General features: G+C 40.9%; 1 protein-coding gene across 1 annotated transcript; it reads right to left on the bottom strand.

Moving 5' to 3' along the window:
* Positions 1 to 3484: 3484 nt before the first annotated feature.
* Positions 3485 to 74568, bottom strand: fam20cb (FAM20C golgi associated secretory pathway kinase b). Its single transcript, XM_042507918.2, has 11 exons — positions 73373 to 74568; positions 73044 to 73219; positions 66513 to 66591; positions 17718 to 17810; positions 12467 to 12582; positions 11670 to 11850; positions 10817 to 10926; positions 10433 to 10514; positions 7771 to 7830; positions 7492 to 7642; positions 3485 to 5765 (listed from the first exon to the last, which is right to left on the bottom strand). The coding sequence occupies exons 1-11, from the start codon at positions 73882 to 73884 to the stop codon at positions 5637 to 5639; spliced, it is 1689 nt and encodes a 562-aa protein (XP_042363852.1). The 5' UTR covers positions 73885 to 74568; the 3' UTR covers positions 3485 to 5636.
* Between the last annotated feature and the right edge of the window lie 41391 nt (positions 74569 to 115959).

Raw genomic sequence — 115959 nt, 5'->3', positions numbered from 1 at the left:
AAATGGCCCAAAACGTCATAATATAGCATGTCAAAAAAAAAAAATGAAAACCATAGTGTAGCATGTAGACACACACCAGAGGATATTATGTTGAGAAAAATGGCAAAAATGTCATGACGTAGCATGTTAAATAAAAGAACCAACAACAACATAGTATAGTACGTCAAAAAAAAAGTGCTTAAACCACAAAGTAAAGCATGTCAAGACATGTCAAACATGTTTAAAAAACAGCCAAAAACATCATTATATAACTATAGTATAACAATTATATGTCATTTTGGACATTATACAATACTGTGACATTACTATGGATTTTTTGCACAATTTTGAACGACATGCTTTACTATGATGTTTTTATGGTGGCCTGTTTTTGCACTATTTTGGACAACATCCTATACTATGATATTTTTATGCCATTTTAACGACATACTACTCTTGACGTTTTTCTGTATTTTCACTCCATTTTCGATGACGTACTATATTATGACATTTTTATGCCATTTTGGACAACATACTATATTATGACAATCTAAAGCCATTTTTGACGACATATTATACTAAGTCGTTTTTATGACATTTTGGATGACTAATGTACTATGACATTTTTAGGGCAATTTTGGACGACATACTAGAGCATGACATTTTGGAGGACACACAACACCGTGTTGTTTTTATTCCATTTTGTATGACATGCCCCATTACAACATTTTTTGACATGGTATTATTTTGTTTCTTTCGTTATGCTACTGTGACATTTTTTCGACATGAACTATGATGACGTTTTAAAATATAGTCTTTTTTCAACAAATTATATTGTGCAGTTCTTATGGCATACAATATTCTTTTATGATACACTATACTTTTACGATTTTATAATTTATGATGTACTCTACTGTAACTTTTTTTATGACACAATTCTGTTTTTGTAACATAAAGCATGACATGCAAAACTATGGCTTGACAGGGACTATGAGAATGTATGTTATGAATTTTTTTTTAATGACATACCAGCGCTCCGCGCAGGCCGGCGCACGGTGCATCGCAGGTGTCATTGGTCATGTCAGACGGACGCATTTGTCATTTTCACGCCTGGCGCCCACATCCTTTAAATAACAAATGTACCTGCGCCCATCTGTGCGCTCATGGACGTGTCGGTCTTCTAGTAAGGTGTGGTCAGGCGCACTGTTGGCGGATTGCTATTTTTTAAGAAAAAGAAAGCGAATGCGCCATTGACCAAATAAGAGGTTTGAAGTCAAAGGCCCTCAGATGTTTGGATAAGTCAGGTGGAACATCACAATACAGCCCTCAAAGTAGGAGCTTTCTTTGTGGCATGTTGTGTGTTGCACAACATTGATAAATGTAATGGATGTCTCTTGGATATAAATAAGGGCACTCGATAGGACGCAGAAAGACGTGAGACTGAACTGTGTATGCCGATGCCTGTTAACACGAATATGCCAGCCGCAACACGTGCACTGGGAGGTTCCAAAAAAATGATTAAACCTGCACTGCCACGTCCTCTCATGCCTGCTTTACCTCTACTGCTTTTGTTTCAGTTTCTTCAGCAGAATGCCTCTTACATCTGTACTTCGCCAAATTCATCATTTAGATCGCAATCTGCCATTTCCTATCGCACCTGGCTTTTAAAGGGAATGGGAGCGACGCAGAGCATTGGTTAATTCATGTACCGCCCAAAAGACAACCATGACTAATTCAGAGTCTAAATACTGGCGCACAAATTATCCGCCTTTTAATTAGCAAAATGGACTTTGGCGGCCCTAAACGCATTTGCACCCTGCGATTTAGGCCATGCGCTAACGATCGACATTTTCCATTCCATTTGTTTTTAAATTCATTTTGAATATTTTTTTTATTTTTTGGGGTGGAATTTGTTCCTGGAATGAGTACTTGAATGTTTTTTTGGGAAGGATAACCCTTTGAGATGTATCATCTCGTTTTTGAGGGGGTCCTCATTACAAACAAACACAAAGTGCAAATACAAAAATGACAATACAAAGAAACCCAATACAATACAAAACACTCATACAAACAGATCCAGGTCCCCAAGTAATGTACATTGTAGTGGAATATGTGCAATACATCCAGTGAGTGTACACATAACTATAGTAATCTGTATACATTATCTGCATTTACATGTATTGTACAGAATAAAAGAAAATCTACGGCTTTGATACTTTTTAGTACTTTTACTTGAGCGAGGAATCTGAACACTTACTCCACCAATGGACATTACTCACTTCATTGATAAAGTACCTACAAAGTGTAAAAATGACCTGAGCTCATTCAGCTGTTAGGAGTCGTCTGGACCTCTGCAGAAGAAAACACAGACTGATTCATACGAAGCTATAAACAGACCAGCAGAGAGGAGCTGTGTAGAGGAGAAGAGGAGGTCACTATATCAGGTTGGTTTGAACTGAGATCAGATAAGCACCTCGTGGCTGGCTCCCATGACGAGGCTTCCTCTGGCGTCCTGTCTGCGGCCAACGGCTGTGATTATGGCCTTTAGTTCTCCTCTGGTCACTTTCTGTCCCTCTGATGGTTGTCTCAGACTTCCTCCATTCAGAGCTCTGTCTGCCTCTGTGTGTGTGTGTGTGTGTGTGTACATGCATTTATGTAAACCAACCAAGTAGCGTTTCCGGGGGCTGTTCTGTAAGGAAAGGTTATGAAAACACAACAGTGCACTGGGAACTGTAAACATGCTTGTGTGCAGAGTCGGGGCTGAGGGGCTCTGTGCTGTGCAGCCATCCTCAGTACCACTATTCACTGTCAAATTACACTGGGTCACAGATAAGAGCTCCACAGCAGCTGTGTGTTCACCTGAGGGTTTACATGAAGCAGCTGGAAAAAAAAACAACAGCTCAAACTTATGGGGTCAGTAGTGTTTTTCTCAAGTAGAGCTAAAAGAATGACTGGCTGTTTGGTGTAAGCTGATTCATTGATATGACTAAATGCTTAGAGGCATTTAAAAAAACTTGGAAGAAATCAAATGTCGCTCTTGAGTGCTAAGTCCAAATTCTTGGTGAGGCACAGGGTTCCCTAAGCTTAAAAATATTAAAATATCAAATTTCAAAAAGTGGCAAAGTGACTTGACAAAAAGTGACAGAAACATTTGTGCAGCAGTTTCACCAATGATCCATCTTCTCCTCCCCTTTTTCTCTCTCACACTCACTCACTCGCACGCACGCACACACACACACACACACACACACACACACACACACACACACACACACACACACACACACACACACACAGCGTAACACCTGTCAAATACTGGCCTTTTATTCATGGATTTCATCAAATGGCTGTTGCTCTGTCTGTGTCTCTGTCCTTAATCATGACACCTGTGGTGGATTAACCCATAATTTGCTGGTTAGGCAGAGCAGATTTGGATACGTGAAACTGAAATGAATTAGCGCCTTGACAGGCTGTCTAGGTACATACGGGACACTAAAAAGAGTCATTCAGAAATATTTGTTTATTCATTTTTGCCCGTCATTAATATTCAGTTTCTTTTCTAAGAATGGGATAAGAAGACTGATGACACTGGGCAACCATTCACACTCACATTCTCACCTACGATCACTTTAGAGTCAGAAAAAATGTATTGTTGCAATATTTTTTTGACCATTTTCTACAAGTATATTTATGTCCTGCAAAGAATTGTGATCACTGGAAGCTTTAATACCATCAGACTTGAGTGCTGAATGAAGGAGCTGCTGTAATTCTTTCAAAATCAAGGTCAAAGGTCAAAGTAGGCTAATTCCTGTTGCGGTCCCTTAAAGGGTGGAATTCTTTACATTTGCAGAAAATTGACATTTTTCATTTTTATATTCAGGTACAAAATCATCCTGACAAGCTGGAGATCAGAATGGAAGTAGAGAGAGTTGTAAACTAAAAAATCTCACCAAGTTTCATTAGAGAAAACTGGCAGGTTTTTACAACCTTGCAGAATTTGCAATGTTTCAACTGGTCTCATTGCAGATCTTTGGTTTGAACTTGGCTAAACTTAGGTGGTGTTCCCCTTTAAGCAGCATCCTCTCCATATTCCCCGTAAACACTAATCATGAATGTTACAGTGGGCTTTTTTTTAAATGGTTAAACAATATTACATTTTTTTTAACAAATTGAAACTGACATTACAATATTCTGCTCATTTTGTTTTATTGCACTTTTACCATGATGCAAAGAAATGAAAGAAAAAATCCACAGAAACAATGAGTCGAATAAAAAAAAAGAAAAAAAGAAGCTTTTTTTACTTTACGTCACCTTGAAGTTCTCTGTGGATCCTCCCACATGTCCCTTATCTCTTTACTGACCCGACACGGGACTGTGGAAACTAACAAAACTCTGATGGGACAGATGGAGTCAGCACACACACGCTCACACATACACACGCACACACAAATTTGTCGACCTCGGTCTCTGATCTAGAGCTCGTACCTTCAGACATTCAAGTATTTCTATCATTGCACAGGCACTAGAGTTTCCTACTGAATATATTAACTTTCAGCCGGCGACTGAATCCCCAACAGTTTCAACGCTGCTGGAAATATGAATGAAATATACATCCTGAAAAATAATCTCTCACCAACAGCAACATCTGCACATCAAATATATTACAAAGAAATAAGAATAGAAAACTATCAGTGTCACATTTGGCATTTGGTAACTCCAACCTCACGTCTGATCAAACGGGAACAGAATTTATAACCGATGGTGGCATATATCGAAGCTCGAGCTGGATGTTTGGATTGGGCTGAAACATGGAAAGGGTTCACTCTACTGAGAGGCATGGACCTGGCAGCTGCTTTTGCACATGCTCAGTTTGCCATCTTTTGGACAATCGAGGAAGTGCACCACTGTGATGTCAATCCAACAGTTCATCTTCAGTTTTCCCTTTAAATAATAAATATGGATTTTAATAAATACTCTCTCAAGCACGGGCGAAAATTAACTCCCGGAGTAAACCTGCACTCCAATCTAATACTTCCATCTTAATACCAAATAACAGAAGCTGAATCAACTCAAATTAAAATAAGACGATAAAACATTTTTCGGCAAATCAATAAAACAGGACGTCAACCTCCGCCGCCTTCTTTGCCGTCGCCGTGAACACTTGCAATACCAACAATACGTAAAAACACACAATTCAGCTTGTTAATTTGGGGGTGGGGGGTCTTTACAAGTCCCTCAGAATTCACTGAATTCAAAAAAAGGGTCCTGAACGAGACAGAGAGAAGGCGTCTCTTGCAAGACTTTGATGGTTTGGTCGTGCTGCGGTGAAACTATCCTACACTACAGTCAGAGCTGGATGTTTTAAGGAGTCTAGGTGATGTAGGGGTGGGGGTTGGTGGGTTCAGTTTAGTTTGTGACACCTGATCCACCAAAAAAGTCTTGAACATCACCTGCAAACATCTGAAGTCCAGTCCGATCCGGCAGGCCTCAAGACGGCCGATGTGCGGCACCGACAGCCGGCTGGAAGTTCAGCACAGAAACAAATCGAGCCCTCTGAGGAGTTCAGTTCAGACGGAGCTCGTTTAGTTTGAAGGGAAAGACTGAAGCCCCTAACTCCAGGGAGGCGGTCCTACCTAGCCACTGGCGCCCCCGGACAGCTACCTTCGTCGCGGGGCGGTGTGGGCGTGGTCTGTCCCTTGGTGTCCCTGCAGGTGTCCCTGCAGGTCGTCCTCCACGACGTTACTGTAGCCCTCCTTCTCAACGCACTCTGACAGCACATTCAGCACCTGGTGACAATCAAACACCACAAGACAAGAGACACCAGGGTTTAATTGTTGGATGAAAAAGAAATCTTTGTCATCACTATTACAATTCTGCTACAAAAATTGTCCTCTAGTGTCTAAGTTTGTATTTTGCTTATTGTGATGTCATTTCTGGAAGTATATTTAAATGCTTCATATCCCTAAAATCTTTACAACCTAGACTAAAAGGTTATGTAAGTCAATAAACTACAGTAACTGATAAAAGTATTGAAATTGTTAATTTTATCTTTTCTCTGTTTTTTTTAAAATTAATTTTTATTTCTTGCCTTTTTGTTCTTTTTTTCTTTTTCTTCCCCTTTTTCCTTTTTTTTAATATAAGGCTATCTGTGAAAAATATATTTTGTAAAGTTGTCTGATAAACATCCATGTAATCTTACCCTTTAAGGTATTTTTTTTCCAAACAATGTTTTCTACACATTGGTATAAGAAATTCTATTTCACTACATGCCATTTATAGTTGTATGTTAATTTTGAAAACCTGGATAAAAAGAGTTGGGGGGGGGGGGTATAATGTTTTTCATTATATTTTACTAAATTTAAACAGAAAACATAATGAGTAAAAAGATTTTTTAAAAGTAGAAACATAAACACATAAACTGAATATTTCTTGACACTTCAAGTTATCTGAATTATAGACAGTGTTTAGTTTTTGAGATATGCTGATTTTTATGATAACAAAACGCGATGATAATAAAAGAATAAATGTTGTAGCTGTTATGGTTTTTATTTGGGATGGATACAGGATTATGCAAACAACGACCTCCTGCGGCCATTATGGGGGAATTCTCATGTAATTACAATGAAATACAGCACAGCACACAAGGTGAGGTTATGCAAGGTCATTGTGTGATGAGGATGAAGAGAGAAGCCATTGCTTTCTGCTGCTGCCAAAAAAAGAATGCTATAGTGATTATGGTTCTTCTTTTAGATCTTTTTATGAAAAAGAGATCTCTTGTCATCATTTTTTAAAGGGAGTTTTCCCTGCATGCTTAAAGGAAAACTTTTGGGAAAAAAAATTGGAAAGATTTTTGGTTTATTCACTTTCTGTCCAAGTGTTCGGTGAAAAGAACGATTCCACTCTCACTTTACTTTCTGCAAGAATGGGAATACTATTGAACTGACCCCTTTAAAGTTAAACAAAGGACAAAAACCAAACAAGCAGTGTTCAAATGTTAGCTTTCAGAACTACCAGATGATTTACATTAAAAAAGTTAAACTACATGTTAATTAACTTAAAAATTTATAAATGACAGGTTTGGTTAAATAAATCTAAGTTTTAGCAGGTTCAGTAAACCAAGTTTATTGTGGTACATGTCTGTACTCTGCTGTTTGTCATATTTGTATTTTCTTGCAAATATTCACAAAATTAAACTCGTAGATCTCCTAACCTTTTTTGCGATATGAAAGTTAAGTCAGACTACCTTGTTTTACTGAAGTTGCACACATATGGAAAGAAGGTAATTTCACACCATTTTTAAGTAGCAACAACAGCTAAATTTTAAGTACACTTAACAATTAGATAGATACATAAATTAGGATTAATACTTAATAGTTAACTTTCCTTTGTCAAGGCAATTGGTTACCAAGAATATCTTAAATAAAATCAACTTGTCAGTTTATTTTACAGTGCATGTAGTTAACAGCCTCCAAACTACTGCAGGTAAACAGCAAAATCAGATGCAGCAGTTACCTGGCGTAGCCGTCGGTCCATGGCGTCCAGGTGTGGCTGGATGAGGATGGGACTGAGGCGGTCCCTCACCAGGGACTCTGCCATCAGCGTGGACAGTTTGTATTCTTCCTTTGCCAGCAGCTGCAGACGCAGGTGGGTTGACTTCCTCACCCTGCAGGGAGAGAGAGTCAAGGTTTACCTCATATATACTCGTGAATCTCCAATCGGTCATAGTATTAATTAAGTTATTACACCATTCTTTTCAAGCAACATAGAAAACACCAGTGAAGAAGAGCTTACCTGCAGCACTGAGTCAACGGCACCAGGATGGAGATCTCATCGTGGGAGTGTTTTCCAAAGCTATGGGGGGAAAAAAAGCAACATGGAGGGTTTTCACGACTCCTATGGAAATCTTTCTTCTAAGCCTCTGTGATGTTTCTCCACAGCTTTTATTGTGTTGAGTATTTGATTTGTGTGATTGCTTGCGTTGTCCTGCACACTTTTCTCTTTTATTCTTTCCATCTCTTTTTATGATCACCTATTTTCTCAGAAACATTTTATGCTCCATTGATCATTCACACATGTGCCGTTCTTTTGTGAGTTTTCAGCTTGTTTTTTTCTTCCACAAACATATATTATTGCATATTATTTGTCAGCCATTGTTTTGTAAAAACTTTAATAAAAATCCGGGGTTGGGCCTAGGGGGTAGCAGCCTAAGCAGGGAAGCCCAGACTTCCCTCTCACCGACCACTTTGTCAAGCTCTTCCCGGGGGATCCCGAGGCGTACTCAGGCCAGCTGAGAGACATAGTCTCTCCAGCGTGTCCTGGGTCTTCCCCGGAGTCTCCTACCGGTGGGACGTGCCCTGAACACTTCACCAGGGAGGTGTCCGGGAGGCATCCTAAATAGATGCCCGAGCCACCTCATCTAGCTCTTCTCAGCGCAGAGGAGCAGTGGCTCTACTCCGAGCTCCTCCCAGATGACCGAGCTTCTCACCCTATCTCTAAGGGAGAACCCAGCCACCCTACGGAGGAGGCTAATTTCGATCGCTTGTACCCACGATCTTGTTCTTTCGTTCACTACCCAAAGCTCGTGACCATAGGTGAGGGTAGGAACGAAGGTCGACCGATAAATCAAGAGCTTTGCCTTTTGGCTCAGCTCCCTCTTCACCACGACAGATCGGTGCAGAGTCCGCATTACTGCAGATGCTGCGCTGATCCACCTGTCAATCTGCCGCTCCATCCTTCCCTCACTCCTGAACAAGACCCCCAGGTACTTAAACTCCTCCACTTGGGGCAAGATCTCCTTCCCGATCTGGAGAGGGCACTCCACCCATTTCCGGCTGAGAACCATGGCCTCGGATTTGGAGGTGCTGATTCTCATCCCGGCCACTTCACACTTGGCTGCGAACCCATCCAGTGAGAGATGAAGGTCACGTCCTGATGAAGTAAACAGGACCATATCATCTGCAAAAAGCAGCAACCCAATCCTGAGGTCACCAAACCGGACCCCCTCAATGCCCTGGCTGCGCCTAGTAATTCTGTCCGTAAAAGTTATGAACAGAATCGGTCACAAAGGGCAGCCCTGGCGAAGTCCAACCCTCACTGGAAACGAGTCCGACCTACTGCCCGCAATGCAGACCAAGCTCTGGCACCGGTTGTACAGGGAACAGATGCCGTATCACGGGCTCCGATACTCCATACTCCTGGAGAACCCCCCACAGGACTCCCCAAGGGACATGGTGGAATGCCTTCTCCAAGTCCACAAAGCACATGTGGAGTGGTTGGACAAACTACCATGCACCCTCAAGTATCCTGCCAAGGATCCAGAACTGGTCCGCAGTTCCACGACCAGGATGAAAACCGCATTGCTCCTCCTGAATCACAGGTTCGACTATCTGTCGGACCCTCCTCTCCAGTACCCCTGAATTACCTTACCAGTGAGGCCAATAACAAAACACCACTTGGGTTCAGATCGGGGGGACCATTCCTCCCGATCATGCCCCTTCAGGTCTCACTGTCATTGCCAACATGAGCGTTGAAGTCCCCCAGCAGAACGAGGGAATCCCCAGAAGGAGCACTCTCCAGCACCCCCTCTAAGGACTCCAAAAAGTGTGGTTACTCTGAGCTGCTGTTCGGACCATAGGCACAAACAACAATCAGGATCCGTCCCCCCACCGGAAGGCAGAGGGAGAGGCTACCCTCTCGTCCACCGGGATAAACTCCAACATACAGGCACTGAGACAGGGGGCAATAAGAGGGGGGGGATGCCCAGGCGAGGGAAACTCTGAACCATTTATGTAACTCATCATAAGGAGTCTGGTGAGATACACTTTGTCTGGTCCCTCCCCTAGGACCTGTTTGCCATGGGTGACCCTACCAGGGGCATAAAGCCCCCTACAACTGAGCTCCTAGAATCATTGGGACACGCAAACCCCTCCACCATGATAAGGTGGTAGCTCAGGGAGTTATGTATACAGGCTACAAAATGATATACTGTGATATAATAAAGAATGATAGCGTTTTATAGTTTTCATATGATAAAAAGTTCCAAAAAGTTTGCAACCATCAGCATGTACAGAAATCTGTGCTTTCTCCCCAGAAATGCTTCATTAGTTTCACTCTCTGTTTTTTTACTCAATCCATTTTTGGTTGCACTGTGTTACCTTTTTAGTTGCATGTATGTATTGCATGTTTTTTTGTATTCATGTGACACAGTTCATGTCTTGGGACGAAAGATACATTTCAGTTTGTTTTTCGTGCTTTCTTGCAAGTTTTTGAAGGTGTGCGTGAGCCTCCAAATTCTGATTTTTAGCTCAAGACACCCGCAGAATATGAGTTTGTTTTATATGTTCTCATATACGTGGATGCACACTAATAAACGCTTAATACTCATGAGGGTAAATACAGTTCTGAATGACAATTTTTGCATTTTAGCCTCTTGAGTAACAGTGCAGCAGCTCACCCTCTGCCGTTGTCCAGATGGATGATAAACGTCTCATTTCCAAACTTTTCAAATGTCTCATAATGGTGGCGATCCATGTTTCCTATGTGGGAATAATAATAATAACAACTTTATTTATATAGCACTTTTAAGTGCAGCAGAAATGGGGTGGCATGAAAGCAATAAAGCAACAGAGAGCTGAACAGTCCTACCAAAACATAAGCCAGACAAAACTAGTTAAGATAAAGTTACAACCAAAAAGGACCAAAAATGCAAAATGCAAAAAAGCACAGTGCCAATACAAATGAATACAAATACAACAGAGCAAAAACAAAAACAAAAAAAAGCAGTGAAAAGGAAACAAAATAAAGATTCTTGGACCACCACTGGAATGGTGAAACTCACCCATGAGGAAGTCAAAGATGGTCATGTCCATGATGTCCAGCAGTCGTGTTCCGCTGTCGTACGGTGGCGTCTGTTTGACCTCCTCGCAGTAGTCAGGGTCCACCTCCCATCTGAACAGTGGAAAATATTTATCATGAGTTCATGCCTCTGCTTTGCAAACACACATTACCAGAATCCAATCTGTTCCACCGTTTGTTCCAATTTATTTTCCAGATGATATTTTTTTGGGGGGGAGTATCAAAACAAGATCGCAATTAAGTGTTTTCTTCCGAGAAATAATCTGCACAGATTGTTTTATTGGATGTTAGTCAGCATTAACTTGATTTACATGATATTACATACACACCACACAGATAAATGCAGATAAACACAGGGTTCCTGCAACTTTGGGCAAGTTAGATTGAAGAGTTTTTAAACGCCACTCAGGATGAAATTTAACACTAGTTTTTAAAAAAACCAAGATTGGAAAAAAAAAAACCCAAACAGACATGGGCTCAAGGACAATTTCACCCAAATGTTTATTGTAACATAAAACATGATTTTGTTGTTGTTTCAGCTTTATCTGTATGTTAATGTGAAAGGCGTTATGTATATTATTTACCAATTATTTTGAGATATTACAGTGCAACGTAAGGGAAAAAAAGGATTCATAAAATCCTGTCTCAAACATTTTTAAGACTTTTGACATTCTGATTTAAGACATTTTATTTCTAGTTATATTTAGATTAATTAATTCAATACCGTTACACGTTTTTGTTTTTTTAAAGATCTGAAGAAACTCTTTAAATGGCCTGCGACAGCTGGAACTACAGGAGAAACACAGCTCTGTCTGAGTGCACAATGGATCTCTTACTCTGCCTTCTTGCGTTTGTGATAGGAGCGTCTCCAAGGGTTCCTCCACGTCTTGCGTTTGGCGAGCGCCAGGTCTGGGAGGAAGGCAGCCAGGGATCCTTCAATCTGGTCCGGTTTACCGCACAGGGCGTGCTCAGTGGAGCAGTAGTACGAACACTCTCCATAGAAACACACGTTGTTGGCTGAAATTTGGACAAAAAAACAGATCATTCATAAAAGTGACAAGTAAATTCTGTGATACTACTCAGTGCTAAATATTTAAACCTCTTTCTGCCCTTTTGAGATGCACATCATGTATATTTAAAGGAAAGTTTTCACTATATTAAAATGACATGCAGGCATTCAGCAATGTGCATTCATTGCAGAGACTGTCAGTGATTTGAATCCTGTGAAAGTTTTCCTTGTGTGTAATGTTAAGTAAAAAGTCCTGGGATAATACTGATCCCGTGCTAATGAATGCTGCAGTAATTCTGCTTTGCTTGACATAAGGAAGAAGGAAACTGTTATTTTTGCTTGGCTTTAACTTTAACATGATGAGGAGATATTGTTGAAGGCTGCACAGATGGCATTTAATTATTTTATTTCTTCCGATATCATCAAATCATCTCAACTGATGGCTGTAAAACAGCAACGAGAACAAAAGAGGACCAAACTGAAATCTGTGCAGTTTTTTTTTTTAACAACTCTGTGGACAGAGTAAAATCAATTTCATGGTTTCTTGGTTAAAGTTTCCCGTTTCTAGATGTGCCTTTTGAGAACCAATAACTCTGCTTTTTTTTCTTTCTTTTCATTTCATACCTGGTGAAATGAAGAAGGTCCTCCAGAGCTTTTTGTCTCGTGTGACGTCTCGGATCTCCTTTGTCATGTTGACGAGTCTGCCGGCCACAGGAGGGACACGACGGAAGTCCAGGATCCTCCAGGAAAGAGACAGAGACACACAGAGGTTACATCAAAATATCTTCAGAATACAGCCAAAGTGTTCAAAAGGTGACTGAACTTACTCAAAGACAAACACAGATTTAGATTTTGATTTGGTGTATCTTATTCTTTTGTTAAGGATATCTTCTTTGCAAATAAATGTGCACAAATCTGCTTAGAAATCAGAAAGTAAAAACAACACAATTTATAGCACATATAACTATCAGAGTCACACTGTACATCCGTGTGTACACTGCAAACAGGAGCAACTAACCACTAATTCAGCATACTTTTAATAGTGCTGACGATAATTCTAAAGTTGTTGCTTTATTTGACATATTTTGAGAACATTAGAGAGTCAATAATCACCTCAAGATCTGCTTCTGAATAACTGATGATTGACCTGCCAACCATTTTTGATTTAGAATTAAAATAAATTGATAATAGTTGGGATTTGTTTGCACTTTAAATGTAACTATAGTGCATTAAAAAAAGAAGCAGAAAATAATAAATATTTCTTGTCTATCAAGAAAAAGAGGTTTGCAGGGTTAGTTTACCTAGACTATAGGTGGCATTTTTTAAAATTATTATTATTTTTTGTTATCAACTTTTTATTATCAAGTATTAGGGTATGCATATATAATGACAACAACCATATGCCTGACACATAGCATGCAGTAAAAATTTCAAAAATAATGGTGATCATTCTTGGCAAATTCCATATCCAGAAAATGAAATGATCTGACTCCAAACCCTGCTGTAATATTGTTAAACTCATTTAGTATGGCACCTTACTAGAAAATACGAATAACAAAAAAATATTTCAATATCTTAAAGGAACTACTTTTAGTTTGAGCTACTGAACTCTGAAAGGACTAAATATGATTGGACTTTTAACACCTCTGGCATGTTGTCTCTGTCTGTTACAATTGTTGTATACCTCTTTGTATGAATAAAGTTTTGTAAAAACAAAAATGAGTAGGAACAGCAAATTTGGAAAGGTTGAAAACAGACAATTAATACATTACATTTACTGATAAATATTTATTGCCAAAGACTACTACGAAGTTCTTTCTTATCGTTTTTAATATAAACGAACGTTGGTCTTTAACCATTTAGCTCCTCAGATACACCTTAGCTTTGATTCAAATTGATGCAAAACGTCCGATTCTAGTTTGAGTTGTATTTTTTTCCCCTCTGTGTATGCATCTTCATCCAAATGAATAAAAATCAGTGACAACAGCAGATGAACTGAACGGCTGCACAGCCATCAAAGTCAAACGTGTAGCAGAAACAGTGCTTTAGGCTCAGGCCACCAGGTGGTCAGACAGACTCCAAGTATGCTTGAGGATGATTTGGTAAACACAAAACAAGAATTTATTCCAAAACAAGACAATTATTTGACATAACGAGGCTTAGTCAAATATGTTCACTAGCCCCTGTTCTCCTGTCATTTTGCATAAGAGGCCCCCGGACAAAGCAAGTTGAGTATCCCTGCTGTAAAGCGGAGCTACAAGCACACGTCACTGAAAAATGGGACTCAGACTCTCAATCCCTGACTGATGATGCAATTTGCCATCGCTGCCAGGAGGGGGCACTGTGACACAAATCCTGACCACATGGGGGTAAACTTCTGTGTTTTTATGTGACTATCACTCTCCATCAAACCTATTTTAACTTCCCCTCAGCTCTGTGCTTTAATACATGTGCTGATACAGGTCTGGCTGAACCATAGCGTGACAGTCTTTCCTGTGTGCGTGACACATGCCTGTTTTATGCATGTGTGGCTCCTGTCGTCAATACCACCCGGCTACAACATCAGCACGGGCTCTTTAAAAATTCATATGTCTGACAACACCTAATGGCCGCGGCCTGAGGGCAGGGAGACACTGAGAGAGAGAGATGGAGATTAAAGATGGAGGCAGGGGAGCAGGAGGAGAGAGACAGGGAAACTTGGGAGGACCAGAGAGCTGTAAACCGAGAGTTCGGCGTATAAATTATGCCATCAGGAAGCAGGGTGGTGGGTGGAGTGAGACAGACACACACAGCCATGACTCTTTGCTCGGACACAGGATGAGACACCGTTCAGCACAGAGCGGCCTGCTGGGTCCGGGCCTGCTGCCATCCCTCAATACTGTTCATCACCAATCCTTGTCCCTCTGATAAACCTCATCCCCACAGCATGATGGCCATTTTAAACTGGTGTTATATTCAGGGTGGGACAGACAGGCCAGCTGAGAATCCTCTCATAAGACCCCTGTGGGTGTCATGAAGCTATATAGTTTTATATTTTAAGGTCATATCTTTCTATCTACTCACTCTCTTTTCCCTCCTAATGCAGCAAAACCAAGTGCACTCCCCATTTAAATCCAATCACATAATTAATGATGCTTACAGTGTGTGTGTGTGTGTGTGTGTGTGTGTGTGTAGCCTATATAAAAAGAGACAGTGGCACAGTGTGTGTGTGTGCAGGCCCCCTGGGAGGCAGTGGAGCCTCAGCCTCTGCAGCAGCAGCAACACATCAGTAGGTTAAAAACTATCCTGCCTCATGACGGTCTAAACTCAGCTCATGTTCTCTGTTAGAACAATCCGACACTTGGTGAATTCTGCTTCAAAATGATGAGAGGAATAATCTAAGGATCAAAGACGTACATGGTTATACACGCTTGGCTGCCACAACCAAGTTATCCCAGTGGTAACTTTTCTGTCACCTCCTGCTTAAAAACCCCAAAAGTCAGGAAGTTAGTGAGCTCTGTATTCATAATGAAAATCAAGATCAAGCGAGGTTTTGTCCTTCTGCTCCAGCAACAGTAGACAGCAGCAGTAGCCTTTGCAGCACCAGAAGCAGGAGCCTCAGCAATAGACTTTGCAGCCACAGCGGCATCAGGACCACCACCATGAGCAGCAGCCTTTGCGGCAGCAGCTTTTCCAACAGCAGCTTTTCCAGCAGCAGTCTTTCCAGCAGCAGTCTCTCAAGCAGCAGCCTTTCCAGCAGCAGTCTTTTCAGCAGCCGTCTTTCCAGCAGCAGCTTTTCCAGCAGCAGCTTTTCCAGCAGCAGTCTTTCCAGCAGCGGCAGCACCACTACGAGCAGCATCAGCACGCAGCGGCAGCCTTTCCAGCTGCAGAGGCAGCATCACCACCTTCCACCATCACCATGAGTAGCAGCATCAGCACACAGCAGCTGCAGCCCTTGCAGCAGCGGTGGCAGTAGCAGTTCTACCACCACAAGTTGCAGCAGCCTTTGCAGCAGAAGACAACAGCTCTGTAACAGCAGGAGTAGCAGACAGCAGCAGCAGCAGCTCTGTAACAGCAGCAGCTATGTAGCTGGAGCAGCAGCTCTAAAACACCAGCAACTCTGGAGCAGCAGCAGCTCTAAAACACCAGCAGCTCTGGAGCAGCAGCAACTCTGTGGCAGCAGCTCTGCAGCTCTGTAGCTCTGTAGCTGAGCTCTAATTTAGAACAGACAAAATAAGGAAAAAAAATAATAAAGTGCTGCTTTTGGCAGAGACTGTCTGGCTTATATTTAGAATGGGCACAGGGCCTTTCATGCCTTTGGTTTCCTCCTCTTCCCCTGAACCCACACATATGCTGGGAGTGTGTGTGTGTGTGTGTGTGTGTAGAGGAGGACCAGATGTGTAGCAGACTGGTGAAGAAAGCTGCTGCTAATGCAATTGCTGCTGAACTGTGTCATTGTGCCTGAAGGAAAAGCAGATTCAACACAGCTACCCGCTGTGGCCCCTTTGTGTGTGTTTGTGCACAGATGTGAATGGACGTTTGTGTGTTTGTGTGACCTGGGAATCATCTTGTATCACCCGCGTTCACACTCCAACACAGGCTCATAATAACACACAGCCACAGTGACGTCAGCTCCGCTTTAATAACTCTCTCTCTCTCCGGTCGATCCGAGCGCTTGTGAGCTTTTCTCTTTTCATTAAAGTCTGTGGGGCGAGCAGACGGACGGGACAGCCGTAAAGTGTTCGCCTTGTAAAGGCAGTGAAGTCACAGAGCGTGGTGGTTAGCTAAGCAAAGAGGCTGCAGTCATTGTTCAGTCAGATGCGAGCTGCGGGAGGGCGGCATTCATTCTCTATGACTCATGGCCTCTCGGAGCTCGCAGACTGTGCTGCTCAGGCCCGGCTCACACTGCTCGCTGCGTCTGAAAAAAAGATGAGTTTCTGAGGGGCAGAAGCTGTGAAAAGGAGAAGCAAAATGTACAAAGGAGAAGGCAGGATGAGGAGGCAAGGAGAAATGTGGAGAGAGATGCCTTAAGTCCTGCCAGTGTCCACACATCCAGATCTTGAAGCTTTACTGTAAAACAAAGGCACCCAGTGGCTCTGACTCGGTGTTCTGCAGGTTTCTGCTCCTCCCGGGTGGTTAATGAGCTGACACGAGGAGAAGCAAATTAGCAATCAGGAAGAAACACAAACCTGCAGGACGTTGAGCCTCAACGACGGAGGGAAGCACTTGGGCTTGAAGGAGTTAGAACACATTCAAGAACATTGGATCTTTTCCTTATTTAGTTCGAAGTGTTTATAGCATTGGAGTGGTTTCTGCAGCGAACATCCACTGCTGCCCCGAGGGGTAAAGTAGCCACCAGGTGCTGACAAGAAAGAAGAACGTGTGGAGTAAAAAGAAGATGATATCTCTGCCTCTACTGCATTGATTTTGATCGTTTTTCAAAAAACTGTCCAGCATAAGTCAGACACTGTTTTGTTTTGTGTGTGCAATGCTAAATCAGTGGAGGACTGAAACAGAACCAGCAGCAGATCTGTAGAGTAGGACTGTCCCTTGAAAGTTAAGATACAAATTATCAGTCAAAGACCCTCAACTCAACTGAGATTGCTTCAAATCGAGCAGTCGTTTTTTTCTGTGCAGTGAACTTCTAGAGACGCTTTGGTCCCAAGTTTTATCAGAGGAGTGAGTGCTCTTGAATTTCACGGTACTCTGTGGTACAGGCAGATGCGGACATGCAGGCATTGACACAGATCAGGAGTGAGGAGAGTCTTATTGTAGAGGGATTTTTTCCCCTGCCAAATGTGGCTGAAATAGATGCAAAACAACCATCTTTGAAACCCTGACAAGCCCAGCTCACACATTTAAAGAAATTACAGGTGACCAGCTGATGGGGACTTACTTGTCCAGATGAAAGGCAGCGATCTCGGCATTGTGTCTTTCAAAGTCGGAGAAATAGAAGAAGTCTGGTGGGGTCTCCTGCTCCCGCGTCTGCCTGCAGAGGCACAAGGAAACAAAAAGCACAGAGGTCAGGTATATCTGCCACGCAAAGCCGAGGTTTCTACAGTCAGTAATATGCTAAAGACACTGTGTTCACCTGACAGTGCAACATATTAAAGTAAAGCTGCAACTAAGGCCAGAGGTATGCTCGCTTTTTATCCAGGCGTTCGCACTCACAACAGAAATGTACCCACACTTGCCTACATGCTATGTGTGGATTCCACCAGAGGGCACACCAGAGAAAAGAGTGTATTTGCATGAGGTAAAAAACAGACATACAGTCAAGGACATTCATATTGTTAATTCTGAAAGCAGAAAAAGCCACAGCAACGTCATCATAAATGGTTTGTATTAAGCTTGTCATGACAATGGCGTCATGACAATGGCGTCATGCATCTGGCGTAAATTTCTCAGGACTTGCACAAGCAACACTCCAAATGGATGCAGGATACTCAATAATGCAGTTAAAAGCAAGTCTATCTGCAACCAAAAGATTTCTTTGTCTATAGAATGTCAGTGCCATCACCAGATCCCAGAGGACCCAAAATAATGGCTTAAATCATCAGTTTTGTCTGAACAAAATCCAAAGATATTCAATTTACCTTCATGAAAGTTGAAGACAATCTGAGAATTGGCAAGTCTGAGAAGCTGGTTGCTATTTTTGCTTGACAAATTGCTTAAATGATGAATCCATCCATCCAGAGTCCAGACAGAGTCATGGAGGGGAAATGACACAAAGTTGATGGTATTTTAACCCTTTAGAAATGGATATCCTGCAGATGTCCACAGGTATTTGGTAAAATCTGATAAAAAACAATGCATATATTTTTTGTGTTTTTTAATATTTTTATCAACTACTGTGGTTCATTGATCCGATCCTATTAGTATATGTCGTATAGATTTTAGGGATATGAGGTATTAAAGACATTCCAAGAAGTCACATTACAATGAGCAAAAATACCAATGTGGGCAACTCAATTTAAAAAAAAAACTACAAAACTGCAATGGAAACACTTTTTTTTCACTTTTATAGGTCACATGATGCTATGGCTATGCAATTGCTGGTAGGAACTGGGACATGGGGCATAATTCAACAGGTGCTACAAGAGTTGTTTACTGCATCACATAACTCTTCAAAAGTTGAGCGGATCATCTGGAAGTTTTGAATCCAAAATTCCTCTCTGAAACTGTGGATAAGGAGCTTACCTTTCCATTATCGCTCACATAACACACCTATGTCGCCTTCGATTGGAAATAATGACGGCTAGTGCGGCGGCTCCAATCGAAATAAACCTGCTAACATTTTGAACATCCATCGCCATGCGTCTTGGAATGTTATTGCAAGAGGAGAATCTACATAACATCGAGAGAAAAGACGCATAACAGCACTCAATGGAAACGCAGTCATCTCGCAATTTATCAATATTTTGAAAAAATTTATACATTTTTGTGCAAATCTGTAATGAGAACCCACCTACTGGAAGACAGTTTTTGTTAGTTTCAGTTTGTCTAGTATTATATTTGGGTCTCCAGGTTTGCAAGACAACACACTAGTTCAGTATTACAGTATTTGCTGGGTATTCTGCACATTGATGTTAGTGCATCAGGTTCAAATCCATGCCTTCAACACATTTCCAAAGATGTCTGACAGTAGAGAAGCCAGGCGGTGATAAAACACTTTGGCTTTACACCTGTGTATCTAATCCTGCAAACAGCAATAACCGAGACCCAATAAACTTGTGTCCTTGCCTCACAAACAGGTCTCTCGCCCGGCAGTGTTACTGTGGTTGTTTTGTGGGGCAACAAGAAGAAGCAGAGACGATCGAAGGTCAGAGACTTCCTCCTAAAGTGCCCACTCCTGTTCTCCATCTGTACCTATTTCTGTCCAGCTCTGATCCGTCCCCAAAAAACTGCCATCCACACACATTCTGCCTTAAAGCTCTTACTAGAGGGAAAAGAGGCTCTTAAAGGCTTAAATCCCCGAGCTGATGGAGGACAGCCAGGACCGGGCAGGATGGACAGGAGGGCCGGGGTGAAAAGGCAAAGTCAAACGGAGGAGGTGAAAAGACGGGCTGTAGAAAATATGTTAATGTCCTGCAGTCTTTCAGCACATTAGAGTGATTTCTCCTTTTCTGCCTCTTTCTCTGTGTTGTTTTCATTGACAACAGTAAATACTTTCCAGGAAGGCAGCAGAGTGGAATGATTTGGACTGCAGCCTCTGCTCGTTGAGGGAGGATGAGAAGAATGGAAACTATCTTGGCAACTTCTCTTTCTCTGCTTCTCTCTCTGTATTCCCTCCGGATGCCTCTCGCTGTTTATTTCGCTCAGAATCCTCTCTCTCACCTCCTCTGCTCCTCCACACTCCCTCACGCACAAATGTTTTCTCTGCTTTCTTCTTAATACTTTATCTCGCTCTCTCTCTCTCTGTCAGCTGGCTGATTGTAGCTCCACAGCTGCATGGCTGACATATGCACCAGTCATTAACTAACCCAACACACAGCCCAGAAACACACTCATCCACTAAAAATGTCTTCCTCTTTTTATCTTTCTCTCTCTCTCTCTCTCTCTCATCTCCCTCCATCATCCATCTCTGTACAAACATCTGACAGACAGCCACACTTGCACATTTGACCAAACAGAAAATCAGAACCTGGTTTATCAGAAAAGTATTTAGCAGCATTTTCACACTACACGGTTCTCGTCTCTCCTCCTCGTCCATCACTTCCATGCGGCCGTCGCTGGTAAAGGCCGAGCGATGGTATCGCTCTCTCCTCCTGGACAGCCTCGCCTCAGGGACGCAGCTCTCGCTCCACATCAAGGAGAAATGAGACTGACTTTGAAAGCAGAACAAAGTGTCTATTTGCACCAGAGCCTTAGCTTCAGCCTTAGCAACAGGACAATATCATTCAGTGGAGCAAACAAAGTGGCTAAAACTGTTTTATCCATGGAGACAGTTGTGCTAAGTCAGGTGCTGAATTTATTTTAAGCCTGCTATAGTGGCAAGAGATAAATGAAAGCAATCATGATTTGAGCCATAGCTATAGTGGCATTTCTGTGTGTAAAAAAAAGTCTGAAGAAGAAGAAGAAGAAGAGGAGAATGTGGACGGAATCCTGTCTGGGGAGAAGAAGCTAACTTGGGATGCCAAATTTTACAACCAGAGCTTGAAGTAAATACTATTACTGTTATTTTTTACATTTTTTTTTCAGTTGTACATTTTAATGTATTTGTTTCTTGCTCTGCATACAGGATTTCACTGTCTTGATACTCATCATGCTGAGTATAATTTTTTTTTTTTTTTTGCATAAATTACGTCGAGCCTTGTATGCATGACCTTGCACTGGTTCCAATTATGCTGCAAAATTTTGGTTAAATAGCCAGTTTTTTTTTCAACTTTCCCATGTCATCCAATTTGCTGTGACCACTCGCTGGGAGACAGAAACAAAACAAGAGTGTTGCTGGTTCCACTATTTTGATCTGCATGATGATGAATGCAAGAGGAATTCAAGTTACTGAAGAAAAATATTTTGAGATGTTTACAATGCAAGATCAGAAAAAAAATCATGAAATCCTACCTCATAGGTCTGAGCATTTCAAGACTTTTGAAAGATTGATTTAAGACATTCAAAACCAATTAGGCTTTATTTTTAGATAAAATAATCCAATGCCTTTTTAGACTTTTTAAGGATCTGCCAGAGTCATAAATGTAAATCATCCCTTGGTTGATTTCCAACGCTGCCTGACAGGATCAGGCATCTTGAAAATAAAGATATTCACATTCACAGGATGAAAACCTGCAGCTCCAGACAGAACCGTCTAAACGTGGAGCTCCAACTCGCCAGTGTTTCATGACCGTGCTGACCGTACGGGAACGTCGTCATGGAGATTTCTTGGGGGATAAGCATGAGCAAACACTGTGCTGCGATGATTCATGATCATTCAGCCTTAAAGAAATCCACGAGCATATTTCACACAGTGCCCCTACATCGCTGCCTCTATAGGCGAGGACGCCACAAAAAGCTGCTTCATTCTGACGCTCCGTGAAGCGTGCATGTGATGTGTCACTGAGTGCTCATACGAGTGAATGCGAGCATGTGTTTGCATCTGAGACACATTTGTGCAGGCTGTGGCCCGGCTGCAACGACGCTCTCCTCTCGCTGAATGCCAACCAGGAAGCAGGAAGGCTGGATAATTACCGTGATCCACATCCAATTCGAATGTCAATAAAGTTATTTAGAGCATGGCATGATGCCCCCTACTACTGACCGAGAAAAAAAAAATAGAGGAGATAAATGGAGAGAATGAGTGGGGACAAACTACAGAAGAGGTCTCTCTGAAATAACAAACATGCAGTAGTTATGTAACATTAAAACAGCAGCACCTGTGTGTGTGTGTGTGTGTGTGTGTGTGTGTGTGTGTGTGTGTGTGTGTGTGTGTGTGTGTGTGTGTTCTGATCAAGCAAACCATTAGAGGCGTCTTGTATCGAGGAAGCTGCGCCGCCGACGTGAGGCGAGGGGAAACATCCATAAATGCATGACCACATTATAAAGTCTATAAATGTTTGAGCACACAGTATGCACCGAGCTCGGAGAAAACACAGCAGAGGGCAGAGATGCTCGAGAGCTGCCCGTTCACTTTGGACCGCCTGGTTGAGCTTAACCTTTAAAATATTTACAAATCCACTGCGGATTTATGCTGAATGATAAGTAGATATGTTGCACCGAGCTGCCGGGAGAAGCGTATATTTCTTCTCCTCCTTAGCAAAGTGCCTAACGCCGTTACATAAGGACAGGAGAAATAGTGTGTTTTTTAAGTGGGGTTTGGTGGCGCCACCGCAGCCGGCTGTCTGCACCGACATCAGCTCCTTTATCATCAGCAGCAGGTGAGACGTACGGAGCCGAGCAGTGTGACCCCGGCCCCGCTGTAAACACATAGTTTACACTGGGAGGCCAGACAGTTTCTTGGCTCGGCTCCGAGGGGCCCCGGCAGCCAGCGGAGGTCTCGCAGCGAACACACAGCAGTGTGAGAATATAAAGGTGAAAGAGAGCGCTGCATCTGGAAAATCTACCTGAGCAAACAGCTGACCTCTTCAACAGGAGAGAGACACACAGAGAGGGAAGAGGGGAAATGAGGAAGAGGCATTTCCTTCTGCTCTGTTATTGACATCAAATCAGAAAAAAAGGTATTTTGCTTCAAGCTGCAAATAAAAATACACTCAGATTCACTCTAATGTTGGACACTCTCTGCCTGAAACTCCTACACAGCAGCTCAACACCGCATGTGTTGTCCCTTTGGTATAAAAGCACCGCACCTTGAGCAGGATGGTGAACCTGCAGCAGCGTCTGCAACTTGCCGATTCACTGCTGCAGCAATTCATTGTTACTTTCCCACAAAGCCCGGAGGCATCAAAAGACTGATTTCTTAAAAATAATAATGATAATTGACATTTGAAGCAGCAGAGGTCCTTTGTGTTTTTTTTTCAATTAACCTCCAAAAAGTCCAGACCCTACATTTTCCATAATGCAAACTTATAGCTTTTATTAGATGTCTGATGCCTGGAAAGTACCAACATCTTTTAATCATTTGAAACCTGGATAGACGTCACTTTTCTTGTGTAAAAACAAAACAAAAAAAGAAAAAAAGCGCAATGATCAAGTTGCCATAAATGTCCAGCAAATTGCAAGAAATTAGTAGATTTTGGAAATTATTTTTAATGTTTGGAAAACATTTCCAGAGCACTACATTTATCATAATTATATATTTTAAATGATTTTAGATAATAATAATAATAATAATAATAATAACATTTTTTTTAGCCTTTTTTACTGAAGTCATTTCCCTGTTCCCTGTTGGTTTTTTTTTAGTTTCATTTGTTCTTTATTTCTTTGTTTGTTTTGGGGGTTTTTTAGGCAATTTTCTTCCATTATATACTAATTTTTCAGTAATTTCAGGTAATTTCTTCTTGCTTTTTCCCTTCTTCCCATGCTTTTTTTTTTTTTAAAGAAATTGCTGTAGAAAGCCTATTTGCCCAGGTTTCAAAGGGTCTATGCCCGGTTTGTTTGGGAGGCTGGATGAAGGGCGAGAGAGGATAACCTCATCAATTTGTTTGAGGAGCAGCAATGTTCTGTATCGCACCTTAAAATTAAAGTTTTTGACGATCATGTGTTGAAATGTTAGAACTGCTGCTACCACCGTTATGAAGAGGAGAAGGTTACAGAAATTACAAGATGTGACGTGTAGCGATTTGTCCGCCCTGATTGCTGTTACATTTACTCAACAAAATTGTAAACATGTACAAAATGTTCCTTTAATCGAGGTCTGTCGGGTGCTCACATCCCAGATTCATGTCTCCCTGTTTCCAGCGTTACATCCCAGCGGCTACAAGTTCTCCAGAGTTGTGACAGCTCAGCATTATGCACAAAGCTTTTCACTGTAAATTCCTTACTCTCTCTCTCTCTCTCTCTCTCACACACACACACACACACACACACACACACACACACACACACACACACACACACACACACACACACACACAGGATCTACAGTCAGGCTTTATTTTCATCTTTCTTCACGGTCCAACCTGCTCACTCGCTCACGCTCCAGTCTTCTGCTTCATCCGAGCTGAATTACAGAAACCAAACATCCGAATGTTGTTTCCTTTGACTTTAAAATAAGAGGGAACATCTTACAAAACCCAAAGTGTGAGTCTGTCACACAGAGAGAGTTTTTTTTAATCCCGTTTCAAAGTCAAACTGTCGATCGATCACCACGAGCCCGTAGCGATGGTCAGAGGAGCAAAAAGATTCGCTGTAAAATAGAAAAGGACAAGGGCATCTCTAGCCCCAGCGGGTTCCCACCAAAGGGCTGACTCCACACACTGTCACACATCATCCGTCAACGCCACGGGCATGCCGCACACATACACACACACTCACACACATCTGGATCATACTGTACACACACACACACACAGAAGAAAAAAGAGTTTTAAATCCCAAGAGGGGGACGCTGAGCTGCAGGTAAGCTTTAAATGCATGAGAGGATGAGACAGTGAATCCATGGACGGGTCAACAGGAAGAGGAAAAAACACCGCAGGGAGACGGGAGATGAGAGGAGGCGGGGCTTTGTTTTATCTGAAGCATAACACACGTGGAGGCTGACCTTTGGAGCAATGGCATTTGATAAACTGAGAAAAAAGCTGTTCAGCAGCACGAGACACATGAGACAGTCATGAGGCAGACAGGCACACCTGTCCGATCCATGCATATCTGCCTGTCCACATCCTAAGATACCTGTCAGCATTTACCCGTGTTGCCGTGGAAACACACAGCTGTAATCTCATGTCTGAGACAAATAGGAAACTGTGATATGCTGTTTTGTGTGAGTGGTCTGTACATTGAGACACTGAGACAACATTTTGACTGTGAGAGGACACACAGAGAAAGACAGAAGGAAAAGATGAAAGGATGGAAGAGGAGGGAACGGGAGAAGCAAGAAAAAAGAAAAAGAGGGAAGAAGGGAAAATTAGAAAGAAAAAAGAATGGAGAGACAGATAAATGAAGTGAAAGAAATGACAACAGGAAATGGAAAGAAGAAAGAAAGAAAAAGGAGGGAAAGAAAGAAGGAAATGGAAGAAATGAAACAAGAAAAAGAGGGAAAGAACTAAGGAGGGAAAGTCAGAAATAAAAAAGAAAGGACAGAAAGTACAGATGAAGTGAAAGGAAAAGCAAAAAGAAAAAAATGAAACAAGGAAAGAAAGATTAAAAGAGGTACAGCGAGAAAAAGGTCAAATAAAAGGAGGGAGAAAAAGAAATAAAAAAGGAATGGACATATAAAATGAAATGAAAGAAATAAAGAAAGACAAAACAAGGGGGGAAAGAGGAAGAATGGGACTGATCAAAGAGACAGAAGGAAGATGCAAAGAAAGAGGAAGGAAGGAAAGAAATGAGTGCAGAAGGAGGGAGGGAGAGAGGAAGGAAGAAGGGAAGAAGGTAAATAATAAGTAAAGGATGGATGAAACACAATGAGAGATAAAGGAAGGGAAAGGGAAGTAAAGAGGAAATAAAGAAAGGAATGAGAAAATGACCGATTAAAGAAGGGAGGATGCAAAGACAAGGAAGGAAGGAAAGAAGGAAGGTAGGAAGGACTGATATAGGACAAAAGGTGAAGTAAACTTCAGATCATATCAACAAGTTAGAGATGAAGCCAGCTGTGTTCTCAGCTGCTGAAGGCTCCTCTCTGCATCATCACATCACAAACATTCAAAAGCCTCAGATTCATTCATCTTTTTTTTTGCTCATTTGATCATTTCAAAGCAATTCTTCATTTAAAGGCCTACAGTGAAAATATCGCCTCTAACAATGAACACAGCAGAGTCTCAGCGAGACACGATGGCTGCTTCCACTCTGATTTTTCGAAACGCTCAACACCTGAAACATACAGACACCAGCTGATTTCCCTCAGACCTCAGAGTGAGCAGCCATATTTTTAACCTGCACACCACAAACTCCTGAGGGCTCTCCGAACAACCTTCACACACCGTTCCGTGTGTGTGTGTGTGTCGCAGAAGTGTGACGGCTGTCAGAGCTCCCCAGGCTCTGCAGTGCTCTTCATCCTCCTCCTCCTTTTCTCCCCTTCAGATCCCAGCCTTACACACAGAGAGAGACAGCTGTTTCCTTCCAGCAAAGCTCACTTTCTCTCTCTGACACACACACGCACGCACGCACACACGCACGCGCGCGCGCACACACACACACACACACACACACGCGCGAATAGGTAGAAGTGTGTGCACACACACATTTGGTGAGATAAATCAAGATAGACACTCGAGAGAGACACAAATAGGCAGATATAGGCTACAAACACACACACACACACACACACAAACATAGAGGCAAGTGATGAAAGTGCAGAGAGAGCGCGTATACGCGTACGTACACACACACACACACACACACACACACGCACACACACACACACACACACGCGAATAGGTAGAAGTGTGTGCACACACACATTTGGTGAGATAAATCAAGATAGACACTCGAGAGAGACACAAATAGGCAGATATAGGCTACAAACACACACACACACACACACACAAACATAGAGGCAAGTGATGAAAGTGCAGAGAGAGCGCGTATACGCGTACGTACACACACACACACACACACACACACACACACACACACACACACAAATTGTAAAAACCACCGTTACAGCCTGCATTTCTCCACAGGAAACAGCACTGTATTCATGTTAATTGCACTTCCTTCACAGACATCTCCATGAGTCACATCCATCACAATGTGTGTGATGAATATAATGTCAATAGAATGATTTATGCAATGATGATTTTAAAATAAACTACATCCTTCTTGGAGTTCAGCCTGCCAGTCCTCGGGGGGCAGCTCCATGCAAATGAAGCCAACGCCTTCTCAACACAACAATCTGGAGGCTCTTCACAGAGAGTTTCGTGAAGAACGAAAACATCAATATTAGCAGGTTAGTGTGTGGAGACACTCGAGGAGGAGGAGGAGGAGGATTGTTATGGAGAGGCTTTTCAGATGAAAGCGAGAGGAGGGACAGAAAGGTGAATTGTGCTGTTCTTGTACACGTTCTTATCCCAACTTGTCAAATACATTACTGACAAAGCAGTGGGATTTGAGGAGTTGGTAGTTAAAATAAATGTTTGACAAATCCTCAAAATAATTAATCCACCTATAGAAATGTGTGGTAATGCACCTTAAATGCCAATTTCCACCTGCCGTTTGCCAGAAGACGGGGACGAAAAGAGGTATAAGTAAGAGAAGAAGCCACAAATGCTTACAGTTACATTTTAATCTTACAACATCCAACACGCTCAACCACAGCTAACAGTGCAGTGTTACCACACAACTGAATTCACCCATAACAAGAGCTACTGCAGCTGGTAGTCTACTTATAATGGTAAACTTTCAGACATCTTCTCAACCGTAAACATGATTTCTGCCAAGGTCAACATCTGATAGATTTTCATTGGAAATAAATGATGTTACTTCAGGACGCCATCAACGTTTATCTTTTGCTATTGTTTTGATTGAGAAAGAAAGTGGGTGTAAGACTAAAGTGAGTTTTTTTCTCAGCACAAAACCCTTTGAGACCTGTATTGACATCACTTTTCTTATGCTGTGTTGTAATTATCATTATATATATTATATTATACTATAATGACATAAATTTTACATAATTATTTTTTCATTTTTTCAGGTAATTTGTATTTTTGTTGCTAATTTTTAGGTAATTTTCCTGCCTTTTTTTTCTTTGCTAATTTTGAGGTTTTGTCTTCTTTAAGTTGCTCATTGCCTTTTTCCCATCTTTTCACAGTTTGCTTAGGTCTTAAAGGGTTAAACCGTCCACACAAAAACGTTGATATGCCGCTGACCAGAATTATGATTTCTTTCACTATTTATTGTTTTATTCATAGACTTTATTTTGATTCTATTCTGAATCTATCTCAGATTTGTGACATAACATGCTGACAATTGATCATCTGGTTTTGTCCGCTATTAACTTGAAAGAAACAAAGACTTTTTCAGTGCGCTAATTATCAATGTAGATTGATTTGAACATTTTAATCCTGATAACATTTTTTGTCATGTGGCCCAGCCCTTCACAGAGTCATATCCCAGGAGCTCCGGTGCTTCCTCCGTTTCCCCTGCTGCTGTCTGAGCTGTTGTCATGTCGTCCTGTAAATATCTGAGGCAGATAAACAGGCCATAAAGATGAAGCCATCATCTGAACATAATCTGAGACAGATATATACCGCTGCCTCTCCTCCTCCCGACAGCACAAGTCTTAACACCGCTCCACCTCTCAACTCTGCACCTCCATCTTTCTCACAATCTCTGTAAGTCTTTCTGTATTAGAAAAACACATCAACCTCGCTACCTCTCACTGTCAGCTTCTCCCGCCGTCTGGATCTGAAACACACGGGAGCATCCCAGGAGTGATGAAACCAGCGAGGTAATCCTGGGCGTCCTCCCTCAAGTGATGAAATATTCCTAAGAAATGTCCAATTTTTTTAATTTTTTTTTTAACTTTTCATTTCAAATGCATCAAATTAAGCAGGAAACTAGGAATTTAATTAAATTGTCTTGGATTAAAAATAGAGCTTGGGAACACAGTTACAGTAAGCATCTCAAAACACTTGATGCCATTTATTCCACCATTGGGGATAGAAGAGAGGGACAGGGTGAGATGCAGATGGATGGACAGACAGATGGACTATGGATGAATGGATGGACAGATGACGGACAGATGGACAGACGGATGCTTAAGAGACAAGAAATCCCATTTCCCATGCACCTGACCACAAAATGACTCAAGACTCGATAAAACGTGCCGCGCATTTGAGCCGAGTCTCTACACCGAAACATAAACATGCATCATTGGATTAAAAACCAAAGCCTACTGTATCACAGGGACACCGAACTGTTTCCTAATCTGCAATTCTGAAGCAGAGGTGGATTACATATGTGCGCGTCTCAGTGAGAGGGGAAGAGGAGATGATGAATTTTTCCCCGTATGGAATAAAGATGATCCTTAATCTGCGTTGTTCATTCAAGTTTCAAAACCAACGCCATCAATGAAGCGGCGCCACCCTCAGAGCTGCACAGCGGCCAAATAATCACATTACGCTGCACAGTTATATGGACTGTGAATGTAAAGTGAGCTGATTTGCGCCTTTGAAATATGTATTGTGGATCATGGGTACAACCTTCAGTACTTAGATTACAGAAGGTTTCTTACAATTTCAATGAAACACATTGTGACATTCATTGTGATTTGATTTTTGTAGGTCAAAGGGTCCTACAGGCTAACCACTAACTCAAGGGATTATAACACCCAATTCCTTTTGACTGAAACTGCTACTTATACTTATTTTAATTCAGAAATATGAAAAAAGCATTTTTTCAGTATACTGATTGATTGTAATATGGTGTTAGCTTCATGGTGTTGGCTACTTAGGCCTAAAATTATGCCCGAAATCATAATCAAGATGATTTTGATCAATATTGAGATCCTGGTTATTTCTCACAGTTATTTCTTGTTTCTAGGGACAAAGCGTCTTTATTGCACTTTCACATTTAACCCTTTGAGCAACATAACTTTTGCTGCTTTTAAGATGCCTTTGACAAGTATTTAAATCTTTATACTCTGAGCAAATAATTGTGATTTCTTTTTTAAAAAACACGGTAAAAAAGGGAATAAGCAACTTGGTAAGAAGGGATTAACGGCCTTCATGTGCTCAATCTTCTGCATACTGCAGAGTTTTCATCAGGTGGTTGAAAAGTTAGTTGTACTGCTTTGCAACAAACACACAATGCACCCTTTTACAATGAATTTGCTCTCTCTTAAATACGTAATACTTCCAAACAACAGATGATGACGCTGGATGACATAGATGTGTGGCCTGCAGTCACAATAGTCAGGACCGTTTTTCTCAGCTGGCAGCTGCAGGTTGGACATGTAGCAGACCGCTCGTCACAGGATGAGGCTGCTGTTAGTTAAGTGAGTGCTTGATATGAAATTAGTTTTCTATGAGCAAAGACTTACTTTAAATTACTTAAATTAATTACTTGAAATGTCTATATCACAGATGCACATTTAATTGTGATTGTGATTAATATTTGATTAATAGTACATCTCTAGCAAATGAGACTGTCATGGAACCAAAATAAAGTTAGCTTAATGTGATTCATTGCTTTTTCTGTAATTTGTGCCAATAACCACCAACCACATGGTCCTAAATGAAATGAAATCACAGTTAAGGCTGCATTAAGAAAAAATACAGATGATTAATGCTGCAATTAAAAAAAAAAGAACAATGAGTGAGACTTTAAACTTAATTGCGAATGACTGCAAACTTACTCTTTAATTCAATTTTGAATCATTTTAAATAATCTTTAAATCTTTGCACCTCTTGTCTGCACTTTTGCTATTTTTAATGATCTTTATTTAACTTGTTCAATCATTTAGTAATTAATTACTAATTATTTTATATCTTTTACTCTTTTATTGTAAATCTATGTCCTTTATAATGTCTTATATTTATTGCTCTTTAAAGCACGTTGACTTGCCCTGTTGTATGAAATGCGCTCTACAAATAAAGCAGCATTTCCTTTAGTCAAACAGGCTTTTCTCTGAGGCAGAAACAATTTGATTTGAGTTCAACCTCGATGGTGGTAAAAGAGCAGCCCAGTGTGTTTATGAAGCCGCTTGATGAATGCTCGCCATTTTTTGATCAGGCTTATTTATCTGCCACTGAAGCTTTGCTAGCTAGAAATCTGCGGCTTTGGCTTTGGCTCATTTAGCTTTAACTCGAGCACCAAGATTACATCTGCTGCCCTCGGCCTCTCTGAGGATCCTTAGATTAACTTAAAGTCCGACCAACCTGCCACCATGATGTTCACACTTTCTGGTGGGAAATAACAACAGCAGCAACCTGGCATCACGGTTTACGACAGACAGTAAACGCATCATCACATTCAATTATCCACATCTATAATTGCTGCACATTTGACTCCATTGGAAGAGCTTCAAGTGGCAGTTTGTAAAAATAGGCTCCATTCAGAGTGAGAATCTGGGCTGGGGGATGATTAGGGGACGGGACGGGCAAAGACTGATTGCTGTGGCCTTTCCAGGGCTATTCTGGCTCTGCTGAGTGTGTGCCTTCCACTCCACATTGATCCATCGACCCACAGTCCAGTAAAACCTCGCTCCGACCAAAAGGTGAATCTCATTTCTAAACGCACACACAAACACACACACACAGACTAACAAGCATGTTGATTTTTAATGACAAGATTGATGCAGCCTCTTCTTCGCTGCGCCAACAATAGCCACACAATCTTGCTCCCCAGTGTGTCTGTGTGTGGTCGTGCGCCATTGAGCAGGCTCTGTAGGCTTTGTGACGACGCTGCAATCACCGCGGCGTAATTGGAATTGAGCAGCTCATCCATGTAGCTGCATGGCTCGGTAGGTGGGGTTAGGAAAGCAATTGTCTGCTGTAAATGAGATGCAGGTTGGTGCCTCGGGGGTTAAAGGTCGGATGCAGAAGATGGCAAAACATTCATGGAAAAAAAAAAAGACCAGAATGAAATGCTCAGGGTTCAGGCAGATCCTTAAAAAAGTCCTTAAAGGCATTCAATTCATAAGTCCAAAAATAAGGCCTTAATTAGTTTTAAAATGTCTGTTAATCTGTCTTTGAAAAGTACTTATGTCTTGAGATATAGGATTTTATTCATTATTTTTTGTTTTGAGGTTGCATTTAGTGCTGAAACTGAAAAATATTGATGCAAATTAACTTAATCTGAGTTTCTTTTCACTGTATTTTTCACAAATTATTATTATTGTGGCATAGCACCCTTACGCTGCGGACGGGTGATGTAAAGAGGACACCTCAAACATAATTGCTAAAAATAGGATGAGATTTGACAATGTGGAAAGAAAAATGACAAAGGGTGAAGGGCAAATAGAAGCATCTGTGAGCTCGCTAACCTCTGCTGAGCTTTCCTCTCCAGCGTGCAGCAACAAAAGCATCCAGCCCTGGCCTCTGTGTGACTACATAAAGACCCTGCTCCTTTACAGCTCCGCCAGGGTCGCTCTTTCTCTCGCTTTATGTCTGCATTTCACCTGCTCTCTTTCCATTCCCCTGCAGGGTAGTCGACAGTGCAAAGGACGAGCTGCTTCTACAGCTCTGCGTTCGCAGTGCACGTGTGTCTGACAGTCCCGTTTTTTCATTGTGTCCGCCTAACCTGTTATAAAAATGCAAATAAATATACAAAAATCTTCACCAGATCATAATCCTCACTTTGCTTGTTGTGCAAAAATGTCAAAGTGCACTAAGTTCAGTTTGACTATCTAATTGTATTTTGCAGCTTCTCACACCAGAAAACCTGGCTGCCTCCAACTGCATATCTGAGAGACTTTTGCCAAAACTTAAAAACATCACAATTAATTGTATCGCGGCACTATTGTCATTAAAAAGCCAGTACTTTCAAGCTGAAAGTCAATAAAAATGACATGTTCAAGTTTTAACTGTGTCCTTATTGTGACACAGGGATATAGCCATGGCAACAACACGGAAGTTTCCACTCGCCTCTCTGTCAGCGCTGCTAAATTTGAGCTAAATTTAGGCTCTTAAGTCTGTTCCTAATCCGGCATTGTTTTAATACTGGTTAACCCTTTAAACCTGCATAAATTCTTTTGATTTCTTTCAAAAACATGGAGAAAAAGGCAATGACCACTTTACCAAGAAATGTCCCACAGACTGCAAGATATTAGTAAAAGATGTAAAGAGAATTAGTTTGTAAAAAGGGAAGGGTATGTTATTAGAAAAGCCTTTAGTCTTTTGTTTGTTTGTTTGTGTTTTTACTTTTCTGTTTTTGCTTATTTTCTTGCATGTAATCAGTTGTTTTTTTTTTTTGTTTCTTTTTTACTAATTTCTTACTTTTTGGCCATGTCGTTATAAGTTGCTTGCAGTTTCAAAGCAGTAAAACATGTAGGTAACTGTGTTTCCAAAAGCGCTTTATAAGTAAAGTCTGTTATTATTATTATTGTTGTTGTTATTGTTGTTATCAATTAAGTTATTTTTTGATGCAAAGCTCTGGGGCTTGTGAACGCACATTTTATAGGATCACTTTATTCAGTGCCCATTTAAACACCTCAGTTTGAATCAGAATTCATTTTGAAATATTTTAATAAGATTGAAGAAATACTGTCCATGTAACTACAAACAGCGACTGAGACTTTAAAGGCAACTACATTATTTGTCCGGTTATGACAGAACCAGCTCATTCTCATCTGTCTGAAACTCATCAAATATCACCAATTTGTTGGTGATTCTGGCATCAGGTACCAACACAGAGAGACATTTTTCCGGTCGGCAGCAGTCTGTGAAAAGCGTAAGCTGAAACACCGTCCAGGAGTGTCCAAAACAGACGCAAAAGGATACCTTTTTATTTAGCCATTCAAGTCCACCGACTAAAACAGCAGTGTTTGAAGAGTCGGGATAAGAACATGTGAAGGGTAACGCGTTCAGGTGATGCTGATGAAAAAAATTCACATTTTGACAGACCTGGTGAGGATATGGGTTTCACATTTTAGAGGTCATTCTGTTCTTGCCAACTGCCACAGCATGGGGGAAATCTGGCAGAGCATTTGAGAAATAACACGTCTTTTTTCAAATTTGTGGGGGGTCTAAATGTTTCATTTTCACATAACAGCCACCACTCACACTGTTCTCTGAACCTGAGAAGCTACTTCGGTTTGAATATCATCAATGGAAAGCTGAAAAACAGATACTAAAATATGGAGACGATTCATTAACTGAGAGAAAATTAATCAGTCATTTTGATGGTTCCCGCTTCTTAAGTGTGACAATTTCTTTGTATTATAATAAACTAAACATTTTGTGGGTTTTCAGTGTTGTTTATCTGATGACATCACCTTGGCTTATAAAAAATTGTGAGGGATGTTTCTAACTACTTTTGAATGTTTAAAATGAATAGGTTTATTGGGAAAATAAGTGTAATAAATTAATTTCATTTCATTTTAATGAACTTTTTTCCGTACAGGACATAGATCCTCCATACCAGACTCACCAACTACAACAAACAAACCATACCAGAAAAGAATATCACAATATATTTACAAAAAGCACAAAAGTAGTCTTAGATCAGCTTCAATATTATACGAAACATCCTTTGTCAACCAGATCCAATCTATTTTTAAAAGAGTTAACTTGAGGAGGGTTTTTATCTCTTTTCAGACCAAAAACACTCAAATATTTTAAATATTTAAAGAAGACTTTTCACATGAAATATGATGTAAAATTACTTAAATCACAAAGTAGCAGAAACTCTCCAACACAAACAGAGCCGAGACCAGGAGAAATTCTCCGGCACAAACACAGCAGTATCTGAGATGAAACCTTCTCTCCTCTCCCTGAACAACAATTAGTGCTAATTATGAGCCGCTCTGCCTCCTCAGCTGCCGCCCTCAGCACTCCGAGCACGTAGCGAACATCCATCCGCGCACTTCTCGGGCCATTCTCCTCTTCTTCTATCTCCCTCTGCCTCTGCACACGCAGCCCTCATCTGCCCGCAACCAAAACAGCGCAGGAGGATGCTGCCATGTCGCTGGGCCTGATGGGACAGCATGAGCTCTGGCGCTTTTCATTATTCATGCCCACCCTCCTCCTTCTCCTTCTCTTCACAGCTTTTCTACTTTCTTCCCTCAATCCCCTCATCCGCCCTTTTGCTCTCACAGCGTGCGATGGATTTATTAGGAGGTATTTCAGAGGAGGCCTGTGCTTACACCCTAACGGACACCACGCAGGAAGGAGACGAGAGGAGAAGGAACCACAACAACACTCATGAAAGATTGAGGAGCAGAATGTGCTCTTTAAGATACATTTTTTATTATCTGTGCAGCGACGAGGCATGTAATTATGTTTTAATGAAGCTGTGTTCTGTATGATGTGTTGTCATGACTCTGAACCTGTTCCTCCTTCTCCCCTCCACATTCAACCCACCAAACTAATAATTAAGGCTGTCAAGCAAATGTTTTCAATCGCAGTTAATCACATCTATAATTGCACGTTTAAAATTCCATTATTTTGCATTTCCAAACAGTTTTGAAGTCCATATTAATGAGTTGAAGCAATTCTTAGCAGTGCCTTGATTGGGAATCAAATGAAAGCAAAGAAATTGACTTCATGATCTTGATTTTAGATTTATTTATTTCAAATCAGTGCAGCACTGATACTGTCAGTACATTTACATGATGGTAGAAAAAGTGGAATTATTCTGCTAGATAAGTTATTGTGTTAGTCTGACTAAAACTGACTTTTTAAATACATGTAAACATGTTAGTCTGACTGAAATCTCACTAAATCAAATTTCTCAAAGTTAGATTAACACACCTAGATACTGCAGCTGGGGGTCGATTTACTCTTTTCCTTTTCCTAGTATACAAGCACCAGGGGAGTAATGATTTAATGATGGAAGTGTGTCTGACTCCGCCATGGTAGGTGGCAATATGCCCCTTTCAGCTAGTTAGTATTGAACCTTCTTCTGGTTGACCTATAATGTCACAACCAAACAAGTTAGCAGTTTTTTGTTTGTTTTATTTCCATCTTCTTCTTTTTTGTTTTTCCTGGCTTTGTTCTCTGAATTTATGATTTTCGGGGACTATAGAACATGCACAGAACGCCTCGGCCAGTTCAGGTCCAGTTGAGGCATATATATGAAAGAGTAAATCGACACCCAACCGCATTATCGAGGTGCGTTAGTCTGACTTTGAGAAAATCGACTTCAGTCAGAGTAACATGTTTACAGGTATTTTAAAAGTCCAGTTTTAGTCTGACACAATAATTCTAGTTTTTCTAACATCATGTACATGTACTGACTGTCACAGCACGAAGCCAGAAGCTGCTGTGACAGCTTGACTAAGGGTGCATCGAAGGGACAAAACAGCAGCACATGATTAAATAATAATAATAATAATAATAATAATGCTTTATATTTGTACCTCAATTGCATTGCAATTGACGTGTTGAGACTGACAGCCCTACTTCTGCATTTTTCTGATGTGCAACAACCACTGTGGCCCCGTGGGAGCAGATGCTTAACGCGTGGCGTTCATCATTACATTGCATCATAGGAGGGATGAGCCCCTGACTGTGTACACACACACACACACACACACACACACACACACACACACACACACACACACACACACACACACACACACACACACACACACACACACACACACACACACACAAACACATTTTAATGAATGTTGGTGAGCTCACGTTTCTAAAACTAGGGAGGAACACTAATGGTGACCGTGTCAGAATATCTCCACACCAAAGACTGTTCATTTTAGATTATAGCTCTCTGTTTGACACATGCACACACTGCAGATGTACACGGCTAATCTTCCTGTCAGAGAGCATGCATGTTTGTGTGCACATGCGTGCACATCCTCCCTGCAGCAGCAGAGACGAGTCAGAGTGTCACAGAGCGTGTGGATGTATTGCATTGGTTCATACTGTCTCTAGGTTTATGTGCAGTGCATTTCCGTGACACACGATGTTCTATCGTGCTGTTTGTGGCGTCAGAAGCACCCGGCACAGTCACAGGCCTCTCCTAAGCTCATCAAGCGTCTCTGTGAGCTGATCGGCTGCAGCTTACTGTACCAGCAGCAGCGTCTGCTCCAGGCTACGCTGCTGAGAACAAAGCCCGGCTCTCTGAAACATCACACAGGCCAGCACCATCCAAACCCCACAAGAACCTCTCCACCGCGCCGCCTCATTGTGCCGCCAACTTATCAGGCCGCTCCTGAATAGGACGCGCTAATAGAATTATGAGGAGGGGATGAAAAGACGGAGAGAATGGCAGCCATGTTTCTGTTGAGAGGAGGACATATGTTGGAGCCATTGTGCAGACTTCAGTCAATAAGGCCGGAGCTGACACTAAATGAACTCACAGGCTCAGAATAAGAGCACCCAGGTGAGTCCACATCTGAGAAGAGAGGGGAGCTGCAGGAAATGCTCTTTCCACTGAGGTTTGATGCAGGTGGAAAGTCTGAAATGGTGCAGACACTCACGCATTCTAACAGCTGTTGTGTGTGTGCGTTTCCCCCGGAGAGAGGCAGAGGCCAGAGCAGTCTGCAAACAGCTGGACACGCCTGATCAACAACCAGAACATCACACCGGGGTCAATCAGCTCAGCAGCAGCACTGTGACACAACGTGCTCCAATAGTTTATTACTGTCTCACATTATTAACTCTGTCATAAAGCTCGTTTAAAATGCATTTAGGGCCTTCAAATGTCTGTTTCTTTAATGTGTTTTCATTCAAAACATCCATAAAGAAATCATAAAAAGTTCAAATTGAGAAAAAATGTCTGTTATTATGATCCAAGTTTTGATGCACTATGATGAAAATTTGACTCAAACTCCAAAAAGAAAAATCTCCTCCCAGCAGGTTTGGATGCCTTTGCTGAGTCCAGCTTCCTCTCTGCACACTGCTCACTTGCTGCTCTTCGGGAAACAGCTTTGTGTTTTGCTCTCGACTTTTCATTCATCAGTCCTGCACGCTGAGAAGATTTCCTGCCAGCACCAATAATTTGGGCAAATACGGCAAATTACAGCATCGCAATTAGAGAGGACGGCGTGTTCCTCTCCATCGCAGACGATGAGATATTTCCACACAAAAATGAAGTCTGGTGCAATTTTGCAAAATTCTAAAATGGTCTGAGTGAAACCATTTGAATTTAAATGCAGTCATTTCCTTTGAATGTAATCCTCGAACTCCACAGTATTTCTGCACCTCAGTAGTTTGTATGCACCTCTCTGTGTTACTGTGCAGGCGGGGGCGCAGTACTTCTATCACTCAGGTTTACACGGAAACAGCTCCAGCGGGCGCAGACTGCAGTTGTGAATAACAACATGTCTGCACTTTGAGCTAATGATTGGGTTTCATATGACACACCTGTACCCTCAGGAACGTGCATGTGGCAATGTGGCAAATTGGAAATATGGTTATCCGAGCATCAAGAGGCAGAGCTAATCTGACTGGTTGACATTGCCCTGAGGGGATACTAAAGTTGTTGAGTTGATATATTTCATGACAGAGTATAGCAAAAAAAAGACCTCTGTTCCAAAAGATTTTGGAAAACTTTTTAGTTTTACCTATTCATGACATGGAGTTTGTGGCTGGAAAGTAAAGAATGATTCGGCATCGTCTGCTGGAGAAATAGTATCAAAGTGATGCAGTAAATGAGCTGACTTTGTCATCAGGAGTTAGAGGCAAGACCCCAAAAAGAGCACCAGGCTTTGAAGGAATTTTACATAGTGGTAGAAAATAGAATTACACTGTTCGTGTTCATCCCATGGGGCCCAAAAAGGCTTTTTCAAATTGACTTACATTGGGAAAGAGACTTCTATAAATCAGTGTACATTTTTGTGAGCATCAAAACCTCTAGGAAATGACTCGTTACACTACCAAGATAAAATCAATTCTGTCTGATAACATCTGGCAAGTCTAGAAGACCCCCAAGATTAAAATTTTTGATCGCCATCAAAGTAGCAGAGCAATAATCTGGAAGTCGCCTGCTCTATGGGCCCCATAATGCAGTAGATTCAGGTACTTTCATACCACAGAAATAGAGCATTTTTTGCGTCACGTGCTATTGGACAGCTCTCATAGGAATAAACAGGGACCCACCTCCATGCTGTATCTTGCTTTCCTTGATACATCCATAGGTGGAGGGGGATGGTGCATGAAGTGAAACCTGCCAAGACCACTGTTCAAAACCAACAAATAAAAAACGTGTTTGTGATTTAGCACCCCTTCGCCGTGTTTCCAGAAGCTTTTTAAGGCATGAAAAGTAGTGGCTTCTTACAGAGACCTGCTTTTCCTACTAGGATTGTGTTCACATAACCAGGTATCTCAAGTCCAAACATGATCTTTTAACCCTAACCAAATGATTTGTGCCTACCAAACCATAGTGTCAACAACAACGTAAGGTTTAAACATATCAGCTTCATAATAACATACAAAGGTAAATGTTTGCAGAAATGTACAGTGCCAGCATTTGTCCCAATCATTGACTGTTGTATTATTTTCTCAGCTATTTGATTAGTAGTTTGTCGATTGCAAACCATATCTGCCAAGGTGATGTCATGAAAATGTCCAGTTTTGTTCAACCAACAGTCCAAAATATAATATTCAATTAAAGTTTGCTTCACCAGGGCTCATACACTTGCCTTGGGGAAATCAATTTAGTATGACTAAAGCTGAATTTATATTTCTGCATCAAGTTGATGTGGCACCCATAGCGTGGGCTCTGCATAGATGCCCACCTTACACCCTAGCTGCTGGAGCGTGATAACACCTTTCCAGAAATCTAACTAGAAGTTGTACTTTGAATCAGTCAAACATCACAGCATCTTACAGGAACCTCATCACCAACTAGTGTTTTGGAGGTGTAACTGCAGAGCAACACAGACACATCATCAAGTATAGAAGCTCATCATGACTTGGGCCACAGTGTAGGCTACGATGAAGAGCTGACGCACAACCATAAATCTACCTTAACATGCATTATTAGTGCATGAGACTAGGCTGAAACTGGTCAGCAGTAGATTTCGGCACCTCTGGGGAGAAAATGCTCATATTTGATAGAGATCCAATCAAAAAACTTCTCTCCTTAAACAGAGTCAAATAATCTATTTCAAATGGGCATTATGATCTCAATAGAAACCATGTGACTTGTCTTGTTGACATTACCCACATGAACACATGTGTACAGTGGAAACTCTTTCAAACATGGACACACTCACAGTCACAGAATACAGACTGTATGACAAGCTGCCACATCCAGAGTGTCTATATGTGCAGCTTCTTGCATCTCTGCAGCCCAAATACCTGACAACACAAACATCACCCCTCCTGAGGGTGGAGGAGGGGCAGCGACGAGAGTGAAGATCCTACAACCTTCCCAGTAACTAACCATCCGGCAGCTCTTGGGGCTGAGAGGCGTGTGTTGATTGGATAATGTAACTGCCCCCCCACCCCCCGAGCCCGAAGCCTTTCTGTGTGTGCTCCAAATGTCCCGGCTGCATGTAGATGCCTCAGATTGCCTCTGATTGGGGCTGAAGTCATCGCTCTGCTCTCCTTGTCTTTCATGTCGGCTACATTAGTGACAGGAGAGTAATCAAAGCTGCCATTAATGCTCAGCCATTTCCTCTGCCCTCGTGACGCCGGCCCACAGGGCACAACTACGCTTCCAGTCCACTGAAGGACCGGGTTCAGGGGCAAGACGGCTAAAACCACCCAGCTAATGGATTCTCTTCATTTCCTGTGGCTTTGGACATGAAAGACAGAAAAAAGCTACATAGATGGTGGTGATGGTGAGGGCAGTGATTTGTTAAGAGTGTTACTTTTGAAGCAAGCTGGTCGATCTTTTAATCACCATAATGTTCCAAGCAGAAGCCAATCTCAGACCATACTGTATTAATGTTGGAGCCCACGTTAGATACAGAAAGGTTGATGTTGTTTCTGTGAGAAGTGGATGATGAATAAAAGGAAAGGTGTTCATGTATTAAAAGGACTATGCCACTACGGTTTTGCACTTCCTCCATCCCAACAACAGTGGTAGCTGCCATATGAGCACAAGGGCTGCAACAATATACCAGTTTCAAGGTATACCTTGGTATGAAAATGAATGGTAATCACACTGTACACTTACTTACACACTACTGAAAGAAAAATGCAACCAGAAGGAGAATCTCTGTACCATCAAATGGTGATATTTTCTGAGATAATTTTTGTACTATGAGAATATCATACCATTGCAACCCAAATGAGCACAGTACAAAGTGGTGGAGATTAGCTTGCCATACACAAACATGCAAGCACTGCCGGACCTCCTTATCACAACAAACCACAGAGAAGCTTGCATTACATCAAACATATTTTACCAAAACAAACCACAGAGAAGCTTGAATTACATAAAAAAATGTCTTAACACATCAAACCACAGAGAAGCTTGCATTACATCACACACAGAGGGAGCATGACTTGATTCTCTGCTCAGGACTCCACTATACCTTTACATCAACAACAGTGGTTTACAGCTATTTAAGCCTGACGCTCTGAATGTCACATACAGAACCTGAAAGAAAAATTACAACTGTCATGTAGAATTTAATACTTGGCAATCAAATGTCAATGTCTGGACTGGAATTAATCAACAACACTACTAAATATCCATATATAATGGCTGTCAACTGAAATAAGTGATTTGGGTGTTTAGTAACTCTTGAAATGTTGTTAATTTGCCATGAAAATGTTGAGTTTAATGCATTTTTTTAGCCATGTTACAATCTTAACTCTCATGGTTAGAATTAAGACTCACATGCTCTATATTTATAACATCAGAAAGCATCCACTCTCAGATTATCTCCTCCTTGTGTTCTGTTTCGAAAAAACTTATATATTATTTAAATACATATATATATAATAATATTACACATGTAAAGCATGGGTAAAACAATGATTTATATTTAGTGTACAGACAGGTGTTGATGTTTTGCAAAACTTGATTAATAATTTACTAACTGGTAATAGGATCTATAATATGCCGAGCATGTGACTATGTTGAACCTATGTATATATATATATATATATATATATATATATATATATATATATATATATGGATGTCATTAGGATGGGATGTAAGGATCACATGCAGTGCTTCACCTCATTCAGAGTGGAGCTGAATTAGACCTGAGAAGATAAGCCGTTCATACGTCCGTTAGCACCATCCCATTAACTCCAGTAGAAGTGTCTGATTGTGCGAGGCAGCACTTCATCCCGTCTGCCTCCCACGTTGTCTACCTCTCTCTTTGAGTCACACTACAAACCATCAAGGTGCTTTTTTTTTTACTCTTAATCGTGCAGCTGCTGAGCACAATTTCATTTAAGTGTGCCTCAACTTGTGAGTTTCACTTTAATCAAGCTTGGCTTCAAATTACCCACGATGCACCACTAATCCAGTCTCTGCCATCAAACATATGTCTGTGAACACGGGCTGAAAACTGAGCCATTAGTAACATAACCCCCTCGAATTCTTTCATGTCTCAATGAAATTTATTGCTTAGACAATTAGTCTGATTATACAGCGTGCTGCCCGGCTGGGAGGGTGGCGTCGTGCCACTGGAACAGGACCCAGCTCGTGTGTGTCTCCACTTTGACTCACATGTTGTTGCAAAAGCAGAAACTCACAATGTGTGATTTGGCAACGTGCTCCAGTAGGCGACAAGCAAGCCTGATTTATGACACCGAAATCTGTGCGGATCACAGTTCACATCTCAAAGCTAAAGTAATACACACATGACAAGAGAGAAGAAGAAGTGAGGAACGTATAATCACGAATTCCATTGCTGGAGAGATTCTAATAAAACTGGTCTGTCTCTGCAGCAGAGAGACAAAAACATTACCAGACAAAAATACAGAAAAGGGACTGTGGCAGAAAACCTACAACTACCAGAATGCTCTGCACCACACCAGACAAAAAAACACTCCCTCAGGTGGGTGATGTGATGCAATGTCGTCTGTTTGACACAATAGTGGCTGGCTAGTAACACAGAATCTATCCCAGTTAATGGGTAAGCAAAAATATGTTTCTGAATACATGTAAGGAGAGAAAAAGACAACTCAGTAACAGAAACTTGAGAAAAATGACGACGCAAAAGTACAGCCTGTAAATCAAGCAACAGCCCAACATGTCATCTGGCATCCTGTTGGCTATCTTGTTTGTCATTTCCAGTAAATTCTACAATGTAAAACTTGTTTTTCTAATTCCAAAAGTAGGATTACATATGAAGGACGTTAGTAAGTCAGCTACTCGTAATCTTCTGAGTACTTTTTCAACACTCGTGATTTTCAAGGATGAAGTTGTTTTCTCCACAAGCATCAGTTGCAGGAGAATTGTGAAAATTTTCTCCATCATCAACAGTCAGACACACATGGTCGCTTATTTACTGCCGAATTATTGCTCAAACCTCATGCTAAACCACTGACGCTGCTCCCGTGTGACTGTTTTGCAGTCTAGCGAAACATCCTGGCACACGCTGTTTATTGGAGTTAACCAACCCATTACCGTTCGGAGGTAATATCGCTCATTTAGTATTAGAAAATAATTGCAAGCAAGGCCTTTCTTGGCTTCCAAGTTTAAAGTATTTATTTAATGTCTGTAGTAAAATAATGTATCACTCTGTTCTCCTCTATTATTTTCAAGTACTTTTATCAACTAGTACTAAGGACCAACTTAAAAATGTCTTGTTTTCAAGGTATGGCAGCTCTTAAATTTCCAAGTTTCCCATTTAAGTACTTCAAGCATCCTGGGCACCTTGTATGAACCCTGATGGCTTGTTTACATGATGTAATGGAAGTGTTTTTTTAAATGGGGTCAGTGTCGACAGAAGGCGCCAATGTTTCGTGATGCAACGCCACAGTCAAATGAGCAAATGAGTGGCTGCTGAGTCAAGTGGGACACCTGGCAAAATTCAGTACACCAGTTTAAACATTTTCACACCGGGCCAACTACAGTACATCAATGCAAACTACCCATATTGTTATGATGTAAAGCTGGCTTAAAATTGGAGAAGTATCCCTTTAAGTATTCTCCTGTCGTTTCTGGAGAGAAGCATTGAGGGCCAACGAGGGCCTTAGAGTCTCTGCGAGAGCACCGACTGAAGAGAAGAACCTCAGAAAGTGGGTTAGCAGAGAGAGACGAAATAATAAAAAACTGGGTGGTGAAAAGAAAAAAAAGCATGAGTCAGCGGGACACAAATCAAGGGATTTGGGAAGACTTTAGTAAAAGAGAGAGAGGGGGAGGAGCGGCATCACGACTGCAGCCGAGGCCTGTGGTGTCCTCAAATCTGAGGGCTGTGTCGGGTAAATTGGTGGGTGGGGTACTCGGTGGCTGTTGATAAGCAGATAGAAAACAGAGCACAGAGCCCATAAATATACTATAAATACACTGAGGGAAACCCTGGAGCCACAGGAGCAGTATGGCACCAGGGAGGAGAGGGAGCTGCTGCAGAAATATTCAAGGAAAAACAGAAATAAACTGCAAGAGGAAGGAAACAGAAACACAGAGAGTACAGATCAGGCGGACTGAGGAAGGATTCCAGGAGATTTAACCACAAAACATACAAGAACTTTATCAGATCTCTTCTGATTTATAAACGAAGGGAAGGACTGCGCCTCACTCCTCCAGCTTCGGAGGAACAAACTGTTTTATTGCACCACCATTATAACCTCACAAACACACGAGGAAGCCGAACACACGGACGCGGCCGGAAAATACAATGCAGAACTGACCTTGTTAAGCGTTTATAAGGACTGTCTGGGAACTTTATGAGCAGGGAAAAACAAGGTTTGTGAGAGGAGGAACGATAAACGACAGATTCACATTTTCCAGAGAGGGCAGCGAGAGCGAGGAGAGGAGAGGAGGGAAAGAGATGGCGTAAAGCGAGCCTGTTTCTCCCAGCTGAATCTCTCAGATCAGATCAGGAGAAAATGAGAGGACAGAGGTGCCGTCGCTCTACTCTCGCTTTCTGTTCTCACTTTCTGCTTTCCCCAGAGCACAGACTGAGAGGTGTGGCCGAAGGAGGAAGGAGTGATGGTGAAGAGGAGTGACGGCGAGAGAAAAGGGACAGAGAAAAACAGGAAATGGCCTGAGGAGGGTTAGAGGAGAGGCAGAGAGATGAGCGAGGGAATAAAACAGTGAAACACATGGAGGGTGAGAAGCAAAAGATGGTGATTATTGGAGTCGATGGTAGGGTGTTAATACGCCAAAGATATGAAAGCAGTGGTTCCTAACTGGTGGGTCGCGGTCAATAAGTGGGTCATGGGTACTCTGTGAATGGACCACAAGTGACTCGCAGAATTGTCGTTTGTGGAAAAATGCCTGGCTGGGTTGGTTTTTTTTGGACCCACCCCAAAGCTACAAATATTTTTCCTTGAGCCTCCCTGAGTGACTCGGGGAAAATGTTTAACGTGTTTGTCCTACATGATGTGTTCAAGAACTGTCAGAAATTTGAAAATTCAATGATAATTCCGTTTGTAAAGTTTCTGGCTGTGATAAATGGTGTAATTTTGGTGAATTTTATTTTTATGGGCTACAGTTTTGAAGGCATGTTGTTTTTTAAAAAATGCCAAAAAACGACAAAAATTATTATTATTTTTAAAATCACTCCAAAAAAAATAAGGACAAAAAAAACATTGACTTTTTTTTAAGAGAAATTTAAAAATTCCAAAAGTTTTAAAATATTACCCAGAATTTTAAAGGGAAAAAAAAGACCAAAAAATTTTAAAGAAAAAATAAAATTTTTTAAAGAAAATGTTCTTTTCCCTCACTTATAAAGGTATCATACAAGTAAAGATGGAGAAAACTGCACAAACTGCTTAGTTACTGAACTTCAGCCAGGAATGATCGCTGAACTCATCATGTCAGATGTGATTGTGAACGTTGAACTTCGAACAAAAAGTTCAGATAAACAGACGGTTGATGCGTAGTTTTGAGTGTCCCCCACTCTAACAGGAAACTGTCTTGATGGCCAGTTTGCTGCAGCATTTTTCTCCCTCTTGACTCGCAAACTGCTGTTTATTTCCTTGGTTGCAAAAAACAGGCTTTTTCACGTCTCCGAACATAAATTTCCGTCAAACAGATCAGTGGGACGCAGTCTGGAACGTCCCCTACACTATCAAAGAAACTGCGAGTAAAGATGGAATAAAATGCAGCAACACACTGAACACGGAGACACAAATTCCCGCTTCGTCCCTCAGCTGCAGCTGGCAACAGTCACTCATGAAGAACACGCCATGACAGATACATGCACATTTAATTCGGGCAATAAAAAAAACATGGTAAAAAAAGACGAATGTAAATGTGCATATTTAATAGGCAGTGTTTCTTAAGTCTGGTACACTTAACTGCAGCTGCTGCAGAATAAAGAAGTGAATATTTTGGTTGAGAGCTCAAACAAACTGCTTAATGTTTCCTCGTGACAGATGTGAAAGCCCCTCTTCAGCTTGACTAATAAATGATGAGTTACGCTCTTATATCTCGGAGAGGCAGCGTTAGTGCACTCTGCACGTATGATTGCTCTGCCTGCTTGAGTTGTTGCCGAGCGGTGAATTAGGGGAGGACATGTGGAATTAAAGGTGAGAGCTAGGCCCCCGTTCCACATGCAGAGCTGTGATTTTCCTGGCTCATTACTCTGAATGATGAGACAGCCACGCCCCCTCTGAAGTCGGCTCGTGCTTGGACAAGAACGGTGACTCCAAAGCTCATATTTGAATAAGCGCTGGACAAACAGCCGCCACCTCACCCCCCTTCCCCCTCATGAACACACAGTGCAGCATCACAGTTGGTAGGAAAGCTCTCGCAGCACTAATCCGTGCCATTTTGCCAAGCTGCTTTCTCCTCGCTGTGCCGAACAATGCTCAAGTCACTTTTCCTCCCTCTCTCTCTCTTTTTTTGCGAACAACAACAAATCATAATCCTTTGGTGAGCCAGAGCATATGGTCTTTTCTTTATCCTTTCTTTATCCACACCCCACTGACATTAATAATCTGCAGGACTGGGGAGCCAAAACACTCCCAACATTCAAATAATCCCACTGTCACATTTTTTTGTAGGGTATTTTTTCAGCTCAAACTGACATTCCATATACCAACAGCGTTAATGACAAGAGATGTGACAGTTCCACAGAGAAGTGTCCTCTAAAAATGCAGTTTTACAGCGTGTCAGTGAAATACGTCCAGTTTTAGTGAATGACTGACTGCATGCTTTTTATTATTATGATTTATTTATTTATTCTAATGTTATCATTATTCTTATTATTAGGTTTGTTTGTTTTTTTATAGCGCTGCTGATGTCCATCCGTATGTTCAGCATTCATTAGATAATTTTGTTGACATAGCTGCTCTTTGATGTTTTAACATTGCACTTCAAAACCTGTACTGTTCCCTGTTTCAACCACCTAATAAAATATTATAATGCCAATAAAGACAGATATTTCCCTCAGGTCAGGTGACCAGAAAAACGACTTCAGATAAATGTTAGTGTTACGGTTAGTGTTACCCTAACCCTGATCATTCCAATGGAGTTGCTCGCCTGGTGCATTCACCAAAAAATCTTCTGACTTTACTTCCTCAGCATGCGGCCCACTGAATACGCTCAGTGGTGTTATTCCCAAAAGTCCCCGCTTGGCTCATAGACTTGTGATGACACCAGAGATTTTTACATCTTTTTTTCTCAGTTTGGGGAAAATTTACAAATACAAAACCCCAATGGATCAAAAATGTAAAATAGAAAGTGTTACAATTGCCCTTGTTTGCTACTGGAGGTGTCACATCATCAGTTTTGCAGATATCTCTTTTACAACGGTGGTCTATGGGTAAAATGATTTCTGGGCCACTGGGGATTTTTTCACTGAAATACTGCAACTGGCCACTGGGAAAAATTGGTGGCAAAGCTGAGCGGCGTTCCTGGGGGCTGTATGCAGAATCAGTGCATAATATCATCAGAATAATTTGATATGCAATTGAACTTTTTTAGGTTCATGCAAAACAAGTTCCCATTAACAACGGCAGGCTTTGAAGCCAATTTTACATAATGGCCTAAAGAAAGAACATGTGATGCTGTTTGGCCCAAGACAACTCTTTGGCATTAACTTACACTGTGAAAGAGATGTCTGTAACTCACTGGATACATCTTTTTGTGCATCACAACCCCCCAGAAATGACTAATTTCACTGTAAAGATTTGATCTATTAAGTCTGATCATATTTGGAAAGTCTAGAATGGCTAAACATGGCGTCAGCTGCCTTTACTGCGCCTGGTCTCTGGGACACACGATGCCAAAGATCCGGGTCATTTCAAACCGCATTTAAAAACTCATGCAGCACTGAGCAACTTTCACAGGGATGACTGGGAACCAGTTTCTAACACTGTATCCCGGCCTCTTTAAGCTCAGTTCAGACCAAAGATCTGCGACAAGATAAAATCATTCCAGAACACTGGAGACAAAAGTTGCAGTGGTTTGAACTGGCTGGTCTCAGCTCGACTCAAACCGGCTGACGGTGTCACCTGTAACTCAGCTTGTCAAGTCGTCAGCGGCTGCTTTTAAAACATAAACACATCATGCATTTAAACATGCGGCATTCTCTAACAACAGTCCGTCCCATCTAATTGCAAATCTTTTGTCTAAAGTGGGTTTTATACAACCATGGTGCAACTGAGCAACTTTTCCAGGAATTAGAGGCCCCAAATCAGACGCTGTATCCAGTTTTCTTCATACATCCATATATAATATATCAGTGTTGTGTTCACAGTGCCCCCTAGTGGCCATTTAAAATTTAACCTTTCAATCTGTACTTAAAAAAAAAAGTCCTCTCTCACTGAACCAGTTAAAACTTCAGACACACACTCCTGATGGAAATAATGCTGTTTTATGTTCTCCAGTTGGCAATATTTTGTGATGAATGAGAAGATATCACATTACATAATGGTTTGAGCCCACATTTAATCTGTTATTTGATGATTTTGTTGTTTTGCATGTCGTGCCAATAAGGCTCCAATAAACCGTAATCAAACTAAATTGTTGTGCACAGTTATAATTTAAGTATGCCAATAAAAAAACTCAGTTTGAGTTTATTATTTAGCAGCACGTCCCGAGTGAAACAAATCACACGCTGTCATCACTTTGATATTATGCCCCTCTCCGAGACATCCAGAGGTGTGTGAGTCCACGCAACCTCTCCATCCTGTTTCATGTGTGGCGGCGCTTCATGTTGGGACTTGGCTGTTATGGATGGCGTTTTAATCTCCCCATCTGAGGTTGGTTGCATCACTTGTTTTGACTCCCCAGCTTCCCTCTTCCCTCTGAAGAGAACGTCAGCAGCGAGGCTTGAGGGGAAGATATGCAGATATTGAACTGTAAGAGCAGAGCTTTCTACTTTAATCACGCTCATAGTTTGCAGCCGAGTGGAACAGATGTTGTTTAATCCGAGTCTATACCATAGCCAGCTGTGCTTCACACAACCTCTTTTCCACCGTAACCTGTGCAGTTTGCTAATTACATATCACAACATGCCCTCATGATGCCACATTCCTGAGCGCCCTCTTCACTGCACAGGTCTTAAGGGGGGGGGGGCTAATTAGAACGAGCGTCCATCTGCTGAAAAGGAGAGGTGCAGGGTGAGTCCAAGAAATGAGATGAGGGACTGTTGGTAATTTATGTGGGGGAGGCAGGTGGTGCAAAAAGGGGAAGGCATGTCAAATAATAAGCACTGCAGAGAGACTTATGATTTTTATTTTGACTTAGGGGAGGGGCATAAAACTGGTTGTAATTGGTGTGTATTTTAATGCATTTTTTTGCCAGCATGTTTTTTATTTAAAAATTTGCTGATTTTTTTTTTTTTTTTAATTTGAGGATTTTTTTAAGAAAACATTTTGGTGATCTTTAAAGAAAACTGATTTCTTTTTTTTATGCTGAACTTTAAGAAAAAGCTTTTGGTATTTTTTTTGCCTTTGAAATATTTTGGCATTTTATTTCTATTTAAAATGTTTGCTGACTTTTTTAATCCTTAAAATGTTTGGGCAATTTAAAAAAAAAAAAAAAACTGGTGATTTTTCCTTTAATATTTTTGGCATTTTCCTAAAAGAACAAGAACAGAAGGCATGTTCTCTTTACAGATTACAAAATGACACCATTAATCATAGCCAAAAACCGTAAAAACAGAAATTATCTTTGAATTTTCTAGGCTTTTTTCAACTCCAGGATTTCATCTTCATCTTCTAACCTTCAAGCATCAAAGCTTCTGTCTCTGAAATCTAACAACTAATTTATGGTGGAGGGAGGGTCATAGCGCATTTACCCCAAGTCACTTAGGGAGGCTCAAGGAAAAAGATTTTTTAGAGCTTCAACCTCCTCCTCTGATGAATAAAGAACCATCTCCAAACTCTATAAAAATGTGATACCCTAAAGTGCTATAATTAAAGCTGACAATCAGGAATGTTGGAGAGTGACGGGTGAACATAGTATTTTACCTCCTGCTTCATTACAGGCTAATGATCCCCCCTCAGGTGTTTTCCCTGACACTAACTGCAGCTTATAAAAGGGATCAGTTTCTGCACGAGGAGACAGAACGCTTTAACGGCTGGCGAAGGTGAAGACAGAAAGTAAAGAAGAAGATCACAGACCAGACTGAAGCTCCGCCACGCTGTAAAATGCTGGAGCTGTGTAGCCCTTTGGCGGTTGAACAGATACTGCCTGTTTTCTAGGTTACTTCTGGTCGTCACTACTTTCAGATCACCTCTTTAAATCAAAGCACATCCTCCCTCTATTATTAATGAGACCAACAGCAGTTTCACCGCCCCCAACACGTTTCATCAAACTCTAGGAGCATTTAAAACTTTATTTGGTCACAACACTCAGGCCTAACCAAACAAAGACAGGTGGAAATGCTTCGTCCAACATGAGTGTGGAGCTGTTCCTTAAAATGTAACTAGGTCATGAACAGGAAACAGCACAAAAAAGCACAAAGGTTTGACGGATGTTGACATTTGATAGCCGGCAGCCTGCAATCCAGACTGATGCTCAGTTCTTCCCTCACATGCTCTGAAGCTCACAAAGTAAATGAGTCCATGATTGTTGGCTGAAGTTAAAGGGACTGGAGTTGGATTTATTTAGACTCACCCTGCTGCCAAAATCTCAAACCTCGTGAGATGAAACTCTGTCCAGTGAACGAGCGAGTTGTGAGTCAGTGTGAATTTTGTTTACAAGACCTGGTTCTCTTTTAATCATGCTGCCGAAATGAACCAAATACAAAAATATGAGAAAGTTAAAACTGATTGGTGCCAAAAAAGCAGCTTATCATGTCATCCTAACATTAAAGTTGGAGTTAGAAACTTTGGTAAAAAAAAAACAACTTTTGTCACTATCTGCATACAGCACTACATGAGACAGGTTATCTGTGAAAAAATCAGATTTCTTCTTTAAATTGAATTAATACACATGAACCAAAACAACTAATCAGAGAAAATGAGTCTTTGTGTGATTACAATAATTGTATAAATTAGGGCTGTGTGGTATGGTATGGTTTAAAAACAATGTCACAATTTTTTAAGGCTATAACATGATATATATAGTTATAATAGTTAAGAGTTACAATAGTTAAGAGGTGTATATGTACACCTCTTAACTATTGTAGATTACTAAAATACCATTTTTTTTTATATTATACATTAAAATCAAGGACTGTTATAGTGAAATAAGTCAAGTGGTAATAAGTGGTGCTTTTATTTTGAAGCACCTGGCTTATCTCGGACAGGAAGTGTTGATGATGTGAAATTGAAGCACCAGTTAGCTGTTGGCAGTTAGCTGAAAGTTAAACTGTCACAACAGTGCTGTTAAACATGAGTATTCATTCACTTTGAGCTGAAAACTAACAGCTCTTCAGTTATCATATTAATATTATTGGCAAAATGGTGCTCGGTGGTCACAAAATCCCAAATAATAGTCACGATCGGAGCTCTGCAGACACAAAACTATACCTTCGACCAGCTTGCATTTAAAAAAACTCATTAAGTTCAACTGTCACCACAGTGACGTTCAACTGATGATTTATTTACTGTGAGATGGAAATTAACTGACAGCTCTCCAGTTCATATAGTAATAATATTTGTAAGCACTGGTGCTGCATGGTCACAAAATGTGACTTAAAAGCGGCGGTTTGGATGTCTGCACATACAAAAACACACGCCATGCCTGCTCGCTCTGTCTCTGCAGGGAGAGTGATATGGATGGGCAGAGGAGTGTGTGTGAAAAATTATGTTTGTCTTTTTGTGTGTCTTTGAGAGGTGGAGCAGTGAGAGAGTAGGAGAGCCAAAAATGCAAAAGTGAGTCTCATGCCAGTGGCTTTAACCCTTTGAAACCTGGGCAAATTGGGGGAAAAAAGGCAATGAACAAGTTGGGAAGAAATCTCCCACAAATTGAAAATTATTTTTTTAAGATGGGTAGAATTTTTCCAGATAACTAGATAGATAAATTTAAAATTATTTAGAATTATTATAAAAGTCGTGTTTTTTTTTTTTTCAGGTCATTTCCTTTTTTGTTTTTTTTTTCTTGTTTTTTTTAACTTGTTCATTTGCTTGTTTGTTTGTTTGATTGGTTTTTGGGTTGCTTCTCTTTAAATTTTGAGATCATTTTCTTGCAGTTGCTTATTCCATTTGTCCCACGTTTTTGAAAGAAATCAAGCCCACTTGCCCGGGTTCCAAAGGGTTAAAAGTAAAATGACAATTTACACCGATCTTCACCATATAGTCATTTTACACATCCCACATGAAACAAGACGCAATACATTGGTTGTATTCTATTTATCGCCCATCCCTACCTTGTCTCATGTATTCTTTGCAATTAGCTGACAGTTTCAGCAAACACGACAAAGTTATTTTCATGAAAGTTAGCAACTAAAGTTCATTTACAGCTCCATGAATATTGTAACGTGAGCTAAAAACAAAAAAAGATGGTGTTTCCACTTAACTTGAGTGTGTGTGATACTAAATCCAGGACACATGACTGTCCTCGTCCCTCTGTGTTCACTGACTGTGATGACATACAGACTCATATCCAGTCATGAAGCATCCTCTGAGCCTCTGCTCTCCTCAGTGAGACCGTCAGCGCGGCGGGCTGAGCCCACCGCACGTGAATCAATGTCTGCCGCTACGATTGTCACATCAGCTGCTGAGGTGTACTGTGTCCAGACAGAGAGTGAAGCTGCTTCTGACTGACAGCTCCTTCAAAGCAGAGAGACAAGATGACAGATGGTATCAAAGGCGGCGTTCCCACAGAAACACAGAGCTGCGGCGGCTCCTCTCACATGTTTATGTGCCAGTAATTACGCTTCTTTCTAAGAAACAATGAGCGAGTTTATCAGGGATGAACCGCGATTGTGACGGTCCAGGAACAGCTCGCCTCTGAGACAGCAGAGACAAGGCAGCACACACACACAAGCACGCGCAGATGGCGAAGGAATTTAGGCGAGGCTTTGATATGCAGATTGGATGCTGGCTTGTCATTTGTGCTGGCTGCAGCTCTGTGTTATCGTTCGTTCGGCGCAGCATTAGAGCTGATAACATTCACCTGAAGGGGGGCAGCTGACTGATGATATCATCAACACATTTCTGCTCCTGGAGGCCTGAGCGAGGGCCGCCTGGAGTTCTGCCATCACTGTCTCTATGCTGAGTGCTGCACATTAACACACACACGTGTACAGTGTTGGGAGGGTTACTATTAAAATGTATTCCACTACAGATTACTGAGTGCATGCCCTCAAATGTAATTTAATTCTATTAGATTACTCAAATTTAGCAACATACTCTAAATACTTTTGGAATACTCCAAAATCATCCTGCTGATCTAATTTCCCTAATTTGTTAACCCTTTTAAACCTGAGCAAATTGCTTTGATTTCTTTCAAAAATATGATCCAAAAATAGCAAGAAGTGAGTAAAAAAGTTACGAGGAAATGACCTGAAATTAGCAAAACAAAAAGTAAAAAATAACAACAGAAAATATTCCCAAAAGTGCTGAGAAATAAAGAAAATGTATATGTTTATATTTTTGTAACAACATTTTAAATATAAAAATAAATATATACATTTTGAATAATTACAAATATAGTCTTTTTTCTAATACCCCTCTCACTCCATTTTTTAAAACTAATTTTCAGGTCATTTTTTTGTCATTTTTCACTAATTTCTTGAAAGTTCCAGGAACTTTCTTGCTAAGCGAAATATTGCATTTTCTCCCATCAAAGCAATTTTCTCTGTTTTCAAAGGGTTAATTAGCTTGTGAACGGGCTCTGAACACAGCAGTAGAAAACTAACGTCAATCCAGGTTTCAAAGGGTTAAATATGGACTTTTGTTATGTCACGTAGTCAAACCACGTAGCACAGCCTTTTACCCAAAGTTAAACTTTTTTTTTTTTTTCATTTTTAATAGGAAAACATCTATAATCACAGAAGACACTGAATACAGCCCTAAACCACTTTCTGTCTCCTTTGTCTACAGTATGGATACAACAACAGTATACTGTATATCTCAAGTACACACACACACACACATGAACACACACAGAAACATACGCACACGCACTGAGATTTGAGATGCAGCAGCGGCGGTGCAGAGTGAGAAAGTTGTGAGTTTTTATAATACCAGTGTGAAACAGAAGAAAGGTAAACACACATGTCAACATTAAGAAAGATCCTACTCAGCTGCTCTGTGTGATAGAACACATGAGGAATTAATATCTACATCCTCCATAAATCATGACGGCTGATTACTGTGGATGGCAAAACGCCAGCAGTACATTAACAGATTACTACAATTTCCCTCCAGACCGCAGATTATTTGCATAAGCCTCTGTTACTGAGCGCTCACGCCGCCTTTTTCTATAGGATACTGGTCTGCTTCCATCACCATGACAACTTCAGACCCATATTAAGAGATTATTATCCGTGTGCCAGTTTACCCTTTAGTTTTAATTACAGGATATTTCACAGATGCCCGGTAAATAGGTCCAAAACCACTTTTAAACATCACAACATGAACACAGGAGGCTACAGGGAGTTATTTTTGTCGTGTTTTCCCCTCAAACAGAAAGAGTGAGTGATATAAGGCTTTCCATGCAGGCCATTATCTGAGCAGTGCGCACTGGAACACACATAATAAAACACGTCTGTTCTGGTTGAATAAAAAGCAGCAATTTATGGGAAACCAGGCCACTGAATAACACAGTTTGCATCGATGCCCTGTGGCTCTACCTTGTCCAGTATTGATCATTAAAGTTGTGCTACTTTCCATTAAAATTTAAGGGAGTAAAAATCAGCAGTACATTTCAAACTATGTGACCTGGAAAAAAAAGAGGCAGCTTTGTCTCAGACAAAAAAACACCTGTTTTTCAACATTTTCTGACATGGCAGTCAGTGTATACAGGTTTTTAGGAGCATTCTTTGGACATGTATACAGCACATTCAGAAAATGTGTCTCAGCAGGGGGTTTTACTGCATCGTGCGACACACGGCCTCTTGTCTGTTTACAGTCGGCTCTGTGCGTTGTCATGGAGACGCTGCACACAAAAACTCCCCAACAGTTCTAAGGCTGGTGTAGATACATCTACATTTCTGTGCATGTAAACATAGTCAGTGATGTTCTGCCCACTGCCGGTGTAGCGATCCATTGATCTCGATCAATTTATCGATTCAGCAATCAACGTTGCAATTTGATACAAAGTGAATCATCATTATTAGGATGAACCTTTATTTTGAAATTCTGAGTCTCTGTCAAACAGTAGCAGGCCGATGATGCCAAGCAGCCAATAGAAAGACAATGAGGAGGACATTATTTCCCTGGGATAAAATGGTCATATTGGAAATATTTTGAATTTCGGAGAAAATACGGATCAACAGCCAGAGCAAATATATAATATGTAAACAATGTCGTTTCGACATAAACTATGATGTACCTGCCTAGATGAGCATCTCACTGCACCAACATTAACTGCTCTGTTTCAACAATGTTCTAATGCTAAAATTGTGAGACTAAAATTTATTCATATCGCATAAAATTTGTTAAACTTCTAGTAGTGGAAAAGTCTGCAAGCTGCTTGGCTAATTTATGCAATGTAAAATGCCACAGGCCTATGCTAGTAATGTTAGCATGTTGTATTCAACAGCTACTTTTGCACGATTTCCACCTAAGACATTATATACATATTCTATTTTTCCATATTCATCATAAATATTCACTTAACATATGCACATCTTCGTATTTTTTATATTTATACTGTGAAACGTGCCTGTGCAATTTCCTACTGTGCAATTTTTCACCACTTACTGTGCAATAATATTTATAGGATTTACAGTAAATATATCACAAACCATGTGTGTATCTCACTTATCCTGTGGAACATCAATCGTGTGCATACAGCATCTGCATAAGTAAAAGATTTATATAGTCTATATAGATTTGATTTGATTTTGATTTTTTGTTTTATCTAAATTGTATTTCATTTTATTTTATCCTTTTTTTGTAATCATTTTTCTGCATTTTTCTTGAGCTGCTGTAACGTGAATTTCCTCGGTGTGGGATTAATAAAATCTTATCATATCTTAAGTGCAGAAAACATGCCTTGCACAAAAAAATGTTTTGTCTATGAAGCTTGACAGTTATTATTGAGCAGAATTTTAATAATTATTAATTATTTAATTATTAATTATTCTAATTGTATTGAACAATCTTGTTGTTAATCCATGTTTGATGGCTGGGAGACATTTGAAGAGAGACAGCCCTGAAGTTTAAGGAAAAGGATCATGGTTTGGGTCCAAAGTAAAAGATTTCTAACAGAGAGGGTTTTCTGACAAAATGAACTGGTTACAGTTATTTACAATTATTTATATCATGTGTTTTATCTTTTATGACCATAAAAAAAGAAAGGGGTGGTAGCTTCTTCTGTAACAGATAGTGTTAAATGGGCAGATCATATCACAGGCCTCTGAATTTAATCAAATCAAAATCAAACTGTGGCAGTAATATCGGCAGTAATTGTAATGTTTTCCAAAGAATGGATAGAACATTGTGTCATAATGAAACTGGTGATTTATTTCCCTATTGCTCACACAATGATTCTGCTCTTTTCACCAATCCAGCAGGGATGAACACAGGTGTATCAGGCCTGACGGATTTTCTTTTCTTTTCTTTTTTTTTTTGTTTCATCACTTTACTCCGCCTCAGGTTTCAACATGCTAACACACACACACACACACACACACACACAGTTAGTGCTCACAATGATGGTGGTCTGCAGTGTGTCAGAGTCTCTGCAGGAGAGACAGTAAGGAGGTCAGATAACTGAGCCTCAGGACTCCATTTGATCACACGTATCACTCTGCTGCACTCTGTAAAATATGTTCAACTCCTACAAATTTCATCTACAGCACACGTTATTGCTGCTGTGTGAGTGTGTGTGCGTGTACTGTATTATATTTCTTTTTAACCGAGCACTCAAACACACATTTTCACAACAATGCCCTGGTGACACAATTATAACATGGAGGGAAACAGTAAAAACACGAAGCAGAGAGCGGTGCAAAGCCTTAAGTGCTGCTAAATAACACGTCTCGCAGTGGTCGTAATTTCAGATTAATTATTCAGCTGTTTTGTGCACCAACAGAAGCGGCCAGTGCTGCAGAAATGAATAGAACGGAGATACTTCCTGAGGTCAGCTGGTGCGTTTAGAATCGATTAGAACATTGTGTTATTATTCATGATCGCAGAGTGTTTAAGATGTGGACGCCGTGTTGCATTTACAGTCCAGTTAGACTCGTATTCTGAGCGAGGAAAAACATTAATGCGCATGGGGATAATTGTGGTTGTAGTTTGAGTGTGCCGCTGCTACCAGATATAATCTTTACTTAAATTAAAAGCATGTAATTCATGCAAATACATTCACAGCCGATTTCATGCGTGTAAGCCATGTACAGTGCAGGGTTTAATTACTATAGTGCTGCAGAAATACAATTATTCTCGTGATAGTGTGTGTTGCAGCATTTATATGTATGTGTGCTGGCAATTTAAGGGTTAATGCTACACCGTTGCGACTGAATTTTCCTCTATTTCCAAACAGAGCAGCATTCATCATCTGTGCTCTGAATGACTTGTCCTGAGGCGGTTCATCCCTTTATTTTCCTGACTCAAAGTCAAAGCACAGGCACAGAAGACCTTGTGAATACACAGCAAACAAGCGCACATGCGCAAATGCACACACACCGACAAACAACCGAACTGACAGAACGCACACAAACAGTGAGGGTGAGGTTCGTCCACAGAGGATTCAGTTTGTTTGACTTCCTTTTGTTCGGCAACAATCGGCGGATTGTCCCATCTTTTATCTTTGCCTTGTTCCAGGACAAATCTGCGCAGCTTTAAGCGAGGATAATACGGGTTTTTGTTGAGACATGCCCTCCTCGTCTCCACGCAAAGCTGCCTCAATCTTATTCTTTCACCTCCCACGGCTGATGAGACAACATCAACCCTTCCACGCAGCCTCTTCAATTTCACATTTAACACAGTCGTTTCCTCCGGGCTGTTATTTGTGCTGCTGTCAATATGTTATTGACACAAACGAGGTGACATTATGTGGCTCCTCTCTCTCGTCTCCCCGACATGTCAATCAAAAATTACTCACGGACGTGGCTCGGCTTAGATATGGATCGCTCTGCAGGGAGGAGCAGCGGAAAGAGTAGATATCTCTTCTAGGAATACTTGCATTGATTTGTGTGTGACTGAGCCAACAGCCGGCTGATTGACAGGCGATACAATTAAGTGGAAGCAAGAAGGAACGGAAGACCATCATTATATCAATCATCAGTCCTTCCCCCGCCTTCCGTCGTCGATCATCTGCGCTCATCATCTAATGGGCTTTGTGTGATCTGGACGATTTTCACTGTAAATATTACAATCATGTTTCTGCACAAAGTCTTAATGACGGGAAGAAGAAAAGAGACTAACAAGAAAAAAAAAGACTTGTTTTGTGTTCTCTGTCTCTAAAGTACTATAAAGTAAGATACTACAAGCTGGGCCTCAAACACATCGTACAGAACAGGTCTTTTTTAGTACACAGAGGTTCTTTTAGTCCTTAAGGTATTACATGCAAACCATTTCATTTCTCTAAAAGCAACACAGACTTGTCTGACAGCAAAAGGCACATCATGTGTATTAGTATTATTTGAACTTGAAGGTAAGCTTCTGAAGGTACAAAATGTTTTGTTGCTGGATGTTTTGTCCTCCCAAAGGGACCGTACCTTTTCAAAGACTAAAGTTTTTCTTTCACAGCACCACAGAATGACTGCCACGGACTAGCAGTCCGTTCTCAAGCGGCAGTCATTTTTTCACAGCTGCTGGACAGAACGGTCGTAACTGGTGACCCTTTTGGCAATGTTAAGTTAGCCAATGTGAGTTATGACTAAGAAGGACTTACAGTACGGTCAAAAAGACAAGAGGATAAAAGTTATTGTGTATTCACAGCAATATTAAGCCTTACGAGGGGCACTGAGTGTGTCGTTTACTTGTTTTGTCCAAATTTTTGTATGTCAGGTTACTTAATAATTGCTCTAACTCTGTAATTAGTTGAGGTTGTCGGGAGCAGCCTAAAAGGAAAAGCTGGGAAGGTTTCTCAACGCTAGGGGCTGACATCTTTTCAATAGTCCTGTTGTTCACGTGATTCCTGTGGGATTCAGGCTGGATGGAAATCAATTTCATTATTCATCACGTGACTGGGGCATGTCAGAAAAAAATCAACGGGAGGAGGCAGGATGGCAATCATAACAAGCCTGCAATAACAAGTATTCAGCAGCTTGTTTCCACAGACCATGGGGAATACAAGATTGAGCGCATGTCATTTTATGTTAAGTAAAATGTTTGTTAAGATAACATTAGAGCTATGGGGATGCTAATTTTTGCATACAATAAACATACAACATATTAAGGTGAAATAATTACAGGCAAAGTACTGCAGCAGTCAAGAATAAAATAAAGGCTAGAACAGAAAAAATGCAATAAGAATATAAAAAAGATACTATAAGAAAATAAATATGCACAATGAAACTCAGCTGTTATTGTGTGTGTTTTTTCAGCATTTTGCTATGCTGTATAGTTGACTAAATATGTGTAGTTTATATATGAATATGTAGTTCTAATATGAATAATGAATAATGACATGAAATGAATAATGATCCACCATCTATCTGTTCAGACATAAATATCTGAATGTTTGCAGATGAAACTGTCATTTATGTACATGTTAATTCTAAATATCAAGCTGCATCTTTCCTTACTGTAGCTATGGAGAAAACAGCAGATTGGTTGATTCATGTTTGAATTGATGCAAAACTCAGAAGAAGTGATATCCCTCACCCTGATATTACAGGAAAAACAAAGAGGGTGCAAGACATTAAATGTTAACATTTTTGTATGATTCTCAGCTTTCTATCATTGTTTTATTGTAAATTTATTGTAAAATTTAGTACAGAATTTGGGCCGATACTTCTACTTGTCTTTTTTAGTCTTTTGTTAAGGATCAAAACCAGTTACATTACACTGTGTTATTTTGATATTTTTATCTAAATGTATGTAAACAAAGGTGCAGGTTTCTTTGTTTTTTTAAATAATTGGGACACACGCATTGAAATGGGGCTAAATTTGAAGCATGAACAGTTAATGCCCTGCATCCTGGTGAATTTTATGCACCAATTTGTGCCTTTTGTGCATCAATCTGTGGTGGAAATGTCTTGAATTTGATCAAAATAAGAGTTCTCTGCTACTTTAATGTCTTTATTGGGGGACTAAGTGCACATGTAAATATAGGGAGGGATGTGTTCCTTGTGTCCCCTTTGAAATCTACGCCTATGTTTGTAAATAAACAGCATTCACATAGTTTTATAGTTGAGACAGTTTTGCTCTTGTTCTATTAAATTATCATTTTGCATTTCTGACATTTGAGCTTTAAATTTCAAGTCCCTGTACTTTGTCCTCTACAAGCCTAAATGTTTATTTGTATAACTAGAGGGCTTATGAGAAAAATCTAAATGTCTTAACCACATATGTTTAATAGATGCTTCCAGCCTGACAGTGTGAAGTGTTTGTTTATGGGGACAAAAGCAGGAATTATGGAAATGCCACAAATTCAGGGTTATTTCAGGCCTGGCCACAGGCATAACAGGATGCAGGGGATGACGAAGATGATAATTGAGCTGAGTCATCAAACTGTGCTTCATTCAGGTTATAATGCAGTTGTTGTGACAGAGAGTGCAGCCATGATGTTTTCTACTGAGGCAACATGGGGCGGGGCATCAGCTGGGGTTTTTAGTGCTGTTCCTCAAAACCTCTCTGCCCTCACAAACATTTCAAAACAGGCCTGTAGTTAGATTAGACTGGTTTAGATTGGGTTTATTCCATGTCTGGAAAAAAGGACCGCAGACAGCAGCTTAGTGCAGCTGAGTCATCTGCGTTACATCACAGTGGACAGGTACTGTAAGACATTTTGTGGTGTCTCAATACAGTAGAGGCTGATTCACTATCTGTCATGCTATAAACTCTGAATTCCTGCTAAGGTGTGTTTTACGTCACCTACACACAAAGAGTAGTCTGCCACCACAAAATAGAGGCAACAACCCACTGATGGGTTACTGTACAGGCCTACCAGGCACAGCCCAGGGGCCCAGAGTGTTATGGGGCACCTGCCCTTCACCTGCTAAATGTCACTCAAATTAACTTATATAAACCAGGAAAAGACTCAAATAGATGCATGGAAGCTATAAAGAGATACAAAACAACCAAAAATACAGAAATGTACCTTAAAGATATAATATAAAGAGATACAAAACAACTACAAAGACATACAAAGGGACTACAAAGAGACAAAATAAGCAAAAAATACAGAAATGTACCTCAAAGAGACACAAAATGACCTCAAAGAAATACAAAACAACCACAAAAAGCTGCAAATAACTATGAAGAGACAAAAAACAACTACAGAGACACAAAAGGATGAAAAATAAATAAATAGATTTAAAAAATATACCGCAAAGAGACACAAAGGAACTACAAAGGGACAAAAAACTACTCCAAAGAGATATAAAATGATCAAAAAATACAAAAATTCACCCCAAAGGTACACAAAATGACCTCAAATAGACACAAAAACTACAAAGATATACAAATGAACTAAAAATATAACAAACTGAAAACACCAAATGACTACAGAGAGATGCAAATGAACTGCATAAAGACACAAAATAACATAAAATGAACTCAAAAGACACAAAACAATAAAAGATGCTGACAACTACAAAGAGACACAAAATAGCAACAAAGAGATGTAAAACCAGTAAAAAGTCTGTGTCTCTCCGTTATGTCTACAGGTGGTGGAGCCCTTTGAATGTCTGTGCCCGGGGCCCCATTGTCTTATAATCTGCCCCTGCATTGACCGCAGTATCTGAACACTCTCACTCTCTGAGGAAAAGAGAAAAAAAAGGATCGATGTTGCAGCCCTGTTAATGGATTTCTTCATCTGTGGCGTTCATTAAAGAACGTGAAGAGAGAGAAAAATAAACAGAAGAATGATGGAGAATCCTACAAACGAGAGACAGCGAGGGCGGAGCAGCGAGAGTTTCCACAGATACGGATGGTTTGTGGGTCGATCGTTACCCAGACGCCACCGTGTGCGTGCACGCCTGTTTCTTACTGCCTGATTGCCTGGCACACATTTGCATGAGAGCTGAGGGGCGGCGAGCAGACGAGCACAGCCAGAGACGCCTTTGATCTCTCAGCCTCTGTCTCTTTGATGCACCACGTGGAAACACACCAGCAGATACTGGGTGCTGGGAGGTAATGTTGGGTGTTAAGTGTGCGTGTGTGTGCATGGGAAATGATATATGACACGGCAGATCTGTCAAAGCCTTGATTGCAAGCAAAATGAACATGCCAGCATGGGTCGCCCTATTTGGTTGAAGTCAAGTGCATTCGAGCAGGAGGGAATGAAAAACCCATCCCCTCCCTCCATTTCACTCTTTTTCAGGATTATCAAACATCACGGCGGCTCCAACAACCCCGACTGTCAGTCAACAGATTTACATCCGACCCATCACCCCGCGCTTTTCTCCGAAAATGTCATTTCACATTTCCGTCTGGGTTCAAATTCAAGGCAGCACGGCGAGATAATCTGCGGATTTTGACGTGTATTGACAACATTCTCCTCGTCTGTCTTCACCCTCCTCTTGTCTCTCACGCTCGCCCCTTTAACCTCTCCTCTCGCCTCCCTCTATTCTCCCTCTTTCCTCCCGACCTGTCAGGATGATTTCAGGCTCGTTGCGTCGGGCCTGACTTGGTGTGCTGCGACTGAAGCAGTAATTACAACTCTCTCTGAATAGCTTTTCCTCCCACAGAGAACCCTCGCCACCTATCATCCACAGGCTTAACCCTGCTCTCCGCGCTGACACGCAGGGGGGGCCACACAACAGCCTCATGTAGAAAACCATTAACCCACAATTAAATTACAATCAGCATAACAAAGGACGGATGACATTTTAAATCCACCAATCGAGGAGGGATTAGGAGCAAAGAGCACTTCTCCTGGGATGCGTTATCGTCTAAATATGACAGCGTGGAGAAAGGAAACAGGAATTAATCAAATCTTGCAGTTTTCACCACGGGGTATCTGCTCTACAGGTTAAACCCAGGTGTATTACAGAAAGTGCAGAGGGTTTCACTCTTCTTCACCTCTTTATGTGAGACATTAATGATCAGCTGGAAGTTGGATGTTCTCACATCACAACTGGAACAGGATTGAGAGGGAACAGAGGAGCCGGATCACATAGCTCACAGCGGTTTTGTTTGGCAGCGTTACAGAGAAGCAGCTGTGGAAAAATAATGACAATATGTGAAGCTCCTGGGTCAGAAAAGAGGCTCCTGCTGCCAAAAATGCATACCTGAAATTATACATTAAACTCAGCCATTAAATTTCCCATCACATTGGACTGCAATACAGCACAAACTGTCACTTTTGATTTTTTTGTCAGCTTCAATTGTGATTATGGGAGAGTCTACACGTGTTTAAATGTTTTAGGCCACACCGTGACAAATTTAACAAGAGTCTACAGTGATCCCAGCACCTCTGTGAGCCTGCAAAATGTTGCTTTGAGCTAAATGCTAACAAGGGCTGTGGCTATTTATTGACATCATCAACATCACTGACGTGTCGCAATATAGTAAGCTGCATACTAGCAATGCAACAGTATGAGATTTTCACAATAAGATAACATCTTACACAATAAGTATTACTATTATTATTGTCAGTTACAGTAAATCTTGTTGAAAAAACACTTAATTATCACTTAAACTCAAACCACGATGAATACGGTACAATAACCATCAACTTTCATATCACAGTATACCTTGACACTGGTATATCGCTGCAACCCTACTGCATACAGTCAAAGAATGGATTCCACTGGAAGGCGAGCTGCAGCCTTTGGCTATGGCTAAAATGACTCATCACAAGAGTATACCTACTCTGCATGGACAGTATCCTGAAGCACTTTTTTATTGTGAAAATAATCACAGGACTGTGGTGTTGACAATGCACTGGTTTGCACAGCTTCTTATATAACAGTGAGTTCTGACCGAGGGACCTGACTAGACAGGAGGCGTTCTTTGAGTGCTGATACAGAGTATAACAGCACTGGGACTTCTAACTCTGCATGTGTCACTCCGCTTAACGTTAATTACGTATACTGTTGATTAGCCTACATTAAGGGTTGTTGTAACAAACAAAGAGGAACCATAAGTAACATCTGAGTTAAATAATGTACAGTCGTCAGGAAGAAGCCTGGATACTTCACTAAAAACCTCCAGCTGTGATTTTGCAAAGTACTGATTACGCTGTTAATTGAGAGGAATAACACTCATGCCACCAAAATGACTGTCGACAAACTCATTTCACTGGTTGCGTAAGAAATGCAAACAATAAATGTACATGGTAAAGCAGCTGCCTGCTGCATCATGTACACCAGAACAAAGTAACAAGCTATAATGTGCAGGAATGCTTGTGTGTTGTTTGGCAACAGTCCAGCTGCAGAACTACGAATGAAGCACTTAATGATTATTTTAAAAAAAAGAAATCATAACCTGTTGTTGCTTCTTACTGTTAACTAGCCCACCAAACTTAAAGAATTGTTGGATAAACAAACATATCATACTTGAGGTCGTGCTGTTTGGCATGTGGCCTCGCGCCACATCACAGCTGTGCTGATATTCAGTGCAACAGCACTCCCTCTCATTTCATATTTCTTACTAAAAAAGCAAGGAGTAACTTGGCAAGAGATGTGATAAAAATGACCTCAAAATTAATTATGAAAAAAATATTTATATGTTTTTCTTTGTTTTGTTTTTGACCTTTTTTTTGTTGCTAAATTTAAGGTAATTTTCTTGAAACTTGCAACTTGTGACTGTATTTTTTAAAAGAAATCATGCCAATTTACTCAGGTTTCAAAGGGTTAACTTAACTTGCAACTGCTGCACAGCATTCACCCTTGGGATACATTAAAGTTTTATCTTATCTCATCTTAAAAGTAATGAACAAATTAACATTTTGGCCTGATGATGGTACTACATGAAAAGTCTGGTGATAACTGAAGTCGTTACAAATTATCCTAAAAGGACATAAATGTCTGTATCAAATGTCGTGGTAATCCAGCCTGTAATTGTTGAGACATTTTACTCAAACCACAACATCAAGGTGGCGTAATATCAAAAGGCAGGAATCACAAATGCATGAGTATAGAGATATAAGCACCAATTTTCATATTTCAACGAAACAGCTAACACTGCCACGACTATAAAGTTTTTCATTGAAACTGTATAACAAACAATTAATATTGAAGAATATTGGTATGTAATTGACTGCAACAATAGAATAAGTAAGAGCATTAGTCTAAAAAAGTCCCATTTCCCACAGTTTCTTCAGACTTACTGAGCTGTAGTAAGGCATGCTAATCCAGTGTTGACAACAGCACAGTGACATGTGGCCTACTATCAAAAAACAAAAGAAACAGATCATCTGACTGAGTCATCAAGGCCAAGGACCTCCTAAACGGCCACAAAAGGAAGTGCTGCTGTGTCACCTGACAGCTCTGAGAGGCGAAACGCCGACTCAACGTTTGGCTGTGACACAGCAGAATAATGTCGGCCTTCAATCGAGCATCAAGGTTATGCTGAAATGAAAGCAATCTGATCTCGCCTGAGAGAGGACAAGGAAATGAGATGGATGTTGTGAGGAGAATGAGGAGGCGGCGGGAGGCGAACAGGAAGTCATTGGAGGTAGAAAGCTGCGTCGTTGGCGTTTCATGCTGAAATGGTACTCGAGCACGATGCCAAAGAGGTTGTTTTTTCTTAGAGACAGTGACGCTGGAGGAGGATGAGGAGAGATAAACACTTACTTCATGGGTTTAAACAGTGCCTGGCCGTAGTTCTGGAAGGTCATGATGAGCTTCAGCTGAGTGCCGCCAGACTTCATCGCTGTTAAAGAGAAACAGAAAATGCTGCCATTAGTAATACGTTACCTGAACACAACTGTGAATATTTGTTCAACCAAAGAAATGAGCTGTAGTGACGGGTATTAACAGTTTGTGCTTTGACGCAAACTGACGGGCCAGATGTTAGCTTTAAATACACCAAAAATTGCCCATTTGACAAACTAGATGTTAGCTGGTGTGTCAGCCTAGCTTACTTTAAAAATTCAAACCAGCCAGCCAGTGAAATCTCAGGAAGGTATGAAGGTATGAAATATTACATACCGACCAACGCTTCTTTTAAATTTACAGGAATAAGCAGGAGGTCTGAAGGTGAACGTCGATTCGACGCAGAAGTATGAATCCCTCTTTACTGTATCGTGACATATATAGTGCGGTAGCAATGATATAAAATTACACTGTGATTGTAATCTTGGCCATATCGCCCAGCATAACAAGCATGATGCACAGTCAAAGACTAGTTTTCTCACAAGCCTCAATAAATTCATCAAAAATTCATCAAAAGCTCAGAACATTCTGCATATTAACTGACCAGAGATGTGTTCACCAGTAGAGTGTCATATAGATAAAAGAAAACACATACAGCTCAGTAATAAGAAACTAACCATAAGTCCATATGCCATTGATAACATAGTTCTATATTCAGTTTATATTAAGTATAATGTATTACATAAATAGCCTGGCAAAGCACATTGTTGTGTATGTGAACTGTTATGTGAGCACAGATGTGTGTTTGTGAGTCTCTGAAAGGAGCAAGCTCTGATGTCACGGTGTTTGTTTGATGGAGGGGGTGTGAGGGGGTGAAGGACAGCCAGTGCTGCCCGCCGCTCTCTGTTCCTCTGCTGTTTACTCTCTCTGTGTGTATTCTCCCGAGGGTCCATCTCTATCTCCCTCTGTCTCTTTGTGTTTCTATCCTTCATGTTTCTCTCTTTCTGTACATGATAATGCCTCTAAAGGCACTCGAGGGATTCGAGGGATTCAGCTCAGAGCTGAGGACTCTACACAGGCCTAAAATTTACTAAAACCAGCCAAGCAGCCATTGTGCAGCCTGCTCCTTCCTGAGCTGATCGATTGAGAGCCGTGTTTTGGTGGCCTTTTGCCAGAGAACAACCTTTCTCAATCAATGCTCTCATTTCTTTTTACATATGGGAATCATGAGGACGAGAGCAATGTTTACAGAGGAAGAAATTAGAAGAGAAGGGATCAATGTCGGCCTCGCTTCACCTGCTGCTGCTTTATGAGGAATGATTCTTTTAAATAAGCCAGGGGCCGTATTCACACACATTCTACAAATCCTCTCAGAGAGCTCCTAACTTAGCCTAAAAATTTCTAGCAAGGAGTCCTAGTTTAGGAGTGATTTAGGAAGACTCTCAGAGCAACTCTGAGCAAGGAAGGGACAGAAACTTTTATTTTAGTGAGGAGGTATGAGTGACCCTGTTGCTAGGTATGACACATTATTTTAACATATGTGATTGGTTGTCACAGATACACTCTTTTGTGATCCTGCAAAGTGTGAACACCCAGTGGTGTGATATGAACTGCATTACAATATGAGACAGTGAAAGCGCTGTTTTTGTAATCACACTATTGCACTGTTGTATTTTCCAAAGTCGCCATTTATCTTGGTGTTGTGTTAACTTCATTTCAGCTGTTATATTGTTATAGCATTGGGTGGGAGACGTGAGCACATCCATGAGATCAACCACAAACATCATCCCTACGCAATCGAACCTGTAGTGTTTCATTTTGTTTGGAGAATATTTCTCCTACCTCTGTGTTTCCACCATTTTCTCCTCTTTTTAAGAAACTCTTAAGGCCCTTAAAAGTCCTACTCATAACAGTTTTTCACCTTAAGAGCTATCTAAAGGGGCGCCCAGTTGCTCACCTGGTATGGCAGGCGCCCCAAAGGCTATGTCCTTGCCGCAGTAGGATGGTATCGATTCCAGCCTGCGGCCCTTTGCTGCATGTCAACCCCTCTTTCTCTCTCCCAACTTTCACACTAAAACTATCCTGTCTAGTAAAGGTGAAAACCAAAAATCTAAAAAAAAAAAAAACACCAAAAAACAGAGCTCTCTTAAGGGCTAAAATGTTTTGTGAACAACTTTTATCTTTACCAATTTTCAATTCTCAGACAACATTCATCATTCTCAGTATATTCTTATAATTCAGCCAAAGATATTTCAGCCTTCCTATTTGTGGAGCTTCCTTCTGTCTCGTCCCAGTGAAAGACTTTCACTCTCATCTGTAATAACATTCATCCTCTCTGCTACGTTCGCACGCTACGTCCTCACTGATGAACGCTGCTCAGAAGAGGCTGTAGTGTGTAATACACATCGGAGCGCTCCTATCCTTGAGTTTAGATAATAAGTGCCTGCTATTGGCTTCAGTTGGTATTCTGCCCCGGGGCCTGTGTTACGGCTCTGTAATTACTGAGCCACCATGTATTTAGCCGGCTACAGATGCTGAGAACTTCTTCCTCTATCCACCCAGCCCAAGACACAGAAAGATACAAACATCTCCAGAAGAGAGAAAGAAAGTCTTCCTTTAAGTGAGCAGGCAGGAACGCTGGTTTTATAAACTCCCTGATAAGTATTTAATCTGTAGCTAAAGGCCAGTAACGGTTCTGTCGCTGGCAGACGAACCTGAAATCTGCAATCACTTTTCACAGCGAGAACAAGATGGGCGACCTTGAGTCGACAAGCACTCTTGGAATGTGGGACTGAGCCAAAAAAAGGAAGACAATCCCCTGAAAACGAAGAAAAACAAAGCAGAGAGAGAGATTCCATAGAAGCGCCAAAGCGTTGGTCAGGTATCCACTTGCAGGTTTTCTGCAGTGGTGCACATGTCAGTCACATAAAAAGCCACAGTGTTTTATCTGAATCAGAGCGTGATGTGTGGCTGTGTGATTTGCAGGGAGACCAGCTGTTCTCATGTATTCTGCTCTGTGGGGAAACATGAGAGGAGACTGTGCTGTGAGATTGTTCCTTCAGCAGCAGGACGTGCAGATTCTAACATACGAATGCCTGAAGCTGACTTCCATCCCTGTGCAAACTGTGAGTGTATGTTCATGTCGTCAGTGCCTGGAGCAACCAGGAGCTGTCCTTAACTTACCAGCAGCTCCTCTCACTCCTAACATGTAGACGCAGTTCACAAATTTCCCTTCAGCTTCCTGTTCCACTGACTCTCAGTGTGACCACTTTGTGCTGTTTACCACCCAGTCAGGCAGGTATATTCTGCTGACATTCTGGGCTCCTTTTCGTATCACTTTAAGTGATCTCCCCTGACAGAAATGTACAAATAGGGGTGGAAATCACCAGAGGCCCCACGATTCGATATTATCACAAATTTTAAGTGATACAATATCATTTATATGTTTGACGTTTTGTGATAACGTGTATTGGGATATATTGGGATTTATTAGTTTTTGTCTGCTGTGAACTTTGTCTCCAAAGGAAAACATCTGTTCTATCTAACAAGATGAAGTTTCTCGCTTTAATTATTTTTATTGCTGCAAAATGTATCTAATGGACTAAAGAAGAGGTTTTCTTTTATTTTCTCTCTTTCTTTTATTTTACCAAGAATTTAACATAATATAAGCAAATTGATTTGATACTTTTTTTTTCAAGAACACTGGAGGAGGGCAATGAGCAATGAAAGAAGAAAAGCAGTAGTGAAAAATACAAGAAAATTACCTTTAAAAATATAACCATGCTCATTATAGTTTTCCTTTGGGGTTTTTTTTCTCTTTTTTCCCTACCTTTTTTAAAATAATTTTCAAATATTTCTACAAATATCTTGCCATTTGGGGACCATTTCTTACCAAGTTGCTCACTAAATTTTTTTCCCATGTTTTTGAAAAAAATTGCACCAATTTGCTCGGGGTTCAAAGGTTAAATTGTAAAAGGCGTCTGAAAGAAAAGTGATTTCACTCCAGGTTTCAAAGCTTGAATTTGTAGTTGCAATATCAATCATTCATATTATAAAAAAATCGACACTTGGCGTCTCTGTATCGATATAATATTGCGACACAAAAAACAATGATGTATTGATTTTTTACCTACAGCTAACAGATACAGACCAGTTGGCCCTTTCTCCTCTGCAGTGTGATAGGGCAAAAATGTCACTTTAGTTCATACGAGGCTTAAATTTTTCCTTTTCAAATTGTTACTCAGTTATTAAGTCACAGTGCTGTGACAGAAGCCTTGCAAGAGCTAATGTTCATATAGGTGATAACTATTTACATTTATTATAACCTTACTAACCCGGATATTAAAATACTCATCACCTACTTATACTAATAAAACAGAAGAGCGAGCGGTGTTTCTGAAGTTTTTCACTCCTACGAAGCCACTGAACACAAAACATATCAGGGCGGATCTGAGGGGCCAAATCCTCCCCGCCACTACAACACAAACCCAAAAATGTCCTGTATCAGTATATTACAATATTTGGTACAATGATCTGTGTAATTTTATGAAGATAAATATATGAAAACATGATCACGCACCCAATTTTAGATCTTGAAAAGCTGAGTATTATTTCAAATATGCATAACTCCCTGCATACAAATCTTCTCCTAAATGAAAATGAAAAAATTGGGCTGTTTTTATGTAGCGTTGCAGTGGTGAGCTGATTTCAAGATATACCGTGGTGCGAAAATGCGGTTATCGTGCAGTTTATTTGTCTACACTGCTGAAACACATGCAACTAGACGGCGACCTTGATTTTAGTAACTATGAAAAAGGAGACTTTTTACACAAACTTCCATTTAAATAGTGGTTTCGGGTTCAAATTATAGTAATAAAATGTTTAACTAAAAAAAAAACTTTTGTTTTCATTCCTTTCAGGGTTATTGCAATACTGTGATACTGTGATACTGCATTATTTTCTGAGACAGTTATTGTACTGTGAACGTCACATATAGTTGCAAACCTACTTTAATGACAGTAGGTGAGTCTAAAGCTCTGATTGGACGGCTTGGCTTCAGTCAAATCTGGCAACAGTTGGTTGGGGAACAGCACAGTATTGCGATATTCTTGCGTGTTAATATTCCATCAATATGAATTATTAATATCACAAATACAAATGTAACTTTTGCCTATTAGAATACAATAATTTGCTTTTCCAGTCCACTAGATACATTTTGCTGCAATAAAAATGATGGAAATAAGATAAACAGACAGAAAACTTAATCTTATTAGATAAAACACATGTTGACAGCGCTTTTCTTTGGGACATAATCTGCCTTGGAAAAAGATAATAAATTGCAATATACATTATCGCAACACTCTGCATATTGTAACATGTTTAAAATCGCAAAAATATTGTATTGTGACTAAAGTATGGTGATAATATCTTATTCTGTCTCTGGTCATTCCGACCCCTACTGTCAACCCTCCTGAAGTCAGATGTCAAAATAAGTCACAAAGACTTTGGACTCTTACATTGGAGAAATGTTAATTTTGGGTTGGAGTGAAAACTGAGTGGATGATATTTCAAAAGTCTAAAGATGTCAGAATTTCACATTGTGTGGATGTTAACATAGTGACATTGGTAAGACAGTAGATTTTGTTATTCGTTTCTTAAATGACTCAATGTCATTATTTTACATTTGGAATGCGCTGGATTTTTGTTCCTTAACAAAACAACTTAAAACCAACATAATATCAACGTGATCTGTCGTCAGTATTCTACATCTAACTGACACTGACATAAGTGATCCTGACATTGAATTGTAGTCACCTGACATCACAACCTACATTCAAACAAATATCAATCTTGAAAGACGTTGGTGGCCAGCTGGGGGAACACTAAACATATCTATGAGAATCAAATTCCTTCCCAGCACCACAAGACAAACTCAATAATATCCAATATCAGAATGTTACAATAGTATTAACGCCATTTTTTTCTCTGTTGTGGAGTTGCAGGTATTTAGGACAATGATCTGCATATATATAATCACACAACCCACTTTAGACTTTTTAAAAGCACAGAGTTATTTCATTCATACAGAATGCAGCTGATAAAAACTTCTCCTAAACAGAAATAAAAAAAATAAATAAAATCAGGCTCCTTTTTGGGAGGTTTGAAGCTCTGACTGGGCAGCTTGGCATGAGTCGAATCTGGCAACACTGCTGATTCTCATATTTGAAGTGAACTTTGACTTCCACGCTACACACACAGACACCAAAATGGCAGAGATTTAACCCACGAGCATAACTGACTCTTTATTATAGATTATAAGTGACGCCTCCAGCTTGTGGCAACCTGAACGCACGTTAAACACCCTTAAATCTATGTTATGTTGTTTCTTGTTTTGTGTAGGATCAGCTTGGCGTCTTCAGGGTAAAGTGTCATTCTAACCCTCCATCTGTGCTCTGCAGCCCCCCTGCAGGCTGATATTCTGTCCCCCACCCTCTGTTTCCTATGACTCACCGACGCTGGTGATCCTCTGAGTGACCAGGTCCTTCAGCAGAGCATCGATGACCGGGTTGTGTCTGGAGTACAGCTCGTATCGATTAATCCCGACGTGGAAGCGAAGCCAGTTGGGGTAGGAGTCGGACGTCAGCTCACCTGTGGGGCTGAACTCATCCATGTTGCTTTCAGTGTTCCTGAGGAGGAAGACAGGAAGAAGAGAGGATGATCAGGTTTTATCTAAACAGTGACAGGTGTTTTGCAACATGCAGGATTACAATAAACTCTGAGCCCTAACATCAGATTACAACATGTTTGCATGTCGCACATCAGGACTGTGAGATCTTTACCATGACTGATCCTCCGCAGCTTTGGGGTCAAATCTGATGTCGGTGTTGACGTTGAACAGCGTGTCCTCGTCGGTCAGAGGCGGCGGAGATCTTTTATATAACGGATGCTCGTAAAGCGCTGACAACCTTGACCCCTTCGCAGGCAGGTTTTTGGTCACCGCGGCGTCCTGGATGAACTGTCTCTTTCTGTCCCCGCGCTGCCCGAGATGCTCGAGCTTCCTGGGCGCGTGCGTCTTGTCGCCAGTGACCGGACTCCTCTCCAGGGAGTGGGAGGAGATGTTGGAGCTGGGCTCGTTGCTGAAGTCCTGGAGGATCCGCAGCGTGTGCTTGTTAGGCCAGCCCTGCTTCCCCCAGCTCTGAGGCTCCTCGCTCGGCGTGTGCGAGCACGAGCAGCCGCTGCCGCCTTGCCTCTCCAGCTTCGGTAACAAGTCTATCATGATGTGCATGGAGCACGCGATCAGGAATACCATAAGGATCAGGACGCGGAATTTGCGCAGGAGGATCATCTTCATGGTCTCCCGTTTGAGCAGATGTGAGTATTTGCTGCAGATGATGAGCACGCAGATGAACAGGCTGACTACATCGCTGATGATGTTGATCAGACTGGACGCCAATCTGACAAAATACACGTTAAACACGTAGGAGCCATCTTCACTGGCCGTCTTGAGTAAAGGATTCAGTGTTCAGCCTTTTTGGAGTCGTGCTTTGTGCGCGCAGGGAGATCTCAGAGGCGCAAAATCATCCGCAAGCGTCCAGGTAAAACAGTGGGTTCAGACCAACGGTCGATTTGCGCAAGCCACATCCTCCACACACCGCCGCTCTGCTGTACACCAACCACCAAATGTTTCAGACACGAGAGTATGATCCAGCTGTGAGAAACGATCCGTTAAACGTCCGCGAGGTTCGAGGGCGCGCATCGGTCCATCCAGTCTCGATCCTGTGCGGGAGAGAGCAGCCGGGGATCAGCTGAAAAGAGAAAAAACATTCAGCTCTTCACATTTTAAATTTTCTCCGGGAAAGTCCCCGAAAACTACTGGTGCTCTGATCCACTTCGACGATCCGGGACGCGTAAATTCTGTCACATCGAGTCCCGGTTTAATCACCCGAGGCGAGAATAACGTGCCCAGGTAGCCGGAGCCAGAGATCCTCCCGGAGGAGCAGAGCAAGCTCCAGGAGCAGAAGCGGGACAGGAGACTGCACCTCTGTAGCGTGTGTGGATGTGGGTGGGTGTGTTAAATATGATGATGAAGCCAGGACTAGATCCAGCCTTTGCGCAGCGTCACTGTGCGCAGATTGGCTGAGAGGAGTGAGAGAGGAGCACACAACTGCTCGTCTGTAGAAATCCTCCTGCACATCCCGGCTGCGCAACAAGAGGGCGTCTTTCCACTGGTCAACATGAAGCCCGAGATTCTCTCTTCTCTGAAACTCATCTCCTGGAATCCCTCTGAAATGTCTCCTCCGAGACGGCAGTCAATCCATGATGATACATTAGACAGGCCTATTAGAGCGCTCATCAGTCTGAGGATCCGGTTCCATCCTGCACCGCTGCCACTCAACCCACATCATACCTACAGGCCGCATGAAATGAAACCACAGAGCTTTTCTCAGAGCTGCAAAACGGACTGTACATCTTTCTGCTGCTCTGACCTCTGACCTATAAGACACATCATCACCAAACCTGCCTGCATCCTTAATGTCCACTCAACAGGGCTGGACAGAGCAAATTCAGCACCCAAGGCATGCCCCCACCCCAATAAAATATTACTACTACCATCTTTTATTTTAATTTTATTTACAAAGAAGAACAAAAGATTAGGGATGCACGAATTATGTCGCTGATAACGTGACATTTTCATTATTATGTATTATTCAGAAAACGAAATTATAGCCGATTTATCGCATCAATAAAGCCAAACTGCTTTCATTGATTCAGCAAGAGCAGCATCTAAAAACCCCGAGACAGGAGGTGGCAGTACATCTCTTGAGTTAATTTTTGAGCCACTAATAAACACAGAGAAGAACAAGCTCAGCAGCTGACTAGAGAGCGAATATGTCACAGTCAAGCCCTCAGCATCAACAGCGGGCTTTGAAGCAAATTTTATGTGATGGCAAAAAGTGGACACTGGCGAGCTCAGTCACATGATGCCATGGGGGTCAGAAAGACTTACATTGGGAAAGAGACTTCTGAAAATCAGTTGATTTATCCTTTTGAGCATCAAAACCCTGACTCGTTTTACTGTCAGGATCTGATCATTTGGTCCAAGAGCATCTGGAAAATCTTGAAGAGCTGCAAGGTTAAAGTGATTTACCCCAATTCAAGTTAGCAGAGTGCAATACCGGAAGTAAGCTGTTCAGCCGGTAGAAAGTAAGTAACTGGGGGGACACGTAAGTCTGTAGTGCGAATGTTCGATGGGCTCAGTAATGCAGAAGATTCTAGTACTTTCGCACTGTTGGAATATAGAGTTTTTGCTTTATGCACCACTGAGCAGCTTTTATAGGAATGAACAAAGTCCCGCCTCCAATGCTGTATCCAGGTTTTCTTTATACATCTATGGTCGCAATGTGGGCCTCTTCCACAGTGTCCAAAAATGACAACATAATTGTGCCACTGGCCTGAACCCCAACCCGCCCCCCTCCCTTTAACCCTCTGGTGTGCATAAACTACAGGTAATAAACTTATTTTCAAAATACAAAAATGTGAAATTATCATTAATTGTATGGTTAACGGACATGAGAAGCACGTAATTACTGGTTATGAGCACAGACTGAAAAATAGAACCATGAGCATAAGATCTTTCGATCACTGTTCCTTTATGTACCATTGCTCCAAAAAAAGGGGGGGGGCTGACATAGACATAGGTGTACCGATGTTGCCTGTGGCAGGATCCTCCACTGCCAGTCAGGTGCACTAATTTTTCTCTTTTATGGCTACTTGGTGTCGTACTATGACTGCTTCCATGCTTCCTGGTGGCTGTAAATAGGCAGCAGAGGCAAAGAAATAAACAGCTTGCACTTCATCGTATGGCATATATGCATGAGTAAGTGATCATGCTGTCTGTGATTACCTCCACAGATTAGTTTATAATTAAAAAAAGCCCACGGAGAGAAGAAGGAGGGAGATAGTGGAATAGATTCATGAGAGAGGAGATGCTTTAGAAGGGCTCTCTCTGAGGGGGGGTTACCCGCTGGAACTAAACATTACCTGTGAATGTTAATGAAGCTGATATAGAGGCTGAATTAAAAAAGAGGTGTTTACTGAGCTGAAGCTATATATGAGGTGATTGGTTTCCTCCAGGAAGAAGCACCAGGTGTCGCGCTAACAGTAGACTCTGATACATATAAGACATAAAGAAAACTCTTGTGTTTGTGCAGAAGGAAGGATTCCCCTAAATGAGCGTGTAATCGGGGGGTTTACACTGACTGCTGACATTTCAGGGCCCTTTAACTCCAAAGAAAGCAGAGAGCTCGGTCAGATGGCCTCCTCTGGTGTCTGATGCCAGTGATAGCGGAGCGCGGAGAGACAAAGTGATGCTTGTTGCCTGTCCACATCTGAAGCCAGCCTCTGCAGCCTGCAGCCTGCAGCCTGAGGTGAGGCCGAGAAGAATGTGTATTGATGTCAGTCAGACATGGATCACAGCAGTCGATGGGTCAATGCTTACTCACAACGCTTGTCTTGTGCAATTGTAGCTGAGCTTTTCAACGGGATCCTCTGGAGCTGCCGGGCTCAAACGTCAACACTTTTTTGACTCTCATTTTATATGCTGTCAGACGACATTAGCGCTTCAGATCTGCTAATAGAAGTGGACTGTTGTGAGATGACAATTTGCAGCTCGAAATTAATAATCTCACTCTATTACTGAGCAGAAAGCACGCCATCATGAGAAAACAATAAATCCGCACACAACAGGGTCACACTGTGGGATTAGCAGAGTCAGATTACACAACATTCAGATTTTCTATGGCCAAGCCTTTTTTCTTCTGATAGCAATCTGTGACATAACAGGCTGATTATGAAATGTCATGTGACAACAGTAGAAGCACCTAGACGCTGTACAGACAAGATCAGGCAGGAGAGAAGGAGGAGGGGGGGCATCCTAACAGATAGCTGACTACAGCACCGGTCGTAAATACACAAGATTTATGTCCTCTACACTTCACAGTGTCTCTCAGTGAGATAGCACCAGGGGATTGCAAGATAGCACTCTGCGTGTTCCTATCTGCAGCATCAGTGTGAAGCCGGAGCTTTCTACTGTACAAAGTCTGACACACACAGAGATCCAGGCCAGAGGTGACACAAGGCACAATGGAACATGACATTTCTGTATCATAACGTGCCTCTGTTTAGAGTAAAATCAACAGGAAGCTGTTAAATGGTTCTGTTCTATTATAAGACGTCTTTCTTTTAACTGGGTATCTAGTGGTGACTTGATGGCCGACAAGGTTACTCATACAAACTAGTTTGGTGACCTCACAGCACTGTGGGTTCATTGTTTTGGAGGAATTAGGAAGTGACAGCTCAATGCATTTAAACAAAAACATCTTTGTTGGATTATGTCTCACTTTAGTTTCCGGGTTCAAGCAGGACCATATCAAATTAAAGGGCGGCTTCATTTTTTTTTAAATTTTATTTTATTTTTTTATGTTCTGTATCATTCAACCGTTCCTAAAGCTTGAGGATAATTAAATTTAATAGATTTTAAGATTTTTTATGCTACTCATGATGACATTTAAGAACAATTTTACAATAGCCAAAACTGAAACAAACAAAATAAAATAATACGTGTGTGTGTGTGTGTGTGTGTGTGTGTGTGTGTGTGTGTGTGTGTGTGTGTGTGTGTGTGTGTGTGTGTGTGTGTGTGTGTGCAGTTTTGATTATTGTGTTCTTGCATCTGATCTCTTGTTTAATTCTACCTCAGTTTTTGTCTGGCTTCTCTTGTTACATTGCCTCTGGGCTGTCTTGCTGCCGCTCTGCTTTGTTTGTCAAATCAGTTTGTAAACACTGTTTTTAAAGGTGCTAAGTAATTCTCACTGTTCTAAAACTTAAAACTCCTTTCTTCGTCTGTTGCCCTAGTCTCTGTGGTGTGTTGTGCACCATTCTTTTGCAGCAACTTTTTCTGGTGGTTTGTGTTGTTGGTAAATATGGTTTGTTCTTTCAACATTGGATTATGTTGTCACTGTGTTAACGGGCTAACTAGCATCACGGCACTCTTCCTGTTTCCGTCTTTCTGAATAAAGATTACAGATGACCTCTGTCTGCTGGTATCGAGAGCTGTTTTCTCTCATGCAGGTGCAGATTGTACTTGCTGGTTGGCCATTATCTGCAGTTTTTGCGGTGTGTCCATGTAAAACGTTTGAGCCGAGACACAAGACTTGAGGTGAAGCAACAGTCCGCTTTTGTTGCTGACTTCGGTTTGTTGTGTCTGGGCCTCAAAGCACCACAAGCTACATCGATGTGGTTTTTTTTTTGCGCCAACATGCAGCCGATCTGATTTATGATCTTGTTAGTTGTTGAATTTTTGCAGCACTTGTAACTGAATACAAAAAAAAATGTCCATGAAGTGAAAATGAAATGTTAAAGTCACCCTGAAGCTGCGAGGAAATAAAATGCTGACAGTTGTTTAGCATTGTAGGAGTAGAGAGCAGCTACGGGTTGGACAGCGCTCTCTGCTTCTGTTCCTGCCGTTCATACGTCCCTCTGTATCGCCGGCGTTCCATATGTATTGTCTGAGTAAATTCATTTGTCTGAGTTCGCCCTTGGCGTGACCAGGGCTGAGTGGGGAACAAGACTAATTTCCATCCCCAAGCAGAGCGGCACTCACTGCATCTGATACGGCACATTTGAATGGATATTACAGATAACAATGCCCTCTGTTGGCCCCAATAAGCCTCACGACGTTCCAGCTGCTGCTCCATCTCCTCCACCCTCCTCCTCACCTCCATTTACAGTCACTCGGCTCAGAAACCAGATGTGTAAACAGACACATTTAAAGTGGCACGATAATCACTTGTGTAAAAACCTCCAGAATCACAGGAGACCTGGTGACATTCTGTTTGTTTTTGCTCCTCTCCTCTTCCTTCTGTTTGCATTCTTTTGTTTTCCCTTTTCATCTCTTTCTTTATAACATCTGAATGAATGATGCTCCTTTTGTTTACACAATTATCACTCGTGGGTGTCAGCACAAAGCAAGGTTGACATTCTGCTTGATTGCATATTAGGGATGTGCGAGAGAGAAGTGTGCTCTCTTTGTGATCATCACTTTGTTCTGACTTACAGAAGGATGGAAGTTCTTGATAAAAATAATTGGCATCTCATTTAGATGAAATGTAATATTCATAGAGAACTCATTGTTCCTGGAGACGATGCCCGAGGGCTTAAAAAACACATCTTGGCAGCTCTTTACACATCAGCAGCTCTACAACACTAATATGTGTTTCTACTAAATGTTCAATGTATTCCTTCATGAATAATTAGGACAAAACAGGAAATTAAACTGGGCTTTTTTTCTTCACATCAAAATAATCACTGGCAGTGAAACAACAACTGCAGTTACCTGTAGACTGGCACACAGCTCCACAAAACACTATAAAATACCATTAATAAAATGTAAACTTGAATTACCACTTCCCCGCGAACCAGTCAAGATGCAGTTACATTTTACACGTATGTCTAAAAAAGTGGACGCTTCAGAGTTTTAAGGTGGGCACTGGGCACCCAAGATTACTATCACCAATTTAGTATCTGACTGTTCTGTTCCTGAGTTATGAAGTTAAGTAATGGCCAGAAAACATAATGATAGTGACCGGTGGCATTTGATCACCAATATCTAATCAGTTCATTCTTGAATCCCAGTGGACCTTTGTGCCAAATTTGAGCAAATTCCCATAAAGCCTTCATAAGATATCAAGCTTACAAGAATGTGACAGACACAAGGTCACAGTGACCTATGACCACCAAATTCTATTAAGTTCAGTGTTGAATCCAAGTGGACATTTGTGCCAAATTTGAGAAAATCCCCTCAAGGTGTTCTTGAGATATGGCATTCAAAAGAATGTGACAGACTCAATATTACATTGACCTTGACTTTTGACAACCAAAGGCTAATCAGTTCATTCTTAAGTCAAAGAGGATGTTTGTGCCAAATTTGAGGAAATCCCCACAAGGCCTTCTTTAGATATGGCATTCACAAGAATGAGATGAACGTAAGGTCACATTGACCTTTTTTGACCACCAAAAATCGAATTAGTTCATTGCTTAGTCCAACTTAACAATTGTGTTAAATTTGACAAAATTTCCTCAAGACCCTCTTGAGATATTGTCTCAACAAAAATGTGACATACATAAGGTCACAGTAACCTTGAGCTCGACCAACAAATAATAATCAGTTCAAAGTTGAGTCTTGTTGAATGTTTGTGCCAAATTAGTGGAAATTTCTCAAGGCCTCCTTGAGATATCGCATTCATTAAAATGTGACAGATGCAAGGTCACACTGATTTTTGATTACTAAAATATATTCAGTTCACTGTTGAGTCCATGTGGATGTTTGTGCCAAATTTTAACAAATTCGACCAAGGCATTCTTGAGATACCACATTCACAAGAATAAGATGGGCGTACAGTCACAGTGACCTTCGATCACCAAAATCTAATCCCTTCATTCTTTAGTCCAAGTGGACATTCGTACCATATTTGAAGAAAAAAAATCCCGGTCACGTACCCACATATGTGCCATGACCTGAAACCTGAAAATATAATGCCTCTGGCCACATTAGGGTCTGCGCAGAGGCATAAAAAAACAAATTTGCAAACTCATGGTGGGACTACAAAAAAAGTCAAAGGATTACTAAATCAATAGAATTCCTCGTCAAGGAACCATGAATGATACAAAATGTTGTGCCAATCCATCAAGAAGGTGTTGAGATATTTCACAGACAAGTGGGCATTTTTTCCTGCTAGTGGTGCTAGAGAAAAAGTCACGAGATCACTAAAGTCAAAAAGGATTCATCCTCTGGGAACCATGAATATCTGTCAATGTCTGGCACTGTATTTAAATTCCTCTTTGGATGACTATTACAGATGAGCACCTTCTGCTGGTACAGAGGGTTACTTCCTGTCAGGCAGGCCCAGACTGTATATGCTTGTTGGCTGTCAGCTGTTGCCTTTTGTGGTCCATTCATGTGCATACACGGGTGATGTGAGGTGATGCAACAGTCGGCTGTCATCGCTGCAAGGTCTCTGATATTGGTATGTCTGGGCCTTAAAACTTCCAGTACATTGAGACTGAGGTTTCTTAGAGTTTGACTTCCAGTTCTTGACGTGGGCAGGTTCAATCATTTTCTCATTTCAGTCATTTCAGCAGGCAGCGAGCTGATTTACTGATCCAACCCCAGAGGAAATGAATGAAGGGGCTAAAACAGAGGGAGGTCCTGAGCTGCCTGCAGATGATACAGAGAAAGAAAGGAAGGGAAGGATGCTGCTTGATTCAGGACTCAGGACTCTTAGTAAGTGGTGATACAGCCTCCCTGGGGTCATCTCTTAAAACATCTTAAAAGCCCAGACTGTCTGTGGCTATAATAAGGTGTTATTGAGAAGAGTCCTCCTGACCCTGTCTGCCTCCCTCTGCTATCAGACTCTCCTTCTGCTCCACCTTGGGGTTATTTTTAAGTGTGTTCGGGAGGCTCACGATCAGCACTATACTTACCCAGGTGTGTGTCTTCTTTGACTTGTGTGTGTTGAGGAGTGTGTGCTGTGGACAGGCAGAGAAAGACGGGCTCTGTGTAAATGAGTGTTTGGGGTTGGTGCAGAGTGGGTGGGTACCTGGGTCACTAGGTACAGGGATCAGTGTGTTTTTGGGCCCTTGCTGTGTTTGTCCTGCTGGCTGCCCTGTGATCCTATAATTAGAGCCAGGGCGGACCACTTTAATGAAGGCTGCCTTGGATGGATGAGTGTTCCTGTTTGGATCCTTTTGGTACGAATGTGTTTATTTTGGAGCGCGGCTCCGGCAAGCACCAGGCCTCCCCAGGACGCTGCTCGCTGCTTGGCTCCAGATATAGCAACGACCTTTAGCACCCTCCCAGATCCTCCACAAACACTCACCTGTGGTAAATGTGTTTGTTAACTTTTACTCTTACTGCATGAGATGCTCCCTGACCTGCAGTCTCACCTTGGATGTTAGGCTTCATCATAAAGAGAGCAGTGAATTTTAAAGACAACATTCAGGGAAATATGCTGGCTCTGCTTAGAATGAAGACCCAACTGCCTCTGTCCAAAGACGACAAAATCTAGTGAAATGACAACAAATTTTGTTTTTATGGGGGCGTTGTGCTCTGGACAACATTGTGGCTGAGCATCATGACTCGTGTCTAGTCATGGCTGGAGGAATTATGTTATCAGGTGTGTCCAATTCTTGTCACACCATCTCAAGATGGCCTTAAGGGAGTTTTTCTCAAATTTGGCACAAACATCTACTTGGACTCAACAAAAATTGATTCAGGAAAATCAGATTTTGGCACAAATGTCCACCTTGAGTCACTGATGAATGATGAAGTTGGTGATCATAGGTCAAAGTTACTGTGATCCTGCGTCTGTCTCATTCCCATGAAGAAGAGAAGCAGGTCATGAAGGTGTGTTTTCAAATCTGGCACAAACATCTAATTGGACTCCAGAATAAACTGATTCGATTTCAGTAATCAAAGGTCACTGTGACCTGATAAAACATGTTTTTGCCCATAACTCAAGAATTAATGCGCTTGTTGTGGTAAAATTTTACACAAATGTCTAATAGGATAAAATGATTAAGTGATGACATTTTAAATCCAAAAGCCAACCAGGCTTGTTGTTTCCCCTTTTCCGGTCTTCATGCTGAGGTTACGTGTCCTTACGGATGCTTCATATTTAGCTCAGACATATAGTTTCTTCGAACAACAGCTCTTTGAATGTCGAGCATCAGATTAGATATACAAACGCACCCCCATTTAATGGACAGATGTGCGATTGGTATTGATTATGAATGATAACAACTGACGACTGATAAATCACTCACAAAGAATTTGGTTGAACATGTGAAATTTAATTTATCAAACAAGATCTGATTCTAAAATATAAACAATGTCGGGTCTCCTGTTACATTCTAGCTATCAGCAGAATGGTGTGTTTTAAAAGCATGTTTCAGTGATGAGCATTTACGAACCAAAGGCACAACATAACTATTTTATGACAAGGTTCTTGGAGTCTGGAAGAAGAGCAAAGCCACGAAATTGTAAAATGAAGCGGGCACCGTGAAGCATTATGCAGCGTTTAATGTTTCTGAGATTTGACAGATTTGATGCATTTCTCTGTTTAATGTAACTGTAAATTAAATATCTTTATGGTTTCAAACAGTTCATTGGACAAAACAAGAAATTTGAAAATGTCATCTTCGGTTTTGGCAAAAGATTTTCAGCCCAACTTTCTGTAATTAGTTTGACTCAAAACTACATTAACTGAAAGTTCTGTCTGCATCATATTTCAGTACTTTCAGTCACACTTTTCACAGAGTACATTTAAAATGAGGCATTTCTTACTTTCACTGAAGCAGAGTTTTGCACCAGTTCTATTAAATCTAATTTAAAGTTTCAGCAAAGGATCAGTGTTACTGCATTACATTTTGAGGATGTGGAAACTGCTTTATCCTCTCACTCTCATGTGTACACCTTTCATTCGGAATGTTATTTTGCCTCATGCCCACATATTCAATTTCATGCAAATATTTGAATTAATCACCGCAACCAATAAAAAAACAAAAACACTCTTATCTTGTGACATGCTCCTTTGGCTAAACAAATTTTTGTTTCCTCTACGCTTTTACATGACCTCTTTCACAGATACCATCTCAGAGAATAAACATTTATATTGGAAAATGTTATGGGTTTAACATAGAGCAGACGTCACAAGCCTTACTCTGGCACCTGAAAGGATACTAACATCCTGGTGGCCTGAAAACACTGAAATCTCACCATTAATCCAGCCGTCTGCTCGGCCGAGACATGTTTAGGTTGCTAAACGTGGCGGTGGGAGAGGAGGAGGGGCTCTGCTGTAAATCTTGGCAGTTATGACAGCGAGGCTGAAACGGAGCTAAATGGAGACAGATCCTGAAGTCGTTAAGTCATAATGAGAGAGAACGGGAGATATCTCAAAGATTTGACTCTGGGCCAATGTCATTAGGGGATGATATATGAACCTATTCCATCTGGGATCTTAACTCATGGTGGACAATGCGCTCTCACACACATACACACCCAGAGTCTAACTAACTTGCCGATAGCAGCGGTTCTCACCTAGGAACTCACACACTCTAGCACTCACACCTATCATCTGTCTGCTGACTTTGCAACTCCCTCTTCTTCGTTTGCCTCTTCATCTCTTTCGTCTTCTCTCTTCAAACTGTAGACCTGTCAAGGATTTTTCTCCTCTCATTATGTTCTTCTTCCTCATCTCATCTCCTCTTCCTCTCTGCTGCTGCTGCAGCGGCGTGTCAACAAAGTCCCATCACTGCCAGCCAGAAACACACTAAACGTCTGCATAAACATGAGGTTTGTAAGAGGCAGCGGGCTCCACTTGGCAGCACTGCCCGTGGCGTCTCAGTGTGTTGCCCGTGTGTGTGTATGTGGGAGGATAGCCAGTCATAGTGACACGGTGAAAGAGCCACTTGTCTTTGTTTTTCTGCTGGAGGTACAAGTCTGGCTTTAGACTCGCACACAGCGAGGAACCACAAAGCTTCCACAAAGAAATGGATTTCCTTGGATAAAGTATATTTGGAGGAGATCTTTTCAGACAGTTATTGTGCTTCTGGGTCATAAAGACAAGAACACTTAGCAAAATGTTATATTATCGCCCCTTTTATGATCCGCTTTATGCGCCAGTGCAACCAAACGGGCGCTGTATGCTCAATGACGAATCGATCAACAAAGCACCGTCTGTTTTACTGCCAACATGTAGATCTGAGGACTTGCTGGCCTGCATTTGTATTGAGATAAACTTTGTGTTACAGGAAACTCAGGCAGATTTTCCTTCCTTGTTACAGTCATTCAGGAGACAACAGACTGCTGGTGTGTACAGTGAGTGGGGAGTGATTTAGCAAAATATCTGACCCCAGTTCAACAATCAGAAGTCAAGCTGCCAGCTGCGGGGTTTCCCACACTTTCATTTATGTGTGGTGGTCCACCACAGTGAAGTAATCTGCCACCACATGTTGATTTTCTATTTCTGGAGCTGGACCATTCAATAGGAGCGCTGTTGGAATATATAAACCATTTGATTATTTGTGAGCGCAGAGCATACTCTGGGCACAGAAGGAGCAATAGAGAGTCAGGCGCAGTGAAAGTGAAACTTAACTGCTCATTTTGCAGAAGCTACTCCTCTCATCCATCGATGTGATCTACTCAGCTCTGACTGGATCGACTGATCACTTTTCCACCCCGCAACTCAAACTGCTGCTGTGGAAAAAAAGAACTTTTGAAGGATTTGCCTGCACTGCATTCACAGACCCACAAAAACCTCAGATTTTAGAAAGGGGACACAGCATAGAACAAAAGGACACACAAAAAATTCAAAAGGAATAAAAAAAACATAAGTGCATGTGTCCACATAGCATTTTTTTTTTTTGGCAGAAAAATAGTGGCAGGAAGCTGGGGAGAGCTTCATCTTAGTATTTGTTTTTTTAAATAACATGCTGCGCATGGGCTTTGTTTCTATGACAATAACAGCTTGACATTAACACTAAATGTTGCATTAGTTAGGTAGCTAATACATTATGTGGCACTGTTATGCTACTTTAACAGAAGCTTGGCTACACAGTTTACAAAAAGTTTACAACAGTAAAGTGATAAAAACAACAATAACCTAGCAACATTCAGTCTCCAGCCAATCAGCTCCCACAAATGGGCTTTTCTGTCTTTGTTGTGACAGTAGCTGAAGGGGCCACAGTGACAACAGCACTTTCTGAAAATTTCAGATATTTTTGACAGGATGCGCTCAAAAGTTGCACAAAAAGGCAGAGCAGTCTGAAAAAGATGCTGGGCGCACCACTTTTCCATTGGGCAGCCACATAAGTTCTTTTCCCACTGGGATCAGCTGGAAAAAGACACTGGTGCCTGAGAAAAAACCATCTGATGTGGCATTCCCCATTACTGCTCAATGGCAGGTTGTTTTCTTGGACAAGGTCTTATCAACTTGATGTCGGGAAAAAAGTCTACCACGTCCCTATAGAACCAAACCAGCACAAAGTTGAGGAAAACTTACAAAAACTGTAATGTCAGAATGTAAATCAGCCGAAAACAGAAAACAAGTGCAAAATGACATTTCTTTGTCCAACAACCAGGCTTCAGTTAACCTGTTAAACCAGAAAGTAAACATGAGAAAAATTCTTTTCTGTCGGTGGTGTTAAAGGTACAGGCAGATGCAGCACTGTAGGACGGTCACCAAAGCCACTCCCCACATTCAGTTCACTATCTGCCCAGCACAAGCTAACTGCAGCAGTGGCTAAAAAACTCCTAACACCATGTTAACACCTGACAACGAGATGTTTAAGGGTCCCAACAAACTACAAAGTCACCGTTCAGACATCTCGCTAAAAACCACAAAACCCATTTTCATGGTGGCACTTGATGCAAAGTCATCAATAGACATCCTGTGGGTAAAATAAACGTGCACACAAAATTTCATGGCAGTCCATTTAATATTGGCTGAGATATTGTCCCATTTCTGAAAGGTGCTGTATAATATAAATAATGCTTAAATGTATTAAAGAGCAGCACACACACATACACAGCAGTAAAGGAGTGAAAGGGCAGCGTAAATGCGAAAGACACAGGTTGCATTTGTGACATCAACAGAGTGTTAGATGGCCATCTATATTCTCGCCGATCAAAAGGTCAGCGCGTTGTTCTGACATTCTCTACACCTCCGGAGCTCATATCCCCCCGCCGGGTCGCCCAAATGTTATTGTAACACAGATGATAGCTGGACGGCGCCTGGTGTGGCACACAGAGCGAGTGTATCCTGAATGGAGTTTCCACGAGATTCGGAGAGGCTTGACCTTTCAGTGATAGCCTCGATGTGAGGTACTTTCCCCTCAGGGTGAAAAGAAAAGGCGCGTCTGCTGTTTTCCTGCCTTCAATGGAGGCTTTATTGAACGGGGGCGGGAGAGAAGGGAGGGCAGCCGGTTCTCCTTATCGAATGTCGAATGTCTGACCCCTTTTTTTTTTTTTTTTTTTACAGAAATAGTCTCACTATGCAGATGCATTAGGGACGTAGAGTGTATTAAGAAACTATTCAGGGCATGTTCCAATGTCCTCCCTGATGCTGCATGATATGAGCCATGAAACATGCGTACCTTTATGTGGCTTTATGTGCTCTGTGCAGCCATTATTTTATCATTTTTTTGTGATATTATGCTGCAGCTAACAGGATTTCTCTTTATGACTCCTGCTCCAGAATGAGGTTACGATCAGCTGGAGTAAAATATGGCAAACCTTGGAGTATTACTGCCTCATAAAACATACATCAGACTCTATTACTGCTATCAAAAGGACGACGCATGCAAGACCTCTGGCCGTCTGTGTTTTTGCTATTCAAAGGACGTATCGATCTACACAAAACCGTTCCTGTCTTATTTCCCTAAAGACTGCAGCGACTTAAGCCCTGTATATATTGAACTGTTGGCCTCAATAGATCAACACGCACCTCTCACCACTATAACCCACAGGACACATCATGTCAGGTGTAAAAAATGTTAATTCCTCAGTGTGAATCAGTTTTTTTTCTCTTTGAAATGCCTCCACACGCTGGAGGCTGCTGAGTTCTCTAACCCTTTAAAGAAGCATGCAATCCTCCAATTGAATTTAAAACAGCAGACAGGTTTTCGCATGACAACAGCAAAATGTAAACGAGCTTTGAAATGGAACTGAATTAACTGCGCTCATGACGTGTGTGTGTGTTTTACCTAATCCCATTCATTTCTACATAAAGGCCGCACAAACCAGTTCTCTTCTCTCATTCCTTTAGACCACTCCGTCCAAAGACAGAGGCTCTGTGTCTTTGTGCAGAAAACACAAAAGCACCATTGTTGCAGGTGGTGGTTTGTGGTGGTTGGGGCAGGTGATTGCATTAGACTGATGACGTGTACAAAACGCCAGAGGAGAAGAAGACAGGGGATTTGTTTCCTGCCACCTGTCAGCTGTTTCCCAGAGAAAAAGGAAAAACCCGATACTAGAGCTGCCAAAATTCCTTCTTATTAAGGCCTCCAGAGTAATCTGAGCGGAGGGCTGAAGGCCAAAACTAATGTTTATGCATTACATTAAAAATAACATTGTTTGTATTTTTATTGCAATTAATTGCAATAGTTAATCACGATTAATCACATTTTGTGAATCACGTTTTTTATTCCATTACTTTGCATTTCAATCAGTCATAAAGTCCATATTGACAAAGTAAAGCATTTAGCAGCAGATTATCCTGATTAGGAATCAAATGGCAGCAAAAAAAAATAAAAAATGGCTGCATCAGACTAGCATAAATTGGGCGTGTCTGAAAAGGGGAGACTCTTGAGTATCCACAGATCCCATTTTCATTCAGATATCTTGAGGTCAGAGGTCAAGGGCCACCTGTATAAGAACAATGCCATTTTTTTCAGCATCAAAATTTAGCCCAACTTTGGAGCTTTATTTACTCCCCTTCTTGACAAGCTTTAAAACTCAGCCCAGTACAACCTCTTAAAGAGAGGAATGTCGGCCGGCAATTAACACAATGTAAAAAAAAAAAAAAAAAGCATTATGTACAAATCTGCGTCATGATTGTAGATGAATGGTGTTTGGTTCCCCCCATTACATGGGAAGTGTGCTTTAAAGCTGACGCAAGCGCCTCAGTCCGAAGATTGCTTAAGGAAAGTTTAAAAAAGCAAGTTTCTTAGTCATTATAGCTCTGAAAATAAGAGGAGAAAAAGCATGAACTTTTCAAATCTGTGGCAGGCCAAAACAAAGAAAGTGCAAGCTAAACGTGGCCCAAGGGCCCCAGTTTGGGTGACTTTGCCGTAAAGGACAAGATAGAAAGCGGTATGAGGATGGTGGGATAAAGGTGGGATAAAAGGTGAAGGCAGATAAATCTGAATAAGTCTGAGACAGATGATGATGACGGGACAACATGAGGGAGCAAAAAGTACAAAATATAAATCAGCATTTCCCATATGCTGCCTTCAAATGGCGACACATTATGACGCTAATTTCCAATACAAAACAAACATTAAAGCCTCAGTTTTCTGTTTTCCTCAGATTATTTTCATGGTGTATCTCAATGACTTTCCTCCATCTGATCCCCTGTTGTCTGAGCTCCCACCTGCCTGCATGGGCTTTCTGCCGGAGCTTTGTTGGCCCCCGAGAGCAGCTTAATACCCACAGCTGATCTTAAACCGGTAAAAGGCTTTCTCTCAGGCCTCCCGCCACACCTCATTTTCCTCTGCCAACATTCCTTCAAAGACAAGACACAGTGAGGACACTAAAAGGCGGAGGATGAATACAAGGTGTTAACAGAGGTCTGAAAGTCTACGTCATGCGAGTGAGGACAGATTCATATTCTTCTTTTGCACCGAGATCTCTCTGACTGTTTCCATGATTGCGTTTCCATCTATAATACCACATAGCAACAGCTGCAGATATGGACGACTCTGGCGGTCACCTGGGCTGAAATAGTTCTCACATTATATGCTGTGTGTTTGCTGAAGGTAATGGAGTCAGGGCCCCGTTGTGTTCTACATCCCAGACTTTCAAAGAGCCTCGAATTCAAAGGAAGCGCCCACAGCGTCCAGCAAATCTTAGAGCAAAGGTAGCTGTGCCAAGGTAAATACACAGCTGATTTGTAACAGCTCTCGCCTAAATGGATACCGAGTGAAAAGCAGAGTCTGAACATAAAGACAAATCCAAACGGAGCCTAAATGCACTCTGTGTCCAGTGATCACAATCAGGCCTAAAGACACTAATAGCCTCCGTCTCTATCTGTCATTTAACCCTGTTTAAATTAAGGAAAACAATCCAGGGCCTCTGAGTGGATCGCGGTCAAACGGGAGGAGAAAAAGTAAATTGGATTAGTAGTCTTCAATCATTCAATCCGACTATTGATCCGCAGCCAGAGGAAATATCTGGAGGGCCGCTGTACCATCCAAAGTGGGATTGATCGGGAAAACGGGACGGACAGAAGCTCATTTAGTTGATGCATCTAATCACTTCAAAGTTCCACAAACACAAAGCGACCTCCGAACTTCATACACACACACACACACACACACACACACACACACACACACACACACACACACACAAAACTACATTTAAAATGAGACAAGCTTACTTTTGAAAACAGCTTATTTACTCTCTTAAAGCTCCAGTGTGTAGAACTTAAAGCAAATATAATATAATCAGTGTGTTTTCTTCAGTGTATAATCAGCTGAAAATAAGAATGGTTGTCTTTTCGTTACCTCAGAATAAGCCGTTTCTATCTACATAGGGAGCCAGTCCACATCTACACTTAAACTTACTTCAAAAATCGAGGAAACCAATTGCCTTGAAAAATGTAAGTAAATATAACTTTTCATTTTAATGTATGTTAACTTAATATCTAATTGTTAGATTTACTTAAAGATTAGTTATTTGTACTCAATTTTGTGAAGTTGTTGCAACTTATAAATGGCTAATTTAATTAAATCAATCTTTTTTAGCAACTAGACCAAGTTGACTGTGCTTTATGTCTGTATTCTGGTTTCCAGGATTATTTTAAGTAAGGTCAACTTTTCAGATTTTACAGCATACACAGATTGCCATGTTGAGCTGCCACATTTCTACAGTAGCCCAGAATGGACAAACCAAACACTGTTTCTCTAGATAGGGACATTCACACAGTTAGAAGCTTTTGTCTGTGATGAGTTTAACAGCATCAGAGAGACACCGACACCGTAGCGTGAAACTGGTTTGTTTGTTGTGGAGAGGAAAAGAGGTATTTGTGCACATTTGCTGAAAACGTACAAATATTGATGACATCGGAAATCATGGAGGCAGTGTTTAAGCAAGATATAACCATAAGAAATGAAGAGGACATTCAAAAAAAAATGGCAGAGAAGGACAAGTGGGTAATATAATGACACATGTGGCGATGTAATTAATGACCACCACTGTCTACAATACTCCGTAAAGGTCCTTTAATATGACCTACTCCACCGTCACCTCAAACTTTTGACCACCCTCTGGTGCTATCTATTGGCTGTAACTATGGCAACAGAAAGGATGCATGGAAGTATGTGGACAGTGACATTTACAATGTGTGAAACAGATAGATTTATTTTCATATGTAAAGGGAGAATAAATGAGCCCTTAATCCTACACACTGCTCCTTAAAAGATGAAAACTTGTCTTGTTTTCTTGTTCCTCAAAATAACTTACTCCCCACCAGCACCAGCACATCTCCTGAGACTGATATCTCCGCTCAGCTGCACGGTTTACCTGCTGTCCTGCCTTTAGTATGAAATGCAACTCTGCAGAGATCAATAAAACACTCACATGCTGAAATATATATCGATCTCTCAGCAGTATGCAGTATGACAGCAGTGTAATCTACAAACGAAAGATCAGAAAGATCCAGCCGAGCTATGTGTGCTCATGAGTATACACCCCTCCCACGCGCAGACACACACTTGAAAATTACTGATATTGAATGAATTTGATGGCAGAGACTTCACATTACTGAACTCTGAATGCAGCTCCAGAAGCTCCCATAATTCCAATGAGAATAAAAACCCACTAACTGCAGCTTTCCAGCCTCAGCGCTGCACGCTGCTCTGATTGGACTGATCTCAGTGATTGTGTGGTGAAGGGGGGCCAATCAAGACCAATTCCAGGTCTCATGTGTTTACTGCTGTTTGGTTAGAACTGGATTTTGACGAATGAATAACTTAAAATGTGACCATCCAAACTAAACCAATTAAACTGCCTTCATCAAACATCTGTGATCGTGTAACTGCAGCTACAAGGGAATGAACATTTCTTTAGGAGAGGAATCTTACTCAAGGAAAAGCTTTTTTAAAATCATAAAAAGTTTCTTTCATTATTTTGTGATGAGATAATAGTCAACTGGGTCTCATTCTGAAGTCGTCAAATACTGCTGCTTGGTCAGCGATTTCTGAGTCAGACACCAACAAAAAGCCATCTTTTTCGCAGCGGTATATACACCAGCAGCGTCAGTTTGAAACGCCGCCAGATAACAACGTAACTCAAGGAACTAGAGAGACCGGGTACGGTGGACAAGAATGGAGGTGGATGGGTCCAAACGACCTCAGACTTTCAGCCAGGAGCCTGCTGTTTGCTTCCCATATGCATGGGAAGAACTAACCACGTGCATGAAATGTAAATTCATAGTCTTTTACTAACACTGTGTATTTTGAGAAAAACTGTATGCATGTTAAGAGAAGAAACTGTACATTTCCTGTGAAAACAGAAGCGAATTTTGAAAAGACACAGTGTATATCACTTAAATTGACGCTGTCCCTTAACATCCAAAGCAGGTGCACCCACGATGCCTAGCGCATCATACGGAGATGTCAAAAGTCCACTGAACATGTGGCAATATGTTACTATTTGGGAGTGAGAATGTGTTGTAGTAGTTCAAAGCTTGAACCGTTTCCTCTGTAGACACAATGTTAAAATTAAAGCATTTACAGGAAAATAGAGGAACTATCCAAAATGCTCTCGCTAATGTTCAAATTAATTGTAGAATTGATGCTAAAACTGGTCTAAATGCTCCTAATGGAGCAGCATCCTCCTACAGTTGGATCTCTTTTATTTCATCAGCCAACTACACAACTACCACATCAATTTTTTGTCATGCTCCATGCACTAAAGGATAATGCCCAACAAGGTGTCCATTATCAGGGAGGCCAGAACTCAACAATATCCTCCTCTGAGTTGATTAATGACTGATTATAGACGAATGGCAAAATGAAGCACAAACTGCAGTTCCTCTAATGTTTCCTTGAGGCTGGCTCCAAGAGCGAGTCAGTTCCCATAGACCTTAATGATAAAATGCCCAACTTTACAGAAGAAAAACAGATGTTTGCAGTCTGGTACAAAAAAAAAACAGTTTTGGTCTTTGTAGCTAACTTCAACATTCATGACAACTGAACTGAGGGTAAATTTTTATATCACAGTTCCTCTCTTAGAAACAGTCTTCTGCGAGGAGTCCCTACCATAGATTGGATAATAAAGATGGACACCATCACCTTGATTGTTTGTTAAAGCGTTTGTTTATCTGGTCATCTGGTCATATCTGGCAAGTTTGACATCATGACTGACAGCTGCTGGTGGCAATTGGTGTGCTCATGATTGATGGTTTAGCTCACAATTGGTCAGAAGGGCGTTTGGGTGGGAACTTGACAGCAGAGATTACTACGACGCAGACTCTGGCTCCAAATGACAGTGAATAAAGAATCGGATACTTGGGCTTCATTTTTGTTCAGGAAGAGGAAGTGGAGATGCATCGTCCATCCTTGCCCACTGCGCGATATGTGTTATTTAAACACTGTCTCCAAGCTTTACCCCTGTTATAGTACAGGATTTATCAGCTAAATACAGCCCAATTTTAGAGCATATTCTAAAAAAAATCATTAAATATATTAAAAATACACAAAAACTTGTAAATGATTAACAAAAGTACTTCATACCAATGCGATTACATTATGGATGTTTACTTTTTGTCATATACACAGATTCCATTTACTCTTTCATCAAGGCTAAGACTTGATGTGGACTAAACTTTCACTTTTCAGCCTTGAATAATGATAATAATAAAAAATCTAAATGTCTAAATACAAATATATTGATTACAGACATTTATTAAACATCTTTCTTAATGTAAATAGCTCTATGGGTATATACAGTCTGTGGTTGCTACAGTCTGTGAGTCAGATCCACTGCTCACCCCTGCACAGCGACACCCTCTGGTCACTTCTGGCTCCAAAAAACCAAGATAGTGAACTTCAAAATGCCATTTAACAAACCAGCGGGTGATGTGACAGTGGCTACGTCCATTACTTACACAGTCTATATTTCATACATTTTTCAGTTGAACAAATTTATTCCCTGTTGACAATTAATTCCACTTAAAGGAAAATCTGTCACGGTCTTCCTGTTAATTTTCAGCTGTATAAATGGCGTTGTCCTTCTGTCACCACCACTCTCACACGTTCCTGTCAATGTTGAGACGGGAGAAAATGAGGCAGATGTGTCTTTTCATCTGGGAATCGCTTTGTTTCTCACAACCCGTTTAGCAGTGACGGACAGCAGCACAGACAGAGTTTTCAGATTTTAGATGTTAGCTTCTGCACTAATGTTGGATGCATAGATAATGCGTAAAGAGGATTTCTGGATATGTGGGGACAAACGACTCTCTGGGGACCAATTTGCAATCAGCGCTGGTATTAACATGGTGCAGCGGACATTCTCATTGCTGATGAGCGCCACATGCTGGAGCCGTTCATCCCTGTCTCTATTGTCAGTCATAATGAAGTGACACTCTTCATTGTAAAAGATGGAGAAACATCAAAGATGTGTTCTTTGTTCCCTCTCAGCTCCAGATGATGATTATTCATCTCTTCCTTTTCTCCCTTGGCACTTCCTCTCTGTTCAGCTTCTCTTTCAGGCTTAAATCTCTCTGCTGTCGCTCTCTGCTCGCTGATGATGCCAGTTTTTCTCCTCTGAAACTCATCTCCATTTGGGATTTCTCAAACAAACCCCTCTTTCCCATCAAAGACCTTCTTCTGTCTTTCTTTTCAAGGCTGAATCAATACCTGGACACCGCAAGCAGGAGGAGGAGGTGAGGAACCAATCACCAACAGCAACACACAAAATTATTCCTATCTTTTAATTCGACTCCGAGGTCATCAGACCAGGATACAGATTTTCTCCTACTCTGGACAAACAGACAGATCAGTTTAAAGGCGAGCCTGACAGGTTGCTGTTGATCAAAAGGCCTCATTTACATTTCAATCTGCCGCCGTCCAGATAAGGCAACGATGGCCATTTTGAGATGGGCGCCATCTGTCAGGTGTGCTAGGTGGCTAATAATGATGGCGATATTTCATGTATGTTATCACCATCTGCATGCGTCTATCTTTCAAACAACAGACACCACAGCCACAATGTGTCTACCTTCCATTTTAATGACAACATCAGTTACCTCGGGAGATCTGCAAACAGATTTTATTTGCAAATTCAGAAGATAAATTAAGGAATCACTGCTCTGACGTTAAGATAGAAATGGACATTAACTAATTCATCGATGCATCTCAGCTCTCTGGATCAATAGTCCACATCCTCAGAGTTAAACTATCGCATGGAGTTTTGGTTTTTTTTTTATTTTTCACCTGCATATCTCAACTTGACAAAATCATCACCAAACTAGGAGTACCTTCTCATGGTTGAATGATTCTGCAAACCGGTCAAGTTTCAACTAAAATCTACATCCATGATTGTGAAAACATGCATGCTTCACACACAGAAGATCTCAGTCAGTACAGTTTCAAGATTACTGAGATATAATGTTGAGTAATGGAGTATGATAATGTCACAGTTAAGGTGACCTTTGACCTTTTGGATATAAAATGGCATCACTTAATTTTATCCTACTATACAGCCTACTATGTCACTGTGACCTTTGACCACCAATATCAACTCATTTCATCCTTGAATCAAAGCGGATGTTTGTGCCAAATTTGAAGGAATTACATCAAGTTAGTCTTTAGATATCATATTTGCAAGGTCACAGTGACCTTGACCTTTGACCTTAATCCACCAAATTCTATTCAGTTCACTCGAGTTCAACTGGATGTTTGTGCCAAATTAGACGAAATTCCATCACAGCCTTCCTAAGAAATTGCATCCAAAAGACTGACAGGTGCAAAGTCAAGTTGACCTTTGACCACCAAAAGCTAATCACTTCATTCTTGATCCAAGTCGATATTGGTGCCAAATTTCAAGAAGTTCACTCAAGGTGTTCTTGAGATATCGCATTCACAATAATGAGTCTGATAAGGTCACAGTGACCTTTGATCCTAGACCACTTAAATCCAGTCAGGTTATCCTTGAGTCCAAGTTGACGTTTGTGCCAAAGCTGCTGTCATCAGCTGGCGGCATACCAAGACATTAAAGATCAATTTCTTTCAAAGCCACTGAAGAATCAATGAATATGACACCTGATTTAAGGCGATACAGTAAATGTTGTTCATGGTCATTTAAACGAGACACTGCTTCTATTGCTCCCTGTGACTGTTGCACCGAGAGGCTCGTGCTCAGCTTGCTTCCAACAGCTCAGGGAAACAGTCACATCAAATGAGATACCGGTGTCTTCCCTTTTTTAACACCAGATCACGCACTCGTCAGTCGTCACAGCAAGGAGGGAGAGGAGGCGTGTCATAAATGGCACAGAGAGAGCAGTCCTGTAAGTGATATGTAGTACAGATATGACTTCACCTATATGTCAGCCGATGGAGTCATGATTTCTCTTCTCAAGGCCACAGATTGCTGCTGTGCATGTGTAGGTGTGTAGGTGTGTAGGTGTGTGTGTGTGTTTGTGTGTGTGCGTGCGTGTGCATGCATGTGCATGCATGCGTGCATGTGTGCGTGTGTGTGTGTGTGCAACTGGCTGGTGTCCAACTAAAATGAACCAGACTGAGACACACTAAGATCCGAGGCTGAGGAGGGCTGCAGATCGACTGGTCAGACCGGTCAGCGTCCAACAGAAACACTTGAACGTGATGAAATTTGGCAGATGTGTTCTGCTGCAGGATCATTTAACTCGACTTAAAAGCACCAACAAGTGAGACTTTTATTGCCCCACAGAACAAAACGACCGGATGGAGGTCGATAAAGGTTGTTGATCAATACCACTGACTCAATGATTGCTCAACCACAAACGCTAAAAAGCCCTTTTTTTCGAAGCAGAGCCGTGGTGCTCTGCACATACTGTGCACGCTGATGTGTCAGCTCCTCACTAAACATTTAATATCTCACTTCCTGTCTTCTCTACAGCTTCTGTTGATTTTGTGGGAACTCCTTATGGTGTTTAGTGGATAAAGTGAATTAAGTGGTAAATAGCTGATTCTGATTTGCAACAGGGGGAGGAAGACAACACAATTGTGCTCAAAGGTTTGACCCCATTCTGTTGCTGCCATTATACTTGTTAGATGCAGCGCTGAAGGACCGTCCTGGAGTCGCTTCACGTCTGCACGGTTAGCACAAGCAAACACAGCAGCAGCAGCCACGATCACAACAAACCATGCCAACAACCAAACTGCAGAGTGTGTTTCCATCTCATGATAAGCAGTGAGGGAGAGAGAGCGAATCAATATGCTGCATGCAGCTCTACAATAAAACCGGAGTTTATATATTTGAAGAGAAAAAAAATTAATGCGAAATTCTTCATTGTTGATATTGTGGCAGGCCATCACATTAAATCAATGCACAGTAAACACAAAGCCTTTATTATTGTATTGAGGGATGCACTTACTTCACCTACTTCTTTTTAATACTTGTACATTGAAAAGTCTGATTTGATAGATTATGTCAAAACATTTACTTTTGAAATATTAGGCAAAATGCTCTTTAAAAGCAAAAGTATGTTTAGGAAGAGTTTTTGATTAACTCTTCCAAGTTAAAAAAAAAAAAAGAGTCAGAACTGGGTTTTTTGTGATTTGAGTTGTCAGTTAAATTTGGTCTGAGATACAGGATTTTAAACCATCTGTATTTTCTCACTACATCGGAGCCTGTCTTACCCTCAAGTGTGCATAAACTACAGGTCATACACTTCTTATCATAATGCAAAAATCTGAAATTATCAGTTGTTATATCGGTAACGGGCACCTGAAGCCGGTAATTATTGGTATCAGCTGAAAGAAATCTATGTTGTGCATATCTACATTCAAGCTCCACTAAGAAACTCATAATGTGTTTCCTTCAACTCAAGGTAAAAAAAAAAAGTTACTATTTTTACTGCCTGAAAAAGGAACATTTTCTTTCCACCTGACAGTGACAATATCTCATCATTAATTGAAGGACTCCAGACTCACCCACAGGTTCAGACACTTATAACTCAGCTCCTGGCTTATAAACCTTATATACCATGTGAACAAGAAACTGTCAGTGTCATGTACAGTATATATACTGTATATATACTGTATATATATATATATATATATATATACACACATATATACACACACACACATACATATACATATATACATAAAATACCACAGTGAAACCACAAGTTAGAATATTTCTCTGTAGCTTCTGTAAGAAATGTCTGCACGACAAAGACCTAATCAGCCCCCATAAAAAGAAATAATAACCTTAATTATTTCTATTGAAAAACAGTAAAGAAATGCCTCTTCAGCTCTGTTACAACGATGAGGGTCAGGATGAAAAGAACGGCTCCGAGTGGCTCTCGACTGCACTCATACTGTCACTCCATCATTGTTCCAACATGAGATATACAATATCTCATTTATCTCACTGTGCTCTCCTCATTAAGCAGGCTGCACTCGGAGACACTCTCTGGAGGCCTAATAGCTGCAATTAGCCAAAGAGTTGCTGTGTAGCATGAGTATCACGGCACACATGACACCCGGACCCTCCTCCACACACACACAGATACATACCGGGGGTGAGGGAGCTGTCAGAGGGAATCGTGGCCCTGGTGAGCTGAGTGAGAGTCAGACGGAGACAGAGACAGACCCAACACACAGACAGACCCAGCAGGCAAATGCTGCACACTTTCTTGTGCATGTGCTAATAATGTCGGGCTGTGGGTGCCAAGCTTGATTTTATTGGCTGTCAGGATGAGGAGCACTGGGCTTGGATTAGCACCAGGGAGAGAGGAAGGGGAAAAAAAACTCACTGTGAATTAAAGTCTGTTTTAATAAAGGCAGTTTTTTTTATTTAACTTACACTCCCTCCATTAGCTGCTTAAACCACTTCAATCTCAGTCCTGCTCCAGAATCTATCGATTTTCCATCATTTTCATTATTAATCCTCATTCACTGAGGGTTCCTGATGTGCATAAAGAGAGCTGACAGGGCTGAGTGGGATGAGGGAGGCTATGTCATCTGTTATTCAGTGATCAACCTGTTAAATATTAAACCTATGAAACCTAGAGCAACATCAGCTCTTTGTGCTGCTTTTAGATGCCTTTCACAAGCAAAACTTAAAACCCTGAGCAAGTTGGTGAGATTTCTTTTAGAAGACAAATTGGGGGGGGTGGCGTAATGAGCAACTTGGTATTATTGTTCCACAAATTGCAAGAAACAATTAGATTTAGAAAATGATTAGAATTTCTGTAGGGGACAAAAAAAAAAAAAAAGCTGGGGAAAAACTTATAATTATCATAATTACATATCTAAAAAAATGTTTATCAGAATTCTTTTAATTTTTTTAAAGATTACTTTTTTGGGGTACCAGGATGATAAGGACCAGGGTGAGTGGCTTATTTCTTCCTGAAACTTTAACTATACAGTACTTTTTCAAAAAAAGGACAGAGGATAAAGAAAGAGAGAGAGCAGAAGGAAAATATTTTTTTAAGAGAGTGTAACAGGGACTGTGACAGAGACGGAGGCGGTTTAATTGCGCCGACAACCTCAGCAGCTGGGTTTAAAACAGGAGACACTGATGGGGACAGAATAAGACCCGATAATCTACCAGAGACGGGCTCCTGTTATCTGTCCTCCGATCCCCGGGGTGCTTGTAAACCCAAAACTCCTCACAGGAAGAGAGACACACGGATAATCTGAACACACGTGCAGACAGACAGGTGCATGCGCAGCGAGACAGTTAGGAGGGCAGGTCGGCTCAGGCACCCAATGTCCCCGAGCAGCTCGAGATATTCCTGCTCCAGTGAACAGCATAATGACAGTCTCTTCTACTTCACACGGGCCGGCCGACGTGAAAATCTACTCTTCAGTTTCATCAGGAGGATACGCTGTGGCGGCGCCCCGAGAGGAACAAATACGGAAGTAAATGACTTCAGGGCTTTTTTGGGGGCTAAGTAAACTGACTGAAATGCAGCTTTGTGTCTATATTAGAGTAAATGTACTAGAATGTTTAGTTTGTCTGTTTGCAGAGGTGATAAAGTGTGAGCAGGGTTTGTGCACTGCAGGGCCGTGCAGAGAGCTTTAGAGGAGCAGGGGGTCAAAGTAAAAAAGGGGAACAAAACACCAACATCATTTACAGCATAAGATGTTGAGATTTAATATCAACATAGCCGCGGGTCATCCTTTCAGCTAACCCATGAAGTGAAGGTTTTTATTCCAGGTCAAATATGAGTCAGCTATTTGATGATATTTTGACTTTTGGAGTTTCTTTCATTAACGCTTTGAAACCTGGGGCAACATCATTTTTCCCATGCGTCTTTCAAATGCCTCTCACAACTATCGAAACCTTTGAACCCTGAGCAAAATGATGTAATTTCCTTTAAAAATTGGAAAAATGGCAATGAGCAACTTAAAAAGAAATTTTCTCCAAACCGCAAGAAATTAGTAGATTTAGAAAATGACTTATAAAAAGATAAGCAAAAAGTACAGTGATCAAAGGAAAGCTATAGAAACACTCTATTTATAATTATCATAATTACATATTTAAAATTATGTTACAAAATTCTTATAATTTTTTAGCACTTTTCCAGGTCATTTTCTTTGTATTTTGTTAAACTTTCTTTTTGTTTTTTATTTTACTAATTTTCAGAAAATTTCTTGAGATATTGCATTAACAAGATTAAGTCAGACAAGGTCACAGGGACCTCGACCTTTGACCTATGACTACCAAAATCTAATCAGTTCATCATCATTGAGTCCAAGTAAATGGTTGTGCTTAATTTGAAGAAATTCCCTTAAGGATGGACGGACAGCTGGACATGTTTTTGGCACTTCTATCTTTATACCTGTACTGGGTACTTTTTAAGTATTTATTTAATAGTTCTTAGGAACTATATTTGTTTTTAGTGTTTTTTATTATGACAGAGAATATTTTTAGCGTTTAATGTTGATTTTTTTTTGCACCTGAGCTCTCAGAGAAACACTCTCATTCTTCTCTTCACACAAATGTAAAGTGAAATGAAAAAAAAATGTACATTTTACAAAAGGGCACTTTGGGCATCAAGGGCCAAAAGGGCCAGTGCTCTAGCCCCCTCAGCCTCCCCCTCTGGAGGTGCCTGTTGTGCAGTTCAGACCCACAGGGAGCTTCGACGAGACAGCGAGGTCACACACACGCACACAAACACACACACAGGAACCACTTCATGTTAGCCATTGCAATGCTACTCTGTACGTCCACATGCACAAGCACACGCTCACATTTAGTCAGTCAGTCACTCCTCGTTTTGTTATCCAGATGATTCACAAGGAGTTTATATAATCTGGCGCAGCGATGCAGAGTCAGAGTGTGATAGTGTGTTTTTTTTGCTTCGATAGCATGGCAATTAGCCACATAACGGATGGGCAGCCCATCATACAAGGATAATTGAACAAAAATTCATGCTGCAGTCGTCAGGTTTTCAGTTCAGAGGTGCAGAAAGTCTTAGACTCTGTAGGGTGCAATGTTCAGTTTTTGTCACGATTTATTTATTTTGCTGTGTTTGAATTATTTGCTCTCCTCCTCGTGCTAATCTGTGTTTACCTGGATGTATATTTGCTTACATGCTGTGTTTCCTCGAAGGAAAGTGTGAAACGAATCAATTAACCACAGAGAGGTGAATGTTACTTTTTCTCTGCTTTGTTTGAACAAAAAGAAATCCTGTGCACACTGCCTGCGGGCCTTTATTTTTCATTTTCAGGATTGCATAGTGGCTATTGTGCTTTTTAAATTACAGTGGTTGCAGGATGGTGTGTGCAGCACAGACTGAAACTTTTAATGCACTATTCATTAATGTGCTTCTTCAGCAGATAGTGCGCTGCAGATAACCTCAGTCACTCACAGCTATGCCTCCTCTCCTTTTGGGAGGGAACCGAAAAAGACAAGAAAGCAATTATATCTCTACCACCACACTCATCTTCAGGTGCTCTCTCTCTCTCTCTCTCTCTCTCTCTCTCTCTCTCTCTCTCTCTCTCTCTCTTTCTCTCTCTTTCTCTCTCTCTGTTCTCCCGGGCTGATGACAAATGGAGGAAGAAGAGCTGCAGGTGCTGATGGCGTGATGGTGGTGGGTGGACGGGGGGGGGAATCATGCTTCATTTCAGCTCACGTTATGGTGGAGAAGCAGCGCTGACCACAAGCACCGACAGTTTTTAGGGCTTTTAGCTGCCACTCTTCACTCAGAAAATCAGTCTAAATGGTTGCTTTTCTGAGTGATGCGTCGAGAGCGGTGAGCGGCCATACTTTGTGACGAACGGAGATCTTTTTCTGGTTGAGCTGTGCACCTTTCCAGCCCTGCAACTGACCTGCAACTGACTGTCTCTGTGCCCACAAATAGACCAGTTAAAGGCTCTGTTCACATAAAAATAGATTAAAAAACATATTCCTACTCACCTCTAATGGGATCTAGCCACACATAGCCATTTGGACAAATTTACTGAAATAAAAGTCACCTTTTTGATAAAAAAAAAAAAAAAAAAGCTGTATATCTATATAACAGCTATATATCAATCCATTATACAACAGTAAAATTGAAGAAAACACAACAACCCATTATTCTGCACAGACACACACAAAATGTGCAAAAGAGAGCTCTTTATTGTTCATTGATTCTGTTTTTCCGTAAGAACAAATCCTAAAAAAGGAAACATTGGTAAATGATGCCCAGTGTCTCTGGAAGGACACATTGCTGCATATTTTTTGGTGAATTAAAAAAAAATTATTCCTGTTAAAATGTAGAGCTTTGGTCTCAGATATAAAATGTATAATATCTATAACGTAATTTCCAACTTTCAGCTCTCTATCTGACTATCAATCAGTCTTGCTGCAGGGATATTAGTTTTGTTGCCAATAATAATGTTTGTAATAGTGGTTTAGAGTGTTAATAATGCCTTATAACAACATAAATATGAGCATAATGCTTCAAGGTCAAGTTTCCTCGTTGATCATTTTGCCTGAAATTGATGTGGTCTTGTGAACATGAAGGTGCTCTCTGTGACCATGACGTCTGCAGAGTGCGGTGACGGCTCGTCATTACGTCTCCAAGCAGCTCATTGTCTGCTCCATGTGAGGATGTGTAACTATAGAATGAGCGTTGAGGATATGATCGTCATACCCTGACAACACGTTCACAACCTTGAGAGAGCGTGACGGACATTCAGAGCGGAGGAGTGGTGGCACACAGGACCATAATGCACGTGGGTAACGTGTTTCTGACCTTGTGAAGCATCTTAGTCATTCTTAGAGCCTTATTATTGCCATATTTGGCTGCAATAAAACAGGTTTAACTGCTTAGCAGGTTATCAGAACTCGATCTATAAACACCTGACAGGACTGACAAAATGACAGATGCACGTCACTTCCAGGTCACAGTTGAGTTTTGCTCTTCCTCTTTTGCCTCCTGATGCAATTTTCCTTGTTTGTACCTGCCACACGATTCATCACATTCTCTCTAAGGAGGAGCAGCAAACGTTTGAAGAATGATGACAGTAATATGTTTGTTTGCTGCCGTCTTCCAGACTCCTTCTGAACCCATTTCCACAGTGAATCATGACGGATCACTCAAAAGAGTAAAAAAACAAACTATCAAAATGTTTAAACTAAAAGATGTGATCTCTTACATAACAAAATATGAATGTGCATTCAGCCTGACACTGTGTGCACACAGTGAAAACTAAAAGTATATTTATGAAACTGTGAACATGCCACAGGATGTATTTTAACGTCACTGTTTAAAACAACCCCACACTAAAGCACCATTCTTGCTGCACAAAGAAGCCTACTTACACCCGCTGACATCTGGCTTTTTTGAAAGTTAGAAGTTACAAGTTACAATCAGCATTTACTCCAAGGTCAAATGACTCTGCTGTAGTCACAGGTAATTATCTGCTCCAGCTACAATCAGCAGTGATGGCAAATTTCTATAGCTTGATGCAATGACAGGCCACCACAAAATCCTGTCTGTCTCTGACGAAGCAGCGCTCAAAAATCTTTCAAAGTCATTTTGACCGAGTTTGAAACAAAGTAAATAAAAAAGAGGTATGAAAAGAAGTAACCGCGAACATTTTCTCTGGCATCCATGCTGCTTTCTACTCTTTACTAACCTGTTTTCAGGCTGTGAACATGACATACCAGTAAAAACCCAAAAGACATACTCGCCTGCAGCAGAGCCGTGTACACTGTCTACTGGAAATAGAAGAGGAGTCTACTGCTTATTTTAGAGAGTTTAAAAACATGTGTACATGTGCTTATTTTGGTGGAAGGGGTTAAGGAGCACATACAAATCTCAAAGAAGCCACAGGTGAGGAATTCTTCCCTGTTGTTTTTTTTTTAAGGTTTTCTTTCTTCTGTTCAATGTATTTTTTGTTTTTCCTTTGATAAGAGCGTCAAATTATGTAGATAGCAAATTCCTCTGAGACAAATCTGTGATTTCGAGCTACGTAAATTAAATTGATTTAACTTGACTTTTGCAGATTTCAGGGGAGACCAGCTAAAAAAAACAGTTTCAACTCTACTCGACGACTGCTACTTAAATTAGAAAGCAGTCCATTTCCATGTGTTTGGTATTTTTTTTTAAAGCTAATGCGCCGAATGTGACGAATACACATGAAACATACTCAAGACAACATTATCAAGCAGACATGGCCATGTGTCGATGTACCGAGGCCCAGTATATTTAAAAAATATAATGTACTGTATTGTTTTGTACACACTAAACTGTTTTATTCCTCTGTTGTTATGAACTACACCAAAATGGGTAAAAAAAAAACAACCTTCTCAATATTTGTCTGTTCTTGAAAACATAATGACACTAACTGTCGACCTCTTAACCAGCTAAACAGCCTAACCTGAGGTTTGGCTGCAGGCTGTAAACACTGGTAATGGCTGTTAAACCGACTGTAAACATCTTTAAATAAATAACATTCTTTACAGTTGTGTTGAAACCACAGGCTGTAAATAATGGATGCAGTTACCATGACTTCACCCACTGGTTTGTGGACTTTTGAGCCTCGAGACAGCCATTGCCATCTTGTTTTTTGGAGTCTGCTAATTTTGAGCCTTAATAAAATGTAAACAGACAAGTTCTTTAAACAATAATTTGTATTAGCTATAGAGACAAAACCACATTTTGTACCAGACTTTACATTTTTTTATTTCTGCTGTTAACTCCGTGACTGTGTTGCAATATTTCAAATAATTCTGAAAAGCATCTGGTATCATTACATTAGTTCTACTTTGAATTTTTGCTTTCTGTACTCACATTGAAAGCTTTGGAAAATGAGTTTAATTGTTTTACACTTTAGCTGAACAAAAATAAGCACCACATAATAATAATAATAATAATAATAATAATAATAATAATAATAATAATAATAATAATGATTATATATATTTAAGTGTACTTTAAACTGTTAAGAGTTAGGCCTAATGTATAATTTCAAGTTTAAATTTGCTTTTGCAGTTTGCCTTTGACGGTCGTTTCCACTTTATATTTTTAATTTAAAAAAATAAAGCACTATCTGGTCAGGCACATTTTACAAGCATTTAAGACCAGTATCAGAAAAAGCCCTTATGATGTTTTTTGTTGTTGTTTGTTTTGTTGTTTTAAGATTTATTTTTTTGCCTTTAATTTGTAGGACAGTTTCAGCATGAAAGGGGGACAGAGAGGGGATGACATGCTGGGCCCCCCATGACCAGTACATGCTGTGTCAGTCTGAATTTGGTGGATTAAATTGGGGCTGCTTGACAGTAAATTTCTGGGCTGCTTTTTGTTGGAATCAGATTATTTCATGCATTTTAATCAAACACATGATGCAGCTGATACTGTGGAATAAAATGCATTTATGCGACGGCAGCCCTGCATTATTAAGAACATAAAGACAACACCAGATATCAGGTTTCATATCTGCTGTGACAGTGCAGTGATATTCTGCTGCTCTCAGCTCAGAGACAAAGACGGCCTCTGCTCTTGAAAGGATTTAGGAAAGCTGAAACAATGACTAAATTAAAGTCTTTTTTTTTCTTCCACTCCCTCCTTTCTCATTTCTCTCTTTCCCTCGATCGTCTTTCAATCTCTGTCTCTCTGTTTTTCTGATTGATACACCCATTTCACCAAGATTTCACGCTTGAGAGATCCCAAATGGGTCTCCTCTCATGACAAACAGATCAATTTTTATAGACTTGAAAGTTGCTGGTCTTGAAAATTGTTTGACTATCTTCAGAGTTTCGTGGCAGCGCTTTCTCTCTCTCCCTCTCTCTCTTTGAGTCGTGGGCTTCAGATACTGTTGTTGTGTCGGTGTCATAAACCATTTATGAAGTTGCTAATATCCATCGCCGCCCAGATATATTTCACACCCAGATGAGTCTGCAGAGGTGAACTACAGAATGTGTCAGAGGGGCCAAAATGCAGCATTTCTGTTAAATGTGCTGACACAAAGAGCTGCATGAGACGCTTTACAGTCCGCTGGTTTGTAATGTAAGCAGCAGGTGGCTGAGCCTGTGAGCGCTGCGGCTGCTGCTGCACTAAAGATGCTTCTCAGAGATCCACCTGCCTCGTTGAGATACCATTGGCAGCCTGGAGTCACACTTCAGCCTGCTCACACATGCACACACACACCAGCTCAACCTGACCTACATGTACAGGATCACACACAAAAAAAAGCTAGAATGCAAACACTAAAAACACAGACACAAACACATTCCTATGTATGCACACGTGTGTCTGCGAGTGTGCACACAAAAACAATGTAATTTAAGTAGCTGTGTGTGTCCACCTGCAAACAGATTCTTCAGAGCACATTTTCACAGTCGTGTCTCTGAAAACGCTTTGATCACAGCGGGACGCTGCAGTGCCAAGGTGAGCAGCACATTTACATCTCATTCACAAAGTACACTGCAAGGTGAGCCTGCTGCTGCCTCACCGCTCCGAACTGAGTGTGAGTGTGAGTGTGAGTGTGAGTGTGAGTGCGTGTGCGTGTGCGTGTGCGTGTGTGTGTGTGTGTGTGTTCACCCGCCTCTGTTGTGTGTGTTTGTACCGAAGCCAACAGGTTTTATGAGGCATTCTTTAGTAAGTGATTTACAACCTGCCTACTTACTTGTGATTCAGCCTTTCAGTGTATGTGCAATATGTACGAATTTGGGTATATTACTTTTTGTAGGAGAAGGTATAAAACTATGGATGTCCCAATCGTGTTTTTTTGCCCGCTGATCCAATCCAAGTCATTTAATATTGAGATCTGCCCAGCACACTTTTAGACAGCTCCTTTCAATTTATTTTTAAATATATCTGCATCCAAGCTGTTCTTTTATGTTTTTTTATTTTTATTTATCAGTCCTTAATTATTACTGTTTTGTTTCTAATACAAAAAAGCATAAAATGACAAACCCTTCCTTTAATCTTGTTGGCCTCCTCGGTGTCTGGAGGGATTGTCTCTGTCCCCTTTAAGAATCTAGTGCTTGTTGCTACAGTCCAGCCTGTGTCTCAGTTACCTGAATGATCTGTTTTCTGTTGTGTGTTTATTTTTGTCGTCTGCACATCTTTTAAGGCAGAGTACACTTCATTAATAAAAATAAAGTCCATAATGGCTTTTTGCTTGCAAAGCTTGCGTAATTGGCAATGTGGCAAGTGGTGGTTGAAGTTGTAGTAAACTGTGTGTGTCTCCTCAGAGCAGGACGGAGAAACACCACAAAAGGCAAAATGCATGACTTGAAAAAAATGAACCGAGCGCTCATAACTTTAGCAAATGAAATAAATAAACAGTATCATACTGCATTTTTGTTCATGGTGTGTGGTGTTTCATGATGGTAAGGGCTCAGATAGACTAGAGAGACAGACAGCTTAGTGGAGCAGAGGAGACAAAAGTTAAAAATATCTGTGTTCAAACCGGAGTGGTGGGAAATGTTGGCACCATTGGGGCAGAAAAAAGTGCCAACTCCACACAAAAAATAACCAACCGATGTTGTTATTAAACTTAAGGAAGATGGTTTTTGGCAGCATCATATTCTACATGGCCTGCTGGGAGAGGACCATTACCTGCCTGTACACAATACATATGTATGACAACACAGATTCCAAAAAAGTTGGGATGCTGTGTGAAATGTAAATAAAAACAGACAATTATTTGCCTATCCATAGAGATGGAATGAGAGGAAAATGTATTGAACACACTAACTGACATGTATGTAATACTTGCCAAAACAAAAATCATCTGTCATCAGCCATCATCATTTGAACATGAGAGAATAAATCACACGCAGAGTGCATGAGACTTGCGCCACAAACCAACACGACTAACTTATTAACTTACTAAACCACCTGAAAAAACACCAAAATCTGCAAAACAATGAATGCATGAAGGAATAATGTCGCTAAAGTTACCTCTGACTCTGATGAAAATTCATAAACTGCACAGCAGGAATTGAATGATGCCATCAGCAGCAACATGCCCGAGCAACCAGATGAAATCTTTCTTTTTTTTTTTTTTAAATCAACTCATCCTTCAACTCCAAAGCAGGATCAAGGACAAATGTAATTTTGTTTTTTAAACTTTGTTTAATAACATCCATAACAACAACGCTGCAGTGTGTACTGTGACCGCTGTTAAATATATATATATGTGGTAGATAGGGTTGTTAAAAAAACAATACTCAGATACTAATCATATCCAAAGTAGTATTGGATGCGATGCTCATTTGCAACAGTATCAATGTTAATACACTCTGCTACTCTGCCTGAGGCAGTTTAAAAGTATTGTTGTTGTTTTTTTTGTATTGTTCTCATTGTCATTCAAAATATTTTTTTATGGCTCTTTATTTTTTGTCTTTTTTTTAATCCGAGGTATTGAAAATAGTATCCGGTATTTTTTGAGGTATTGGTATAGAGTTAGTAATTCTACTAATATTTCTAATAAAATTCTAATATCTATTCTTCCTAAAAAAATAAATAATCCTGATCCCAATGTTAATCAAAATAATCGTGATCATCATTTTGGCCATAATCGTGCAGCTGTATTTGCAGGTCTCATAAAATGTGGAAGGTCTTGATCCTACACAGCTTTCATGTTTTAAAGGACCATGCTGGCTTGAATCCCGGAGTCAATGCTCACAGCTTTATCCGTGCTCTTGTAATTCTCCGCTGTGTTTCACTCCACACAATTCACACAGAAACATCTCAACTCCACCTGTGTGCACGAGACCGAGTCCAAGTGTGTTTTGGTGCAAGTGACAGTCTGCACAATGTGAGCAAACCACAATTTTCAGCGCTGTAATTCTCCATCTGTCTGACTAACAGGATGCTGCGACACAAGAGGCCTTGAGAGTGTGTGAGTGTGTGCACGTGTGTGTGTGTGTGTGTGCATGTGCGTGCGTGTCTGCACTACAGATGACATCATTTACAAGATCACTAAATCCCGAGCAGGCGGCCACATAAGCAGCCAGAATGCTAGACGGCACTCCAGAGAGCAATGACTCGTAACACCTGGTGTGGGGACAGTAGGTGGAAGGACAAGTTGAGCCTGATTTAGTCCTCAGCTCATAGTGGAGCCGCTCGGCCTGCTCATGTGTTTACATCATGTCTTCACTTCCTGCTTTGGGCTTGTTTGCATCTGAACATTTTTGCATTCACATCAGGAAAAAAAGCACAAATTCAGAGAAAAGTTAAACTAATTTTGGAGGAAGAAAAGAGGGACAGAAACTCTTCAGCTAACGAACTAAATGAAGAGTAAAGTTGTGATGCAGAAGGAGCAGCTGCAGAGCCCCGCAGTGACCGTCTGCAGCCATCCAGCTCTAATCAGACCAGGTAATGATGCTCTGCTCAGTTTGTCCGGTCCCAGGTGAGTCGCATTAATCAGGAAGCTGCTCAGGTAAACAACCAGCAGACGCAATTCATATATCAGTGCAGGATTGTTCTCAGCTGGACCGGACGGAGCTCATTCACCCTGAATTATCTCTGTTAGCTATGAAAATATCTTCAGAGTTTTGTGTGTTTTTGTCTTTTGTTTTGAACTTTGGAACATAATATTTTCCCATCATGCAATCTGCTTCCAAACAAAAATCTCATCAACTGCTTCACAAGCCGCAGATACCCAACACCGTCCTTCAAGGCCAAAGTAACACGAAGAGTCACAGAAGTCTTATCTTTTGCTCATATTGTAATGAGAAACATTCAAAATCAAGATGGGGTTATTTTTTTATCGAGCACGTCTGCAAGGGTGACAGCCGCCAACATCAACAGCGTCCCTCCGTTTATCCTCGAGCTGACAGGAGCTGAGGCACGACGACGGTCAGAGGCAGATCTCATTACAGAGCCAACATCGATATGTTTAGGAGACGGGCTCTCTGATTGATTCGGGGCCGTATTGGAGAGATGTGCACACACATGCTGTACTATAGGCAGCAAACGACAGTGATTTGGTCACAATCGATTGGTGTGATGAAGGAAGGTGGAAAAATAGGGAAAATGACTGGAGTTCTTCGTCAGTTTTTTTGTTTCTTTTTGACAGTACACAGAAGGCAGACATGCAAATGCACATAAATAGAATGATCGACCTGGATCAATACATCGATTTAACGATCAATGATCTAATCATTGATGCAAAGTGAAAAGACTGATCTTTCGACTGATCCATCATCTTTAGGAAACGCCTTTAATTTGGAATTCTATGGCACCTAAAGATGTGCTTAAGTGATTAATGTGTAACAAACAAAAACGACTGTTTTGTCTTTGAACCTTGACAGTTATTATCAGTGGTGGACAGTTACGAAGTACATTTACTTAACTACCATCAAACAGCAGTAGGCAGATAACAGCAACCGGCCAAGAGCATAAGGTAACGATAAGAGTAACAATATTATCTCAAGAGCTAATCAGCAGTGTGGAAATATTTTGGATTTCAGCAAAAACACAGGTCGACAGGCAGAGCACATGTCATATGTAAACAATGCGGTTACGAGTTAAAATACTCCAAAAAATGAAAACATTTCTTCCAAAAAGGTTAACTTAAGATATCACTGGAGTCAAATTAAAGTGAACCTTACTGCACTTTAACAGGTTGCAATTATTCCTATTATTTATGTGATTTTTTTTTTTTATCTTTTAAGGCCAAAACTAAAAGCTAAAGAGCTGTCAGCTTTTTCATTCACAAATTGTGTTACATGATCATATGATACAGTCTTTTATTTATTGCAGGCCCCTGAACTGAATCAAAACTGTATCATGACAGACTTTGTGATATCGGCAAATATCGTTCCGTTGTCCAAAGAAGTGATATAATATCATTTTCTGATGAAATGTAAAAAAAAAAAAAAATACAGCACTCTATACCTGTTCTTCCATGTGTGGTGACTGTGCCGTGGTGGCGGGAGACAAGGACGCATCCGGATGGAACGAGATGCAGCACCTCAACCCCATCGCACCCTCTCTGGGGATGCAGAGCAGGTTTCCCTGGTCTGTATCTGAAGATGCAGAAGAGAGAAAAGGAAATTGCAGGTTATGACATATTCCTTTTTGTTAACATGTCACAGTGTCTTCCAAAAAATAATCTTTTTTCTTTGTATCATCTTTAAATCTCTTGAGACTGAGATCATGTCACTGGCTTTAGATAAAAGGGTCCAGGGTGCACACATTTCCATGACTTTTCAAGGACCCGTGATAAAAAAAATCTATTTTGGAAAAGCTTGCACCTCACTGTTGCTGCAGAACTTACTGATCTCTCTCACACAGGAGAGTCTGGCTTCCCATAACAAACGCCGCCACACTACGTCACATACACACGTAGACTTAATCGGTATTAGTCATAGAAAATGAGAACCGCACAGGTTTTCTTTGTATTACAAGCAGTAAATAAGTTGTTTGAATTCATCTGTCTTTCTTGACAATTGCGCTTCCTTCAATCATGCATCGTGTTGTGGATGCTGTAATTATATATCGTGCAGCCCTAAGTCAACGCATTTAAGAGGTATGTTATGTCGACAGCTGAACAGAAAATGTATTTGCCATTACGCTGCATTACATTGAAAGTTATGTCCAGAAGATTACTGTAACAATTATATTACACACAAAAAAAAATCCATGACTTTTCATAAACTGGCAATAATGTTTACTAATTCCATAACATTTCCAGACAAAATGAGATTGTAAAATTTCATGACTTTTCCAGGTTTTCCATGACAGTGGGCACTCTGAGTGTCAAATGGCTTGTTGAGACCAACATCAAATCAAAAATCCTCGGTACATTGCTCATACGTGGATCTTCTTATTGTACAGATTTGACTGCTCTCCATTTTTCCAACGATTTCCTGTCTACGTCAGCGCATAACACGCCTTCCATTATCTCCTGAAACTCAAGAGCTCCGCCATAAACGACAATTCCACCGATCAATACAGTAATTTCATACAGGAATATACAACCAGTTACAAATGGTTACAGAGGGAGGGGGGGTGGGGGGTGTCACATTTTATCCCCGAGACACAGGGGGGATAAAAGCAGACATCAGAGCATCTGTCTGGCGGCGGCGGCACAGAGCATCAGCAGGAAAAAATGGACAACTGGACACTTTTATCAGCCAGCTTTAATGTTGGTGAAGATGGAGGTTCAAGGACGACTGCAGGAGAGGGGCAGGGCTGTTAAAAGTGTGCATGTATGCAAGAAAAAAGAGCAATATTAAAAGGAGAGTGAGCCAGGAAGAGACAGGTGCATGAACAGTCTTTAAACATTTACCTGCGCCTGCACCGCTGAGGGGAGAAATGGCTGTTTGATTCCATTACACTTCTATTACAGCTGTAGTTAATGGCTGTGTCACAGTCTATTAACTGCATTCATCTCTGCCTCTGATATATAACAGGACATCAGCACTGAACAAAGACAGATGACTGTGGCTCCCCGCTTCGCCCGCCACCACTCACACCTTATTTCCATCCAGCACAGAGGAAACACACGCAAATTGTAATATATACTGTACACACTGTAACACAGAGTAACACACACATCCATCTCTCTGTGTTCCTCTCCTCACTAACATGCAGAGACAGGCAGCAGTCGGGTGTGATAAACGGGGACACAGAGATGGTTTTAATCTAAATACATTTGTGGGATCAGAACACATGACTGCAAACATATATCCAGCTCTGACAGAGAGAGAAAAATACGAAGCTGTAAAGAACTGACTGAGTGTGTTAGCATTCATACGAGTATCAATCCCAGACTGCTGTTTATATCTGACTGTTCTGAGTGACTGAATTTTCACATCTTTTTTACATTATGTTGAAATGATGGACAAAGGAGGCGTGAAGTAGATGTGACAGGCTTCTATTTTGCGCAAGGGCTGAAACGTTTGTTTTTCCTCCTTTCTGCTGTCATGTGCTCTACTGGTATACAGGAAAATGCCAAACTGCCAAATTTAATATCTGTATCTAGTGAATAAAACTCAACAGTCTTTTTTTATGCACTGTTTACATATACCTACGAAAAGTAATGCACCAGAATTTGCACATATCCCACTAGAGCTTGGTGAAACAAATAAAAAATGATATTGCAATATATCATGATACACAATATTTATCTTGATATTTTGAAATCTCCTCTAAACTACTGTAGACTGTCATACAGGGCTTCTGCGGTCATGAAATTCCTGGAAAAGTTATGAAATCACAAAAGCTGATTTCCATGCCTGGAAAGGGTTTGGAATTAGAAGAATGTTTTGAAAATCTTTGAATATACGATGTTGTGGCTATTGTTGTTGTTGTTGTTAAACTAGAAAAAAAATGCATACACACTTGTCAAAATTATCTTAAAAAAAAAAGAAAGAAAAAGACCTGAAAAGTGCTGGAAAATAAACTAATTAATTAATTAGCATATATCATTTCCGTTTTCCCCATGTTTTCGGGTCAAAATGCTCACGAAAGGCATTTGAACACAGCAAAATAAAACTGATGTCAATCGAGGTTTCAAAGGGTTAAGATACAGCATCACTATGTTATTTCTGCTCTGATGACCAGTGAAAAGAAAATGTTACAACAATTCTCACATGATTTTTATCAAAGTCAAACACTGTGAGAAATCATCTCTACGCAGACTGAGAATTATGATCTACTTAATTTGGTGGGTACATTTTATGACAATTAATTTGACCCTCTAAGCTTGAGCTCACTTAAAAAAATCCTGGTAGTATTTTCCCTGGAAGGAGGCAATCTATAAATGTCACATGTCTCTGTGCAGATCTGACAGAATAAGTGATCTGCAGGTTTAATAATCAGCCCTCTGTGCAATGAACAGAGACATGCTATTTGCTTATTGCTATGGTAACACTGACAAAACTCAGGTTGAGTCACCAGATACTCTGGAAATCACTCCCGACTTTCTCTGCACTGTGCACGATATTTACTGTAAGACATTTTAGAGAACTCAAAAAAATCCCACAATGTTAAAAAAAAAAACATTAGAGGTCAGAGCTTTTCCACAACTTTCTGCTGGCAGTGTGTCATTTTTAATGGACGTTGACACTGTACGTTTCTGCAAAACTATATATTTAACATTTATACATGACGAATTGTCGGCTGACTCATCTGTGTACCGGCTCCAGGAGGCCAGATGTGAGCCAGATGTGAGCCAGCTTTGGCCCGTTTACTTTTCGAAGGGCGATACTTGGCATTTTGCCAATTATATGTACTGGTGTTTTAACTTAATGATCAAAGATAAAATAAATTAATGAGAAAGTGTGTGTATTCCACTCCAACAACACCAGGGAGGGAAGTCTGCAGTATATGCAAAGAAAGTGTCAACACTGGAGGAACATTTACTTTGTAAAACCTCAGGGAGCTATTTTTATTTATTCAGTTTTAATTTACATTTTCACTGAACTTTTTTTTTTTTCAAAGTTGCAGGAAATTTGCTGCATATGATGTTGAAAAAAAAGTTTGGATTAAACATTTGCTAATGGCACTTAAACAGTAAACAAGTTTTGTTTTGGAGTCTGTTATATTCCAAATTCTGAATTTCTACAGATAGATTTTTCATTTTTATTGTAAATGCACATGGGTTCCAGATATCAGCTATCGGTCTCATTAAGCACTCGGTATTGGTATCGACACTGAAAAACCAATATCGGTCGACCCCTATTACAGACATGGGTCTAACCCTGCTGGCACACGGCAGCTAAACAAAAAAGCGGCCAGCACCAAAATATGTCCTGGCCCTTTGATGGTTGCCAACTCTGGGCCTGATTGGGCGGTGTAGACGTGTGCATACTGATGATAAAACATCCAATCAGCAGTAAATCTGATGGATGAAATGTGTGTGCACGTATCTGTGTTCGTATGAGACAAAGGCAGACATGGTTAAAGAGCTACGTGCACATTTAGTTAATTTCATGAGGGGATTATACACGGTCTCAGCCGCTCTGAGAGGAGGC

Source organism: Plectropomus leopardus, chromosome 19, assembly GCF_026936395.1.
Source record: "Plectropomus leopardus strain MGB_pleo_1.0 chromosome 19, ASM2693639v1, whole genome shotgun sequence".
NCBI classification, from domain to species: Eukaryota; Metazoa; Chordata; class Actinopteri; order Perciformes; family Serranidae; genus Plectropomus; species Plectropomus leopardus.
Note: the sequence above shows the minus strand (reverse complement) of the source record. Positions and strands in the feature narration are given on the sequence as shown.

Excerpts from the sequence above, each read along its gene's own strand:
- fam20cb (XM_042507918.2), bottom strand. The coding sequence starts at position 73,884 with ATGAAGATGATCCTCCTGCGCAAATTCCGCGTCCTGATCCTTATGGTA. Across the intron at positions 66,592-73,043 it reads TCAGAGGATCACCAGCGTCG|CGATGAAGTCTGGCGGCACT; the intron begins GTGAGTCATAGG and ends TCTCTTTAACAG. Across the intron at positions 5,766-7,491 it reads TGGACCGACGGCTACGCCAG|GTGCTGAATGTGCTGTCAGA; the intron begins GTAACTGCTGCA and ends GATTGTCACCAG.